Source organism: Grammomys surdaster, unplaced genomic scaffold (assembly GCF_004785775.1).
Source record: "Grammomys surdaster isolate TR1022 unplaced genomic scaffold, NIH_TR_1.0 725, whole genome shotgun sequence".
Lineage (NCBI taxonomy): Eukaryota > Metazoa > Chordata > Mammalia > Rodentia > Muridae > Grammomys > Grammomys surdaster.
Window position 1 is genome coordinate 302,952 of NW_021605144.1, and position 120,201 is coordinate 423,152.

General features: G+C 41.0%; 3 protein-coding genes across 5 annotated transcripts in view; 2 read left to right on the forward strand and 1 right to left on the reverse strand.

The window, feature by feature from the left end:
* Window positions 1-20,992: 20,992 nt before the first annotated feature.
* Window positions 20,993-88,025, reverse strand: Stambpl1 (STAM binding protein like 1). 3 transcript variants are annotated; one of them, XM_028782277.1, is made up of 13 exons: window positions 87,698-88,025; window positions 61,108-61,187; window positions 52,946-53,163; window positions 48,398-48,473; window positions 47,192-47,287; window positions 44,363-44,720; window positions 43,371-43,495; window positions 42,311-42,448; window positions 38,797-38,909; window positions 38,048-38,147; window positions 37,555-37,607; window positions 36,669-36,706; window positions 20,993-21,139 (listed from the first exon to the last, which is right to left on the reverse strand). In XM_028782277.1, exons 2-13 carry the CDS (start codon window positions 61,135-61,137, stop codon window positions 21,045-21,047), a joined length of 1,440 nt encoding a protein of 479 aa, XP_028638110.1. In that variant the 5' UTR covers window positions 61,138-61,187; window positions 87,698-88,025; the 3' UTR covers window positions 20,993-21,044. The 3 variants fall into 3 exon arrangements, with proteins under 3 accessions (XP_028638110.1, XP_028638108.1, XP_028638109.1); XM_028782275.1 differs by lacking the exon at window positions 20,993-21,139 and having other exon boundaries at window positions 36,552-36,706; XM_028782276.1 differs by lacking the exons at window positions 20,993-21,139; window positions 87,698-88,025 and adding an exon at window positions 87,374-87,525 and having other exon boundaries at window positions 36,552-36,706.
* Window positions 23,936-36,032, forward strand: Acta2 (actin alpha 2, smooth muscle). Its single transcript, XM_028782279.1, has 9 exons — window positions 23,936-24,013; window positions 26,808-26,959; window positions 27,463-27,591; window positions 29,639-29,749; window positions 31,382-31,466; window positions 31,856-32,017; window positions 32,938-33,129; window positions 34,572-34,753; window positions 35,738-36,032. Exons 2-9 carry the CDS (start codon window positions 26,831-26,833, stop codon window positions 35,879-35,881), a joined length of 1,134 nt encoding a protein of 377 aa, XP_028638112.1. The 5' UTR covers window positions 23,936-24,013; window positions 26,808-26,830; the 3' UTR covers window positions 35,882-36,032.
* Window positions 88,026-118,092: 30,067 nt separating the features above from the next.
* Window positions 118,093-120,201, forward strand: part of Ankrd22 (ankyrin repeat domain 22) — a 32,363-nt gene continuing 30,254 nt past the window's right edge. Inside the window, exon 1 of the mRNA XM_028782297.1 lies at window positions 118,093-118,252. Coding sequence (XP_028638130.1) covers window positions 118,232-118,252 — 21 coding nt within the window. The 5' untranslated portion in view covers window positions 118,093-118,231. The remainder of the gene's footprint in view (window positions 118,253-120,201) is intronic.

Genomic DNA, 120,201 nt, shown 5'->3' on the forward strand with positions numbered 1-120,201 from the left:
GAGAGGGAGAGGGAGAGGGAGAGGGAGAGGGAGAGGGAGAGGGAGAGGGAGAGGGAGAGGGAGAGAGAGAGAGAGAGAGAGAGAGAGAGAGAGAGAGGGCCTTACTTCCTTTTCAAGTACACTGAGTTTTCTGTGAACTGAAGGAAAATTGGCTGGCAGTCGGTTGTGTCCCTCAGCCAATCAGGAGAATGTGACCATAAATGTCCATGAATCGCCCCCTCTTTGAATCTCTGCCCTTTTTATTTCTGTCTCGGGGACTTGCATTTTACAGTTCTGTGCTACATCCATGGCCTTTTACTTATGACTTTCTTCACTTCTGGAAAGACATTTAATCTAACACCTCTTACATGAAAGCCCTTAAACTAACTCATACACTGGTTTGTGTATAATCGTAGCTAGCACATTTAGAGAGCTCAGCATGAGCCAGGCATCATTCTAAGGGCTTTATAAATATTGCATTTTATGCTCATGGAAGTTCCCATGATGCCCTGCTACAGAGGGAAAATAGCAAAAGGAACCTAGGAAGGGTCACACGTTCATCACCTAGTGAGTAAGTTACAGAACAGCAATTTGAAGCAAAACTATTGTTCCCTGAGTTCTGCAATGTGCTACTTTTCCATATCTTAGTTCATTGAGAACTCAAAATATGCCAGACCCTTTCAGATACATTAACTCATTTAATTCTCAGACTTGTCTTATTCATACAGATAGATCAAATCCATGTTGCAACAGGGCATCATGGAAACTTCTATGAGCATAAAATACAGTCATTGATAAAGACCTTATAATGGTGCATGGCTCAAACTGAGTTCTCTAAAAGAGCTGTGGATGATTGTCATTAAGAGAACCAAAAATCAGTATATGAGTTAATCAAGTGTTCATGTAAAGGATGGTGAATTTTTAAATAAGCAATCGCATTGAACCTAAATGTCTTTTCAAAAATGGAAATTAAAGTACATCTGAATAAACCCTGTGGTTAGTACCATAGTACGCTATTTCTTGTCTTTTTGTGAATGAGATCTTTTGCCTCGTGTTTTGTTTTGTTTTAATAAAAGCTAATCTTAAACCTTTCAGTAGCCCAAGCTCAGGCTAACATAAATAGGATTGGGCCTGAGACACTTTTTCTGGATGCTCACTGCCTAACATCTTCTCCACCCCTTTTCTCGTCTCTACTTTCACACTCCTCTCAACCTTCTCTCTGTATGGCACGTCACCCACCCATACAGCTCTTTGTGACACCATTACAATATCCAAAGTGGATGCTGGAGGGCTTCCGGAGGGCCTTAACCTAGGCTCTTGCTTATGTATTAAGATCAGATTTCTTCGTTCCTTGCCTTGAGTACTAGGACAACTCAAAATATACTTTACTACCCGATTTTCGTGTTGAGAATATAGCTAAAACAGTGAACACCACAGTCCACACATGTTGAAGTATAAGTCGACTGACCGTTTGCTTACAAGTAGACAGTCTCTCTCTTGCCCAGTGAGTAACATGGGAGTAATATTTATCAAGAACTTAATTGCATCAAACTTAATTGCATCAAACTTAATTGCATATATATATGCAATTACATAACATATGTTGTATAAAATATATAGAGAGAATTATACATAATATATACAATATTAAAATATAAAATTAAGTTCAGATGAAATATATAAATACCCCATCTGAATATATATATGTGTGTGTGTGTGTATGTGTGTGTGTGTATGCGTGTGTGTGTGTGTGTACGCGTGTATGTGTGTGTATCATCTGAGTCTAACTTTATATTAGTATCTCCTCTCATTCTTGCTTTTCATATTGAGTAACTGAAGTTCAGCGAACGAAAATGCCTTCTACATTGCAGGTAAATTCTTGGACTGAGGCTGGCAAGCAGGCCTGAAGCCTCCTCAGTTCATACTGTCTACTGAGCCACTTCTTCTTTGCTCTTACCATTCCTTATCCCTGAATTCCTTACAGCTGGCCTCTCCGTGCTCTCTTCCCACCCTGTCACCCAAATGCCTCCTCTAAAGAGACCCTCATTGAGTCTCACTTCCCATATAAGGCAAAATTAAGGACTCGTAGCCTCTTCTGACTCACATTACCCAACTCTGACCTTTCCAAACTTAGAGCTTCCTTGGCATAACCGAGGAGCAAGTGAGAATGTTGCATCAGAGCCTGTGACATGTAGCTGCCTGTCTTTTTTAAATGTAAAGTCAATCTAGATTCAGCTGGAATTGCATTATTATTCTTTTATTAATAAGTATCTACTTGAGCTTACAAGGTACGTGACATGATCCTTGTCAGAGTTCCTCATCAGAATAGCAGATATCTGAAAGAATAATACTTTTCCTGTTTCTTTTTAAAATTATCTCTCTTGTTTTGAGATTATGATATAATTATATTTTAATAATCTAATCATAATAATTTCATTCCCCCTTCTCTTTCCTCCCTCCAATATTCTCATTTCTTTACATGGAGATTTTGAGCTTAAATTTTGACCCCAAAGATCTTCCCCGATTCTATAACTCCTTAAAAGGACAAACAGTACAGAGGATGTCCCATAGAGCTACAGTGAGCAGGTTATGGATAGCCCCAGTTTCACAGCCCTGCTACGTAAGAACAGATGACACTTTCAGGAAACTGTCATAGTCATCTCTGGCCTCTTGGCCTCTGATCACCTTTTTAGTGTATCAGACACCAGGCTTCAGTTCTCATCCTGCTCTTGCTGCTTTTCTGTCGTTAATGCTGATGAGATGTGGCATCTTTCTGCTGCCTCTCTTCCCTTCAGTTCTAAGGTGATGTAAAACACCAGCTGTCCCCTCTTTAGGATGTGCAGCTCTATCCGGCTCCTGCTTTTTAATTTGTATTTCAAGTGCATTCTGTGTAATCTCTACTTGTTTTTCTATTCATTCTCTCAAATTTTTATTTAAATTCTAAAACCCTTTCATTTACACTTGGGCAAGAAAAATAGAGACTTGTAAAAAGTAAAGTAAATAATAAGCAATAAAATTTCAAAAGAGATTTGTTATCAGGTTTTCTAAAGCATAGTTTTTGCCCATAGGCTTTGGCATTCTGTGTCAGTTAGAATCCAAAATTAGCTTGGTGGAGCCTTGACAGCAGAAACTAACTACATGCTATGTAGCTTAGGCTGGCTTCAGAGTCACTATGTAGCTCAGGCTGGCCTCCTACATGCCAGGATAACTAGCATGCTGTATCAAACCTGAACTCACAAAGCTTATTTTACAATACTGTTAATGTTGCGTCAGATTTATTGACTACTTTCCACACAGAAGAAAAAAAGAATGTCTGTATGGGTATACTTTGGCACCATCGAGTCAAAGACCTTAGTAGAGTCACTGTCAAGTCAGGAAGTATCTGTACTTTGCTTTTCTGAGATTGTAGTCTTTTGAAGTGAATGACAACAGAGCAAACTTTTGCTTACTATGAAGGTCAAAGGAGGCACTTTGCATAAAGTATGTTTCATAGTAAGTCCCTAATGGATATTAGCTGCATAAATAAAATAATGATACAGAAGAGATAAAATTCTAAACATTAAAATGGAGGAAGTGTCCTATTATAATCTTGGCTACTATAGAAAGTATTTAAGGGAATGTTGCTAGAGATGAAGACTCTAACATGGGCTGATAGCAGAGAAGACTGAATTTAATAACCCTCCCCCTCCTGGGTTTAGTAACCCTCCCCCTCCTGGGCATGTTCACACAGAAAACCTCCTCTCTGTTCCTTAGGAATACAGTATACTGGCAATCTGGTGTTCTCTTACTGTACCCAGATCTTAGCATGGGCCTTCCCAGTTGGCTTTTCTTCCGTCCCTTTAAATTGGTTCCAATTGAACAGAACATGTTCCCTCTCTTAAGTACCCAGACTTTTGTGACAGGGGACAGTAGGTGTGATAGAAAAGCAGATACAGCAGTGTGCAGCTGGTACCAGATTGAAAAAGCCAGCAAACACATACTGTTAGTATTCTGTCTAAACTCCACCTCCACAGTTATCTGGCAACACCCAGGTATGCTCCTCCCCACAGTTACCTGGCAACAGCCAGGTAGGGGTGCCCACTATAAAAGGGACTGCTTGCCTCCTCCTCTCTCTCTTATTCTCTTACTCTCCTGCCTCTAGTTTCTCTCTGTCTCCTTGCCCTTCTCCCCTTCCCTTCCCCCTCTCTCCACATGGTCATGGCCGGCCTCTACTCCTCCACTTCTCTCCTCTCTCTCTCCTCTTTCTCCACCATCTTCTCTCGTTTCTCTCCCTACCTTTGCCCTCGGCCCTGAATAAATCCCCTCCCCTTTGGGACCTTTTGGTCTGGTGTTGTCTGTTCCAAGCTGCACGCCGTAGTCTAACACATGCAGAGTTGTTTTCTAGGTTTTATATGCTTGTGTGAAACAGATAATCAAGAGCTTCCCTTGGCTTTTAAAACATATGAACAATTCTTCATAAAAGTTATAATTCATTGGTTATCAGAGGAGCAATCCATCAAATCAACCAATCAGCTTCTCCTATGGGATCCTCCAAGAGTTTTCTTTGCTGATTGCTCAAAAATTCTTCATGAAAGTGTAACTGGTTGTCAGAAAAGCAATTGGTCAATCAAATCAGTCAATCAATCAGCTTCTTCTATGGGTTTCCCCAAGAGTTTTTGTTTGTTTGTTTTTTGCTAATTGCTCAAAGGCAAAAAACAAAAAACAAAAAACAAAAATAAAAACTCTCACCCAGAGTTAAGTTAAACTCCAGTATAACCTCACTATAAATATTTTATTAAGTTAAGCCTCTAAGGCAGTTCAGTATATTTAGTGAAATAATTATTGATTTCCACTTGCAAGCCTCACCTCTAGTTAAATCCATATATTTATGCTTTGATTTGCTTAATAAAAAGTTTCTAAAAACCTACAACGGATTTTGTTTAATATCATCTTTCTTCTTCAGCTTCAGATTAGTTGAAAGTGTCACCACTCTGAATACTTAGTGCATTTTTCAAATGTGTAGTATCATTAGGGGTCTACCCACACTCAAGAGTTATAACTGATAATGCTAGTCATTGTCAAGTTACTGATGGGGCAGGAGGTTAAAATTACAGAATTCTGAAATTAAAAAAAAAAGTATTTGAACTAGGTCAATAGAATATAAAGGGTATTTAAATATGATTAATGTCTTCCTCCATTTTACATGATCTTGATGATGAATTGCCTTTCACTCTCTCAAGCTGTGTGCTTGTGACTATGTGTTATCTCTTGCCTTTACTGTCATGTGTGACAGTGTAATTTGTTAATACATTACCTTATTCACTGCATAATTTCTATAACTAACTAAAGATGACAGTCTGTGGTAGACTGCTCATGTAAAGGAAACATAAGGTTCAGTGATAGGGCAATTTGGTCTTGGCCTCAAGTTTGAGGAAGAATATGGATTTGGGTGGTAATTAATTGGAGAATCTAATGAGATAACTCCTGGTGAGGCCTACACCATAACAACATTCAAAGTTAAGCTTCTAACTCCAGTTGTGTGGCTTTGTGATTCAGCACTGCCATGCTAATCCAATATGCTAATTCTACTCTGAACACACCTCAAAGCTAAGGGAAGAGGTAACTCCAAAGCAGTTGAGCCTCCAAAGTTGTGAATTGCCAAGGATTTACCTTGTCTCTTCCTCCCTGAGCAGTCCAAACACTGCACCAGTTTTGGACCAGTCTTTGAGAATATTTATCAAGAGCCCATTACATAATTGCTCATTTTACATGGTAAGGCTGGAGCAATGAAGAAAACAGAGAAAAGTGTCTGCCAAATGGCTCAGCAGATAAAGCTTCCTTGCAGGCAGCTTGAGTTTAATCCCAGGGTCTCATAAGGTTACTTCTGCATGTTGCCCTCTGTTTTTCACAAGTACTGGTGAATTCACATTCCTAGAGACACACAGACACACAGACACATAGACAGCCATGTTAAATAATAAATGTGATAGCCATTTTTAAATTTCTTACCTTCATGACATTTTCAGTTTGGGAGAAAAGCAATCAGGGTCTGTATTCTACTCATTTCAGAGTCCCAAGAAGTGTTTCCAGAAAGCTCCACTTGGTCTCTAGGACCTTGCTGTTGTGGGCTCTTTTCTCTGCATCTGAGATTTCTGGCCTATCTGAACTGAGGCTCAGTTTTCTTTAAGGATGATGTTCATGCTATATTGGGCATACCGCCTTGGCATCCTGGCCACGTTAACTGGACTCAGTGGATGACAATGAAAAAGCAGAAGACGTGGGTTGGGAAACAAATGAAGTCTGAGAGAAGTGGGAGGGGGAGGGGGATGTGAGAAGTATACATTGCACAGACAAATGCAATTTTCAGAGTAAATAAATAAAACAAAATAACTTGAAAACCAGCAGCATATTTTCCTACTGTTTAGAGCCATAGAAATCTATAATAATAGTCTCTGGGGTCTTGTTGTTGTTGTTTTGTTTGTTTGTTTGTTTTTCCTGAAGAATGCCTTTCACTTGCTTTTCTCAGTAACTGAGAACCTTGCTTAAACAGCGGCCACATGCCACATATGAACATTAGAACACTTGTCAGGTTCCAAAAGCTGCTTCCTAATTAGGAGAAAGGAGATTTATTTTTACCAAACAAAGCCTAAAGCAACTTTGCCAAGGTCAGATGGAATTCACAGAAACATTTTTATTGCTCACTAACCTTTAGCTGACCCACCTAGGTCCGTAACAAATTGCATTCTATGACGAGGCTGCTCTTTCCAAAGTGATGGATAGGGCTTTAGGTTTAGTCTTACTTTTAATGTCTAAAGCACTAAATTAAAGTACAGACCCTCCAGACACACCTGTATGGGAGAACAAGAGTGGTTTCTGCTTGTGTTGCTATCCTAGAGATACAGCTTGAGAGTCTAATTGAATTACCAGGTGACTAATTGAGAATTTTACTCCTTTATCACATAACTAAGCTACTTTTTATCATTTTTTTTATCATTTAGGAGTCATCTCAATGTTTCAACCCTAATTTAAAGTGTAATAGGTTAAGGCTCTGGGGCTGGGAATACGGCTCAGTGGGTAAAAACTCTTGCTTAGCAAGCCTGAAGTCCTTGGTTCTAACAATCCCTGGGATTCATCTAAAAAAGCTAGATACAATAGCACGCATCTAATCCCAGAATTCTCAAGGTGAGATTGGAGGCAGAGACAGGACGATGTCTCAGAAGTTCATGACCAGCAGCCTTGAATATATAATATCAAGGAAGAAACAAAATCCTTTCCTAACAAGCAACAAGGAAAGAACTGACTCCTGAACATTGCCCTCTGACCTCCACAGGCATGCTACAGCATGCAGGCACACAAACACACACACACACCACAGATATCACATACATGCAACAATAACTTAAAAATGTAAAGCTCTGATGTCATATATGTAACTATGAAAAAACTTACAAGTAAACATGCATGTCTATATTCAGCTTGGCAAAAGCTAGTTCATCATGTGCTTCTGGAAAAGGCTTTGGTTTAGTAGCAAAATGAATATGGATCATATTCAAATGTTTACCATTTAATTAGGTAATTGAAATTTATTTAGTAAACTACTTTGATCCCAAAGGGGAAAAAAAAAGCTAGCCCCTGAAGGTGATGGACGGTGGCTGATAAGTCCAGCAAGCCCCTAATGGCATCCTCTGTGATTTGAATCTGGAAGGCTTTGACAGAGCCACATTTCAGCGCTTGCTGCTTGTTGCCTTGCATTGTTTTGATAATGCTGGAGCCTTTAAGAGGTGACAGATTAAGAGGAGGGCTCTGAAAGTTATGCCTACCTCTAGTCTGGTCTTGGATTTTTTTCTTAAGATCTACAGCATGTGAAGTATCTCAACTAGTTGCCCCTGAAGCCATACAATCCACCATTCCTCCCTGCCCACGCTAGACTGTATCCCCATAAATCATGAGCCAAAAGTTTGGAGAGATGGCTCAGCAGTTAAGAATCACACAACTCTTGTAGAGGATATAGATGGATTCCCAGCACCCACATGTGGTGGCTGACAGCCCCCTGTAACTCCAGCTTCATGAGATCTGACACCCTCTTCTGGTTTATATGGGCACATGCAAGCATATACTATCAAACACACACACGCACACACACACACACACACACACGCACGTGCACACATGCACGCATGCGCACACACACACATTTAGTTAACCCAATGTTTCTAATTTTTAAAAATGTGAGGCAAAATATTCGCCTTCCCTTAGATTGTGTCTGCCAGGTATTCTGCTATAAGATGCAAAAGTGATAAAGACAGTATCTTAATCATGGTCTAGGTATCTGACTCTGATAAACTGGTTGGCTGTTGGGGATGAAGCAATGTGCTTTTCTTTAGAAAAGGGACGGAAGAAACTCTATCGAATGAACTGTTTTCTTTGTTGTCAACTGCATGGATGGGTTTCACAATTGACCCCCTGACAACTTCTGGGATTGCCCAATCACTTTCTACTAGAACATTGCACTTCCTGCTTCTCCGAACACTGTTCAGACATGGAGATGTGGCTCAGCACTTAAGAGTGCTGGCTGCTTTTGTGTAGACTCTGACTTCAGACCCTAGCACCCACATGGCGGCTCAGAACTGTCTGTGACTCCAGTTATGGTCTCTAAGGAGGAGAGACACACTGATGTGCCATAAATGCATGGCAAAATGAAAGTTGAGAAACAAAACAGAGAAATTAAAAGCACTTTTAGAAAAACGACAGATTAAAAGTTTGCTTTTTAAAATTCCCTGTCGGTTCAACTTTGATTCTGTATCAACGATTCCTCCCAGCAGCTTGTCTGTATATGTAAACATACACAAACTCAGGCTCACGATCTTTATAGACTGTTATCCAAAACACCAAAGAATGCTACAGAATCGCCTCTAGGATCTCAGTTAGACAGACCTTAGGAACTGAATCAGAAACGTGCTAAAGGGTAAATGTGCTTGCTTTGAGAGCATATATGCAACATCAGAAAGAACAGAGAGAATACCAAAGCAACCTTCTGCCATTATACGGGCTTGCTCTCAGTTTCTACATGAAGGAGCAAGTGGATGGGCTCTCAGAGGATTTTAATTATTTCTATCAGCGAGGCAGTATTAATTCCAAGTGGGCAGTGACTGTTTAAACACATATATTGTAATCCTTAGGGCAACACCTTCAAAGTCACGGGAGAAAAATGTGAAATGGTAAAATAGGAATTAGTAAACATAGAAAAAATATTCAAATGCTATAAAAGAAGTCAGAGAAGACAACAGAATGACAGACAGATGTGGGAGCCAGTCAGAAAATGACTGAGCTCACTGAACCATTTCAGATATTATTTGTAGGTAGATGTCATGGATTGGATATGTTTGGCCCAGAGTGTGTCACTATTTGGAGGTGTGGTCTTGTTGGAGGAGGTATGTCACTGTAGCAGTGGGTTTTAAGACCCTCCCGCATCCTAGCTGCCTGGAAGTCAGTCTTCCACTAATCACTTCAGATGAAGATGTAGAACTCTCAGCTCTGCCTGCACCATGCCTACCTGGATGCTGTCATGCTCCCGCCTTGACTGATTATGGACTGAACCTCTGAACTTGTAAGCCAGCCTCAATTAAATATTGTCCTTATAAGAGTTGCCTTGGTCATGGTGTCTGTTCACAGCAGTAAAACCCTAGCTAAGACAGTAATCACAAGAAGATATCAACCATGTTCCTAAACTTCCCTTGTGCCATATCACTACTGTATAAACACTAACTAAACTCTCATATTCTGGCTGCCCAAAGCCCAGATAACAGCTAAATTTAAGCTGATCTGTTTTTGTTTGTGAGGCTTCGGAGATGTTGTTTCACTTCATTCAAAATGGCCAATTAACAAGCCATCACCATAGCTAGCAGTGTTAAGATCTCCATCTCTACCATGGGTAAGCTGCCAAGAAACTAGGTGTGGATGTCAGCTCTCTATCAGAGACCGTGCAGTGCTCAGTGCTTGGCTGGTTTCTCCAGGAGATTACGCAGCAGGAGCATGAAGCAGACACTGCGCACACTGCTGGGGCTACTCCTACTCTATGGACATTTGTGTTATACATCTACATTTGCAAATGTCATTTCCTATTAGCTTGGAAATTAAAAGGCAACTGTTCTAGTAGTTATTGTTACTTATTTCTGGCAAACCAGTCAGGGTGGGGTGGGAGACAAATCCAAATATTTACAAAGGAGTTAGATGAGTACGGTTTGATTCTAACCTTTGCCAGGTGTTATCCGAAGAAAGAAAACTACCTTCGAATCTTAGTACATTTTATTTAACCCATCGCTCAGATCCCAACATGAATTTAAGTGAGTCAAGTAGATAAGGAGTGTAAGTGTATCAGTTTTCTCTCTCCCAGGGTTTCCTCTTACCGAACATCTTGCATGGAATTTGGTCATTTAAACTTACTTTAATTAAGTAATTCTACAGCCATTGTTTATTATTATTATTGTTGTTGTCGTTGTTGTTGTCTTATGTGTGTGTGATATGTGTATGATTATAAGCATGCACACAGTGCATATAAATAAAACTCAAATCTCCTCTTTCATGATGGGTCCAGAGATCAAAGTCCAGTTGTTAGGCAGACAGAAGGACTTTTACCTGCTATGTCATGTCCCTGGCCTGTGATTTGCCTGTTCTATGATTGTCTTTGCCCTTACTTATTTGGTCAAGTTTTATCTTTGAAGATGGAAAATAGATACATTTATTTCTCATCATACCTGCTTGGAGATGATACACCCATTAAAGAAGTGAAATGTGAAACACCCAAAACAATGAAGCCAATATAATGCCCTGCTTTGTCCAGTTCAGGAAAATGTATTCCAGTCTAAATCCACAACTGACTGAAAAAAGCTTGAGGATTAGACTCCGTTAATCAGGAAGATGTCTCTTCTGTATGTCTCTTATGGGTTAGGCAGAAGGAGGCACACTGTTGCTGAGCAATGAAACCCTCATGTCAGGCAATAACTAAGATACATCCCTTTGTCAGATTTTAGGAGCATAAATAACAAGTTGGGAATTTCACAGTTATGCTGACTAATTTCTGGACTTTCCCAATGCAACGTTGATATTCTGGTCTTTCCCATTCCTGAGCACTAATATGAACTGTGTTAAACTAGACAAAGGATCATTGGATGGTCCCAGCCCTTCTCAGCAGGCACTCTCAACTGCTGGGCACTAACATCAGTAGGCTTAGATGCAAATGGACCTGGAAGTCAAGAGAGGGCTGAGCATGTGCTGCACTTGAAGAGAGTCAATAAAAGGAAAAGTTAGGAAAAGTTAGCTCCGTCAGATTTCCTAGGCATTTCCTGGGGGCAGAAGAGGAAGCTGAGATGCGGGGGGAGATTTCTTTGGAGAGACAAAGTCATACAAGCATAGCAAGAACTTTGCCCTTCAGTAAAGAATGAATAAGTAAGTACTTTCATGTAGGAACATAAAATTGAGATATTTCTAAGCATCAAACCATCATAGCCTGAATTTCAGCATTAAGTATGAGATGTACAGAGTGCCTGTATATTGAAAAGTATTCTATTCTAGAAACTTGTAAATTCATATTTCCTTCTAATATCTGTACAGTTGTATATGAAGCTAACATCAGGATACTTTTCCTAAAGCAACCTGTTTGTCGAATAATCATAGACATTCACTTACTCACTTGCTAAAAGTCCAACTAGAGCATGCCTGTAAGTAATAGTTACTGAGAATTTCCTATGCCAACACTATAATTGGTACTGGGATCCAATGAAGAAGTATCTGTCAGAACCCTTGATAAGAGCCAGGTAGAAAGCTTCATGTTAAAGGAATCACCATACATAGACCTTCTGTTACAGCCTATAGTGATTATATGAAGAAAAGACAGTATGTTATTCAAGTCTATAAAAAGACCTAAGCTGGGTATGGTGGTATATACTGGGAATTGAGGCAGGAGGATAACCTTGAGGCCAGGCATTTGAGGCCAGTCTCAATAGCATAATGAGACTATGTCTCACCAATAAAAGTGAAAAGATCTGATCATTGGGGAAAGGTGAATAAGACAGCACTTTCCCCTTGAAAACTGATCCACCCAGTGATTTGAAAAAAAGTGATGGTATTGTAAACATCAAAATGCTTTTAAAGATAAAATTCTAGGAGCTGGAGAAACAGTTTGAAGGCAAGAGTGCTCTTTAGAGTGCCTAAGTCAGTTCCCATCACTCACCTTAGATGGCTCACTACCACCTATAACTCCAACTCCAGGGGATCTGAGTCTCCTTTTCTGACGTCAGAGGGTAGACATGCACACACACACACACACACACACACACACACACATGCACGTGGGCACGTGCACCCACATATACACACATACATGCACACACCTACATACATGAAAACCACGCCCTCATATACATGCATACACATACCTACACACATACACACACATATATACATATACACATACATATATACATGCATACACACACATACATATACACCTACACATACATATATGCATGTACATATACATCCATACATATATACATACATACTCATACACACTTATATATACACACACATATACACATATACAAACCCACATACTTACATACATACACATATAGATATGTATACACACATATATACATACATATGCAAAACCATATATATATATATACATACATACATACTATGTATATACATACACAAAAACAAACAAAAATGAAATATTTTAAAACCTAGTAAAAACAGATCACCAGAGACCAAAGCTCCAAAACTCTTCTTTGTGTAATGCATGACACTTTTTCTCAGATTTGTAGGCTATTTATGAGACATCAAAGGCTAAGTAACTGTTGGGTCTTACAAGCAAAGGCTTGGGTATACCTGATAACTCAAGACATAGGAGTTAGTGGAAATAAACACTCATTTCTTTCGAAGAAGGTTATATGTGGAGTATTAATACCTTTTTTTTGAGAAATTAACACATGCTAGGCAAGTAAAGAACCAAGATCAACCATAGTGACAGAAGTCCCTACTCCCATCATTTAAGGTTATACTTTTTGGCTCATCCATAAATACTTTATTTATAAAGGCTTTTGTCCTGAATGTGATTTAGAATGGAAGGAGGAAAATGGAAGAAGCTAGATTACCTGATACCCAAAACACTAAACTCACAGAGTTCTGACAAGAGCATCCAACTCTGGGAAACCCTCCACCTACATCTCTTTTCCAAGAAGGCACTCAGAGGGGTGAGTGAGGTCGAAAGAATGCGTAGAATTCTTTCAGCACGCACATATAAGTTACTAGAAAAGAAGAGAGAAATGTCTAGGTCAATAGCTGCCTGGAACATTTTTAGCAGAGGCTCATTCCAGGCCAGCCAGTGAGAAAGGAGCAGCAAAGGCCTGTGACTCAAAAGCTGCCTTCCCTTATAAGGTCAAGGTTCTCGGTGGTATTCGGACTGCCTTGGGAGGAGACATTCAATTCTCGGAGGAAGCCAGGGTTTTCTGTTCCTCTCTACCAAAAAAGTATGCCACTGACAAATATGTGTTTAACATGCAAACCGGGCCCGCATTCTTTCAGGTCGCTGCAGTGCCCACGTTACCAACATTCACGGCTGAGTTTTGGACTAAGTTCCTGTTGTCATGGATTCAGAGAAACAAACAGTTTTCAGTTGTTCATCATGAGTTTTAAAACCAAGGTGAACAAAAAGCTGCATGGTGATTTGTCAGGATCTTGTCCCTGAAAGGAATATTCTTAAGATATATCTTTGCTCTGAAGGAAGAGCGTGAGATACATGCACAGCCAGAGACATTTAAAAGCATCATACATATTCTGATTGGTCAAATGTTCTAGTTAAATGAAAGCAGCTATGCCTAATTTCAAGAACATCACATCAGTTACAAAAATGGAAGTTAAATACAGATAATTATTACAGTTATTTCTGAGTTAAATAGTTTACTTCTGAAAAAAATTACAATCAAGACATACCTCAAGCTCACAAGAAAATTCCCAATTATTGATATATGCAGTAACAAAAACATTTTTGTCTGAATAATATTGTTTGAATTACAGATAAAATATATAACCTTATAGGATGGCTACTACACTGACACTCTTGTGAGTTTTTATTCACATAAAGATTTAGATTTGTGATTGACAAGAGGCTTTTGTGTCTAGCAGTTTGATCAAGCTTGGAAGTTTACAATTTCATTGTGGTTTTTTTTTAACAGACCAAAATGTAGATGTTCATGAAGATCCTGAGCAGAAAGAGCATCACCCTGGAGGTGGAGCCTAGGGATACCATCCAGAATACGAAAACCAAGAGCTAGGATGCAGACGAGAGGCAATCCCCACACCAGCAGAGGATCATCTTTGCAGGCAAGCAGCCGGAACACGGCCACATGCTTTCTGATGACAACATCCAGAAAGAGTCAACTTCGCACCTGGACTCCTATCTGTGGGGTGGCTATTAATTAATTAATTCTTCAGTTTACATTCTCGCTGGGCAAGAATGGTGTTTCTTTGCACTACATGTAATCATTTGCCCAGACTTAAGCTTACAAATTATGTTTCAGTAACAGCTGAACCTATGTTAAGAACGTTAATAGAGGTTTCATTAATTGGTAAAAATAATAATAATAGATTGTGCTAATTCCAACTAGCATATTCAGAGAGAACAAAATAGTATGATCATGAATTCCACCCTTCCGCTTCGTGTTTAGTGGTGTCTGAAATGGGTTCGTGTGTGTGAGTCAGTATCACTTCTGGCCGGGTGGAACTTACAAGTTTAAACCTGCTTTTGTATGTTAATCGACCCTTGTAAAGATTCAGATCCCAGAAAGAACATCATAAAGAAAAATTTCGTGGTTTATACGCTCATTCTCCATCTCTGACAGTTTAGGAAATAGCTGGGTCTTGCTGCTGCTATTAGAAGGTTGTTGTCAAGTGTGCTACAGTTCTCAGTTTTGGAGTTAGCGATGTGGACTGTCAAAAAATACATGCAAGAATGGAACGATACCAAGGATCATAATATTGCCACCAGAATCCAGCACTCCACCACACTCTCGTCAGCCTACATGGGCGTCTGTAAAAGAAGATACTGTGCCACTACATTATAGATAACAGAACCGAGGAGGTAATAAGCCAGGTTTGAAAGAACTTAATGAAACAGTGATGCTTGATTCTAACCTAATTCCACGTTCCACACTCCGGACTGTGTTTTATTATATCTTTTTGCAAAGAGAATAAAAATCTTGTCTGGCTCTAGTTATCTCAAATTCCAATCAGATTTTTTTCCAAGGGGTGGGAACTTTGCAGTATGAAATTACCCTATAGGGTCTCAAAGTTGGAGGCAAAGGAAGAGAGTGTCTCACATTCCAAATTGCACTTTCATTTCTGGAGGCATAAAGCATGTCTGATGCTCAAAGTGGCATAAACTCCCAGAATGCTCTTGGCTCAAATGCATCTCTGCGTTGCTCAGGCCACTCTGGTCTTCTGGAATCCCTTTAATCAAACATCAAGGTCCTCTGGTGGAAACTTCAATGTCTGTCTCTTCTCACGTGACTCAACAATCCAACATCTAATCCTAAGCCTGAATGGATCCAAAGCTAGGTGACAAGAGACAAAATAGTCCACAGTTATAAGTGCAGAAGAGGCCTGACAACCAGCCTTGTCTGCTTTGCCTAATGACCTGGTTTTCTAGAACATAATCCAATCTCTGTTCTGTGCATGTGCTTTTGGTTGTTGGACAATACTAATGTATCCAATGTGCTTCAATTCCTGAGCAAGGAATCCTGGGAAAACATCTGTCACACCTTACTTATGGGGAACAGGGCCAATGATTTTCAGGCTATAATAAACATGGAGTTGCTAAAGAAAGACCAGAACCAGAGAACTTCTCTTATCTTAAGAATTTTATCTACTCTTTTCTTAAAATGAATTAGAAGGTTTCTGACAATAAATGCCTGAGATGCTCAATGTAGCTCTTTGAAAGCTGTGGAAAACAGGATGTTGCATAACTGCATTCCTGAGCAGGCTGGCCCAAGGGATTAACCAACACACTGGCTCCCTCCAAATGTTTGCAACCCAATAATTAAGAGTAGAAACAAAATGTGTAGAAAAGATAAACATTGATGGAAGATAATTGTGTTGAATGTCCCTCTACACTGATGGAAACGTTATCTGAAGCTGTGAATGTGGGCTTAGGGTTCAGTTAAAGGAAGCAGGACTTTGGAGGCATGCCCTCAGGGCTGTATCTGGCCCCGGCTCCTTGAACTTCTTTTTCCATTTCCTGACTTCTATAACATAACTCAAGGACATTTTGTATGTCTTCATATCTCCAAACGCTGTTATATAAATAGGATCTAAACCACTTCTTGATTTAGAGTACTCATTCCTTGTATGTCTTTTATCTAAATATGAAGTGTATCTTAATAAACTTCCACTTACATTTCTGTTATTTGACTCTCTTTTGTTGCAAAGCTCTGAGATCATCTCTCAGAAAAAGGGAAAGATGATTCTTTTTCTGTTGTACAATGCAACAGAAATATGTATAAGTATATCATATATGTATATCATATATGACTCGTCAGATAGGGGCTGTTCAGTATAATGAGAATCAGACATAAGGAGCTAAGTTAAAAGGTAAAAATGAGCCTTTTAGGGTGAGCTAGAAGGCAATTATAAATTATAACATTTTAATAAAACATGGATAGGCAGAGAAGGGAAAATTGGAGGGAGGGAATCTGTAAAAAGTTGAGAGCGAGGGCTGACACGTATAATCCAGCAATTGCATGCTAAAGCCAGAGAATCACTATGAATTTAAGGCCAACTCATACCTTGAAAAGTACCAGGCAGGTCTCAGAAAGAAAAAGAGAGAGGTATGGGCAGAGGGAGATGGTGGGAGAGAGAGGAAAGTGAAGAAAGAAAAAGACCACTAAAAAGGAAAACAAACTTGCACACATGCTAAGGCTGTGATGCACACTCATCCTGGTTCTTACAAACTGCATGGGGATGTCAGGCTGATTACTCTAGAACTAGCTTCGTTTTGGACCCAATATGTCAATATCCAAGTGTACCCAGTTACCTTTTTTATTGGTTTTTGATGAAAATGGTGTTTTGCTAAAGATGGTAATTTGCCAACACTGAAGAAATAGTTTTCTTAAAAACATGTTTTTGTCTTAATCCATGGGTCCATAAGACAACATGTCAAAGATGATTGAATAGTTTTATAACCCAGGACTTCTAGAGAGGTGCAAAAGTAACTTGGTCATCTAAAGCCAGTTGCTGTAAAACATTAAAACTCTCAGGTACTAATCAGAACCCTCCAGGTAAGTCAGAGTGACTGTTTAAATCCTTACTCCCAAAGGGAAAGAAAATCTCACTCATCACATAAGTCACACAGTAAACACTGTCCTTGGGAACGTGCCAGGCACCAGAGAAATACAAGTTTTCCTCTTTTGTGACTTATTAGAGATATAGCATTTAGGGCATGACCAACCCTTCTCTCCAAATTCCATTTTCCTTAACCTCTGATCTGGCATTTTAATGACAGTTAAAGCTAGTTAAAGGACTAGAGGCATGGCTGAGTGGTGAAGGCTAGTCTTCTGAGGATCTGAGTTTGGGTTCCAGCATCCTACCTATAGTTCTAGCACCAAGGGATCCTATGCCTTCTTGTGGTTTTTGAAGCATGCACATGTATACCACACAAAAACACACTAAAATATTTTTTTTAAAAAAAAATTTTCCTTTTGGAAAGATAGCTTCAGAAATAGTGGATGTCATTCACTCATGACACACGAGTACCCTTCGAGCCATAAACTCTCAGAAGTTGGTCAAGCAGGATTCATGGTGATAGTTTTCTTCTCCTTTGGCTTGCCTTGCCTATACTTGTTCTCTGAAGTTGGTGACTTGGGAGTGGTGTCTTCTTTCCTGTTGCATGCAATGTGCATCTTTTGGATATCACCGGTGATGAACCATTCTTCTGTGAATTCAGCTAGCCCTTCTCTTTTCGTTAGCCATCACTCCCCTACATCATACAGACACAAGTCTAGCTCTTGTGCCCATCACTCATTGTGACCAAGTATGATTTGGAAGAAGCGTTCTTCAATCCTGTCAGCCCTAGATAGCTAACTTTTAAAGCTGGGTCTACAGAAACTGTGCTCAATGCTGAGTATAGAGAGCCTGTTACACACTAACTACTTAGTTTGTCACTGTCGTGAATTATAACAGTGGCTCATGGACATGGGCTCCTCTGCATACAGTCTTTTATTTGCAGATGGTTTTGGATCCTTCCTCTATCACACACCCTTTTATTCAGCTGATACTTGATCTTCTTTTGCATTTCCTCCAAGGTCCAAAGTTGTCTCTGTCTCTGTCTCTGTCTCTGTCCCTGTCTCAGTCCCTCCCCCCTCCCTCCCTCCCTCCCTCCCTCCTTCCTTGGCTTGCTTCCTTTCTCCTTGGATATGCTAGGGTTCCAATTTCAAAGCACACAATGGTGAAAGTATCAACAAATCTGATTTTATTCACTGTTTTATATCTAGAGGATCCATAATTTGATTTCTAGACTAAATAACTGACTATTTTCTAGTCTCACCAGAAGTCAGGAAACACACCCATCCAATGTTTCAGCCACACTAAGAGAATTATAATCAACTGGAAGAAGCCCCAGTGTTTCTGTGGCTCTTGACCCTTTAGCCATTTGTGTGAACACCTAATTCTCAAGGTTAAAGATGCTCTTAAAAGCAGATTCCTGGTTGGATAACAGATACTCTACCCTAAGGAGGTGAAGTATAGCTCTCCACTCTTTAATATAGTTGCTTATAATGGAGTCCATGCAAGAAATACTGTTATGAATGGCTTGATGAGCTGGGCACTGGTGGTGCATACCTTTAATCACAGCACTCAGGAGCCAGAGGCAGGAGGATCCCCAGGCTAGTCTCGTCTACAGAGCAAGTTCCAGGACAGCCAGAACTACACAGAGAAATCCTGTCTCGAAAAAAACAAAACAAAACAAAACAACAAATAAAAGGAGGCCTGATGAAAAGCTTCCTTTATAGTAGAGAAACATAACAAATGCCATTCAGCTGAAGAGATTAACATCAATTGTTGGAGAAAATACTTTATCTCAATCAGAGACTTCTACCATGCTGTTGATCTTTCAGTTCCCACATAAAAAACACACAACCTTTATATTTATAATAAGCCTTAATCAGCACTAGGGCTGGGCAGATATCTACCCTCTATGATATTGCAATCTATTTCCCCTTCAGTAACCCCATCGTATAACTTGCCATGTTCTATCTGGACAACTCTTAACTGCAGATATTGGCTATTGGCATCTTTATTTAAGTAATAGTTTTAAATTAAGGAACAGGGTTACATTGTATGTGCAGAATCTCTCATCCTGGAGGGCAACCGGGTCTTGGGGCCCAGTATTTAGCATTACAGTACATAGCAACAAACAGAAGTGTTAAGTCATCCTGATATTAAGCAAGAAGGACATGTTACCTAGCTTTCCTTCTCAAATATAACCACAATTTAATCCGAGGAAATAAAAAATATCAGACATTACTCAGCTATTAAAAACAATGAATTCAAGAAATTCTTGTGTAAATGGATGGAACTAGAAAAAATCATCCTGAGTGAGGTAACCCAATAACAAGAGAACATACATGATATGCACTCACTGATAATTCGATATTAGCCCAGAAGCTTGAAATACTCAAGATTCAACTCACAGACCACATGAAGCTCATGAAGAAAGAAGACAAAGTGTGGGTGCTTCAGTCCTTCTTAGAAGGAGTAATAAAATATTCAAGGGAGCAAATAGGGAGACAAAGTGTGGGACAGAAACTGAAGGAGGGGCCGTCTGGAGACCATCCCACCTGGGTATCCATCCCATGTGCAGTCACGAAAGGTAGACAGACGCTGATGTGGATGTCAGGAAGTGCATGCTGACAGGAGCCTAATATAGCTGTCTCCTTAGAGGTCTGCCAGAGTCTGACATATTCAGAGGCAGACGCTCAAGGCTAACCATTGAACTGATCAAGGGTTCCCAATGGAGGAGTGAGAGAGAAGACTGAAGGAGCTGAAAGTGTCTGTGGCCCCATGGGGAGAGCAACAATACCAACCAAGCAGAGCTCCCAGGGTCTAAACGACCAGTTTGGGAGCACATAGGGAGGGACCCATGGCTCCAGCTGTATATGTAGGGGAGGATGGCCTTGTCGGGCATTGGTGGGAGAGGAGATACTTGGTCCTGTGAAGGCTGGATACCGAGTGTGGGGGAATTCGAGGGTGGGGAGGTGGGAGTGGGAGGGTGGAGGCACATCCTCATAGAAGCAGGGGGAGGGGGATTGGATAGGGGTTTTCTGGGCAGGGGGGAAATGGGGTAAGGGGATAACATCTGAAATGTAAATAAAATATTCAATAAAAAACAAAAAAGAAAAAAAAGACATCAGGCAAATCTCAATTGAGGGATATGTTACTAGTCCTCTGAGCTATTGAGATCTTTTAAAACAGTCTCTTAGACTGAAGATCCAAAAGGATCTTCAGATGACAGTACCAACCCTGTCAAGCGACGCAGGGCGAGGGCTTCTGCAGCAAAGGGGACAATAAGCAGTGAAGGAAAGGGTTCATTTCAGCTCACAAACAGATAGTCTATTATGATGGGAAGTCAAACGTGAACTCAAAGCAGGAATCCGGAAGCAGGAACTGAAGGCCACAGAGGAATGTTGCTTACCAGCTTGCTCCCCATGATTTGCTCAGCCTGCTTTTATATACAACCCAGAACTAAATGTATGGGAATGGTCCTGCCTGCCCACAGTAGGCTGGTTCCTCTGACATTAGTCGTTAACTAAGAAGGTGACCCGCAAGCTTGCCTTCAGGTCAATCTACTGTAGGTGTTTTTCTCAGACGACCCTTGTTTCTGTCAAGTTGACAAAAAACAACAAAAACAAACCAAAACCAACCAACGAACCAACCAACCAACCAACCAACCAACAAAACAACTCACCATCACAGGCATGAATCAAGGAAATGCTTATAAAGGATGGTCTTCAGGTAATAGTAATGCGTCAATATTAGTTCATCAATTGTGATAAACGTACAACAGTGTTGAAAGTCATAGCAGAGACTGGGTATAGGACAGAGAGGAATGCTTTCTTCTTTATTTTTCCTGTAAATCAAAAAAGTATTCTCAATTAAAAAGTTTAAGTTATGATTCAGGGGGTGATTGGGGTAAAGGGTTCTAGCTTTATAAATCACCAGCACAGTGTCCTATGGATTCTGATGCAGATAGGCCATAGGCTTTGCTCAGAGGTATTTTGGCTACTGTGAAAATTCTCATCCTAGGCAATGAATTATAATATGGCCTCAGGGGGTCAATAGTTTCTTTTAGCTGATTTAGTAGTAGCCTGAACACTGGAATTTGTTAAAGTCTTTGGGGGTAATTTAGTTGTAACTGTGTTTAAAACTTACTATACCTGTGAATTCTAATGTGATAGTCTATCCAAACTGAAATTTAATACAAATTAAATGAAATGAAGTTCAGGGGGAATGTCCCAATGCATGTTGTACAAGCATCAGGACTGGAAGTTTGATCCCCAACATCCACATAAAAACCTGGCAAACATGCAGTACCTGGAGCTGACAGGCTAGCTAGGGGAGCTGAATCAGCAAGCACTGGATTCAAGTGGGAGATCCTTTCTAGTAAATCATATGGAGACAATCAAGGAATATAAACACTGTCACCCTCTGGCTTTCACAGACCTACATATGCACAAGCATGTGCCCTTGCACATGTAAATATGCATACACAAAAGCATGCACACCCCACATACATACCAAAGCAAAGAGGAAATGAAACAGAAACGTCAACTCCACACATTTGTGTGGTCAATAGTGGCGTGTGTCTAGTGGCTACTGCATCAGGCGTTGCTGATTCTGGGCATTCTCACCACTACCAGTGCTAACTAAGCAGTACCATGCTAAGTCAGCCCTGGACTGGGTCCCAGTGAGGACTAAAATGGTCTCCAGTTCTCAAGGGCTGTACGATAAATCATCACTAAATTGCATTACCAAGACATTCTGAGATGTCTGTGGAGCAATACAACTGGAGATGACTCTTGAATGAGTGCTTATAGCTTGGATTTACTTTATAGTTTCCCTGAACTGCAACCAAGTAGCCAGATGTGCTCTCTCTAATCAGTCCCTAATACTCTCACTCATGGCTGCCAACCCCGGGAGTTATCTAAGCACTCCATGGAACTCTGCTTGCATACATACACACACTCATCCAGTGGGGCATTCTCTCATGGAAAAGACTTGAGTTGGATATAAAATCACAAACTCACACAGAGAGACCATTAATTACTTGCTCAGAAATTGAGTAAATCCTCCTTGGTTACTTCAGATTGCTTTTTTTTTAAATTCTTAAACAAACAAACAAATGAACACCTAAACATCAAGGCCTATTTTCTTATTCATGTTTTAATATTCTGATTACTGAAAAATATAACCACCATAATCAAAAAAGTTATAAGATTATCAAAACCCCTTTCTTGTTTTTTAAAGGAATTGGCAAATCACAAAGTGACCAAGACAGCACTCCAACACTAGTGAAACAAGACTTCAACCCAGGTATCCATGCCAGGAACTAAAGTAAAAAACAAAATAAAAACCAAAGCAAAAACATGGAATTTTGCTATATATGATGCCTGTGATAAGAACACATTGGATTAATAATTTTAAATGTTCTGCTCTGTCTCATGCTATGCAGTTTCTGTATTTGAGCAATCAGACAATGTATTTCTTAATTAATAGAAACCAGGTACAGAGTAGAAGACTCTTGAGCAACGCAAAGAAACCACATCATTGTTTAGCAACTATTAGACTTTTTTAAGAGTCAACAGTGTAATTTCTTGAAGACAACTATGCATGCCTGCAGATGGACACCATAAACCAAGTATATGACACGTGGTCGCATGTGTGGACAGCTGCTGCATTCACCCTGAGGTTTCCCTAATATGTGAACAGTTCAGAAGCACTCACGGAATCCATCAAAAATCTCTACCATGAATTGAATCAGAACCTTGGCTTGTAGGAGGGAAGTACAGAAATGTAAAGTCACTGACTGTCCATCAAAGTCAAAGAGCTGATGTCTTTGAAGAATGACGGGGTCACCTGATCTCTGTCTCTATCCAGTGGGCTCATAGGCATAGAGGAGGATGAGCAGGCTTCATTTCAACATTTCAAAATTTTTTACAATTTTTTTTATGACAGAGTGACAGTTCATCTCTGTGGCCAAAAGATGGTCCTTAATCATGCTATCAAGGGTCAGTGATAAATCAGCAACAAGTGGAATGTACCTAAGGGTTAAAGCAGTAACAGTGATTCTGGCTTCTAAGCCTCTTTGGTCAACACAGGCTGGTTAACCATCACTACATACTTCAACTCCTGGTTTCATTAATATTACACACAGACTCAATGTATAAGTACAATGTAGCTTCCACAAAATGAGCTCTCCTTTGCATATTCCTGGGCGACTGAAGCATCTTTTGTTATAGGCTACTTTTGCAACAGTGTTGCTTTAAAATCCCAGCTAGTCAGAGGCAGGCTCTTCCTCGTCTCAATTCCTTAATTAATGACCCAAAAGGCTAGCCTGACAGGGGCTGGCATCTTCTGAGGAATGTGCAAACCATGCCTGCCGTCTGTCCCATGGCACTAGCCCAGTGTCTGGGCATTTGAGCAGTTGTTCTGAGGGCTTAGGATGTTTATCCCCTAAGCAGCTGAGCTGCCTCCTGTTTCGAGAGCAGAGCAGAGGAACGCAGTGGAAGAGACCCAGGCCTCTGGCCACCCAGATTAGAGAGTTTTGTGCTGAGGTCCCTATATGGTTGTGTTAGAGTGAACGGCCAGCTTCAGCCTGTCTTTGCTCCTTGTTTGGGAAGCTAGTGGGAGGGGATCAGAGCAGGGGGCTATATAACCCTTCAGCGTTCAGCCTCCCCAGACACCACCCACCCAGAGTGGAGAAGCCCAGTCAGTCGCCGTCAGGGTAAGTGGCTCCAGCCCAGGGATGTGACTTATTCCCAGGCTCTTTTATCATCCAATGTAACCAGACTTCGTCTGTGGGAATATGAATGACTCACGTGTTTTGAATTTTTGAATAAAGATTTATACCGTTAAAATGATTGTAGCTTTTTAGCTTGCATGATTTTTGCATCCAAATGGGGCTAAAATGAAGCTTGGCTTATTGGAAAAGGAGATGGAGAGGAAATTAAAAGCTTGTTCATGCAAGTCATCTGTAAAATCTGTTTACACTAAACTAACTGCTCTGAGCCCGCAGCCTACTATACATAGGGGTGGAGTCTGGCTATATGGTAAATCATACGTTTGTTTCTACTTAGGCGTTGGAAACTTTTGGATTTGTAGGTGGTTCAGATTTAGTCTGAGGACTTTACATCTGACTGTGTTTACTGCAGCTGAGGTACCTGGAAGTGACTGTCAGGAGTGAACTGGGGCAGTCGCCTGCTCTCTGATGTTGACTGAATGGATGCACTGCTTTTGGTTTTCCAGGGCTCTAACAGCTGGTGTCCTATGTTGGAATGGGTATCTTGTGAAGGTGTCGGTCCCCTCACTATTCAGACCTATGACACTGGTCATCTGCAGCATAGCATAGCCTCTCTACTTTCTGCAAAGAAAGGAGGAAGTGTCTCTCATCCAGAGGAGATCTGATTTACATTTCTCTGCTTTGAGTGTTCCTCGGCCCCCCCTAAAGCCCAGTCTCTGTGGAGCCAGCCATGCCACCTCAAGTTGTAACTCAGGGCTGGGTAGCTTCAGCAGAGAATGGAGTTTTCTTGACAAGATTTTCCTCCCGTTTTGTGATTCATGACTAAATATGGTTTGTGTTTTGAGACTCACAAGCTAGGAAGGGTAGTGTCCTTTCCTCCTCCCCGCCCACTCCCCCCCCCCAACAATTCATTTTTGGCACAAGATGAGCTCCACTGTGCTGCACCAAACTCCCCAGCCCCGGTGCAGTTCCAAAAGCGGACGCTGGAGCCCAGGGTGTTTTACCTAATTAGGAAATGCTCCCCGCTTCAAACTGAGCTGCCCATTCAGGTTAGCTAAGAGATGCAAACCACAGCGGCAGCTTCCTCTGGAAACACGCAGACATCTTCACTAGTGGCAACGCTCCTTTCAAAGCTTATAAAGACACATTTTCTGGATATTTTTGATGAAATAGAAATATGTCTCTTTATCGAATTTGACAGTATTTTTTTTCTGCATTTTTTTTTAACCAGGTAGCTTATTTTTCTGAATATACTAAGGCACAACCTTGAGTCATCCTGCCCAACAAAAGGTTTATGTGGGTGATCCTTCCCCATTTTCAGAGGGCAGCCTAATTCCAAGTGGCTTATATGCTAAGTGTGGAAAACAGACTCAGTGTATGCACAGACTCTCTGCTGGTCCTTTGCTGCTTGCTGCCTCTGGCAGTCACTAGGCCTTTGCGCCTCCTTGTGCTTTGAAACTATCTTCGCAGTCAATATCGTTCACTGGAAAGGAAGCTAAATATAATTCAGTGTCTGAAAGGAAAGGCATAGTGGAGAGAGGAAAGAGCAAACCACCGACGAATCTTGCTTTTTCCATTTCTGTGAGGGAAACTCACACATTGAAGATTTTATTCTGATCTTGGGGGCAGGGTTGAAAGGAAACCAAGATCACAAACAGATAATAGCCACAAACAGAAAGTAGTCACATGATGATATTCATGAGGGATGCTTGTACAACCCTCTGGGTGTCCTTTGACGCTGTCAAAAATCCAAGCTTACATGTCAATTACTTAAAATGTTGTTTTAAACCAAGGAGTGTATGCTCAGTTAATCAAGTGTAGAAGAAGATACATCATAAAAAAAAAATCTACAAAACCAGATACTTGACACTTCAAAAGAACCCCAGTAAATATCTCGGAGAGAATAAGTAAGCTAAGGAGGGGAAAAAACCCTCACATTTTATTATGGTCATATTATGTTTCTTTCTGTAACTTATCAATCTTAAATAAGAATAGCTGTTAGCATCCTGTTAGATTTTCAGCTTAACGGTGACTGTAATTAATGAAGAAATGTAACTCCTAAAATATTAAACACCCTATTCGAAAATTTCGATCCAAGTTTCTATATTAGACTAGCTTACTAGCTTTAAACTTGTGATCCTCCTGCCTCAGCCTCCCAAATGCTAGGATCACAGATGTGCATCACCACACCCAGCCTTGATTCACGTCTAATGCCTCACCAGTGTACAGCTCTTTAGAGAGAAAAGGTTTCTCTTTTAAACATTTAATAAGAGCAAATATTTTAACATTTTCAAATTTTCACATGCTGCCCATTCCTTTAAAAACAAACAAAAAAAAACCCTACCTTTTTGGGGAAAAAACACTTATATTATGAAAAAATGTGAGTTTGATTTGATATAGATAGAAAAAACTAGATAGTTATTTAGTAGGTGCTCTTCAACATGTCCCTGTAGAACTCTGTTCTCACATCAGGACCTCTCATCTGTGCTCTGTGATCTGTTGACACACTAATGTTCTGCCCAGCTTGAGAGTGTCATAAGAGCCTGTGACAGTCCTGCTCTTTGTGCCTGTGGTGTTAACCTGGGATTTCAACCCATCAAAGGCTTTCCAGCTCAATGAAAGCATTTTAGGATAAAGGGTGTTAGCTGAGATCTGGGGAGAGCCTCCAGCTAAAATAACACAACAGGGCCAAGAACCTGTCTGTCTGTGGGTGGGAGTGACCCTAGACTCTAGCCAAATGCTCTTCACAGCAGTAGCTGTTCCCTCTCTGTCTCTGCAGGACCCTGAGAAGCTGTTCCAACTATGTGTGAAGAGGAGGACAGCACAGCTCTGGTGTGTGACAATGGCTCCGGGCTCTGTAAGGCCGGCTTCGCTGGTGATGACGCTCCCAGGGCCGTTTTCCCATCCATCGTGGGACGTCCCAGGCATCAGGTGAACCATAATTCAGGTTGAACACAGAGAAGACAGGACTGTAGGCTAGATCCCTCTTTGTCTACACGTATCCAACAGTTGTGTGTTGCTTTCTACCACCCATAGTTTACAAAACTTTGTGAAAAACATATCTGTGATAGTCCTAGTTGTACAAGGTGCAACACACACACACGAACATTACTGGTAATAACTCATCCTGAGGAATAGATGCCAATTTCATGTATCAGACAGAAAGATTGCATGATCACAGCCACTATGGTCATTATCCTCAGAGTGGCAGCAGCAGCTGTGGTTGTTATAAATGGTCCCTATGTACACTATTACCGCTTTGGGGAAAGAAACAAAAGAAAGCCCTGGTTGACCACTCACCCTCAAAGAATTTGGTCTTAGATGAAAGGAATCACTGTTATTAAATGCAACCTTATCCATGTCCGCAGTTATAGAAGTCATCAATTCACATGTCTCAGGAAAGCACTGACTTGTGGTATGTGGAACCATTCTAGGGAGTGATGGTCGGAATGGGCCAAAAAGACAGCTACGTGGGGGACGAAGCGCAGAGCAAGAGAGGGATCCTGACCCTGAAGTATCCGATAGAACACGGCATCATCACCAACTGGGACGACATGGAAAAGGTACCATCCCCCAGGAATCAGACCCACACGCTGCAGCATGGGACAGCTGTGAGACATAGCTGACTATACTTGCTCAAGTACCTTGTTGTTTGTCAATATTTAACTTGGGTTCTTATGGAAAAAAATCTTGACTGATTTCTTTTTGAAAATAAATCCCTCGCTAATCGATATTTATAAACTGATTGTTGGGTGAGAGAAGCCCTTTGTTACTGTGGGACAGATTCTCTCTCAAACGTACTGGATGGACCTCTAAGACAGGCATCCCCAGAGCACAAGCTATCCAGAGATAGAAATCTGGGAAGACCTTAGGCAGCCCATTCTTGAGTATTTGTTATTATTTATTTATGTATTATTACTATTATTATATTTCCCATGAGCAGTTTTCTTAATTTTCGTAATTGAAAAGACACAACTGTGTATTAGATACATCCCCAAAGGCCTGTGAACATGTTGAAGTGCAATTGTGACTAAGTTTTTAAATGAATACTTTTAAATTCTCTCTCTGTGCCACAGTAAGGCCCTTGCTCCCAGACCACCTTGGAAGAGCCAATGGGAAAAAAAAAAGAGTCAATTCCAAGGATTTTGAAGCTTGTTTTTAGGCATTTGAGAGGTGGGGGGAGGAGCGGGAGAGAGAGAATGCACCTACATTCTATAGCATTTAAATTCAAAGCATATTCTGGAGAAAAAGCCCTGAAGGAGGGAGTGGGGTTTTAAAGCCTGGGTTGGGGTAGCCACGGTGTAGAGCAGATAACTGACCAGGTTTGTGAACGCTCTGTGTTTTCCTTTTTGTTTGCTAGAGTAGAGTGCTTACTCCGTTGATCATCTTTTTTGGTGGAATAAGATGCAGGGATTAAGGATGAGCTGCCCCCGCATCTCTACTGTAATGAGGAATTATAAAGATGGCTTTCCAAACCGTTCAGCTCTTCCCTTTCTTCATCTTACCACCCCTGAAACTGACAGGATTTGCAGGTGTCCCTTTGTTTGCTAGAAACCACAAAACCAAAACCAAGAAACTAGACATCTGACAAAGCCTTTACAGTTGGTTTCACTTTTATTAGTTTGTAAACTGGCATTAGCTGTGTTTGTTTACTTCTGGTTAATCTCATATTCCTGACACTGGCGGACAATAGCCCTTCCATAAAAGGTGAATTATTTTAGCCCCTTCCGTAACAATGGATTTTTTTTTTTGATATTCAGGGATTAAAGAGATTGCACAACTATAAAGTCAACACACTTTTGTCCAAAATGCATTCATACAGTACACACGGGTGGGCATGGGCTTTGAGGGGAATGTCTGCTTCCGAAAGGAAAGTCTAATTTGTGCCTGCAGAAGTTTCTTTCTCCATCCTGGGGTGGGGAGGGGGTGAGGTCTTCTCCCCACCTGCACATATCCCTCTAACACACACACACACACACACACACACACACCACAAACAGCCAAGAACACTCTCTAGAAGCATTAAAGATGGCAAATAGGTTTCCAGGCAAGCCTCATTCATTTATATGTACGGTCATTTGTCCTTTTATGTATTACACTAAATCAACTTCCCATGAATAAACTAAGGTGAAGGCACGCATGAAGAAGAAGTAACTAACGAACAAGAGCATCTATTCTAGCCCAGACACTGGGCTAAGGACTCACTCTAATGTCACTTCCTGTAATTTACACAAAAAACCAGTGACATCTGTACTGGTTGTTCTCTCCTGTTACCAATTGGGAGACTAGAGATGAAAAGAACTATGAACTTGCTAGCTCACAACAGGAAGTTGTGACAGAAACTTGTAAGTTTCTGCTGAGGAACAGGAAGTGGACTACAGAGCCTATGTCCTTGACCACTACACTGTCCTGCCTCACAGTTGCTGGGTCACTCAATAGATGTAGTCTTGCGTATGGTGTTAACACTTTCTGGGCTTCTGCATCTCTACAGACAAGGTCTTGTGCAGTTCATCTGGTTCTAGATTTGTCCCGTACATCCCAGTCCCTTTCCGGGACCTTGTGTGTCCCATAACAGCGTATCACCATGTTTCTATTCACCCTACTCTCTAGATCTGGCACCACTCCTTCTATAACGAGCTTCGTGTGGCCCCCGAAGAGCATCCGACCCTGCTAACAGAGGCGCCGCTGAACCCCAAGGCCAACCGGGAGAAAATGACCCAGGTACATATTTGCTAAATATATCTGACCCTGCTGAATTTGGGGCAAGGGCAACCAGGATAAGCTGCACCATAACAGGCAGACATAAGGTCCGGACTGGCAGCTCACCAATATACTGACCTGGAAATCCCAAAGCCCAGGGATCTTGACAGTGCTCACACCCTTACTGAACAAAACAACATCATTTTGCCTCAAAGGGCAAGAAAAAAGTTTAAAGGTTTAATTAGGATTAGGGTTAAAAACTTCTCATATGTCATTCAAAAGTGCAGGATAATATAGTAGAAATTGAATCTATCACTTATCAGTTACTGAAAGCCACTTCTTTTCTTAGGACCCCGGCTTCTTTGTTTGTTGGGAATAGCAATACTATTATTTTTCAAGGGACAGATGTGTAGGCTAATGATACCAAAATGATATGCGAGTATCATGGGGCATGGTATAATAAATATCCAACAAGGAGTAGCAACGGCTGTCACTATTATCTGTGTGAATCCCAAGACCATACAGCAAGGGAACTTCCAGGGAATTAGCTACAGAGGGTTCTGATGTGGATGAGTTGGTAAATGATAGCATCTAATGTCAGTTCCACCCAGGCCCTGGTTAAGCACAGGGTGTTGCAAGTGCACCCTAACTCCTAATGATTTAAGGCAGGAACTATCATCCCAGCTACCTCAATGATGAAAAGGCTCGGATGCACAAAGTGATTTTCCTAAAGCCACATAGTTAGAGTGGCGGTGCTTGGAGTTGACTCATGGATTTTTCTTTCCTCTTGAAGAATATTAAATATACATAGTTCAAGGCCCTTTCCTTGAAACAGCACTTGCTGTGCTCACCAGAAAATCAGCTGTTCTGGGCAGTGATTAGCATCTTGAAAATTGTGTGAAGATAGATGACTGAGCACTGTGGATTTTTCGGAAATATCAGACATACCTTCTAGTTTGTAAACTAGAGAGTGTTATTTCATTGCAGGCTGGGAACGTCTTTCAGATGTAGGAGGGATCCAGGGAGCTCCTGTTTTAATCTTGTCCCTGAATTGCATGGGCTAACGGATTGACATTTATAGGTAGCCCTCTACTCCATAATATAGTTCTTATTTGCCAGGATCATGGCAGGGTAGAGTCTGGTTTCAGGGCTAGCACTAACCCCAAATTTCATAAAACCATGGAAAAGAACAGAGTCACAGACAAATCAATCAGCCAGGGTTGTTCCCAGAAGATCTCAGTGTTGGTTGTTTCTTTATGTCCCTTGGATTTTGCCTTGTCTTCTCTTCCCTCTTTGATATAGTTCATAACTTTTAGACTCGCTCTGAGAGCTTGGGCCGAAGCCCTTCTCTCGTTTACATTTGAGAAATGAAAAATGAACACCATAGTGAATTCTGTTGTATCCAATTCAGGATGAAGACTAGGACCTGCAGCCAGCTGCTCCTTACCTTATGAGGTCCTGTGCACATACATCTGGCTCCTTTCCCCTCGACTATTGCCACCACCTTCATCTTTCTTTGTCATGTGACCAGAGCTGCCTTGGCCTTAATTTTTTTTTTCATAGAGGGTCTGAATCAGATAGGGATGTGTGCTCTTAAGTGTTCTATGTAAGACTGACAGCACCCTTTACCTAACACTTTGGATTCCTTTGCAGATTATGTTTGAGACCTTCAATGTCCCTGCCATGTATGTGGCTATTCAGGCTGTGCTGTCCCTCTATGCTTCTGGACGTACAACTGGTAGGTAGCCAGGGGAATGGGAATCTCGATCCAATGAATCCATCAGAAAGTGTGAGATTTGATGGGTACAACCTGTGGGTTTTGACAGATGACAAGTGAATTGAAGCACACAGAGATGGTCCCCCCAAAAAAAGGAAAGAAAGAGCCCCCCTTTTTTCAAAACCAGCCCTAGACTCACCACACTTCTCTACTTCTCCAGCAATACATTTTAAATTGTTTCTTCCTCTTCTTTCTGTCTCCCCCTAGCTCTTACTCATCCCGTCAATCTTTCTTCCTTTGACATAAGGCTCTTAGGAATCACTGTTCCTCTCAGTCTCAGTGTGAGAGAACAGAAAATAACTGTGCACCAGTTGCCATGGTGACTTACAGCATGCTTAATTGTCCCCTAGGTATTGTGCTGGACTCTGGAGATGGTGTGACTCACAACGTGCCTATCTATGAGGGCTATGCCCTGCCTCATGCCATCATGCGTCTGGACTTAGCTGGCCGAGATCTCACCGACTACCTCATGAAGATCCTGACTGAGCGTGGCTATTCCTTTGTGACTACTGGTGAGGCACTGGGGAGGTGGAGGGAAGAGGATGGAAGACACTGTGTGCTCACTGTAACTTAGTGGAAGGAGGGCTGTCCCCATGAAAATGGTGCATAGAGCCAGAGAGGAGGCTTAGCTGATAAAACCATTGGATATGGAAACCTTACAACCCGAGGTCAATTCCTGAGTCTACAGTGAAAAGAAAGAACTGACTGCTGAGATTTGCATTCTGATGTTCACACATGTGCACCTGAAATGTACAAATGAACACATACACACACACACACACACAAATACACACAAACGTGCAAACACATACAAATAATAATAATAGTAATAATCTAAAATTTAAAATATAAAAATAAACTAATAAAAAAAGAGTTGGTGTGTTAGAGACTTAGCCAACAGTAAAGTCTGACTCCAATGCACAGAGAAAGCTTAGCTTTTCTTGCTTTGTGATTGTAAAGTTATTACAGTTTTTTTGAGAGTAGCTATAGACATTGGTATAGGCAGCAAGTCAGAATGGAAAACTGTCTATGCCACTAGAGATGAAATCCAGGGTCTTGTATTTGCTAGTCAAGCCCTCTACCACCCAGCTACACCCACAGAGCTACTTGGATAAATTTTAATTTCTTCATTTACAAATAGGAGGGAAAGTGTCAAATAGAGAAAGGTGTAGTTGGCACCTTTTCCATCTCTCCATATGTACCACTGGAACTGAAGCTCTTCCAAGATAGCATCTGCTTCATTTCTAAAAAGTGAAAAATGTGTCAAAGATCAAACTACAACCTATCTGGGCAGGGCAGCAAAGGTCTTTTAGGCATTTGAAAACTCTGAGTCTTCTGAGGAGCTGGTTCAGCAGAAGAGTGACATGGAACAGGTAGATTTTAGCACCTGTATGAACCCTAATGTGTACCAAGTTCGTTATGTGTTTGACAGCTGAGCGTGAGATTGTCCGTGACATCAAGGAGAAGCTGTGCTATGTTGCTCTGGACTTTGAAAATGAGATGGCCACTGCTGCCTCCTCTTCTTCCCTGGAGAAGAGCTACGAACTGCCTGACGGGCAGGTGATCACCATCGGGAACGAACGCTTCCGCTGCCCAGAGACCCTCTTCCAGCCATCTTTCATTGGTAGGCAAAGGGAAGTGGGGTCTACCTGTTCTGTACCCAGACAAGCTTCTGCTATCGGGGCCCATTTGCTGGTAGAAATGAACCAGTGCTTCAGAAACAGAAGCAGCTCTAACGTAGGGACGGTGTCGCATTTTCAAAATGAGAAGACATAGGGAGCCCAGAAAGGAGTTGTCTCCCGTGGAAATCTCTCTTATGTCAGAGACAAGACAGATGCATTCTCTGCACATAATGCAAATGTTAAAAGTTATACATGGGGGCCTGGTGAGATGGCTCAGTGGTTAAGAGCACTGACTGCTCTTCCGGAGACCATGAGTGGAGCGCTGGGGTAGTTCAGGAAGAGGATCTGAGTGCTGGAAGTTTGAGGCTGCTGACAGAGAAGGAAAACAGAACAAGTAGAGAGCATCTATCCCATGTGGGCACGGCAGGATCACATAGGGTCTTGCAAGTCATCCTCTTTGGAGGCTGGGGGCCTGGGCTTGACACTTTGTCCTATTTTCACGTTCTCGGGAATGCCACTAAACCTTTCCAAGACTCAGTTTCTTCATACTAGGATAGTTAGAAGGTTTTTAGCAGAATTGTGTAGTGCCCTCAGCCCTGTTCCTGTCCAAAACAAGCATTCAACAATTGGTTCCTGCCAGCAAGTAATAATTAGCTGGTGGCATTGCTATTTTAATGAGATCACAATGCTGAGAAGGTTGGGGGCCATCTAGGGGTTTAGTTTTAAAAATTATTTTTAAAAGTGGTTGAATGGTCAGAAGTCAAGAAGAAACTCAGCCCTTCACCCCTACCCGTTTTTTTTTTTTTTAAAAAAGTCTTTACAAACATTGTATAAAAAGCATCTTTGGCAGCTGGGCGTGGTAGTGCATGCCTTTAATCCCACTACTAGGGGAGCAAAGGCAGGCAAATGTCTATGAGTTTGAGGCCAGTTTGTCCTGTATAGCAAGTTCTAGGCCAGCCAAGGATACATAGGGGTTTTAGGATACATACCTGTGTTTTAAACAAAATCAAAATCGAAAACAAACAAAAAATTTTATCCAAGAAGGAGAGACACTTTGCTGATAGTAACACCATTCAGCTTTGGGTGTTGGGGATACAAAGTGCAGCTGTGAAGGTCAAGAGAGCCCGCTCTGATCCGTGGCCCTGGCCCTACCTCTTACAGGGCATCTGAAGGCCTGGCTCCATATTCAAGCCAATTACAGCAGAACACTATCATGTTGTAATCACCCTGGAAGTACTGCAGCTGAACCCCCTTCTTTAGACAAGAGGCAGGAAGATGATATGGAGTGCAAAAAGGCCCTTTCGGCTCTTGAATGGTAGTTTCTAGTTCACAATGCCTGCCAGCCTCATCCAGGAAAAGATCACTTAGTTGGGCCAACTTGATTTTCTGTGTTCAGCCTGTTTTACCCAGCATCCAAAGATCACGGACTGTGTCTTTTTTCCAGGGATGGAGTCTGCGGGCATCCACGAAACCACCTATAACAGCATCATGAAGTGTGATATTGACATCAGGAAGGATCTCTACGCTAACAATGTCCTCTCCGGGGGCACTACCATGTACCCGGGCATTGCTGACAGGATGCAGAAGGAGATCACAGCCCTTGCACCCAGCACCATGAAGATCAAGGTACCACACTAAGACCCTCTGACTCAGGAAGCAGCAGAAGGGGCATTTCTAGAACAGCCACAAGTATATTAGGCAGTTTAACACTCTCTCTTTTCTTTCCAAAGGTGATGAGGCCAAGGTGACAGTGGGTTAGACTTAAACACTTAAAACAGGCCCTGAAGAGTCCTGTCCTGAGGTCTATAGGTAGAGAGTGAGCCACTATTTCCTGGAGAGCCTTGTTCTTTTAATGCATGAGGTTTGAGAACAGACAGGGTGCATCCAGCAAGAGTTAGGAAAGTCTCAATTCTCCAAACCTTACTTCTGATATGGAAATGAATGTGAAACTCAGTGGCTCAGTGTGATCAGAGAACACAGACATCCAGTAAAACTTTGGACACCCAGATGATACATTCACTATTCAGGCAATGTTCTAGAAATCTAAAATTATTATCAAACCCCCTCACCATGGAAAAACAAAAATGTATGGCTTCAAAGCAAAGCTCCCCTGAGGGTCAGTTTTGAAATTAAACCTGATATTGACACAGCCACTTGTGACCATCACTGACAGTCCTCTAAGCCAGTGTCTTTGGCTGCAATTTGAGAATCACTGGATGCCTACCCCTCAAAATTATTATAGTAATTAAGTAAGCTAGAACCTGTAAAACCCTTGACACAAGGCCAACCCACTGAGAGCTTGGTGAATGAGAAGAGATTAAATGTTGAACCAGATGGAGATAGTCGGAAAGTGAAACCCTGGCTAGCATCTCTGAGTACTTCATTCGCTAGAGCCAGCTTGGGTTTACCCTATGTAGAGATAAAGGAATTAGGGATGGTTTGGTAGAGAGGTGCGGGGTGGGGGGAGAAAAATCAATAAGCTTGCTGGAGAAACACTCTAGCTTCTTCAAACCCATCTCCCCACAGAAAAGAATGCCCTTGTTTTCCAGGAAGGGCCAGCATAAGACACTTCTGCCAGGCACTAATGTTCTTCCTTTCTTACCCCGACAGATCATTGCCCCTCCTGAACGCAAGTACTCTGTCTGGATAGGTGGCTCCATCCTGGCTTCTCTATCTACTTTCCAGCAGATGTGGATCAGCAAACAGGAATATGACGAAGCTGGTCCCTCCATTGTCCACCGCAAATGCTTCTAAGTCACCCCCGGCTCTGTCTCAAGCACATAACTGTGAATGTTTTGTGGATCAACGCCTTCAGTTCCTTTCTTTACAAATCATTCCTACCCAAAGCTTTGATTTGTTACTCGTGTTTTTTAATAAATCAGACATGTGCTACACTTAACTTCTAGCCCTGGCCTGTCAACACTGATTCAGTTGTGTTTCTGGTAGATGAGAATCACTTATTATAAGGTGGCTCCCTCTAGTGGTCAGTAAAGGATGTGCCACAATTAGAACAGTAAATTCCCAGGCAACACATACATCACTTCAACAGAGAAAACCCCCCTTAAATAATGTAGACAGGTTGCATTTGAGAGTGCCTAGGACATGTATAGCTTAAATGTAATAATATATATTAGTGTCAGTAGGAAAAGTCTACACTGACTTTACAACTTGAGTGACTATTTTACCATATATATATATGTATATATATGTGTGTGTATATATACACACACATATATGTATATGTGTATGTATATATATATGTATATATATATATACATACACACATACATGCATACATACATATATGTGACCTGATAGGTAAAAACAATACGGTTCTATTAAAATTACATCTTTTGTATTAAAGCACACACATATGGACAGATATGGATGTGTGATTTTAATTTGCATCAAGCCTTGCGTATTATCTAACTTTAACGTACATCAAACTTGGCATATTTAAGAAAGTGTAATTTGTTTAGCTCATTTGTTTTTAAAAATAACATAGGTTTTAGAATCCGAGAAATTACTTTAAAAGTCTCACCGTGTACCTGGATCATTGCTTCTTCCTTTGGCCAGTATCTGAAAAAAAAAGGAAAAAAAAAAAGAAAAACTGCAGTAGATGTATTTACAGTAAAAAGAAGGGGAAAAATGGCAGTACTCTCCAAAGACTGATCACACCCCGCACCGTACACAAGACTCTCATACGTCATCACTACTATGTGGTGACAGTGTTATCATCAGTTGTCAGATGGGGAAGCCAGGGGTGTCCCAAAAATGTAGTTACTTCCATGGGGAGCTAAAGACCAATAGTTCCTCTGCCTATCACATTGGAACTACAAAGGTTTATTTGGCTTTTGATTTTTTGTTTGGTTCTTGTTTTTGTTTTTTAAATACCAGGACATATTGGGGCAGGAGAATTGGCTCTGCAGTGAATAATACTTGTTGCTCTTGCAGAAGATCCAGCCTCAAGTCCTAGTACCCACATGGTGGCTTACAATTGGTTGGCTGTGACTCAGGTCCCAGGGAATCCAAATCTCTCTTCCGACCTTTGTTGGCCCCAGGCATGGATGTGGTGCACATATAGCCATGCAGGCAAAACAACCAACCATATAATAAAATAAGTGAAGCTGAATAAAATTTGACAACCAGTCAAATCTTGTTATTTGCAGCACAATTTATTTCTGATGACATCATTTGGGTATCTTAATAGGTATGGACTGAACCCCATGTGGCTCTCTTTCGAGACACAGCAACCCAAAAAAAAGGAAACTTCAAAATGTGCACAAACAATAAATATCAAAGTTTTGGTCTAAAATATATAAATATAAAATATCAGTCATTTCTGAAAACATCATAATAAATTCGGCAGCCACACGTGTCCATGGCAGGCATCTGACAAAGATGCTCCTGCATTTGGGGCATGTCACCTCAGATCCAACACAGTTGTTTTTATGTCTTTTACTATCACGTGGCTGCATATCTAGAAAAGGAAAAAAAAAAACAGTGTTACATAATAACGTTTACTGTGTGGTGTTTTTTTTTTTTTAGGGAAGGTATATGAATTTCCTCACCCTTTTTCATTGTTATTATTATTATTAATAATAAATTCATTAATAATGAATTTTATCATTATTGCTAAATGTGATTAGTTAGGGTCATAAACATCTATGATAATAATTTGTGCTGCCTATTCACACTTTTACATCGTGGAGCTAATCGCTGCCCTTGAGCCAGGCGTGATGGAGCACACCTTTAATCATAGCTCTTAGGTGGCAGAGGCAGGTGGGGTCTCTCTGAGTTTGAGGGCAGTGTGGTCTATAGAATGAGTTCCAAGGCTACATAGAAATATCCTGTCTGTCCTGATGATGATGATGATGACGACATAATAATATACAACAATGACTTATGATGTTTACTCACACTGAACAGCTTAGGGTCCTTGCTGTGAGGATGGAAACCCTTCTTCTTACAAGTTGAAACCTCAAGCATGCCAGCGTTGGTGAGCCTGAAAATGCCGGTGCTAAACAAGAGGTTGAAAATAAGCACAAAGTTAAGGACCATCCGGGAAGAAGTAAACACACACCTCCATCAAACAGGAAAGCAGAAGAAGACACACACTATGAACGTCCCCACGACTTCCACAATGAACTCTAGAAACATTGATCTCCAAGCACCTAGAGGACCCCGAAGGGACAGGTAGCTTGATGGTTGAGACCTCATATGAGAGGCCATACATGTGTCCTCCATCTGAGCAAACAGTTCTAATTCCTGTACTAATGTTAGTGTTCTTGATGTCCACCACCAGGTATGTGGCAGTGTCAGACACTACAATCAGCACATCATAGAAACTATCATCTAGTGTCTTCTTCTTGTCAATCCAAGACAGGTAAGGATGAAGGACGGAGAGGCTAGGATCACAGTGGTCAGGTCCCCTACAACTTTCAGGTAGACTCAGCATCAGTAAAGGTCTGTCTGGTTCTTACGATTGTAATGACTTTGTAAACTGAAGTCTTCCAGACAATGAAAAGCCATTCCTGTCTTCAAAGATCTATAACAAGAGCGAATGGCTGGACTTGTTGACAGGGGAGAGTTAGAATGTTACTGACAAGTGCCTCAGAGCCAAGTACCATGGCCTGGGGGACTCAGGGGAGCTTTCTCCTTCCACTTACTCTTGATGCTTTGGGGAGCACACAATAGCAATGGCCTCCGGCAACATAAGCTGATAGGAGCACTGAGTGTGAAGATCCACACTGGACAGGAATGCCGTCTGCGTGGGGTGTGTCTACAAATGGGAAAGAAAACAGTCTCATTAGCGAAGGCTGGACTACCCTCAAAATGTCTCCTGTAGCTTTCACTAAGCAAATACACATAAAAAACATGTTTCGGTGAGGGTTGACAAGATGGCTCAGTGGGCAAAAGGGCTTGCCATGAAACCTGATGGCCTGGCTTAGATCCCTGAAATCTATGGTGGGGGGAGAGAACTGACTCCCTGGAGTGTGTCCACTGACTTGCACATGTGTGCCACGGCACCTGGATACCTGCACTTGCACACATCACACCACCACCAATAATAATAATAATAATAATAACTAATGATAATAATATACAAATAAAAACTAGTTGAGAGGAGCTGACAGAGTTCCTCTTTTTCTACCATACTCTTGTTGGTTTGGAATAACTCTGACCTAGAGACAAAGTTCCTAGGAGTGTATGTGCTTTCCTTGTGGGAAAGAGTGAGATGTCTCCACTTGCTAGAGGCTTTAAATAGATCCTCCATTAATCGAATGAGCTAAGAATCTTACTATCTCAGTCCACATACAAGGATCTCCAGACTCTGGAGGATAAAGTCTGGCCAAGAGATCAGAAAGCCGGGATCGTGGACTCCTTTGTATTCTTTTAGAACTAAACATAGCACACTCCTGAGACTGTCCATGGCTCTTCGTCCTTATAAACAGGAGGAGGGGGTCTCCAAGTTGCTAAAGGTGTTTGAGATCCATCTGGCTTAGCCACTGAAAATGCACAAAGAGAAAGAAGTGGAGAATCTCAACAAAACCCTGTCTAGACTAAAGACACACCTTGCCATCGAGCCACACGCACAGTAGGCCCATTGTCAAAATGCAAAGATTTCATAGAGGAATGAGTAAGACTCAGCATCCTCTTCTCTGCCAGAGACTGCCTTCTCTGAGTACAACAGAGCTTTCTAGGTCGCAGCAGAATGAAAGACATGTCCTAAGGAGCCAGGGTGCTGTGGAGTCAGTAAGCAGGTTGTCAACAGAAAAGTTACTCTGCCCACCACTTTATTTCAGACAGAATGCACTCGTGTAAGCACTTGAACCCTTCATTTCTGCCTCTAAGAACCGTTTCTGTGCCCATGAAGACACCTCTCCCATGGGAGCATGGCATTCCCATTGCAAAGGAAAATGGTGGTGGCGGTGGTGGTGATCATGATGGTTGTGATGGTGATGATGATGGTGGTGGTGATGGTGGTAGTGGTGTTGATGATGATGGTGATGTGGTGGTGGTGGTGATGGTGGTCGTGGTGGTGACACCAGCAGTAAATGCCATCTATTACAAAGGAATAAAATTCTGGGCAGGAAGCTCATGACCTCCCATGAATTATGATAGAGTTCTCACTAAGGTCTGTGCTGTCGTTTTGGGAATTGTTTATCAAGAATAACACTGACTGGCCTGCATATGTAATTTTTAAAACTTCCACCTTTAGCTTGTTATAATTCCTTGATACAGCTTGTATATGTGCACATGCATGTGTGTGTGTGTGTGTGTGTGTGTGTGTGCATGTATGCATGTGTGATACAGTGGTACATGTACTTATTTAGGTGTGTGTGTACATGTATGCATTGCTCCTTTTTACAAATAAATTCTCACATTTGAGTGGCAGTTCATACTTTTCAGAGGGCTTTCCAGTCCTATTGCCTTAACCGACAGCATCCAATCAATGCTCTCTTTGGCTTCACTTAATCAATGAGAAAACTTGAAAATAAGGAGTCAACGGTCAGGACTTAGGGGACGGAGGGACTCAAAGATGGAGCAAGAGTGACATCTCCTCCAACCTCTTAAATCATATTGCAATAACTCTTAGCACATGTGCGTGCGTGTGTGTGCATGTACGTGCGTGCATGCATGTGTGTGTGTGCCCACACTACTCTTACCCAACCCTTTTTTACAAACTAATTCCAAATCAAACCCTGCTTGTTTTGAGTCTATTGCAGACACCCAGACAGTGCGTTGGGACTTTTGGTCTGCATCCCACGCTAGTGAGAGGACCTGTTACTGCTATCATCAGAATGATGGCGTCCCTTTGACTTTCTATAGGGGAAAGAGAAATCGTCTAATTGAAGAGATGACAGTAGGAACCACAGTCTTTAGGAGGTGACCAATAGCAGCTCAGCATAAGGGATTCTGGGTGAGGGAACTGCTCTCTTGATCCTCTATCTTCCACCATGCAAGGACAGAGCAACAAGCTGTTGTCGTGGAAGCAGAAAGCAGTTCTCACTGGACACCAGTGCCAAAGCCCTGGTGTTTCTTCCAGTCCCTAGAACTGCAAGACTGAAACCTCTTCTCTTTATAAATTATCTAGTCTCCGATACTACAAATACAGACATGAACACAGCACCCCGGATTGAGCTGTGTATAACTAAATAAAAAGAAAAATCCCTAGATAATTTGATCTATGAAAAAGAAATAGACCACCTTTATGGAGAACAAGTCATAGTTTTTCTAAGACTCTAGAAACTGTTGAGAAATTCCCTGGCGTTATTTCATGTAACACTGAGGATCACATGAAGTTATGGGTTCCCACAGTTATGGGTCCCATTTAGTGGAGGACCAAGCTGCCATCACAGCTAACCGTTTGCCAATGCTCCTATCATGAGCTCTTAGCAGAGCTGACATTTATTAAACCCATGCCTATCTGATGTATAGGCCCAGTTTCACACCTACAGTGGCCTGGAAGATGTCAGAACCCAATATTTTGGCCCTAGCCATCTGTGCAAGTCCCCATCCATTTTATGAATACACTTCTGCTCTGCAGGGTAGGGCAATGTCACGTGTGGACTCTCTTTAGTACACACAAACATTGTTTAAAAGAAGGGCCATCAGAAAAAGGTTTATAATCGAATTTAGACCCACAGCAAAGGAAAGGAGATTATTATACAGTTAAGAATTTGGCTAAAAGCCGGACGGTGGTGGCGCACGCCTTTAATCCCAGCACTTGGGAGTCAGAGGCAGGCGGATTTCTGAGTTCGAGGCCAGCCTGGTCTACAGAGTGAGTTCCAGGACAGCCAGGGATACACAGAGAAACCCTGTCTCGAAAAAACAAAAACAAAAAACAAAAAACAAACAAACAGACAAAAAAAAACCCAAAAAATTAGGCTAAAGCTAAATCTAATCCGTTGGATTATCAGAACCCATCAGAGCAAGACCTATTGCTATACATTACCTTTCTTAATTCTGAAACATACAAGTATTGAATACCCCTCTTTCAAATCCAAATGTGACAGTTTTATACACAACTCACATTGAATAAATTGCTTTTATATCATGATACTTAATACCTCCGGGAAAATATAAAAAGAAGAAATTATTTACATTCATTCAAATTCCTGTATGAAGAAAACAACACACCATACAAAAATAAATGGAAACCCAGAAGGCCAAACATACGTGAATCCATCCCAGTGTGAGGAGGCCATGTTGATCCTGAACACTGAATAATTCCTCTACGTTCTCCACGTCGCAATAGTCTGGGCCAGCAGACTGCTTTGGCACAACCACATGGGTAATGGTGAATTCATTGTGCGTCTAGAAGACAAACAAAATAACACACCTCTGACAAAAGAAACATCTGAGCAGGATGTCACTGCCTAGCAGACTTCAGCCAATGTACCACCCCCTCACTGCACACACTTACAATTCAAAAACAAGCAGAAAAATTGACTCTACTTAAAGTTTTGGACGTTTGTTATTTGGGGCTTGAACCCCATTGCTGCTGTAGAAAGTACAAGGGAATTAGTATTGGGGAGAGCAACGGTAATGGATGCGTAGTTAACAAATGACATCTTGGCATACTTGACCTACAACGGAAAATGTCTTCACACCACAAGGTCAGGTTCCTTTAGAGAGACAAATTTCTCAAATGTGTGATGTTACTTAAAAGTATTCCTATGAGTTGTAGGGGCTGGTGTCTTGTTTTTATTAATTGTGTGTAATTATGAAAGAATTAGTATTTTCCTCTAAGAGTCGCTAGTGTCTTCCAAAATTAAAATAGCATGGCTTGTACAATTAAGCAAGAAGAAACATTTCGCTCTCCTTGGGGAAAAGGTAAGTGTGGAAAAGAAAAGGTCTTGAAGTAAAGAGGAGAGTTTTAGGTTCACTGAGCTGTGAGATGCTGTCCTCCAGGCCTGGGGACTTCCCACCCTTCTAAAGCACCATCCACTCTCCAGCCTCAGGGCCTTCCGAGGTGCTGAGTTCTATTCCCTAAATCTTGCCTTGTTATCTATCATTTTTTAAAAATAGTTTGTTTATAGCGTTTTATGGTGTCTCTGAAACTTTAGAGCTCATTTTTTTTTTTTTAGAATGCCAAATCCACAAGTAATGTTGGTAGTTTAAGGATGTTAATATCAACTTCATATTATTACCCTCTCCCCATCTACCCTGCTTTTCCTATCACAGGGAAGCCAGTACTACTCAAAGTATCATACTGAGAGATGAAACAAGACCATACCAGCTTTCCACAGAGGATCCCACAGGTTTCTATTCCTCTCACTGTGTTAGAGTCAGCCAGCAGCAGAAATTTATGGCAAAGATCTCTTGATAAAACTACACACCTCAGTCCTTCAACCACCAAATCTAAAACAGAAAGAAGAAACACAATAAAAACAAGTTTTGGATCATGTCCTTTTGAATTTCAGTGAGCAACTAAAGCACAGATTTCAACACTTTCCGTAGTTAGCTTAAAAAAAAATCAGACCACTTGAAAGTAGACATGGACTAGAAGGAGGGTAAACTGACACGTACATTTCATATACAAATTATTTTATAAGAAAGTTTATAAAGAGTCAGCACTATTACACAATTGGCCTCTGGAACAACTCTACCATATGTGAGTTTTCTCTCTGCACACCACAAATATGCCAGAGAACCCATGGGGCCACAGTTGACACATTGTTGTAAGACACGGGATGAAAACTTCTTATCATGTTTGCTACGTGTTACCTTCTACCATGCTGTGATCAATTAGTAGACAAAAGCACTTTTTTTTTTAAACAATTGCTAGTAAAGTAGCATTCGAAATGGCTGCCTACCAAATTCCTTTAATAGGTGACTCTGTGAAAAAGAAATGCCTATTCGACTTGGGGAATTTCGTAGAGTCGATATGGCAGCGCTTGACATCAGTAAGTGCTGGTGGAAAGCCCCACTGCTCACAGGTTAGCTGTCGATGGGACTGAGACCCTACCTGCTCAGGCTGATGTTAAACACTGAAGTATCTCAACAACCAATTTTTCATTATATTCTTTCCTATGCAGTGTTTCCCTTTAACATGTATGCATGTCTTAAGTAAAACACAATGAAGGAAAATAAATGCTAGGATTCTTCATTCAAAATCTCTACTCATTATCAAAACATGATTGCTCTATAATGAGGCAGGTTCCGTGGGTTGGATTTTAAAGGTGGACAAAGTGAAGGTCAGATGTACCTGTGTCCCACATCACTTACTCTGAACAGCACTCAGGGTGGCCGCTGGTTTTAGGGCTCTGTTCACCGGAGGAGAGTAGTTAGCGAAACCGCTTCCGTCACTTTTATGAGGATGGTCTCCAAATACATTCCTCAGAGAGTTGTTCTGGTGAGTGGAAAAGCAGGACAGCCCACTTCCGTCAGTCTGCTCAGACAGCACTGGGGAGTCCTGACTTCGCGTCTGGCCCCGAGCCAACTCCTGCTTCTTGAGTTGATCTTCGAAAAACAGGAATTGTTCGGACTCTAGTTGCTGTTGGCGCATCTGAGCTATCCGCTGCCGCTCTGCCTCGATCAGTCTCTGGTGTTCCAACTTTTTGAGAATTTCCGCTTTATATTTGTTCTAAGATGGTTGACAGGAGGAAAAAAAATGCTAAGTTTTCTGAGACAAAAACATCAAACTGAAAGTAGATAGTTTCAGTCCTCTGGCAGAGAGAAAGAAAGAGAGAGAGAGGGAGGGAGGGAAGGAGGGAAGGAGGGAGGGAGGGAGGGAGACAGAGACAGAGAGACAGAGACAGAGAAAGAGAGAAAGAAAGAGAGACAGAGAGAGAAACAGAGAGAGAGACAGAGAAACAGTCAGAGACAGGGAGAAAGAGATATTCTTAGTAAAACAGAAAAATAAACATTACAGCAAAAACATTTAATTTGATGAACACAGCCTCTCAATTCACTACATTCCACCAAAAACTGCACAGCAGGTGTGCTGTCTATATTCCTCAGTGCTTCTACATACTGGAATACCAGTGTCCTGTGGAGCAAAGAATCTCACCCATTAAATGGCACTGTCCAGTCAAGTAGCTGCTTTCCAGATACTCCTTTTAAACTCAAACTAGCTGAGCTTAGATGAATTTAGCAATGTGGTTCTCAGGCACACTAGTAACATTCTGAGTACCAGGCCGCCTCCCGGGCTGGGGCTGCTGTGCAGGAAATACCAAATGGAGCATGTCCATTACACGAAGACTTTTTTTGGCTTGGGGCTCTCAAGAGCCTTTTTGTATTTGTCTATAGCATGCCTCTTCTAGGGGTGCATCATGGTGAAAGGGAATCACAGAGAAATAGTTCCCCAAAGTGTTCCACATTTTTTTTTCTATCAGAACTAACCAAAACTTAGGCTAAAAATTAAGAATCGCAACGCGAGTGCTAAACAAATACCTAGGCATTATCAGATTAGAGGAATATCAAGGCTACTAAGTTCCCAACGGATGCTGAAAGAAACGTAGTGGCAAGGTACTGTAAGGCGAGGAGAGTTCAGGAGACTCCGTCTACAGCAATGCTTTACACACGCACCACTCTGGGCCTTGTTAGCATTAGGAATTCTGATTTGACATGTGTTCTACGTTTCTAACAAGCATCATGGGATGTGGGTGCTGCCCACGGTCAGGGCTTACAGGTAGGTTTGTTACTCTCCTGCCGCCACTCTTCCACTCCAGAAACTTCCACACAGGATACATGAGGCCACTGGTATTAGCACAAGTAGAACACAGCACAGCTGTCTGATCTGCTTCTCCCAGAATAAAGGAGTACCATCTATTATTCCCTCTACAGATTAGTCAAAACACCTCATGCCAGCCAGTCCTCCAGCTCTGGGACTATTTGTGGAGGTAGAGATTGAAGTGAAGTAAGAGGTGGTAGAGCCGGCAACCTCCAAAGCAAAGAGACAAAGCAGTGTATCTGTTGGAGCTCGGTTTGGTGCTGCTGTGTATTCAAATGCTAAATTCTGTAGCCCAAGACCTGGTTGCCCCTAGATGAGAGAATTCTCATGTACAGGGCCCTTTATTGTGTCATCATCCTTGCTCCCCAGTTGAAAGCTATTGGTTAAATAAAAGTGGCTACAGCCAATTACTGGGAAGAATAGAGGTGGGCGGAGCTTCGGTTACTAGGCTGAGGGTCCGCGGTAGAGAGCCAAAGAGAAGAGAACAAGAGGTCTCCATCAGACGTGGTGGACCAGGATCACTTGGCTGAGTGAAATGCCCCCTGAGGATAGACTGATAGAGCAGAAATAATCTGAGTGAGAGAGACTCAAACAGCAAGTACATAGGGCACTCGGGGAATTAACAGCCTAGCATATTGAAAAAAATAGATTAGGTCTAATTTCCTCCAGAAATTATGCTAAAGTTGATAGAAATATCCATTAGATTTTGACTTAATTATTAGGGGACTGGCAGGGTCATATTAAGAACTAAGAGAGTTATTAAATATCATTTAAAGCAACATATGTCTTGTAATCTCATTAAACATAAGGATTTGCATCCTGAATTTGAGAATGCCAGCGATGTACTAGTTAAACTCTCCTTTCCATGCCCTCTAGTCTTCTTTCCCTATGTAATAAGAATTCAGAAATGAAAATCCATTGGAACTCTGACTATGTCTCGGGTATGTGGTTAGCTGTTCTATCTTGAAGGAATGTTGACTGTACTATTTAAGACCTGGATTCACATTTCCAAGTCCCACGTGATTACAAACATCAAAAATCATGTTCTGTTCTGTCTACTTTCTACAACTTCTGTTCATCTTGAAAAAAAAATCTGGCTCAAGGTTACACTGGCAAGGGCTGGTCGGAAGCTCTATTTAAATCACCGTAGGAAATCTATTTCCTAATGCACTGCTTTATGAGATGTTTTAGGGGATGAAAACACCACATCCTTAGAGCATGTGCTTAACCGGAACAGCCACATGAATTCTTTATTAGTTTTACATCATCACATCTTTAATTTTTAATTTAAACATATACATTTCAAAAACACATACAAAAATGATATTTTGAAAACCATTTTCACAGAAAACTGTGAAGAAATAAATGTACCGACAACTTACTTTACTTTGCAAATATTCTTGGTATTCTATGTTGTATTTTCTTAGCAGGTTTGTTTTCAGTTCGTCCGTCCTTGGGAATGCAATCTCCTTCAGTTTCTTTCAAAAACATATAAACATACCAATTAGATTTTTCAGTATACCCTTTCAGAGCATCAGCTGAGAAAGACACACAGCTGGAACGCTCAGAAAAATAAATCTATTCTAGGACTCCAGAATAGAGCTTTTAGGAATGACGGAAAATTAGAAAACAAAAAAAAAAGTGTGTTCCTTTATATAATTTCTATTTATTCCACTAGTTAGATAAGCATTTTAGGTAGGACCAATAAGATTTCATACTGCATATGTAAATCACTTAACATTGGTGTTACAAAGGGTATTAAGGTGTATATGGTGGGTAGGGGTGTCGAATGTAAAAAGCAGCTGAGGAACGTTTTATAACAACTCCTATTCCAAATCCTAATCCCAGAACTACTGAATTCACTTCTCTAGCAAGTGCTGAGAGAGCCAAGATAGTCAATATCTTCAATGGTTCTCAATGGCAGGAGAACCTTGGAAACTGGATAGAGTCCAATCATATCCTCCCTTCTGGAAGGAAGGAAGCAAAAGCCTAGGGAGATTGGCTCATACACATTGGTAATAAACTATCCAGTTGGATGAGGATCCAAGCATCTCATCCCTAGCTAAACTCTCCCACCAGAATTTCTTTCTAGGAAGTAAATGCCACAGGGATGGGTCCTAACAAACATATATTGCAGTGACTTTGTTACTGTGTGAAAGGTCACAGTATAAACTTACACAAATGAAGATGGTTACAGTGTCTCTAAATAATAAAACTCAATGGGACCACTGTCCTCTATAGGGTTCAGGAGTTGAGCGCACTCTGTGGCTGTAGCGAAAACTCCATCCAGCGGAGAGTAATCAGCAGCAGCTAATGTGGCTTGTTCAAGTAAGCCCAGGAAAACAACCAGTCTCTCAATCTCTGGGAGGAATTCTCTCATCTTAGTTTTTGTAATGTCAATTAGACACCTTGAATGCACAGTCATAATCATTAGACATCTTAGGCAGAAATCAAACTGCTATGTTTGATGGAATGGGGTCCTTGTGCTAATGCTCTCCAGAGGTCAGGGCAAAGATGAAAGGAGGCTGTGAATCAATAATGTATACTTGGGGGCACTGATCCCACAGTGGAGTGTCAGTCCAGTGTACCTTCATGATATCCTGCTTCTCTGGAACTGCACACTGCTGGTAATCTCGATGGCTCGGAAGTTTTTCTACAAATAATCTAGAGAAAGAGAAAATACAGCATTAGCATCCTGTGAGAACAAAAATTCAGTGACTTTCTAACAAGCATTCTTTTTTTTTTTTGATCCACTCAAAAACTTTTTATTTAACTATGTTCTTTACACCCACTCTCTCTCTCTCTAAAGGTTGGTATACCTATTAGTCTGAGTAAATAAGTACTTTCACTAAACAAAGTGTTCTTCATTTAATTGTGCTGGCTAGTGTTTTATCTATTTGACACAAGCTCAATGGAGAAAATGCTTCCTTTGGATTGGCCTGTAAGCAACTCTGTGAGACTTTTATTTGATTAATGATCCCTGTGCGAAGGTCCAGTCCACTATGGGTGGTGCTATTCCTAGGAAGGTAGTCCTAGATTGTATGAGAAAGCAAGATAAGCAAGCCATGAGGAATAGACTAGTAAGCATGGCTTCTGCTTCAGTTTCTGCATCTAGGTTTCTACCCTGAGTTCTTGTCTTGACTTCCCTCCATGATGGACTGTGATTGAACTCCTGAAATATTAACTCTTTGTTCCTCAAGTTATTTTTGGTTATGCCTTTATCACAGCAACAGAAAGCAAACTAAGTTTAAGACAAGGGTTAAGGTCAGGATCGCTACGTACTTGCTACATACTCCCTTCTAGAAAACTCTAGTTTTTTCTTGGGTCCTGGGTACTTCAACTCGCCCCACCCCCAGCCTAGGGCACTGTCTTAGTTATGTGCAAGATTTGGAACAATGGGTATAAATCCCTTTAATCCCTAAAAAGACTCAAACAGCCACCCATGAGTCAGCATCACTGTCATGTGTTTATAAAAACTCATAATTGAAGATTCACAGCTAAGAGAGACAGCGAAAGAATCACTAGTGAACATGTTGAATGGAAGTCATTTTTCACCACACTCTGGAGGAAAAAGATTCAGCAGAGGTGAAGAAAAAACAAAACAAAACATGAGAAACAGGTGCACTGCTCCCAGGAAAAGTGAAGATAGCAAGGGTACACTTTTCTCTTCCCTGGCATGAAGAATGATATCAGCCCAGAATAAGTGATCAATATAGATTTGTAAAATGAATGACTAGAATTTTGTTAATAGATCACAGTGGGGTGTAGATAACTTAATATGGATAGCTTGTGACTACTGATTTTGATGCTTTCAACCACACAGACATATTTATTTTATTTCACCTGACAACAGAGTTATAGGTCATACTTAAATACAAGTGTAACTTCCATTTCTGACATGTGGCATAGAAGGCTTGCAGAAGCTAAAGGAAAGCAGTTTGCTGCCAAAGACTTCAGAAACAGGAAAATCACAGACCCTCAGAACTAAAGTGACCTCGGAGATTTTCTCCCATAAGACCTCATTTGTTGATACATCATTCAGGCCTAGGGAAAGTAAGTGATGTAGAAATTCTCACTCAGCTAATATGACAAGAGAATTCAAACACTCAGAAGACTTGCTAACCCAGAGGGGGATAGTGACCACTTTCCTTCCTGTGGTAGATGTGCAGAAGTTTACACAAAATTGGACCTGAAGGTGGAAAAATATATGATCCGTTGGAAATATAGTTCAGAAACTGAAGCTTTTAGAATATTTTGGTCATAAACTGTGATGGACAATCCTCAGTTTCATATTTATTGTTCAACTTCCTGCTAACAATTGATTTTTCCCCGGTGGGATGAAGGCAGTCACCCATTCTCTAGATTTCCAAGTTAATCTTTCAATCTCATTATCTTAGAAGTTAAATAATATGTAGATTCTTTTTTACTTTGTCCTTGGTGGAATCACTAAAAGTATTTTTTAAAAAATATTTTATTCTTTTCATTTGAATGTTTTTAGAATAATCACCCCCAACTGAACTACTGAAATTATAAATAAAAAAAACAAAATACAGAATACACTTATTTCATGTATTTGGAATTTTTTTTTTTTTTTTGAGACAGGGTTTCCCTGTGTAGTCCTGGCTGTACTGGAACTCACTCTGTAGACCAGGCTGGCCTTGAACTCAGAAATCCGCCTGCCTCTGCCGCCCAAGTGCTGGGATTAAAAGCGTGTGCCACCACTGACCGGCGTATTTGGAATTTTTAAAAGTCAAAGGCTTTGCCATACACATTGGCACACACTTGTAATCCATAAGATTTGAGATAGGCAGGAGGATCAGGAATTTAACTTCATCCTTCCCCAGTTACATGGTGTTTTTCAGCTTGGGCTACATGAAACCCTTTGTTTAAACAAGGAAAGCAAAAGGAGGTAGGGGGACACTAGAAAGATGGCTCCGACAGTAGAGCATTGAGGAGCTATGTTTGAATCTCCTGAACTCCTGTAAAATCTGGGAGCAAGCACACTTCAGTAATCAATAATTCAGTACAGCAATTACATCTGAGTAAAACCCCTCTGTTTTGGAGGCAAGCTTGCTAAGACCCAGGGTTTTCTAAGGGGAGGTAAAACGTACCATCTTTTGGGGAAGCTCTTTAAACTTAGGAAGTAAACAACTTCAAGAGTTCAGGAAGTCCCTAAAACTGACCAGATTCATTAGGTCCCTCCTTTCTCAAGCATATTTAAGCAGTCAGAACAGCTAAGATACACTCTCAGACAGGCTGAGCTATCTAGAAGAGGCCTCGACCACACGGATGGCCTGAAAGAGACAGATTCCAATCTATTGAGCTTCTTGCAAGTTGTGCTGTGTGCTCCAGGTTTCATGAGCTGGAATGCTGGGGTGGGTTTTTGGTATTGCTGATATATTTGGGTCATTTTTGCTCCTGTATGTAACTCTTCACCTATACTCCTGTAAATGACCCCAATAAAATTCATTGGTTTGCCAAGTTGGATTTTAGTGGTATTCTTACTTTAGTTTGTTGTTAGTTCCTTATCTGGGGTGATTAGGCATTCCTGTCTCCCCAAGAACAGTGTCACAGGATAAACAGCAACACCAAAAAACTGAGACTTTATTTCAAACAAGGTAGAAGGAAAGAACTGACACCTGAGGTTGTTTGCTGAACTTAACATGTATGTTGTGGTATGCATACACCTGCATTCATGCATACAAATGTATGCGTATAATATAACCATCCTACATAATACATTTTTCATAACATTAAAAGGAAACAAACCTTCAGTTAGGAGGAATATGTTTAGAGATCTGGTGTACAGCGTGGTGTTCACAATTAATGAACTTTACACTAGAAAGTTGTCAAGACAATAAGGTTTTAAACATTCTCACCATGAAGCATGGCAAGTAAGTGATTTAATAAACTAGCTTGATTTAGCCATCGAAAAATGTGTATGCAAACAAAATCAGAAACATACGTAACTATTTTTAATTACAAACAAATTAATGAAATTAATTAACACATGACTTTAAATTAAAACAATAAGAGACTTAGCTTAGATTTCATCATTATTAATAAAGAGAGATCTTCTAGGTTGTAAAGTTACCAAAGCTGTAAGGAAAGTCCAAAAGCACTTACGTTAACTCTCGAAGTTAGGATCCATTACTAACAAATGTCAGGGGCGGGGGAATGTGGTAATTTTTGGTGAATATTGTGGTGCAGTCACTTTTGCTCAATATTTTGATAGCTCTTTCATACATTAAATTCTTGTACAGATACCTTCTCAAAACAAATTGATCAATTCTATATGAAATGGACTATTATATGCTCTCCAGTAATCATATCTTTCCTACATGCCCGTACTCTTAACTCTTCAAATTGAATTTTTAAACTAATGATGGCAGATTCCGCATGCCGTAGATCAGTGGTCCTCAACCTTCCTAATGCTGCTGTGGCCCTTTAATATAGTTCATCATGTCCTGGTAACCCCCAACCATAAAGTTATGTTTTGTTGCTTCTTTATAATGTAACGGTTTGATACTGTTACATATCTGAGTTTTTTGAGTCTTAGGCAACCATGTGAAACAGTCATTTGACTCCCTGAAGGGTTATGAACCCCAGGTTGAGAAGCACTGCTCTAATGGAGTAACCTGTCTCCTGTCAGAAAGCTTATGTGCCTATGGGAAGAAAATGGCATAAAATGTGAAATTATAGTTGTGAAGAACAAGACAGGTTCCTCTGCCTGTTGAGAGTCTCAACCCCTCCCAGACCTTCCTTTCATTCCTGAGAGTCAAAACAGCCGAACTGGTTTGAATATAAAAACTCTCATGCTATGCAAACTGTCATATCAAAACATCACATAACTACCATTCCAATGTTCTCATTCCAAAGACCATGAAAACAGTGGTTCTCACCCTTCCTAATGATGCAAGCTTTGAATACAGTTTCTACGGTGTGGTGATCCCCCCAACCATAAACTTCCTTCTGTTGCAACTTTATAACTGCAATTTTGCTACTGTTGTGAATCATAGTGCAAATATGTAATATGCAGTATGTCTGATATGCCATCCCTATGAAAGAGCCATTTGACCCCCCTAAAGAGGTTTCAATCCAGGGATTGGGAACCACTACTCTAAAGCATGACTTACGTTATAAATTTGTTGTAAAGAACAAAGGCATTTTCCAGGTTTCCTTCTTCCAAATACACAGATGCCATCCTTTCCATTTCCACTCCGGACCTGAAGTAACGGCGTGGAGTGATGTCTTCATTAATGGAGATATTACAACCGAGCTTGCTTAGGGCACGGACCCGCTCTTCTGGGCTTAGAGAAACATCTGTATGGTCAGGCATAGCAGCTAACTTTTTCTGCAATACAGCATTTAAACTTCCAATTATAATCTTTTAAATATACATAACTATTTAATTCATATACTTTCTTTTCCAAAAACCCAATAATAGCCCTTCAAGAAATCCTTCCAATAAGAGTTAATGATAAGACCAATGCAAGCACTCCCAAAAAGACACACATCCGGGAAAAATATACACTCTTGTCGGTATAAGATCTCTTCATAAGTTTCAAAGTAGAATTATGTGGCATTTCCTAGATACGTATGCAAGTGTTTCAAGTAAAGCATCATTGATCCTCAGGTAAACTGTGGGCCTTACTCATCCTAGGTCATTTGTGTCTCAGTGGGGCTCATGTTATTGACTTTAAAGTTCTCCAGAAAGTTTCTTGGAGTAAGGTTATTATAAGGATTTGATTCTATCCCACAATATATCTAGTTTAATTGGCAGTTTCTAGAGTCTCCCCTCCACTGTCACAGAATAAAAAGAAATGCCAACTCCCCAAAACCAACCAAAACCAAACCAAATCAAACAAACAAGCAAACAACCTCCCCCCAAAAAACAAACAAACAAACAAACAAACAAACAAACAAACTGGTAAGTCCCAGAGAAGCTCTTTCAAGAAAAAGAATACCTTCTAGGTTCATTTTTTTGAAATATAAATAAGTCTCTTAAGCTTTCATCTACTAGTAATCGCTCTGTTAATTAGTTCTCGACTGAGAAATTCCTAATAAATTATGGAGAAAAGTCACTTCTGACGCTATCTTTGAGTTTTACTAATGAAGCCATTATGTACAGCCTTGGAAGTGCATGGGGCATACATATTCTGACTAACTCTTCAGGAGGCAGTGTGCTTCAGAAATGCAAGACTCAGAAAAAAAAAAAAAAGCTTTCCCATTGGTTAAGGACCCAGCAGTAAATATTTTTATGTTCTTTGTTACAACTTGAATTCAGCTCTCCATCTGTAAAAGCATATTTTAAATAATGTGGAAACAAGTGTGGCTCCTTGCCAACGTAATGAATACTACACTCTGACCACAGCTTGCTTTTCCCCTGGTTCACACTTGCCTGTCTCAAGGAGTGTGGTTCAGGCACCTGCAGCACCAGCAGCAACCAGGCCTTTCTTAAAAAGGCAAATTCCTAACTGGCTCCTCTGCAGATCTACAAACCCAGGGTCTCTGTAGGCGGCTGGGAAATGGATGCTTCCCTTAATGTTCTACATTCTCCAGCGTTAGATCACTTGACCATTGTCTCACACACCAAGAATGAGTTACACCAGAGAAAACTACAGCCAAGGTGAGACATTTGAACAAAGTCTGTAGAAAGCTCTTTAAAAAATTAAATCAGATATAGCCGTATTCTGGTTGTGGATAACTGAGCCAACAACTCTCACAGGTAGAGTGCAGGAGATTAGTTAGATTCAGAGTTTTTCTTGTGTCATCTGATTACTTCCAATTTTATGGCAACTAGAACACTACAAATCTGAAAGGACTCTTGCTTTTAAAGGTTTACTTTTTTTAAGGTTCTGTTAAACTGAAGACAGTGATGCTTCCTAGGCTGTTACTTTGGTGGGACTTGTAGCAATGAACATGAAAGCTCCTTCCCATTATTTCCTCCTCAAGGAAGTGCCAGGGACTGACTTCCTCTCTACAAGGCCTCTAGGTACCTTTCCTGTGACTTGCTGGACATACCAGGTCCAATTACAGTAAATAGCAAGATTTAGTCTCCTGAATTCCCAGAGGAAAGAAGTTTCTGGTCCAAGTGACCACAATAAAAGGCTACACAGCATTTTGATCCTCAACTTATACTTCTTGATCTGTTTTCTCTTGGTCAAGAATCCCAAACCTAGAGAGGAATGATGAGAAGTCATGCAAACATGCCCTTCCTACCTAAGTGAGTTCACCCCAAAGTAAAACACATTTCCTTCATCAGATAATCGAAACCAAAATAAAGTTAGTTCTAAAAGCACAATAGTCCAAAATTTATAAAAGAATGTGAAAGTTTCTAACGGAGAGAAATGAAAATGATAACCACCCTGCTCCAATCATCGCGAGTGTGTGCTACATATATTGAATTAACACCTTATGCCCTATAAATATGTTTTTAAAAGATTGTGTTGGAATTTGTCAAAAGCACCTAAAAAAAGTCCAACATTTTTTCACAACAAAAAGTCTTTTAGAGAGCAGAGCTGGAGGGGAATGATCTCAGCTTGATAAAAGTATATATGAGAAACCAATGGCCATCTTTATAAACAGAAAAACTTGAAGCAGTCTCACTAAATCAGAAACAAGACAAGTGGATCACCATTCCTATAAAATATAGTGCTTGAAGCTAGCTAGAACAATAAGACAAGAAATAAGAGATATGAATACGAATAGAAGAAGTCAAAGTCTCCTTATTTGCAAATGATTTTGTACATGAGACACTACAAGGACTCAACAGGATACTTGTAGAGAAGACAACCATTTTCAGAAAAGTGGTAGGCTACAAAATTAATCTTAAAATTAATAGCTTTCTTATATACCAACAACAAACAGTCCCATTCACAGCAATAGCTTTAAAAATACCTGGAATCAACATTCAAAATGAAAACTCAAAAACACTGAAAAAAGAAATCAAAGAAGACACAGAAGATAGGGAGAACACTTATACATGTGGCTTGATAGGATTCATACTGTAAAAACAGTCATCCAACCAAGAGCCATCAACAGATTCAATGAAATCCTCATCAAAAATTTGATGCACTTCTTCACAGAAATTGAAAGAAGAAATTTTAAAAATTCATATAAAAGCACCAAGGACTCTGGATAGTCGAAAAAATCCTGAACAAGAGAACACTGCTGGGGAAGTCACCATTCCTGGTTTCAACCTGTACTATAAGGCTATTCTAGCAAAAATGGCATAAAAACAGACAACTTGATTGACTGTGGAAAAATATACACTTAAGAAAAGAACATCTTTAACAGGAAAGTGGCTATCTGTCTATATGAGGAAGAATGAAACCTGACCCTTCTTTCTTGCCCTGCAAACAAATCAATTACAAATGGATCAAAGATCCTCTACTATATCTGAAACTTATAGAAGAAAGAGGGGGATACTCTTAAGTAAGAACTTTCAGAATAAGATCCTGGTTGCCCAGGAAACATGATCAACAGTCAAAAAATGGGACTCCATGAAATTAAAGAATTTCCCTACTGCAAAGGAATCTGTTAAATTGACTGAAGAGGCAGCCTACAAAATTGCTTTAGAAAAGAAACATATTTGCCAGCTATATATCTGGTAGAGGATTAGTGTCTCTAATACAGAAAAAACTCAATAAACTAATGATCAATAAAACAACCCAGTTAATCACTATGCTGTGGAACTGAGCAGAGACTTCTTGGGAGAAGAAAGTGTACACCATCCTTAGCCAACAGGAAACTATTGATAAAACTACTTTGGGTTTTCACTGTACTCCAGTCAGAATAGCTGAGATTTCATACACGAGAGAAACCAAATGCTGGCAAAGATGCAGAGGAAAGGGAAGCCTCTCACACTGTAGGTCACAGTACAAATGGGTGCAGATCAACTGTATGACCCAGATACACCACTTTCAGCATATACCCAAGCTACTCTCTTCCCTACTCCAGAGAGGCTGTTCATCCTTGTTCATTGCTCTATTCACAATAGCTAGGACACAGAAACAGCCGAGGTGCCATCAGTTAACGAGTGGATGATGAATAGAATTCTATTCATCTGGAAAAAATCAACTATGAAAATTTCAGGTAAATGGATGAGATTGGGAAACATTATACTGAGTGAGGTAACCAAGACCCAGAAAGACATATGTGGAGCCTAGCATCAAATCGTTAGATCTTTGTATTTACCTTGAAATATATGTAGAAGCCAATAAAGAGGAAAGGTACCATAGACGGTAAGGGTAAAAAGAAATGTTAAGGCAGCAGGGGATGGTGTGGCTCAGGGGGTATAAAGGGAGGAGAATAATGGGGAAAATGGTTTAAGGATGGAGGGTGGGGTAGCAGGGGCAGAGAAAGGGGTGAGGAGAGAAAACTAACAAGAGGTTTGAAAAGGCCAAATGGAAGCCTACTATTTTATAAACTTCCTAAATATCTAAATATAAGAGGAGAGAGAGAGAGAGAGAGAGAGAGAGAGAGAGAGAGAGAGAGAGAGACAGACACACACACACACACACACACACAGAGAGAGAGAGAGAGAGAGAGAGAGAGAGAGAGAGAGAGAGAGAGAGAGAATATAATTAGAGTTAACTCATCCAAAACATAATGTTTTTCCCAGAAGGCAGAGATAGTCAGATAAAAAGCCCAGTGCCAGGTGTATGATACTTTCCCTCAATTTGTTTATTAGTGGTGTCCTGGAGACCTCCTACACAATACAGGCTACTGCCAGGGCATCCCAGAGACCTTCTACATAATACAGGCTACTGCCATTGTTAGGGATGTCCTGAAGACCTCCTATACAATATGGACTACTGCCATTGCTCTTGATTTCCCACTGGAACTTGACAGTAAGACCCTGTTGCTGAAGACACTATAAGTTTTGCTCACAATACATGGAGAAAGAAAGTTTCTTCTTGGTGGGTAAGGTACTATTCAGGCTGCTGATGGAGAAAGGTCATCAACAGCCTTACCAGCTCTGAACCCTGTGAGCTACAATGATGACCAATATGGCAAGATATGCCTATGGGTACAAAGTGGCATGAATGGTATGGAAGTAACCAACTCCTTTTCTCATTGAATTTAAGGTCTGGTCCACAAGGAAATGCAAACCTGGTACTGGCCAAGAAGAGATGGTTGGGAGCTCATAGGACTTATGACTATTATTTTGCTAAACAGAGTATCAATCTGTCCTTTAAATATTCATAGATTTGGGCAGCTCTTAGACCATGTCAAAAAAGTTTATTTGTGCAGTGGGTGGCAGTTAATGCAGAAATTCCCAACTGGACAAAGTGAAGAGAGTAAATGTCTAGGGAGTGTCCTCCATAGTTCAGGGTCCATAATGGAAGAAGAGCCAGGAAGAGATAAGATGCAGAGGTCAAAGAAATGCAAAAGAATGTCTTCTTGTCATGACAGATGCACTCATGAACTCACAGCAAATGTGGTTGACTGCATAAGAGCTGTATAACATGAAGGCAGTCAATGTTCCAGTGTGAGTGGGGAGGGGTTAATGAGCCCGAACTCCTCCTATGGAGCTCTAGACGGTTGATGGCTTCTTGGAGAGGAAGACTTGGTTTTCCTTAAAGCTGTGCCCCTTTGGTAGGGTAATCGTGCTCTAGAGCCCCATGCCCATGAGTTTACAGGCAGCACATTTTGGATTCTATAGGCCATTTTAAAAGAAAAATTAAGAGAGGACATAAAAAGTTGATGTGTGGGAGTGATAGTTCTGAGAGGTGTTAGGGGGAGGAGTAGGGGATAATATGATCAAAATACATTGTATGAATGTATGGAATTCTTAAAAATTAAAAAAAAAACATTTAAAAATATTCTCTATCAATTAAGATATAAAGTAGTTAAATGATGTAGAAAGGCACTTTTACAATCCTGTTCTGGCCCACACCTTATGGTACTATTCTTCTAGGTTTCTGATAGTTGTATAATTTCAGACAGAAATGGGAGCTTGGAATCTGTGAGCCCTGTGCTTCAATATCTAGTCTTTTCTAAATGAGATTTCTCCAGCACTACAGCAACCCATTCATTTTCCCCCAGTTAACACTCCTCTGTAAAACAGTAGCACTAAATGAATCACTCAGCCATGGATAACTGTCACAGTGACAAAATAAATAAATAAATAAATAAATAAATAAATAAATAAATACCAGAGCATTTTCTAAAGAGAGCTTCTATTCCTACAATGTATATGAATTACTTACCCTTATCTTATATGTACATAGTCCACATTGAAATGAGGACATCTATAGAACTGCTTCCAACCCCTTACTAATTCTTTGGGCAACCATTTCCTATTATTCTCTAGGATGTAGCATATTCTCTAAAACAGAGTTAATATCCCACGGATATATTAAATGAAGAGGAGGAGGAAGAAGAGGAAGAAGAGGAGGAGGAGGAGGAAGAGAAAGAAAGAGAGAAAAAAGAGAGAGAGAGAGGAGGAGGGTGGATGTAGAGATTAGTGAAAGGGTAGGGACTTAGCAGACAAAAGGGCCTGGGTTCAGTCAAGTGTCCAGAGAGAAAGACAGATAGAGAGGATTAGATTACCAAAGATTACCAAAGATATGCTAAAAACTACCCAACACCATGCCTTTGATCTTTACTACTTCATTTGCATATGAACTTCTTGAATGATGACACAAATTTCCCACTTGACAAAAAGTGTTCCTTATTACATTAACAAAGTACAACAGACTGTTAGTACTACCAATGATACCTGTAAAAATGACTGCTTCCTCTGCAGAGGTAGACAGAGAGAGAGACTATGCTATTTTTTACCCCAGTGGAATGTTATTTTTGGGTCAGAAAATGCAAAGGTTTCTGCAGGACCTCTTTCTCAAGCAGTCTAAGAACAACTGAGTTCCTAAGAAAATCATTCTTGCTTGAGATTAAAGCATTCTTGTTACAACCTACTTCAGTACAAGGAACTTCTATGTCTTTATGTTCTTTGTACATGCAGGATCTGTGTTTTATGTGCATTTAGAACACTGCTGCTCTCAGCACACCATCACTGTGAGTGAGTGTCATTGGGAGAAAAAAATGAACAGCTTCTATTTATCAAGTCTCCATGATAGGCTGAGGACATACATCAGCGAGGGCCAAAGAGATTATGTAGTATGCCTACATTCACATGTAAAGAGTTATCTGAGCTACCAAGCAAGTAGACATGATCCCAAAGTCCTGATACAGGAGCCTAGCATAACTTTCTCCTGAGAGCTTTTATTCAGCAGCCGATAGAAACAGATGCAGAGACCCATATGGCCAAACATCAGGTGGAGCTTGAAGACTCGTGTGGAAGAAGGGGTGGGAACAGGATTGAGTGAGCCAGGAGGAGTTAGAGTTAAGGACATCACAAGTAGACCTACAAAGTCAACTAACTTGGACCGGTGGGTTGGGAGGGGGGTGTCACAGACACTGAACCACCAGCAAAAGAGCATGTAGGAATCTAGGCTCCCTACACATTTGTAGCAGATATGCAGCTTGGTCTTCATCTGGGTCCCCTAACAATTGAAGCAGGGACTATTTCTGATTCTGTTGCCTGCCATTGGATCCCCATCCCCTAGCTGAACTGCCTGGTTGGGCCTCGATATCCCTGGGTGGGGTGGTACCCAAGGCGGGTTTCCCTTTCTCTGAGAAGAGGAGGGGTTAACAGAGGGAGGGATGTGTGAGGGTGTGACTGGGAGAAGAGGAGGAAGGGGAAGGCTGTGTGACCAGGAAGAAAAGTGAATAAATAAATAATGGGAAAAAAGTCCCGTTTCTTCCTCTCCAACACACTGTTCTTCTGGGATAAAGGTAGGAAAGCTGTCAATTTTGACTGACTGTAGAGGGAAAGTGAGAAACACAGGTGGTTTAAGAACACAGACACATAAGGAGGATGCCCAAGCAACACCTCAGTCCTGAACATGTAAGACTTTTCTCAGCTGTTACCGCACACAGCAAGCCTCCAACTTTCATCTGTAAAGGAATTTAGGCGTAAAGAGACTAGAGTACTCAAACGTGATGGCCCCTTAGAAATCCCCTCTGGGATTTTTCCAGAGGAGCTACACTCCTAGAATCTAGCCTCACAGATTACCATTTCCCGGATTTGTGAGCAAAACGCTATTTTTAAATCTTGCAAAGATGGCTCTATTAGTCACTTCCTCAAAGGACAGGGCCACACAGAAGGCTACAAACATACAAGTGGTATGTGTCTTAAAGTAGCAGTGAGTCTTTCTTTCTACAGCCTGCCCCATTTGTCTTTAGGAGTTTTTCAACCATATACAAAGTATGGGTTGGCATAACTTACCAGAGAATTCACAGTAAATGGCTGCTCCATGCTGTCCTGTCTGCAAAGGCAAGGTGTTCACTCCTTCTCAGTCACTTCATCTGTTTCAAAGACACAGAGCAAAGCCGAGGTCACTCCAGGAGAAAACAAATCTCGATTTCCAAGGTTCAAGTTCAAATGAAGGTGAACCCTTTGAAAAAGGTACACAACTGGAATGCCTCAAGGGACTGTGGAGGTCTTCTCCAGAAATATAAAACTGTGGGTGGTTATGGGTGCTTGAAATTGATCGTCAAAGATGGAGAGGTGCAGGAAATTAACGCTTGATGAGCGGACTGCTTGGAGCTGCCGTGTGCTGGTTTATTTAGAATCCTATGCAAGGCTATATATAAAGCAGGCTTACTTCCTTTAAAAACAGAAAAAGAAGAACATAGTTGTTATTAGCAAGAATGCTGTGGCGACTGACTCTTCACCTGGAGCCAGGCTGGGTTTAACCAGCCTTAAAGCTGCAGCTGGCAGATGTACTGGACAGCTCTGTGTGTCTAGTCATTGTGAACCATAGGTTGTGGAGTCCCGTCCCCTTGAGAACAGATAAGACTGTCCTGTTCTAGTGGGTCTTCTACCTATGGAAATGTGACAAATGAATATTGCTCCCACGATTATATTCCATTATATATCAAAGATAAAGATGTGTTACAGATATATTAAAACCACTTTTAAGCAGTTGGTATTAGTTAATTAAAAGCAGCTGCCAGGAGGTCTTCACCAGAGGAAGTGAGACTTTGAACAGCTTGTTTTGAGATCCAGATGCCAAGAGTTCTGCAGCTGCAAGAAAGCTAATTCTACCCCAAACCACAAGAACTTCAAAGAAGAGCCATAGCTGCAGCCACAGCTGAGCCCCTACCCACCAACACACAAGTTACAGATCCCTAGTCTGTCCTTACGAGCTGTAATCAACAGCTTGATTTCTGCCTTAAGATGCCATAAAGAGAATCTAAGTAAGGTGTGTTCACATACATGTCCCACCAAAACCTGAGATGAAGATAGGCTGTCTTTAGCCAATAAGTTCAAGGAAATCGATATGGTAGCAATAGAATACCAGCCACCTGTGTGACTACAGGTCATCTGAAACATGGAGGAGTAATATTACCCACAGCATAACTGCAACAAGGATTAAATGGGTCAGTGGGTGAACTGTAAAGAATTCCCACCCCATAGCCAATACTCCATAAGCTTTAAAATTATTAGAATATCTATTTTGCGGCTGAAGAAACTCGGTTTCAACAGTGTTAAGCAAAGATGCCCAAGTGAAAATCTTAACAATTGCTAACCCTTCCTTTGTACAACAGTGGATGCCAACCTTTCTCTCCTTATGTAGCAGAAAATTCAATAGATTTATTATATGTCGGGTAAACATTAGAATGAGATAGTTGTCTTCCAGGAGTTCTCTTATCTTGAGGACACCACTGTAGAAAACAGCTTTCTGTGATCTATAGAGCTGTTTTATGAAGGAGCTTTACAGTTTTTGCATGACTTTGGTCACAAGACAGTCCTGACACCCCTGGAATGGCTTCCATTATTGAGTACTAAGAACAGTACACAGTAAGGACTCAGGTTGCAGGGGCCCAATGTTTCCTTCATGAAACATATAGATTAGATTGGAAGCATTGGTATAAGGAACTTGTTTATACTTCCCCCGCCCCCCCACACACACACAAAGAAAGAAAGAAAAAAAAACTATGTGAACAATCCATAAATACGCTTTTACACAGTGCTTTGATGTTTGTCCACAGAGGCCGGATCTCCCTGTTACCAGCGAGGCCCTCAGCTCATTCGTGAGTGATCCTTTTTCTTTGATCATCCCACATGACCAAGATCACCAACATCCTTACTCTCCGCCTTTAACCAGGTCATGTTCTTTATTCCCTACCAGTTGCTCTGCTAACTTTGGACACTCGTCTCCTCACTTTGGAAACAGTAGAAGGCGACAGTCTCTTAAGTTGTAACACTGTGATTGATCCAATCCGATCAATCAATGTTATTTTTTTTAAACCCACCCACAGAAACCCTTCAAAGAAAATGACTCTGCCTCTTAACTTCTGGCTTTTCCCTCTTGACCCCATCACACCTTGGAGTAACTTGCTGTGCTGTATGCCTGAGTTACTAAGATGCTGAGGAAAAACAAAAAAACAAACTGCTTTGGAGAGCTACAGTCACAGTGGGAGCTGATTGCTCTGGTACCATGGATGATGCAGAATGCAGGCAATACCCAGGAGAACTGCCCCTTCCCAGGTCTCAGACCAAAAAGCAAAAAACAGAGTTGAAGAGACTCCCTGTCTGAGGTAGCTGCATATGTCTGTAACCTCAGCACTAACAGGGTAGAGTCTGCAGCATTCAGGAGTTCAAAGTTAGTCTTCAAAGACAGTTGAGTTCAGCTATGTAGAAAGTTGAAGGGCTGCCTAGGCTATGGGAGACCCTGACCCTGTCTCAAGCATCAGAAAGAAGAGGGGGAAAGGGATAGGTAAAGAAAGAGCCAGAACAATGTCAGTGGGTGAGGGAGGGTGCATGAGAACAAAGAAGCACTGGTCAGTCATCTGGTTTTGTAAAGGAATCATGTAGCGAGGGGGAATCAGGAGGGTCAGGATTTCTGTACAAGGCCATTCTGAGCTACATGTCAAGTTCGGATCAGCCTGGGACTCATGGGACTCTTTTATTAATTAATAAACCTGCAGAGTTCTAGAACTCATCCACAAAGATTCTAAGTCCAGGAACTCGCATCTCAGAACACAGCCCAGGGACTTTCTGTACAAGAGCTTCCAGAGATATATTTTGAAAAAAAAAAAAAAAAAACCCAGCACTTACTGTAAATGACATACCTGACAGTGTATCATGCAGGATTCTTTGTTGAAGGCAAAAGACCCCAACTCTTGAGTTCAGAGAACAATGGAGAGATGACTATTTCCAAGAAGGTCAGCAAAACTGGATTCAGAGGCTGCATTTCCAGGAATACCAACTCAAATCTCATAGAAGACCAAAACACTACTCAGCTGTCTTGGTTTCAGTGCAAACAAGGGAGTCTACAGCTTCCTCTACTCCTGCCACGAATTGTTGCCGTGGAAACTGTGCAGTTGCCTGGGGTTTTTCTACATGTTTGTAGTTTCCATATCACGAAATAAAAATGTCCATCAGTTATGCCTAGGTCACATGCCTGCAGCCTGGCTGAAAAGAGGGCTGGGCATGTACCTTTAGCATGGCACACTTCTATAGAAGGCAGTGGACATGCTAATTTAGAAACATATGTGTTTAGGGTAGATGGCGGAACACAGCAGTAAATATACAGAATCAAATGAACAAAATCTTCTTTGTAATGAGTTTCTATTTGTATAAATTGTTCAGTTCATATACCTCAAATACCAGAATTAATTAGCTTGACACAGCTAAAACAATCATTTTGAGCTCTCATATGTAAGTTTATAATTCAGTGGTAGAAACCAACTCCTCCCAATATAAGATAGAAGGAGTTCACAGATTGGTTGACCTATTTTTTTTTCTTTTGAACTGTTTAGTGCTTGATGGCCCTGTTCCTATATGAATTTTTGTATTTTTTAAGTCCCCAGTTTTAGGTCGGTGGCTCTCAAGTATAGACCAGGTATCCTGAGATGCTTTCATGGGATTGTTAAAGGTTAGTATTATTTTCACGATATTACTATAGTGTTTGCTTTCTCGTACATATGTGAGTGAGTACTGAAGGGAACAGGGTTGGTTCAGGACCCCCGAGACCAAGTCCTCAGCATGAAAGAGATTCATTTGCTCAGAAGGACGAGGGTAGGGAAGAATCAAGACAGGAGATAGAGGACAAGAGAGAAGGGGGAAAGGAACAAGGGAGAGGGGAAGGGGGTATTTGTCTCAGGGGACAAAGGACTTCTGCTGGATAGACATGGCACATAGAAAAACAGCAGTTTATAAAGGTGAAAGGGGAAAGAACCCCTGTGTTAGGAAAAGTTGATTAATTTTAATTGGGCATATCAATTAAGGTGGCCAAAATTGGGTTTTTTATTGTTGGACTTCAATACATTGGTTGATGGACCGTGGTAGTTAGCCCCAGTGAGGCGGAAGAGCTCAAATAAGGGGATAAACCTTTGTGACTAGCGTTAGAAATTCGATCTAATGGCTTGTAGCAAGGCAGAAAGAACAAAGGAGAAGAACAAGGCCTGCTAGAGCCGTGTTTGCCATGCTCAGGCTTTCTGGAGTACCTTCAAGCATGTTTGTGGGTGTCTGAACAAATGTACACAGGTGCCAACGAGTGTGGACATCACAGGTCAAGGTCAGCTGTCTTCCTCAGCTTACTTCTCCACCATATGGTTTTGAGACAGGATCTCTCACTGGATGTGAAGCTCACTAGTTGGCTATGCCAGCTGACCAGCAAGCTCCAGGGAGGTCCCTACCATCGCATTCCCAGGGCTGGGGTTATAGACGAGCCCTTTCTGGGCTAGCTTTTATGTGGGTGCTGAAGATCTAACCCTGTCCTCAAGCTTTCATGGTAAGCACTTTATTGATCAAGCTGTCTCCAAGTTCTAGTAGTGGTAGTAGTGGTAGTAGTAGTATCAATCTCTCACAATTGTGTTTTAGAGAGTTCCAAGGGGCAGAGTAATTTATAGAACCTCTACTTCAATACTCCTAATATCTGTTTTAACATCTAATACTGTAAATGACACACTTAAAATTGCATAACTATCTTTAGTAATGTTTTAGAGGGTAAAAAGTTTAAGCACCAGTTTTATAAGATAACCAAGCAAACAAGCAGCATTAAAAACTCGTCATACAATGCCAGTGCAACTCAAAGTAAAGAAAGCCATATGAATCTAACAGAGGAAACGTCAATGCCAAGGTCACCTTTCATTCATGGTTCCGGAATCTCACTGAAATAGGAGAGAACTTAAACAGCATGTGATGCTTGGCTTTATAGAACCAAGGCCCACAAGTACAAATACAGCAGGCTGGCAAGTATCCCATGATGCCATTCTCTTCCTGATAGGAATATGTCATCTTCAGTAGATACAGAGCATGCTGCCCAGACCCACATTTTCCACCTCTGTGGCCATGTCACCAAGTCATAACATCACCAAGTTATAAACTACGGAGTGGACGGATGGAGGCGGTCAAGGTCTGCATCCTGAAGAGGAATGATTGCAATGACTGAGCATGGTGGGAAATTGTCTTGGGCCTAGGTTTGCATGACCCAGGAACTTGGGACACCAGGAAGTCATTGCTCACCAAAAGTCAAGCTGAGACAGTGGAGTTCATGTTGGTGGTCTTCCTCTGGTGAAGAGTAAAGATGTGGAACTTGTAGGAGAAGGAATCGATTCTCTTAATTAAGAGAAATTAATAAAAAGTGGGGGACTGAGGCAAAGAGAGAGTCCCAAGAGAGGAAATAGGTAAACTGTTTTGTCCAGGGTGTTCTTTAGTATTCATTGTAGAAACTGGACAAAGACTGAGGTAATTTCTATTGAGATCAGTTAGCACTTGGGACCTATCATGGGTTTAGCTGATTAAGAGGTAACATCTGTCCAAGTTCTGGTACAGTCGGGAGATGGTCACACTCTACTTGTGTGCCTACCTCTCTCTCTCTCTCTCTCTCTCTCTCTCTCTCTCTCTCACACACACACACACACACACACACACACACACACACACACACAGCACAAACACGTCTATCTCTGACTTCTGCTTAGTCAGCTGTTGACTTTGACTGTCTGGAGCTGTTGGATCTGGCTGGTATTATTACCATTGACCTTGCAGGTGTTCCAGGCTGTTGATAGTCTGTGCTCTTTGTTCTCACATGTATGTGGCCAGCAATAGTGTCATCAGGGAGCTAATTCCTATCACAGCTAGCAAGATGTGGCCCAAATTGTTCTTGGTTACCTCATATTTAACTCCTTTTGTGTGGGGGGGCACATGTTGGGGGGAGGGTGTGTGGGGGTGTGATCTGGGTAGTCTCTTTCCTAAAATAAGTGGAGGCTCTCTAGAAACTGTTCTTACTTACTCTTCAGCCTTTTGCAATTGGCTGCATTAGCAGCAAGAATATATGAGAAAGGTAGCAGTGTCCGGCAGAAGTTGCTCAAGGAAATGTTCTGTAAAGGAGGCAACTGGCCTGCTAATGCTGGCTCAGTGGCCTCCCTTCCTCTTTTCTGGCTACCTGATGTCAAGCTACAGGCTCTTCAGTTTGTCCTCTCTAATGTCCCCACCTTGACTGGTTTACCCTCAGCATGTCTGTTCTTATCCTCACATTTGTGATAACATGTAGTTTTACCATGAGTCCTTTCCCCTTGCTACACACGGTGAGGGAGCAAGCTCCCGTCTCAGAGGAATGTGTATGACTGGCTACACCCACTCCTCCCACTCTTGCTAGCTGAAGTCACAAGAAGGTAAGATGTCATATGGATGAACAATGGCAAAACAGGAGAAAAAAGAGAATCTTAGTTTGCTTATAGTCAGACAACTTAGACAAGTGCAGACTTCTCTCTTGCTGAGTGCTTTGAGTAACTGTGGGAGCTGGACTAGCATCCTCCCAAAGGAAAGCCTGGGGACTATGGCCATGCTAATACGAAAACACAAGCCTGTCATTTCTCTTCTTTCCCTAGTCTCAGCACCTGTCAGCTCCGTCTCTATCCTTCCTCTAGCTCCCCTTAGCACCACAGCCCCTAAACCTGGCTTCTCCAGAATCAATCTCACACAGTCTCTCAGATCTACAGTGAGCTGCAATCCTGAAAGCTAACTTTGGTTGTCATAAATAGTTAATTAGTTTGTTTACAGTAAACTTTTAACTTTTAAGTCAGTGATCACCATTTAATGAAAATTGTATTTTCAGTTTCTTGTGTGAGTGTGTGTGTGTGTGTGAGTATGTGTGTGTGTGTGTGTGTGTGTGAGTATGTGTGAGTGTGTGTGAGTGAGTGTGTGTGAGTGTGTGTGAGTGTGTGTGTGTGTGTGTGTAGTATATGCTTCTACACCTGTTCATGTGCACGTACAGGTGTGTGTAGAAAGCAGAGGTCAGTATAAGATTGTCTTCTCCTATTGCTCTCCAGTTGATTTTTGATAAGGCCCTTCACTGAACCTGAAGCTTATGGACTCAGTAAGACTGGCGGGCCAGCCAGCCTCAGGGATATGTCTGTCTCTGGTCTCTACTGCTAGAGTTGCAAGGAAGCGTACACCACCATACCTGGCCTTCTCCTGTGTGTTGGGGACACTCATGCATGTCTTCACATTGAGTGGCAAACTCTTTACCAAGTTGTCTCCCCAGTCCCAGACTGCCATCTCTCAAAGACTCTTGGCATCAGAGAGCCAAAGGCCCTGTACTTAGGCACTTAACAATATTTAGTTGTTTTATCTGTGGATTGGAATCAGAGAAACAGAAGCAAGGTTCTGATGAGGAAATCAAAGCCCTTTTTATTTATTTATTGACCAACAGGAGAGAAGGCAAACAACTTCAGTGCTAAGAGGATAAGCAAGAGGTACTTCAAGGCAGGAAGTAATCCCTGTACTGTTAACTCAGCTGGCTTGAGGCTGTCTGTTCTAGCTCTTCACACTTCAGAAGCTAACATAGGGAAGATAGGTTGACGATGGCGTCAAGTGCTAAAGATAAAACGGTGTAATTTGGAGAATCAGAAATATACTGAAGCAGAATGTCAGAGGCAACACAGGAGTATTGCATGCCATGCAAGAAGAAAACATAATTAATTATTTGAAGTGAAGGGCCAATGTGCTAGCAAGCACACTATGTAAACAGCCCCATCTTCACACACGGTGACGGTAAGCTTGGTTCTAACATCTTGTTGCTGGGCCTTAGTGTACCCCTCCAGGTTCACAGCCTCATTCACAAATGGCCTGGCTGTACTGTTCTCACACATACAGCTGCTTGAGAACATTCATCAGAAATGTTTTAGTGCCAGCCTGCTCCTTAACCTCATTCCCAGTCCAATCTACATTCTTCAGATTTGATAAGATCTAAATTACAGCCACAAGTCACTTAACCTACAAGAGACTTTCGGGAGGTTCTGCCTTTTTGTGTTTCTCCCTAACCACTTCCCTAACACGGCCTCTAGAAAGGGTAAATATTTTCCTCTTAAACTGACCTTTTACAGAGGTGTAGGGAGCCTCAGCTTCTTGCTGATCCTGACATACAGGGCTTGGGAACATGGGTGCCAGAAGTACTCATGTTCACAATGAGCACGAAGAAGCTAACCTGTCCCAGAGGGTCAGTTAACAGCAGCCCAACTACTCAGAGGATCGACAACAAAAAGGGCCTCATCCTTGAATCTTCTCCAAATGAAAGCTTGGAGCAGTTGACTGTCCTTCCAACCAATAGCCGCAGCCTCTTGCCATTTGATTCCCAACTCACTGTTACCAAGTCTCAAGCCCCCAAAGACTAGAGGACAGTATGATTCTCTTTTCAAATATGGAACAAATAATGACAAGAATGGACAGAAGAAAATATCTGGCTAGTATTTGTGACTTCTTTGTGTCTTAGGGTTTTTCCCCTTTCTCTTTTTTTCCATCCTTTCCCCTCTCCCCTGGTCTCCCACTGCCTTCTGAAGGGTGGGGGATGTTCAGAAACTAGGGCCTCACATGCTGGACAAATGCTACACCACTGAGATACATACTCAATTTGTAGGCTTTTTTTTTTCCCTTAAAAATACAGACTGTTTAAGCTGGGCAGTTTGGGCTCATGCCTTTAATCCCAGCACTTGGGAGGCAAAGGCAGGTGGATCTCTGTGAGTTCAAAGTCAGCCAAGTTTATAAAGTGAGTTCAAGGACAGCCAAGACTGTCCTGTCTTGAGAAACTTTGTCTTGAAAATATAAAATAGAAAGAAAAAAAGAAAGAAAGAAAGAAAGAAAGAAAGAAAGAAAGAAAGAAAGGGAGAAAGAAAGAAAGAAAGAAAAGAACTTGCCAACCAAAAACAAACAAACAACAACAACAACAAACAAACTTTTTTTTTCAGGAAGAGGTACTTAAGCTCAGAATCCTGACCTACTTTCCTCCACAACAGCAGTGTTTTCCAGAATACAGAAGAGAATCTACCAGACAGTGAGCATTCTCCTTACAGGCTCCACACTCATGAAAGAGCTGGGGACATCTTTACCCAGTCATGTCCTTTCCTCCTGAGTGCCACAGTGACCTGGATAAGCAGGCGAGGTGCCGTCAGGTGAGAGAACAGACCAGCTCATACCATCTGCACAAGCTCAGTTCTTACTGGCAAAACTAACAGCCTTTCTTGTCCCCACTGGGTTAGAGTTCATTTTCCAGGGAGAGAGAACAGGGTGCAGCTTACTTTAATTGGAGGTACAGAAAGGAAATTATTGTGTCCTAGGCCTTGAGCTGCAATGATCTTATCTGCCTTAGATAAAGGGAGAGGGCCTCTCCCATGCCTGCACGGACAGACTCAGGAAGGAGGACCTCTGAGCCATATTCTTAAGGCTGCAGACCTGTTTTAGGGAGGGATATCAGGTAGGTGCAGCCCCTCTCTTCAGTTTGAACGATTCTAAGAACAGAATACTCTGATTACTTAAAATTCGTATCTATATTTCTTACAAGAAAAGTACCATGGCCCACATGACATCTTATCTATGCCAAACTATGGGTAAATAAAGACAAGCACAACTCAAATTTACCAGTTAATAATTGAATATTAAAATTCTTTAAAGGTTGCTAAGACTTAGAAATTCCAAAAGTACTACGGAAGAGCACATTTCCCAAAGGTAAAGGGACTCTCAAGGGAAATAAAAGGATGTGAATGGAAACAGAGCGGCAAGAACAAGAAGCAGCCTCTGTTGAGGGTTTTGTTTTTTGTTTTATTTGTTTCCCCTCTACCTGCTAACCACTACCGTGTGTAAACACCTACTGGGTGTCAGGTTTCTGCCCCAATCCTCAAGTCTGTCCTGAGTGAACAGTCTAGAGCAGGGGAGTCTGAAGGTGACCAGCCCTCAAGACTGGAGGCACCACACAAGGAGTTATTAAACACACCACTCTTGAGGAGAGTTTTGCAGATCTATGTATTTTGATAGATCTATGTATTTTGTTTGTCTGCATGTGTGTATGTGTACCACATGCATGGCCAGTGCCAGTGGGCGTCAGTAGAGCATGTCAGATCACCTGGAACTGGAGTTACAGGCAGTCGGAAACAAAAAGCAAACCCAGGTCCTCTACAAGAGCAGCAAGTGTCCTTAACTACTGAGTTAACACGATGATGACAGTGAGGACAATGATGACAATGACAGCAATGACAATAAATTTCTATGATTTAGCTTTTCTGAAGGAAATAGTTTTGGTATATATTACTTCTTCCTGATGTAAAACACAAGTATTAACCATTTTTTGTTATTCCATTTTCACTTCTAAGTGTGCTAGTAGCAAGTCTTCCTTCTTCTCTACTTGACTCTTTTAACCTGTCGTGGGTTTAAAAAAAACTTCCAATGTCTCACCGAAAGTACTAACTTCAGTCCTTCCTCTTTTAACCTGTTTCATACTACTCAATGAATTATGTAATAATTACAAAATATAGCCTGGTTACAGATTTGTAGCAAGCATTTATCTTTGAATGAACTACAAGACTATTCTGAATGTGCCCACGAATCCCATTTTTTTTTAACACGCTCTCTTCTTTCTTTCCCTCTATTAGGGTGTTTCTCAACCTTCCTAAGGCTGCAACCCTTCAATATAGCTCCTCATGTTGTGGTGACTCCAATCATAAAATTATTTTTGCTGATACTTCACAACTGTAATTTTACTACTGTTATGAATTGTAAGTATATAATATGCAGGGTATCTGATATGCAATCCCTATGGGGGATGTGACCCACAGGTTGAGAACCACTGCTCTATTGTCTCCTGGGTAAGAGCCAGCTGAATTTACAGGGGAGATGCTAATAAAGGACTATTTGTTTCCTTTATCACATCAAACAACAGCAAGACAACTGCCATGATGGCAATAGATACTATTAATATAGACCTACCTTCTCTAATGGAATTGTACATCAACACTCTTGACCTCAGACTGCAGTCAACAGATAACAGACACGTAAGTTTACACCCTGGACTTGGAACTCACAGACAGAACATTTGAGTTCAAATTCCAAGTTGTCTTAGAGTGAGCTAATGCTTGACAAACATACAGCACAGCACTCCCTACCCTTCCCTCCATTTTATGCTTGAGAAAACAAAAGTTTCTACAAGAGGCAATAAAATGGAGAAATGATGGAGAAAGGAAGCAAAGGGAAGAGCCTAGAGTTCTGTCACCATCCAGCAGTGATACCAGTAATTCATTAACCTTTGAAAGTTACCAGTGAAACCCAGGGGAGGATCAACTCTACAAACCTCAAACAAGAAGGACAAAATTGACTGTAGAAATAGGACTTCAATCTAGCATCACAAAAATATGATTCATAATCTCTGTGCCCGAAACATAAAATGGACAGTCATTCACATTTTTTTCCTTATGCAGAATGATTCAGTGTCTATGCCTGGCCACCTAAATGTACAATTATTCTAGCAGGGCATGGCTCAATTCAAAGTATCCACTACTTTTTAAGATTAAATTCTAAATGTTGTGGTATTCAACAGACATTCCATAAACTTATAAACAGATTTACTAGCAGGAAGGCAACATTGTTATGTTGAATAGGTGGGATTCTGAGCTTTTAAAATATGGTGAGTAGTAGTCAGTTAATATGCAATACAAAATATGTTTGATAAGTAAATTTAAGGTGTCAAGAAGATACTTAGATTTCAAATGCATTTTTCTAATCATAACTTCAGGACGATAATTTTGCTTTCCTGCTGGTGAATCTTTTTTAAAAAATTCAGAAATTTTTAGCTTCAAATATAAGTCACTAATTTTTACCACATATTGTAATATGCTTCCCTTTATCCAAAATTGCTTTTTAAAAAACAATATTCAACAGACCCACTTTTAAATCACATAATTTTTCTGCTTGCCAAGTTGACTGAAGCTCTGAGATAGAGGATCATTTCTTGGCCATTATTAATAATATTTAGTTTTCATAAATTTCCCAAGGAGAGTTCTCTAACAAACTATGTTATTCTGACATTACTATTTGAAAGCAAACAAACAAACAAAAGCCAGACATCCTGAAGCATCTGCCCGCTCTCCAGTGAGCAATTGCATTTATGTTTGATGTTACAAGAGATGAGTTCATCAATTCAGTGGACAAAAGCCATAAAAAGCTATGGAATCAATCTGACTGTAGGGTGGCAGGGGTTGAGGATGAACACAAGGTTACCCACATAGGGTTCCTTTCATGGAACTCTCTAGTAATACACTACTCTTCAAGAGGTCCTTATGCCAATGGAGTGCTTAAAAAGTGACCATTTCCTAGTCCTGTCATCTCCCCCTCCCTGTGGGGAGCCTCTCTCTAATGCTGATGTAATGTTTCTTCTGAGTGTAGTTCCTGGACTACCTGGACCACAGCATCATGAATGAAGAGGGAGACTGGCAACAATAAATTCTTAGGTCCCAAGTGAGTCAGAATTTCTGGGAAAGATGCCCTTGGCATCTCTCTCGATGTCTCTCTGTTTTTAATCCAACAGTCCAAGATACGTTTATTTACATCAAAACTTGAAACACTGCATCCAGTACAATTTCTCTAAGACAGTAATAGATAGCCCTCTAAAAGCATGCCTAGCCTTCACTCGGCTGACACTTCTTTAGATTTCCATGAAATAAGAGATATTTCTCCTCTTCCTCACCCCTCAATCTGCATCCCCAAAATGGATGTTCTATCTTTGCACCTGATGTGACTTTATCCTGCAGAATACAGTGGTTTCTTACAGCTGCCATTTGACTGGAGCTGCAGCTGTATCCCTTCATTGCCATGAAGGCAGCCAACTGTGACTTCTCACTCAGTATCAGCCAAGAATAAGTCTTTCCTACAAAAGCTGTCTGCTGTTCCAAATAACATTACTTCTCCTTTCATTTATTCATCATGACTCCTTAAGCCCTCCCTGACTATGAACGAGAAAGGAGTGAAACAATGAGCAACAAAACCACAGACCTATGGGAGCTTTCTGGCCTGACGATACGCTAGGGGCCAGGGCTCTGGCAGAAAGGTAAAGGTGTTAAACAACTGTATAATAGAAGGTTGTGCCACCTGCTACAACGTTGACACAAAGAAGCAGTTAGAGTTTACCAATTTTTAAGCAAAAATATTGCAGAAGTGATGGTTTATCCTCGCTGCATCCAGAAACATGGCATTGGTTTAATCTGATTATTGGAGAAGTGAACTTCGAAGATTTAAGTTGTACTGCAAGATTTTCCCCATGAGGAGACCTCCTTTCTTTCTTCCTTCCTTCCTTCCTTCCTTCCTTCCTTCCTTCCTTTCTTCCTCCCTCCTTCCCTCCCTCCCTCCCTCCCTTTCTTTCTTCCTTCCTTCCTTCCTTCCTCCCTTCCTTCCTTCCTTCCTTCCTATCTATCTTCTTTTTCAACGAAATTGGCATTTCGTAAGCAGTTTGTTTAAGAGTATGTACACACTCTGCTACCAGCTACTTTTAGCAACTAAATATGATTTTTTTCTGAAACAATTATAGCAGTGTTTGCAAAGGGTGATTTTTCTATTGACATCACTCCTTGCATACTTATTAGTTTAGCAGAACTTCTTGGATGAAAGTTGTTTTGCTTTTATATAAAATTTAAAAGAGTTAAACTGTCTAATGAATCTATCCATGGTGGAAGAGATACTGAGGATGAGCACAGGATCTCCCATCTACTAGGCAAGCATTCTAGCATCAAATCTTTCCCTCAGCTGCCAGCATTAGACAGCTGGTACATCCATTAGATATACCAGGTATCCAATGGTACCCTTGTTAAGGCTTGCTTCCCAGAGAGATGATAGCACTTCTGAGATCTTGTGGAATCTCTAAGAGGTGCAGTCTAATGAAAATAAATGAAGTCTGTATGTCCATCCCTTGATGGTGACAATGGGTCCCACACAGGAGCCAGTGTCTCTATCTCTATCACTCTCTTTCTCTGACCCTCCTCTTTCCCATGTACCCTCTTTCTTTTTTTCTGGCCTCAAAGAAGTGAGCAGCTATTCTCCACCACTAGCTTCCTATATTTCTGTCTTGTCACAGACTCCAGGGTAATAAAGCTGACTCCTTATGTCTGCCTTGGGTATTTCAGTCAGGGAAGCAAAGCTGACAAAAGTAGATCTTCAAATTTGCCAATTATAAGATAACCTAAAACTATGCCTACCCTTTGTTTTAAGATTCTGACACCTTTATAGTTAGACATTTTTGGATAAATAGCTCTTGGCCATGTCTAGATTAGTGTAATGTAAGGCATAAAATACAAGTTGTATTTTGTTTCTCTAAGCAAAATATCTTTCTTCATGCCTCAAATTATAATTGGGAAATGATCAATTAGTCTCCTGAGATATATTTAACTTTCTGTTTAATTCTCAATCCTGGTAATAAGTTGATCTGTCCAAATAAGGCGTTTACAAGCTTGAAATTATCTGGCCATAATAAAGTCAGAAGATAAGATGTGGTGGTCCAGACAGGAGACAAGGTATCACTGTAGAAGGAAGTAGCCCATGTCTGGACTAGAGACAATAAATGAAATACAGTTTGGGGGGACATTCTGAAGGATACTCATAGAACTCAGAATCAACCCAGATACAATGGGATGCCAAAACATAAATAAAGATGCTGTAAGTGGAACAGAGATGGAAATTGGAAATGTGCTCTTTACCGATGTCCAACCAATCACGCACACAACCCCAACTCTCAGCCCCACCTACCAAGACATCTGCAGATTTGACTTGCTCTCCAAAATGTCTCTCAAGCCTGCATCTTCTATCTTGTCAAGAGGCCCCTTAATATCTGCCACTTTATCTGTTCATATTGCTGGAAGAGCTTTCGTACTAGATCTATGTGTTCCTTCCTCATTTCAGTCTGATTAACTCTATTATGTGACATATATCGTGGCCTCTTAATATCTGACTTGGACTTTTCCATTTCTTTGCTTAAAGCTCTTTAATGAATTGTCATTTTTAATATCATAGTTATAAATGTAATTTCTTACTTATAAAGTATATGTTTTCAGACCCCACCAGTGGATACCTAAAACCACAGATAGCACAAAATTTTGCAAATATGCTTTACCCCTTAGCATGTGTATAAGACAGTTTCACTTCTAAGTTCGACACATAAAAGATTTATAATAACTAATGACAAAATAGGACAATTATAACAATATATAAAAGATTTAATAAGGACACAAAGTTGGGAAGGGTAGAGTACGGTAGGGTATCTTTGGGAGGAGTTGGAGAAGGGAGAATATAACCAACATACATTGTATGAAATTCCCAAATACTGAACTGCAAAAAATTTGGAGATTCATGAATGTAAAATTGTTCTCTCAAAATATTGTATTATACTCACGTTCTCTCTTCTTGGTCATAGGTACCTGAAGCCAAAGGACTCAATGTCATGGATGAAAAGGGACAAGCTACAAGTAGTGCTACAAAGGTCATTCTTAGCCAGTGGCTCTTCACTAGCCACTGTCCACACCCTCACTCCACATACCAGCATCTTCAGTTACTGACATGCATCATGCAAAGTCAATGCACATGTACCATCCCACACACACTAGTCCACACTTCTCCTTCCTACCCACCCTCCCAGTGATGGCTTCAGCATCTCTTCTTCAGGCAGGATGCTTTTTGTTCACCACCAGACTAGTTTACACACTTGATTACGTAGAACCAAATAAACACCAAATAGGCCAGAATCAATGGCTTGTCTGCAAAACAAACCAACCAAACCAAAACAACCAACCAACCAACCAACCAACCAACCAAACAAACCAAACCAGAGATCCCAACCGAAAGCAAAGCAAACACCAAAACAAAAAGTAAAGCTAAAACAAAAACAAAAACAAAAATACCTTTAAAGTGCTCTTAAAAATACCATAAAAAAATCACTAAAGCTGGAAAGACTGAGGAATGATTCAAGATTTGAAGACCCCAAAAAGATAAGACAACTAAATGTAGTATGCAATTTTGGACTGATTCTTCTATCAGAAGAAGGACTTGGATAAAATTTGAAGTAAGTCAAAGATTAGACAGCAGCACCATAACTTCTGTGACTGTTAATATTTAGAGAATCAATGTAAATGAAGTGAAGAAATTTTGTATGCTACTTCAACAATCATTTGGCAACCTGCAATTATTTTTAAAAGAAATATTTTATTTGTATATAAATTTGCATATATATAATATTTGTATTACTCCTTTGAGAATTTCATCTAATATGTTTTCAATTGATTGACCACTTAAAATCCTACCTTAGCCACCTTGTCACTTTCCCCATGCAACTTTGAATCACAAACTTCACCCGCATTGAGCCTGGTTTGTGTTACCTGCTTACTACTCTCAGGGGTGGGGCCTGCCCTGAATGTGGTTGACCTACCAAGTAGAGTCCCTTCATTTAAGAAAGCTGGCCCTCCCTCTTCCAGCAGCTGTCCAGTGCCAGTGGATCTTCAGCTAGTGCTGGGACATCATGCCCACCAACGTCCCACCATGCTGGCATTTCTCGTCTGGATTCAGTTTATACTAAAATGAAGTATTTTTAAAGTGTGTAAATAGCATCTTCGAATGTCAGCAAATGATATGTTAACAAGATAAAATAATATTTGCATCAGTTGCAGCCCCTATAATACCCATTACCACTACTATATCAGATGAAATATTTGCAATTCAGCAGTAAATAAGCAAACTTGGATACAGCCAAGCAAGTGAGAAGAACAAGTTTTAGATAAATATTTACAGCTGTGTGTGATGTGAAAAGGTGTTTAAGCTCGCTAGTAATTAAAAAAGCCTATAATTGAATTTCAACACAGGGCTATAGGTTGGTAGTTAAGTGCTTAGCCAGAAAGATATTTGACATTATCTCTCCAAATTCCTGCTAACATTGTGGGTTTGTTTCTGATCACAACACAACAACAATAAAACTCCCCTAAATCAGTTTTTAACAAGAACATGGAAGGTACCACACCACTCCATTCTAAGAACTCCAAGGCAGCCCTGATGGTTATATTTCAGTTTGTAATTACATGAAAATGTAGGCACAGGTCAGAAGGAGTGCATACTCTGGCACCACAAAAACAAACCAAAGCAAAATCTTGAGTTTAAACTAAGTAATTTCATTTACTTGACTGATCGAATTCACATAACTGGTCAGACTCAGTAGTGATGATATTGAAGAACATACGTTCCTGTTGATCAAGCAGTTCTAATTTGAAATTTTTTCTTAAGATTCCTTGCCTAAATACACACACATATATACCATATCCCCCACACACACATAGTAGCAGCATGTTTTAAACATATTAAAAATTTGAAATAAAAATCATCATCAGAAGAAAATCAAATTAAGAGAATTTGACAGATGGAGCCCTTAAAAAAAGACTTATATGTGGGCTGGAGAGATGGCTCAGTGGTTAAGAGCACTGACTGCTCTTCCAGAGGTCCTGAGTTCATTTCCCAGCACCCACATGGTGGCTCACAACCATCTGTAACAGGATCTGATGCCCTCTTCTGGTGTGTCTGATCACAGCAACTGTGTACTTACATTCATAAAATAAATAAATCTTTAAAAAAAAAAGACTTAAATGTTTGCTTGTATCCTGGATCATGGAACTGTTAAGAGCATCCTGAGAGAATAGCAAGTATTGGAAATCACTCAAGGCAAGACATCACGCTCGTAGTATGGATGCATATGTATTTACCTTGTATTGGTATTGAGAATGAAAATATCTGGTACACAGCTAAATTTTTCCTAAATGTATTCACAAGGATTGGTTTACAGGAGACTTCTCAGTTCATTTTCTGTATCATTTGCTACAAGTATGCATCAGTTTATGACTGAAAAATTATATATTTCCCAAGGCAATAGGAATGGGTTGCTTAAGACTTGACTTCTTTCTCTATGTGCAAGATGAGTGTGCAGGGAGGTGGTAGCGTACACATCATGCACCATGACATCCAATTGCCTGAAGGAGCAATTCCCAGGCTGTGAACATTTGTGAATACAGAGATGGAAAGAGAACCCTACCGCAAGATCTTTAAAGATGGTGCTACTAAATCCAGATCCCCCTCCTTAACCATGCTGCCATTCGCCTTTATGGTGACAAGCCTACAGTTTCCTCAACTGATTTCTGTTTCTAGGTGAAGCACTACGTGGCTCAAGCTGAGGAATATACTTATTTGCATCACATTATGCTCATCCCCTGTTCAAAATTGTGCAGTTGTGGTGACCAGAGAAGATTCAAGCACCTTGGCTAGCTCTTGAGGGCCCTCTTAGTCTGGCCCTCTCCTCTCTCGCGCGTTATTAGACTGTTTGTAGTACTTACTACATTTTCTGCAGCCTTTCTTTGATCAAACCTATCTCCAAATGCTGGACATTCAGAAGGACATTTGACATTATCTCTACAAACTCCTACTAACATTGAGGGGTTCAGAGCACAACATGACAGAACAATAACCCCCTCCTCTCAAAATCAGGTATTACACCAAGAACATAAATGGTACCGCACCATTCCATTCTCAAGAACTCCACGGCAGCCCTGATGGTAGTAATACAGTTTGTGATTACGTGAAAATGTATTTGTAGGTCAGAAGGAATACATGCTCAAAAATAAAAACAGAACTAACTATCTGGATATAAAATTAGACTCCGTTGTTAATTGTGTTTCTATGTCTGACTAACCACGTGCATCCAAACCTTTCACAAAGACTTTTAGACAGAGGCGGCCAGACTCCACCCCAACCTTCTGACAGAGAAACTATGTAGGTAGGATGGAAGCCATTGTTTGGACTAACTTGCAGTTTACCTTCCTAAGTCATTCAATACCTGAGGAAAGAAACTTGATTGTATGTGTCATTAGAACATGACAGTCAGTTATATTCCGTTGGACAATTACATCTTGATTTTTTTGCTAACTGGAAAAGCAAAGTTGTGCATCAACCCGATTTCAGGTTAACTTTAATCTTATTTACACACTTGAGTTTTGCATCAGTTTGGTGAGTTGTGTTCCTATGCAGAACACCCACACAAGCAGCACCCTTTCCAGGCCTTTCCGATTCCATTCCATCTCCTGGCTTCAATCTTTTGCAGCTAGAGAAAAAAATGTATGGGGCAATTTAAAAGCAACTCTTTGAGGACAAAACAGACAAGAAAAAAAGATCTAGAATCAATCCACCATGATACCAAAGCAGGAAGCCCTGAACAACATATAATTCTTTAGGTTTCACAGAAATGCACAGCAATGGTATTAAGGGATAGGACTTTAGTGGTAGGACACAGAATAATATCCTGTCTCGGAAAAATGAAATCATGGGTTCCGTAGATAAGAGCAATTCAACCACAATCCTATTACTAGATGTAGTTTTCCTTCTGGTTTTAATTAGAGGTGTCTGGCTGATTACTGTTCAGCCATTTGAGTTTGAGATACGGTGTTCTAAAAGGGACAGGTACCAGGGCTTCTTTGTGAACACAGGCAAATGCAAAACAGGAAGTCGGCACACATGGAGGCAGAAAGGGTCAAAACAAGTCATCCTGACATTCTGTTTCCAAATGAACCCAATGACTCACCAAGTCAAATCACCAAAGTGACCGATCGGTGGTGGCTCACTTAAAGTTACCTCTCATAGGAACCTTTGCCAGATCTCTGGCTCAACTGAGATGCCATTGGAGAATTAGTTATGGCAAATGTCTAAAAACCAAAATGCCAAGATTCACCAAATCTCAAGTTCTGTCATCTGCAGTCTAGCTAAAACTCAAGATTTGAAGAGTTTCTTTAAGAAGGAATGAAAGTTTGGTTAAATGAAGGAATATCTAAATCAAAGGCTAGAGGTGATATTTAAAATGCCTTCAAGAATATAATCTGTCATTTATTGAGAAGCTTTATCTAAAATCAGGAAAAATTCACACCCGCTTTAGTGAGACAGAACATCAAGACTGGAAGTGCAGAACTCAGGCCGTCAAGTTTGTGTTTAATCCATGAGTCCCTGAGTTCAGTCCGAGCACTAAAACAAAAACAAACTGAAGACTGGGTATTAGCTAAGACTTCTAAAAGTAACTTACAAGAACAAAGCTTCCAAGGTACGACGCAATGTTGAGAAAGTGCTTAAGTCAGTGATGGCAGACAACACCCACCTAGAGAAGATCTGAAGGAGCTGACAACTCTCACTTCTCACCACCTCAGGGATCTCCCCACCAACAATTAAAATCTGGACTCTGAGAACTAGGTGCAGCTACTCAAGGATGCCAAAAAACAGGAAGAATTTATTTTGCCCGTGTTCTCCAGAACATTCTGCACGAGCTAGATAAAAAATGGAAATATATTCATCACTGCATTGTGCTTGGAGAATGGAAGTTTCTGAGACTCTGGACCACAGAAAGAGGTAGATGTCACAGAGGTCCTCGGAATACTGACAGCCAATAACACTGGACTCAGGACCTGCTGCACTTTTGAAGAAGCGTGTCTTCCCTATCTCAGGTACAGTCACTGAATACGAAGGTAGTTGTATATGTTGTGTATGCCAACTTCATGGAGCAGAAAAAAGGAATTCATTTTAAAGCAAATGTAAAAACACAAATTAGAACCAGTGACAGGGCTCAGTTGGTAAAAGTACTTGCTACTACATTTACTGACTTTTGTTTGATCCCTAAAATCTAGAAGATGGAAAAGAAAAACAACTCCTAAAAGTTATGCTCTGATCTCCATAGATGGACTCAAGGCCAGCATGTACACATACATGCATGTGTGTGTGTGTGTGTGTGTGTGTGTGTGTGTGTGTGTGTGTGTGTCTGTGTCTGTGTGTGTGTCTGTGTGTGTGTCTGTGTCTGTGTGTGTATCACAATAATTTTCTTTTAAAAGATGTTTGTATTCTTCTCTTATATATAATATCCCAACTGTAGTTTCCTCTCCCCTCACCCAGTCTCCTCCCAGCACCTCCTCTCTCCCCCAGATCCACCTCCTCCCCCCACTCCCCAAAGAAGAGCAAGGCTTCCCAGGGACATCAACCAAACACAGCATAACTAGCTACAGTAAGACCAGGCACATACCATTACATTAAGGCTGGGAAAGACAACCCAGTAAGAGAAAAGGAGTCCCATGAATAGGCAAAAGAGTCAGGGAAAGATCCCGCTTCCACTTCAATTTCCACAAGAACACCAAGCTACTCAGCCATAACGCATATGCAGAGGACCTAGGTCAGAGAGGCTTCTTTATCTCTGCAAGATTCCATGAGTCCCGATCAGTTGATTCTGTGTCCCTGACCCCTCTGGTTCCTCCAATCCTTCCTTTCTTCTGCCTTCTCCACAGGACTCCCTCAGCTTCACCTAATGTTTGACTGTGAGACTCTATATACCCTTCCATCAGTTCCTGGATAAGGTTTTTCTGGTCTCTGATGATGATCTGGGCTCTGGTTCCAGAACACTTTGCAGGCAGATTTGTAGGCCGAAGATTTTGTGGCTGGATTAGTGTTCCAACCCCTCCAACTTGAGGCCTTGCTTAGTTACAGAAGATGGCTAGTTCAGGCCCCATGTCCCCTATTACTGGGGTTACTCTTGTAAATTCCATGGAGTTTCCATTAATGGTTTTATGAAAACAACATTTACCAAATACTAAAACATCAAGGAAAAACTGTCCTCCAAAATCATAGGCACAGCCTGGGTATCAATTCTAAGTAGGAGATGCAGAGTCTATGTTTGAATGAAGAGTTATGAACCTCCATGAGGAGAAAATTGCACACACTGTACTTGTCAGTATCTCTGTAATGGATATGCAATATGAGGGGACAGGGAAACACACATGGAAAGAAAGCAGGTGTTGGAATCAGAAAGTCTCTGTTTGACTCCAGCTCCGTCACCAACTAGCTTATAGCACTTAACACTATACCTGGCTCCTTTGTACTTCAATTTGTAAATATGCAAAATGGTGTCTGCAATGAATAGGTGCTTTATGAATATTAAAAGTAACAAGCACACGTGACTGCTCATTTGTATCAGACCCTGTTTACTTACACGCCTCCTTATTCACGTCTTCCAGTTCGACTCTTAGGAGATAGAAATTAAACACCCGATTGAAAGATGAGGAAGCTAAGCCTCAAAGAAATGAGCATTTTCCCCAATGACACAACCAGTAAATAACAAAATAAATTCGTGTTTCTAATCAACCCATCATCCTTGAGATTTCAGTGACTGATATCTATTGTTAAATACTTCCCAAACTTTGCAAGGTTCTGAAGTTATACCAGAGGTCAGCAGAAAAGGATGCTGGGATCAACTAGTGGTGCCTGAACAAGGGTGTACCATGTTGCTGACTGGAATTCTGACATCTGACGTTGTCTTTATCTTGGGATCTCAAGGATCTTGGGCCAGGTTTTCGCTGCCAAACACCAGATCACCACGTCCTTTCCTTTTTCTAACCCACCCTCTGCAGTTGCCAGAATGCACTTATAGAAAGATGCTTCTACCAGTTACTGCTGTCAAGGAACATGCCATGTCTAACCCATAGAATTAAAACCCAGAAAAAAAAGCCATATTTCATTATGCAGACAATAGTGGTGCTGTGTTACTTGAAAACTGTGAGAAGCAATTTTATTTTTACATATTCATTTTGAGGTGTGGCTCATTTTTATCCTGAATGAGAGAAGCCTCTTCAGAGAAGCTCATAAAGGGGAGAGCATAGAAAAAAATTTTTACATTATCGTTAAATGATACAGTATTATTATCTAGGTCAATTCTGGTAGCTTTCTAACTTCCATCCTGAAATTAGATCCGGAATCACAGAGAGAATTGCTAATGACCACTAATGGAAAGTCAGAACTGCAGCAACAAGAAGATAAACTTCTAACATTCCAAAAGAGTACCTCGGACGAACCATGGAACTCACTGGTATTTGGATCAAAGAATGGTTGTTCCATAAATAAGGGTTATGAAAGAGCCACCCATCTGAGTTAATGTCTCTAAGCCAAGAACTTCAATAGTCAAAAAATAACATAGACTTAATTTAAAAATTAGAAAGAGAATAGAAAGATGAGTGCTTTGGAAACTGAGCGGCTTGCCAAATGTTAAACTGGCCTCTCTACTTGGTCGACAGAGAGGAAGGACTGTACTAGCCATTCAGTGGATTTGCTTAGAAATGCAAATAATCTCTGACAAAAGCCACATCCAGATGTAGTTCCATCTAGATTATTCAAGAATGAAACCCTGAAATGTCAGCTCAGGATTTCTGAATAAGCCCCCAATAGGGCATAGTTCAACAGGACACAGTCCAAAAGGAGAGTTTACATAGCCAGGGAGCTGGGAGATGTCAGCAGGTACCAATATGGTGTTTTATGTTGTTTTAAACCTGTGGGTCTTGCCTCTTTTGAGATTGAACAACCCTTACGGGGGTCATATATAAAATATTCTGCATATCAAATTTTATATTACAATTCATAGTAGTAGCAAAATTACAGTTATAAAGTAGCAATGAAATAATTTTATGGTTGGGGGGTCACCACAACATGAGGAACTGTATTAAAGGGTTATGGCATTAGGAAGGTTGAGAACCACCATTTTAGAACAATAGTTATTGGTTCTTCCATTGAGGAAGCTGATCTTTTTCATTGAATATATTGACCCTGCTTTGATTTGATGCAGTGTTTAGCGGTTCATATAAAGTTACATCCAAAAAGAAAATCAATACCAGAAGAGTCTATGTAAGTTAGGTTGGTAAGACAAAGACATTCTACAAACTGTTACTCATTTGACAACTATTTATTGAACAGCTGAAACCTATCAGCCCTAAGGGATGGAAACCTGGCTCTGGTATTTTCAGGAGTAATCATGAGTCATTTCTCATAGTTTCAACAGAAATAACTTATAAGTCCTTAAGAAGGTCAAGAAGAAAAATTACTGGATTAAATAGAAACACACATATACTCAGTGGGTTGATTAAAAAGTCAGCTGGCATGGCTTGAGAGATGTACCAGTGTGCAAAAGGTACTTGGATCAAGCTTGGTCCAGTATGTAGAAAGTACTTGCACCAAGCCTGAGGTCTTGAGTCAAATACACAGGATCCAGATGGTGGAAGAAGGAAACCAACCCCCAAAGTTGTCCTCTCAATGGGCACACACACTAAATAAATATGTGAAAAAAAGTCCCTCACTGAAAAACAATGGCTAAGAGGGCACTTGACATAGACTCAAGGCCATCTACAGGACTTCCTCTCATAATTTTGAGTAAAAATTATCAGCCTAGATGTCCATCCATGAATAACTATATAAAGACAATGTAGTGTATCTATAGTGTTATTTTTATTCAGCTGTAAACATGAAATTCTAACAATAAAAAATGGGTTGCTATGTTAAATGAAATGAGCCAGACTCAGAAAGAGAAACAGCACATTTTCTCTTGTGTGCAGATTCCAGATTTCAGTTTATACACGTGTGTTTGTGTGTGTGTGTGTGTGTGTGTGTGTGTGTGTGAGAGAGAGAGAGAGAGAGAGAGAGAGAGAGAGAGAGAGAGAGTCAGGGAAGGGGGGATATGAAAGTGAAAAGGGGACCTGAGAGGGAGAAAGAAGTCTATTTGTATATTTAAGAGGAAAGGGAAGGAGGGACAGGACGGTAATCCACATGGCCTAAGGCAGAAAGGGAACTACGGGGATGAAGGGGAACAGGAGGAGTGAGGGGAAGGGCGGTGTAAGGAGCTAATAGGAACAATATAATGATACACATGTACCATTGAAGCCAATCTCTTTTCGTGTTAAAAAGTTAATTTGAGGATGATCAGTCTTTTCTTATTTTATTTCCTAGATTGTTCTGTTCTTAAAAGCAGACCTGAGAAGAATCCTGAAAGTAAGGGTCTTCTTACCCAACTGAAAGGAGAAAGCATTCGCTATTATTAACAGTTCTTTAACTTCGTATCAAACCTGTCAGCAACCAACCCCAAAGACACCAGCATACATGCTGTGGCTGAGCACACGGACAGAACACCAGGCCCCTCACTACTCTCTCCAAGCCACCCTAAGAAATGAGCAAAGGATTTAAAATCTGCCATTATAGATGCTTATTTTACTTAAGGAAATAAGGAAATAAAATCCTTCCCAAAATTCCCAAGAAACAGCTGATGCACTCACTACGGCTGAGGTGTACTCAACAGTGGGTTTCCATGAGCTACACATTCTGCTATTGATGAATGGAACAGACAACTTACATCCAATTAATTTTCCTGGATGGGTCCAATACCATCCCCTGCTTTGGAAAAAAAGCGGCGCTGACATAGAGGTTTTCAACCTGTGGGTCGCGACCTCTTTGTAGGTCTAATGACTGTTTGACCTTTTCACAGGAGTTACCTAAAACCGTCAGAAAACACTGATATTTGCATTACAATTCACAACTGTACCAAAATTAGTTATGAAATAGAAACATAATTTTATGGTTGGGGAAGGGTCACAACAACATGAGGAACTGTATTAAAGGGTCACAGCGTTAGAAAGGTTGAGAACCACTGGTCTAACGGGATCCGCCTACAGCTCAGACATTAACGTGTTTAAAATGAATACATATTTACAGTGGATTTTTTAAAATGCCCAGCAGAGTCTAGTTACAGATTCAAATTAGCATCCGCCAGAAATACAAAAAACTGCCCATTGAAACAGGACTGGAAACAAATACAACTTACAAATTGAAACCGGAAGTCAAACATTCAAGTGCTAATTTTTGTCTGCTCTCATGAGTCTGTAATGACCTTGACAGAGCTCGGATTAACCTTATTTCTGGAAACACTTTTGAAACTCAAGACTTCGTTTAACGTTCGTGGCAAGCAGGATGTCTGGAAAGCGGGTTGCTCACCAGGGCTTACTAGCGATCAAACACTCTTTTCGGGAAGGCAGACCGGCCCCTCCCCCTCACACCAACCTAGAGATTTTTTTCCCCAGTCCTCTAAATCAGATTCTGTTTCTTGAATTACTGCTCCATTGTTTTTTTTTTTCTTTTACATTTCAATTAACCACGGGATTTTGGACTACAGACTATCAGCAGTTGTTTCTAAGAGTTCTGGAAAATTATGTTTTAATAGCATTGCATCTTTTTGCGCATTTCCCTGAGGCTTCCAGCAAGCACTTAAGTTATTCCAGTAAGAGAATATGTCTCACGAGACTAAACAGCATCAATACAAGATCTAGAAAGTCCTCTCCTCCCCCCACCCTCTAGTATGAAGGTGCTTTACCAGTTCTCGCCCCTCCCTCCTTGACATCCCGCGCAGCCGACGTGGAGCCCCACGCAAAACCAGTGAGGTGGGCTCTCGGAATCCTGACATCATCTGCAAGGATGCATCCCAAGTCTGAACCAGAAAAGCTCACGCAGCCGGGTCCAGGTCACCGCCCCGAGGGCCTGGAGACCAGGAACCACAGTCTCCGCCTTCCCCTGCGAGAAGCAGCTAACCCTTGAGCGGGAGAGGGGCGCATGGGGGCGGGGACCGTAGGGCGACAGGAAGCCACCCGTCATCACCGTGTACCTTAGGACCAGCGGGCACACGTGCGCGGCCACTCACCAGCAGTCGTGCGCGTCCGGAGCTTGTGTGGGATGGAGACTGCGGCGGCTGCCCCCGCGCGGACCGCGTGGCTCGGGCATCCGTGTGGCCTCTGCAGCCCAGGCGGCGGTGGCTGCTCCGCAAAGGCACCGGCGCTTGGTGACGGTAGCACCAGGCTGGAAGGCACTCGCAGGCTGGTCTGGTCCGGGCCTCTGGGTTCTCTTTGCTCTTGGTCAGACGAGTTCTGATTCCTTCCTTGGCTTGGGTTCTCCCTTCTTACTTGCGGGACAGCCCCAGCGCCCTTGCAAATCAACTGTGGCGGTGCTCTCTGCCGCAGCTGCGTAGGGAATGAAATTGTCACAGCGATAGTTAGCCCCCTCCCCCTTCCCCCGGCCTCTGGGTGCGGCCTCAGCCTCTGCCTCCGCCCCCTCTGTAGCCACAGCCTCCCACGTGTGGCAGAAAAAGCTCTGGGGTGGCGGGTCCCAGCGGATGGCCTAGGGCCAGATGGAAATAGTTGTCATTTAACCCCCGTGCAACTAACATGCTCGCTCTCTGCCCTAGGTTGGACCACCTGGACAGCCCAGTGAACCATCAGCTTCGCCTAGAAGCTGGGGAAATGACTGAGACTCAATTACAGAGCATATGAGTGGTGATGAAGCTGGATTTGCCAGTGTCATGGCTTAGATATAAGGTTACAGCTTATGTAGGAATCCCATTCTGAGATTTAACTGTGACTAAGCACTCCTGCCTCTCCTCACTCTGCCTCTCCTCACCTTCTTGAGCTAGGAAAATACAGATAGCTCCTCGCCATTACTACATCGTCGCCATCATATACAGTGTCTTTAAAGTGGCCCTCGACCTGAGCCAGACACACAGTAAGCACAATGATCGATATTTAATACAGCCCCGTGTATAAACGCTGCACCTTATATGTTTTCCATGAATCAGATAGAGACAAGTAAAATTATTTATCTGTGAGTTTTATTCAGCTGGAAAGTAGTAGTAGGTATGCTGTAAATCGGAGAGTGTGGAGGACGAGGAGAAAGAATGAAGGTTGCGGAGAGAATCCATTCTGATTTAACATCTGTGCTGGCAAGTTTTATGGAAACTTGACACGAGATAGAGGCATCTGAGAAGAGAAAACCTGATTTGAGAAAAAGCCTTCACAAGATGGGGGGCGTGAGGGCTTTTTCTTAATTACTGGTTGATGTGGGAGGGCCCAGCCCATTGTGGGTGGTGCCACCATTTAACAGGTAATCCTAGATGCTATAAGAAAGTAGACTGAGCAAGCCAAGGGGAGCAAGCCAGTAAGCAGCACCCCCTGCCTCCCCTCCCTCATGGCCTCTACATCAGGTCCAGCCTCTACATCCGGTCCAGCCTCTACATCCGGTCCACCTCTACATCCGGTCCTGCCTCCTGATTCCTACCCTGTTTAAGTTCCTGCCTTGACATTCTTCAGAAATGGACTGTGCTGTGGAAGTGAAGTAAATCCTTTCCTCCCTAAGTTGATTTTTGTCCAGCTGCTTTGTCACAGTGTGATAAAGTAAGACAGCCTCAAAAGCTGCTTCTTTGAGGGAGCAGACGGTACCAACTCACCAACATTTTAAGAACACTGCTCCTACTGGTGAGACTGGAGGTCTTCAGCTTCGGTGTGGGGTGTGGGGGACCCAACACTACAGTGGGGTGAGGCACACTGGCTATCTTGGTTGGCTTTTCCTTTGGGAATCAAACTTGCAACCCTGACTCTGCCACCTTCCGAGCTGCTTAATTCACCCTTGGTCCCTTCTAAGGGGATGCCACCCTACTGTGGTGTGAAAATAAGCTTCCACTGCCTACAGCAGTCTGCAGCCTTGGTTTTTCAAGAGGCGATGGTGATGTTTTATTTATTTATTTATTTATTTATTTTTATTTTAGTTCCAAATAACAAAACCAGGTAATTCCACAAGTATTCAAGTCTTTAAATTGTATTCATTTGCTGTCAGAGGGCTTAAACCCAGAATTTCAAATGTGCCGTGGATGAGTTCTCACCTTGAGCAATGTCCCTAGCACTTCAAGATTCAGATTTTTAACATTCATCAAAAAAAAAAAATTTTTTTTTAGCATGGTCCACCCGCTAGGAGATGACTCCTTCAGAATATGCACTTCAGATTTGGTGGACATTTGAGTCTGAAGTTCTAGATTGGATAGTGTCCTTGTGCACTAGACAGTCTACATACTAGTGATACTAGTGAAAAACAGTCACATTCTTAATTCCATATATGTATGTATAATCGTGGCTGATTACAGATTTTACTACCTAGCATCCAAAGTCTCTTTTAAAAGGAGAGTAGGGTGGCACATTCCTTTAGTTCCAACTAATTGGAGACCGAGCTGGGAGAACTGACTAGACTTGAAAATCTAAATTTTGATGTGCTAGGGAGTTCTGGGTCAGTGCAGCCAACACAGAAAAATCCCATCTCAAAACAAAAATAGCATTTGGGGCAAGACGGCTCAGAGGGTAAAGATGCAAGCTTGCTGCTGTGCTTGACAACTTGAGTTTTATCCCTCCCACATGCTAGAGAGAAAGAACTCACTCCTGTCACATGCACACACACACACACACACACACACACACACACACACACACATGTTCGTGAATAAATAAACAGTAATTGTTGAATTAGATTTTTTTCATAAATGTCAAAATTACTCAGTGTGTTCTGTCCTCATCTTTGGCAGGCAGGACACTACCTGTGATAAATTCAGTCACTCGGAGGCTCCTATCTGGCTTTGAAACTAGATTTTTATTATTAAGGAAGTTTAGAAATAGTTCTATTACCTGCTGAGGGGCTTTTGTGTCTAGGGAGTATAACTTCAGAGGTGACAATGATACTGTCGTAGGCGGTGGCAGTGATGCCTAAGTGGGGTGCTGGAGGAGTAAACCCTATTCTAATGCCAATCGGCCAGCTTCCATACCTGTTTGATGCACAGTGAGATGCAGTACCTTTCCAGTTCCTTTCTGACTAAGCTAGGTGGGAACGGTTTAAGCGTCTGCCACAATTAGGGGGTAACTTAAGAACTTTATGAAGAGGTACTACAAGAGTTTAGAATTTTTATTCTTAGATTTCAAATTTTAATCTATGGTATAGCTTCCTTTCATTTTAAAAGATTTACTCTCAAGATGAACCAAAACCCACAAATCTAGGGGGAAATTGAGGGAAAAGGAAGAGAAAGAGATAGGGAGGGGGAATTGGAATCTGCAGACCTATAACTCCAACAACTCGAGATTCTGGGAGTGGAACAAGGACACAAAATTGCTATCCACGTACTATCAAGTGTGTAAAAATACAGAAAAACTCAAGGAGAAATGATCAAAATTACCTCCTAGATATTCGTTAGGACAGCTATTGCCTGCTTTATACTGAATCGCACTTTCAATTTTTGTGTAAAGTTCGTGACTTTCTTTTATTTAGGAAGGAGAATTTAATAAGCAAAGAGTAAATGAGATTGGCATGCAGAGCCTGGTAAAATCATGTTTGTCACAGTACCTGGTTCATACGAGATGGATCGGAATTATTTAGGAAGAAAGGAAAGAAATGAAGGGAGGTATACAGGAAGAAAGAAGAAACAAACATGCTATCACGTAGAGCCATGGATTAAGTGATGTGACTCCCTTGTCATCTGCTCAGTTGAGGGCACTGCATTCTAAATTGCTTTGTTGAGCAACACTATATTTCAATATTTCCCAACTGATGACAAATGAGTCCCACTGGACGTCCAATACAGCCAGATGAAGGATTTTCTTGTCGCACAACATCAGAGATGATCTGTCCTGAGATGTGGAACAGCCTGGAAGTGTTGGTACTCAAACCCGAAAGGTCTCTTCTTGCCTCTGGTTATAACACAGAGATCTGCGCTCTAGTTAGTGAACCATCATGCCAAGAACTTGGGTTGGTCTCTAATTTCCTTGTTTCTGAGATCTTACTTCTTGGAATTGGCAGTACATAGTATACAGGGCTGCATTTCTATTACCCAGGATGCTAAGTTGTCTATGTACTACTCCAGTAGTTTGAGGTATGTACAGAAAGCACTGGTTTCTTGGCTCAGCCCTAGTTCTGGCTCCAGACAGGCTGGAGTCCTTGAACTTGGTTGTAGATTTAGACTTTCCTGACTTTAGTTTTTTGTTTAATGTCAAATCTCAGGGGGAAGACAAGCACAAAACACCCAACGGTGCTGGGAAGTAGTGAGAACCCTCTAGAAAGCACGTGTTCTTACAGATGTGTTTTTGCAGTAATTTCACTTGGGTCTGGGGAGCTCATGAAATGCTTTTAGTCAACAAGCTCAAAAGGATTTTCATGAACAGACAAAGGCAGTGATTGACAGTTTCGCTCTTTTTCTCTCATTAGTTTGCAATAGAGAGTTCTAGATCTGTGTGTATGGTGTTGACCTGACTTCAATGCAGATAGAGATAGAAAAATCTAGCCGTTTCTCAAGCTGGCCTGGGAAGAAATAGAAAACAGGGCTGGGACTTGTAGTTTACTGACCTAGTTCATGTAAGGGCTTAGGCTTGTTCCTACCCTGGCATTGTAAAGAAAAATAAAAATCTAAAGAAATTCTGAGATCATAACAACATTGAGAGCCCTTGATCTATGCTAAAATAATGAGTTTCCACTTTCAGTTATAGCTATGGGAGTTTAGCCTGAGCCACTCAACACAGGAAGAAACCTTCAGAACGGAAATTGTGGGCACATTTGACATTTCTCCACATTTGAGACTTACTTGGGTGTCCTTTTCCTACTACTCAGACAATTTTCTAACTGTGACATTCTGTGTCCTATGTACCAGATGAGACTTGCAAATGTCTGAAGCCTCCTTCCCCGCTGCCATTTATAAACTGTCTTGGATCATACTCTCATGAGATCAGGTTTTTCAATTGCAAATCATGAACTATAGCTCAAGAGAGCTTGGAAATTAAATTTGAAGTTCTTCACTATTGAAGAAGAAAGCTTGCTCTAGGAAACATTTCAATATGCAGCAGGCCCTTGATGGAAAATGAACATTTTTTTCTTCAACTAATATTTACTTGACTTCTTGGGTTTAGGTACATATGATATTAACATATTAATTGTGTTTGAATTGTTGCTTTTAAAGTAGGAACTCTTCAGGTAGGCTGATTTACATATACAAGAATGCTTGAGGAAGAAGAGAAAGCTCATCAAAGATAAGAGGCTTCTCCCTATGCTGAGGCTGCTCCAATGAGATCAGAGCTTTATTGTTATATAGCATTGCCAACACCATCTCTCATTTATCCCCAGAGCCACCTCTCTGACCCTGGACCATACATTTTGATGACAGTTGTCGTCTTGACTCAGAAGGACTATCCTGTTTCCTAGTAGAAATGCCCATACTCTTTTCTCAAGAAGTTGGAAAGTATCAGGGCACATTAACAACTTACTGGTCTTTAAACAATTGGCCTGGCCTTCACCACCACTAACTAGGGCACAGAAATTATGGTTTGTATTTTATTTTAGCCAAATATTCTTTACTCACCACAGTCTCATACAAACCTAAGAAATCCCCTTAATTCAAAACTGTGTCTTAGGAAGGGATTATAGATTATCAGTATTAGAATGAAAAATAAATTGACTAACCATTTCATAACGTTTCTTTATAAGATGGTTCACTTTTTTCACTATTTAAGGGAAAGAGGGAGGAGGAAGAGGAGAAAGAGTAGGAGGTCGAGGAGGAAGAGGAGCAGGAGGAAGAGGAAGAAGAAGACGGAGAAGGAGAAGGAGAAGAAGGAGGAGGAGGAGGAAGAGGAGTAGGAAGAGGAGGAGGAAGAGGAGGAGGAGGAAGAGGAGGAGGTGGAAGAGGAGGAGGAGGAGGAACAGCTGCTTTGGGGTTCCTAGCTAGCATTTGAGGTTTTGTTTGTTTTTTGTTGTTGTTTTGTTTTAAGAAAAGGATCTCATTTGGGGCTGGAGAAATGGTTCAGCAGTTAAGAGCACTAGCTGTCCTTGCAAGGGACACAGGTTTAATTCTCAGCTCCCACATGGTGGCTTACATCCCATCTCCAGTCCAGGTAATTTGGCACCTTCTTCTGACTTCCTTGGGCACCATGTATGTGGGGTATGTGGGTGATGCACAGATAGACATGTATAGGCAAAACACACACACACACACACACGCACACACACACGACAGTCTCCTGCATCCTAGACTGGCTTCATACTCATTTTGAAGGCTAGGATGATTTCCAACCCAGCACAGGTATTTACATGCTTACAGGTAGCTACATGCTGCACAGTGAGAAAATAGACAATGTATAAATGAAGAGCTAGATGTGTTAGTATGGTTCAGTAGTCCCAGCACTGTGAGGCTCAAGCAGGAAGGTTGAGTTCAAGGCCAGCTGCCTGAACCTTATGTCTAGAATCTGCATCTCCTGTTCTCCAAAACATATGTAAGTGAAATACACTTTAAAAATATAAAACAAGAAAACAAGAAATGGCTCATGGCAATAAGCAATAAATTCTCTGTGATAAAGAGTATTGATTTATTTATTGTCCAGTTTAAATGGTAAAGGCTGGAGAAATGCTTCTGTGGTTAAAAGCTCTTGCTTCTCTCGTAGAGGACCTGAGTTCAGTTCTTTGCACCTACTTCAAGCGAGTCACAACCATCTATAGCTCCAGCTCCAGGGCATCCAACACCTTTTTGTGTCCTTTGTAGGCACTGCACTCTCCTGCACATTTTCTTACAGATACACACACACACACACAAAATGAGTCTTCAATTAACAAACCGGTACTACTCATTTGCTTAAACTAAAATCTTACAGACAGCGTGTTTTATGGAAAAACAGTAAGAGTAGTGTAAGCGCCTGCACACGGACATCCTGCTTTCGTCCATTTTTAAAAAGGTTCCTTTGTTTTATGTTGTAGTTTTCCTGCATGTGTGTATGTTTGCCACATATGTACTTGGTGCCTGGTGAAACCAGAGAGGCATGAGAGCCACTAGAACTGGAGTTACAGGAGATTGAGAGTCGCAGTGTGGTTCTGAGGATCAAACCAGCACCTCTGCAAAATCAGCAAGTGCTCTAAGCCACTGAGCCATCTGTGTCCTCTCCCTTTCTCTCTTTCTTAATAGGGCAGCAAACTGGAAGACGATGGTAGGACTCACTATTCTAATAGTTGAGGGAGACCGCAGTATAACATTAATGTGCAATACAGAGATAGAAAGATAAGTTAGCTCATCTTAGAGTTACCAGGATACAGCATATGAAAGCCACCTTGGAAAATTATGAGAAAAAAATCCATGGTAAAGATGTTATAAAGTATTTTTAGAGGTGGAAACTAATATTAACTATTAAGCCAATATTAACTTGAGAGAGAATCCTTCAAATAAAAAGTTTTAGGAGTTTCAGTACTGAAGTGTACAGAGAGAATATTGATGCACAGATAAGTACTCAATTAGTGTGCATTCTTGTGCAAGTCCATGAACAAAATTTATCTTTCAGGTATGGAGAACTGGTTTTATAGGAGGCATTGCTGCTGCAGAGTAATCAATCAACAAATGGTCAAACTCCTCTCTGTCCTTTGGAAGCTGAGTTTCTTCATGTAGATTATGACAGACTCTCCTCAGGGTTCTAGAAATCCAAAGTCCAGGGATCTAACACCTTCAGAAATTGTTAATGAGGGCATTTTCCTCCAGGTCCAGACTGTGGATGATGTGTACACTCACTTCCTGTTTCTTAAGACTGAAGGCAGCAGGCTTACGTTACACCTGGCTTTAATGGGTGGGAGGGCAGCTGACACCTAAGAGGCTAATGAGCCAAGTAAAACAGAAGACAGGAAGTGGTTTGGGATCAGCATTTTAAAGTAACAAGTCACTGCTGCTTTAGAGTATTAGTCAAGATCAATAGTTGCGAGGGATCGAAATGATGGATAGACCTCCCAAACTCGACTGGGACTGTGCTACAGAACTGGTTTGGGGAAGATACTACATGTACCATCATCAAGTTGAGTCACTACAATTAGTATTTCACAATACTGAACCCTGCTTTTGAAAATAATTTTCTCTTGGTGATTTTCATTTCTGTCTTTCTTTTGATTTGGAGCACTGTTGTGTTTGTTCTAAGAGTATTCCTTTCAAATATGTTTATGTAGAGATAGAAGGCAGAGATGGTGTTTCTCTGTAGAGCAAGGGTGTGTATACCTATTCCTTGTCTGTAACACAGCAGCCTGTGTTACAGAAGAATCTACAAGACCATCTGCACATCTCCCGTGGGAGCTATGGCCAAGCTGGGAGAAGGTACACAAGCTCAGATTCATGAGTGGCATAGTCTTTTGACCCACAAGTGTTATTATATCATCTGCCAGCATTTCTAAAGCTGGCTACTTAGTAGCCTAGAACCTGTAAAACAAACAAACCAAAACAAAAACGAAATGCCTATTGCTTTTAGAAACTGGAAGTAGTAGACACTGGAATGAACCAGGCACAGCCTACACGCTGGTGCCTACGTCAGAGGCGGAAAGCAATTTGAGGAAACTTTTCTTTTCTTTTTTTTTTGTTCTTTTGTTCTGATTCTTAATTTTTATTTATTGACAGTTTGGGAGTCACGGAAATCTCCAAATTCATATTTTTCACCATTGCAGCCAAAATAACAGGTAAAATGTCTACTGCATTAATAATCATTTTATATTTCTAAAATAGATACCATGAATTTTAAGGACACTGTCAAAGAGATCTATAGTATCCTTCAAGGACAGACTTTCAATTCCAGGTCTTAGCACAGCCTTTCGGGTCACTTGGAAGTCACTCTTAATTATATTAATTATTAATTATTAATGTGTTTTTTCTATGAGAGACGGAGAGAGAGGGGGAGGGAGGGAGAGAGAGAGAGAGGGAGGGAGAGAGAGAGAGAGAGAGAGAGAGAGAGAGAGAGAGAGAGAGAGAGAGAGATCCCAGTTTTTTCTGTAATATTTCTCAATGCCACAATGGGACATATGACTCAGGGTTGAGAAGAAGTGTGCTCTGATGTGCCCAAGGCCTTGCATAACCTTAGGAGCAAACAGTTGTCTCCACCTGGAGAAGAAATGGGAAGACAAGACTCAGGGTGGGGATTCTGTGGATGGTGATTCTGAGGATGGTGAGTGGATGGTAGTGGCAAGAAGGAGGAGGGTGAATGGGTGGTAGTGGAAAGAGGGAGGAGGGTGAGTGGGTGATACTGGGAAGGGGGAGGAGGTTAGTGGGTGGGTAGTAGTGAGAAGGGGAGAAGGGTGAGTAGGTGGCAGTAGGAAGGGAAGGAGGGTGAGTGGGTGGTAGTGGGAAGGGGAGGAGGGTGAGTAAGTGGTAGTGGGAAGGGGAAGAGGGTGAGTAGGTGGTAGTGGGAAGGGAAGGAGGGTATATGGATGGTAGTGGGAAGAGGGAGGAGGGTGAGTGAGTAGGTTGTAGTGGGAAGAGGGAAATAGTACTCAGGGAAGCAGCTTCTAGAAAACACTGGTTAACTGATTGCATGTTTAAATCTCCTTGTTCTAAAAAAGGAGATGGGGGCAAGAAGGGAGGAAAGAGGGCATTTGTAATATAAAGACCCCAGATGTATACAGATCATATGGTCAATTAATTATCATAAAGTAAATGAGTATGATGGAAAACATAATCCAGCCAGGAAAGAGGATATTTCCAACACCTACAAAATTTCCGTTAAAAAGTCACTTCTTTAAAAAGAAGGCAGTTTTTTTTTGTTTTTTGTTTTGTTTTGTCTTCAATGGTGACCTGAAGATTTACTACTCAAAGTCCAAAATCATTAGTTTATCACTTTCAAATTGAGTAACATTTTTAAAACGGGAAACAAGGAACATAGCTCAGTGGTTGAGAGCTTGCCTACCATGTCTAAGGCCATGAATTTGATGGCTAGCACTGAGAAGTTAATTTATACAAGTAGAATTATATGCATATGACATTTTGTGTGAAATTATATGCATATATTATTTTGTGTCCAGCTTCTTTGCTCTACAGCTTGTTTGTGCACTTTGTCTGTATTTTAGTTCTGTAGCTAAAATAGACTTTTCAATCTTATTGCTCTTCAGTGTACAGTTTCATCAGTATCTTAAGTATTATCTGTTCATTCTGCAGTTGGTTATAATATTTGCCTATAGCAAATAGCACTGCCTGAATATTTCTGGACACCACAGTGCAAACATTTGTGTTTGGGGGTATATCTAAGATTTGAATAGTATGTTTCTAAGTAATTTTCCAGTGTAATTACATGTCTATACTCCTGTTTGCACTGAGAAGATCTCTGAGGGGGGTCAGGCTTCTGAAGATGTGTGGAATTTCCTGGCAACTTATGGTTCTTTTATTGCTGAAACTCAACTATGTCCCTTTAATGGTCAGAATTATGAACCAAGGGTCAACATAAGATTAGATTCAAGCCATGTTCAAAATCTCATGGATAATACTACTCAAAATTTACATAGTACATAGGATAGTGGAAAAACAATGATATATGTTTAATTTTACATTTATTTATTATATTCATTATATATTTTATATTTATTTTATGAATTAAAAAGTAGTGTATCCAAGGTTCTATGGCAAAGAGTACAATTTTCTGAGCCTGGAGCCCATGCTAGGGTTGTAAGAGTGTAAAGATAAATACTGTATTTAGTCCCTACACAAATTAGTGAGATTATACCAAGAGAAAGAACCCTAAAGAGCTCTTGGGCTATGGTGGAGACTGAAAGGAGCTAAGATCCAGTCAAAAGGAAACCCGAATGTTTCCTGAACTCTCTGGATCTCTGGTGTGTCTACGAAATTATGACAAATGTATGACTATGCCTATGATAGTCTATGTCTATGAAAATTGATAATCATGCCAACAAGCATATGTGGCCCAGCATTAATATCTTGACTATAACATACATCTAATACAGTTCTAAACCCAAGGTATTAGAGAGTGAGGAGTTGCAAGGAGCATCCAAGGTCAGAGAATTTTCCCATTCAAGACACTCCCCTTCTTCATGAAGGCAGGCTTAGCCTATTCCTGAGTCCAGAGAGTCGCTTTGATCTTACTGGTTTCACTCTGCTTCCAGGAACTGTTATATCTAGTAAAACAATGAAAATTGACAGTCATATCCTTATGCACTGGAAGTCTGAGCATTCAGAAGAAAGTTCTCTATCAGGGAATTAGTGTCCCCCAACATATTTAATGCTCTTTACTTGACAGGTAAATTTCAAGTTGACTGGGCTCTTAATCTGGTTTAGAATGGACCTTGTATGAAAATCAATCACATGTTTATGTCCAGAGCTGCACACAGGCATAGAGATTGGAGGCATTGTTGGTATCTGTTTTTATAGACAGTTTCTGTGTGGTTTATGATTAGATGTGTTAGGTTGTTAATTCATTTGCTGTATTGCTTTGTTTTAGTTCTTGTGAAGCAAAGTCTTTTACTATGTGGTCCAGGTTGGCCTTGAACTCACAATCCTATTGTCATAGCCATCTGGGTGCTGGGATGGCAGGCATAAACCACTAGGCTCAGAAGCTCATTAAATTTTATAACTAGTCTACTTTTCAGATGAAAACATTGATGCTCAAGCCAGAGTGAGTGGTGGTGCTTACCCATGATCCCGTGCTCAGGATGTCATGGGAAACTGGCCGTTGATGAACCGAGCATAACTCCAACAGCTGGAGAGCTCCAACAGCTGGAGAACTCCAACAGCTGGAGAACTCAGCTGTACTTAATGATAGTGGGTTTAAGCTTTTAAAGTACAAGACAGTAGTTTTTCTATATTTGGCACATACTAATGGTAATAGATATGTTTCATAGCCAGCCTGAGATATATCAGAAAATCCTAACCCAAAATGCAGAAAACAAAGCAACAAAAGACAGTAACAAGGGAAAGCCTGCTTGCTCAGAGATCTTTCCAGAGATGAGCAGGTTTGTAAGGACAAAGCCAAGAAGATTACTGTTCAGCCAGAAAAGACTCTTATTTTCAGTTATGCTGTAACTTTTTTTGGCTTTGTTTGTAATGTCTGGTCTGGATATAATTGTGACGTCCGTTTAAACAGGTGTGAGATCATGGGCCTATCAGTTCAAAACTGATGAATGCAAAGCTGAAGTAGATTGAAATTCACACAGGAAACCAGATCAGGGCATTGAAATCCAGTGATCTAACCTTTCCTAAAAAGCTGAGCTAAGGTCTCATATGGAACACTGTGCTGTCAAACCCTACATAATCACGTTGGTCCACCATTCACGTGACCATTGCTCATCACCCACAGCTGGGCCTGCAAGGCTTGCTACTCACGCAGCTGAGCATAACTGGCTAGGTGCTGGTCCGTGAACACATGCTCTGCCACTGGGTGGTAGAAAAGGGAGACAACTGTGGAGTTTCTGTCTGTTCTGTGCAATCAGGAGCCATGGCGGAAAGCAAAGTCCTCCGGGAAGGGCCAAGACAATTCACAAAAGTTCTGACATCAGATTCTACTTTATCTGGCCTTCTTAGTTAGACTACTGGCAAAAATATTGCCTCCCAGTGTTTGTAACTGTGGCTATCACGGGAGCTTTGCTCTGAGAGGCAGCGGTGCAGCAATTTCCTCTGAGAGTAACGCTGTGGCAGGAAGCTTGTTCAGATACAGGATGTTAAGGGGGAGGTGAAACAGCAGACTGTTCTCAGACAGTGGTTCTTAGCCTTCCTAATGCTGTGACTCCCATCTGTTGGAAAACCCCACCCCCCAAGCCTACCTTCAGTAACCCAACGACAACAACCACGTCATCACCAACTGACAAACTGAGACTATTTCCGTTGTAGCCACGAGTTGGCAGAGTCTTCCTGTGCACATGCGCTGTACACCTTCACAAAAAGGCAGCGTCTTCACAACCCGCTTTTATTTTTTTTTTCTTCCATGGTTGCACGGTGTGACTTTGTGGCATCCCTTGGCTCCAATCCACTGAGGTATCCTTCCTTCTACCGAGAAACCCTAACATCATAAAGTTATTTTGTCGCTACTTAATAACTGTAATTTTGTTACTGCTATGAATTATAATGTAAATATCTAATACACAGGGTATCTGATATGCAACGGCCCAAAGTGTGGTTGCCACCCATGGGTTGGAAACAGCCGTTGTGAGAGGAGGTGAGACTTTCCATCCCGCGGGGGAGCATCTTAAGTTCAGGAAATAGCTCAATAGCTTTGGGAAATTTCGGAAACTTCCCTTTGGAAGCATATTTAAGCCACAGAGAACTGACCACTGAGTTGCCTGCCAGACCAGCCAAGATGCCTGGGAAAGACATCTGTTGAGCTGTCTGCAGGTGTGTGAATTCACACTTGGTCTTTCAACAGTCTTTAAGTCACTGCATTTCCTGTAACCCCTCCCCCACATTCCTATGAGAAATCCTATGTTTGTTTGTTTGTTTGTCAGTTTGACACAAACTGGAGTCTCCTGGGAAGAAGGAACCTCAATTGAGGAATTGCCTCCATTCGATTGGCCTGTGGGTATGTCTGCGCAATATTTTCTTGATAGATAATTACTATGGGAAAGCCTAGCTCACTATGGGCAATATCACACCACAGCAAATAACCTTGAGTTATTTAATAAAGCAAACTAAGCAAGCCATAATGAACAAGCCAGTTAGCAATACTTCTCCATGGTATCTGCTTCAGTTCCTGCCTTGAATTCTTGCCCTGACTTCCCTCAGTGAAGTGTGACCTGAGGGTTGCAAGACGAAATAAACCCTTTCCTCTACCAGTTTGTTTTCGGTCATGGTAATTACCACAACAACGGGATACACACTAGAATAATTCCCAATAAGCACATTGGTTCACCAAGTTTGGATTTCAGTGGTATCCATTGTGCCATCTGTTCCCTATCTGGAGTAAGTCGACAGCTTTTCAACTTCTCACCAAGCATAGTGTCACAAAACAGAAGCATTTTGAGCATTGATTATTATCAGCTATAGCATTTGGATGGCCAAAGGTAGTAATGCCAGTGTTGGGTTATAACAGGACAATAGCTGGTCCAATTGACTTATATTTAAAAAAGCAAAAAACAAAAACAAGATGTAAGTCAGGGATATGCATACGGAGCATCAGTGGTCTAGCTGTGCTTAGAGGAAGGTAGTGAGACACGATCAAGAAATTAGGAAGCTATCACAGCAGCTTGGAGTCTTCTTGGCACCAAGGATAAATAAAGTCCACTGAGGTGCAAAGGACGGCATTCTCTTCTATAGCTGCAATGCACAGAAATACAGAGGTGGAGTGGAGTTTGGGTCTGGGTTTTGCCTCTTGCTGACTGTTATCTTGAGAAGATAACTTTACCTCTCAGAGGCTCAGTTTCTTTCTCGAAGAGATAGGGATAATAATAGCAACCGTATCCCAGGGCTATTGTAAAAAAGAACTAAATGGGGCCATGCAGATTAAGTTCGTAAGCTGCACCATGGATAGTATCAGTTTTCATTAGGGCCTCAAGGAATTGTCCCTTCTTAACTATAGCCATATGTATGTTCCTGGTGTAAGGTTCTGGTATGCTAAATAAATCAAAGTTGTTACTTACAGAAAAGAAATGCTAGGCTTTGAAAATGACACTGAAGAACTCTAATTTGTAGCATGGAAAAGTCTAGGTCTTGGATGTTGCCTATAATTTAATTAAGTATATGTTAATAGACAGAAGAAATAAGACTACATCCTGGGATGGTTGAAATCATAGATCGTGATGCTGAAATTCCTAGGATTTTTTTTCTGTGTTATCATTTACTGTGTAGCCCTGGGCAAGGTGTGTCAAGTCTCTGTATCTCAAAGTCCTCATCTTTCAAATGGATAGGTAAGTACCTCTTGTATAGAATTGTTGCCAATGTGTGTGTATATGGGTCCCAAAGGATATCCCCAGAAGTTGTTGCTAATATGCTATCTACCTTTTTTCTTTCTTTTGTTTTATTTTTCCCCTTTTCCTTCTCCCTCTCATTCTGGTCCAAAGGTTTTTATTTATTTATTATATGTAAGTACACTATAGCTGTCTTCAGACACTCCATAAGAGGGCATCAGATCTCATTATGGATGGTTGGAAGCCAGCATGTGGTTGCTGGGATTTGAACTCATGACCTCTGGAAGAGCAGTCAGTGAATGTTCTTAACTGCTGAGCCATCTCTCCAGCCCATTATTTGCTTTTTTTCATTTTTTATTCTTAATGCAGGGTCTCTTGTTGTTTAGAAAGTCACTAAGTAGGGTAGGCCAGATGATCACCAATCCCACTTATCTGCCCAGTGCTGCCTCTCTAGTGCTAGGATTACAATTGTGTAGCACAGCCTTTGTGTTTGTTTTGGTTTGGTTTTAATGTGGATTCAGAGAATCCAGCTCAGGTCCTTGTGCCTTCCAGGCAAACACTTTGCCAACTGAACTATCTTCTGCAGCCACACAGGAAGCTTGTTCCTGTCGTTCCTTCTAATCCTTTAAGAAGTACAGATGTATTCTATATCTATTTAGGTAAATGATAAAGATCAGAAAACATCACTCCAAACAAACCGTATTTGCATGAAGATTATTTTAAGCTAAAATCTTTGCGAGTCCACAGATTCAGAAGGCATGGTCATGCAGAACTTTGTAATTTTCCATTATTCTGTCTAAAGGAGCCAGCTTCTGGAAAACATAACAGCTGTGGATGTTCTTCAGGATCCATTTGCTTCCAGACAGTAAATGGCATCTACTTCAAATCCCTGCTCCAGGGGAACATTATTGGCACAAACGAAAGAGAATATATTTCACGAACATTCCATCTATTATGTTGACAGCCCACTTATCTCTCTGAAAAACCATTCATTTCCATTAGCGCCTTCTTCTCCTACTATTTAAATGTTCTAAAGTCTCCAGTTCCAGCCATCCTCAGGTTACTTGTCTCTGAGATCTCATATGCATTCTGCCCCACAATAAATTAAAAGTCTACTTTTTCTTCCTACCCGTTTTCCTCCCGGGTGAGCAGTTATCACTCACAATGAGAGAGCATGAATAAAAATAAGGAAAATAACCTAAAGAAGAAAACAGCAGTGTCTAGGAAATTTAGTACGTCAAAATCCATGCTCTATAACCTGTTCTGACTTCACAGATTATGCGTCATCAGGGATCGTGTGGTTTCATGCCTGGATCCAGAGGAGATGGCAGCCCTGGCTCAGAAGTGCCCCTCCAAGGCTAGCAGTTCAGAGTTGGGCAAGAAAATAATGGCTGTTACTCATGTACAGTGTCCCTTCCCCCAGCCTTGAGCAGGCCAGAAAGACCTTGCTACAATGGGACCTAGGCGGAGTCATCCACCATGGCTGCAATTTCCTACAGGAACTTAGAAGAATAGACTGCCCATTAAGCTTGCCTTGCCACATAATCCAATTAAAAAAAAGGAGGGGTTCGGTGGGCTTCCCCTATATACACAAGAGCTGAATATTAAACTTTGAGCCTTAATCAGAAAACTTTGTCTTGGCTCCATGTTTTTCTCGCCCTTCTGTCTCTTTCTCACTTCCAGCTCTCCTTTCAGGTGAACCCAGTTCGTCCGTGGCACCCAAATGAAGGACCTGAAAACAGGGGCAGTGGGAGGAGGGGACCCACTGAGGAATGCTATGGAGCTCCACAAAAAATTGAAGAAGAGTATCCCGCAGGTGGTAAGCAACAAACAGCATTGATGTTAGTGCTCGTTATCTTTTGGAGACTGTATTGCAGGAGGTGCATCAAGGGGATACAGGCTAGGCTGAATAGGTGTTGACCCAATGTAGACTTCACCTAGAGGGTGACAGCGTTCACCTAGGGTGTGACAGCGAAATTTCGAGTGGGGGTGGGGAGAATCATAGGCCTTCGTCCAAAGCCTAAGAGCTGCCTCAGGCTAGAGGAGCAGGGTTAGGAGGAATTGGGGAAGTTAAGAAAGTAGGCTCTGAAGAGCAGCTTTCAGTAGCTACTGTTGCACCTCCTAAAGAGGAAGATGAGTTAGACCTTGACTATGAGAGAAAGGGTTTCAGAAAATCAATTGTCCTCTGTCTGGGATGATTTAGCAAAAAAGAAGGAAAATGGATAAAAGCTATTTTAGAGCTCTCCTAGAAACAGGAGGAAATTGGGAGGTGTCCTGCTTTCACTCTGGCTCCTACTGAAGAAATCCTTAGTTCTGTCTATTGTCTGTCTTTGGTGTGCCAATCTGTCCATGTGTGTCAATTGTTTGTTTTTGTTTCATTGTTTGAATGATGTTCTGTGTTTCATGTTCAACAGAAAAAATGGTTAAAACTTTATTTGTTGGCTATCCACCCCTTGATTTAGTTTAACTTGTTTAAAAGACAGTCTTACTGTGCACAGCAGAAACTGATAAGTTACCCTGCATCTGTAGCTAGGAGTCAAGCTGAGCAGAAGTCTTTCCAGAAACTGATTGTCTGTATAAGATGTTCTTAAAGGGGCCAGCAGCTTTTTGGCTTCTATGATAAGGAAACTAATAGTTGTTTTTCCTAGAAAAATCTCTGTGACAATGTTTATTAGGCTCAGTAAATGACAAGGTGCTTCTCTCTTGAAATTACAGTTAGAACAAGTAAAAATTTTGCTTAGTCCAAATATATAAGATGTTTACTCACTTCATTTTTGTTCCTGGCTGGTTTTAAAAGTATAAATATGTTCTTCATGTCTTGGTTATAGATTATTGGCCTGTAAGTTATTGTGTATGATTAAAAATTTGCAACTTTGCTAACAGAAAGTTGGCTTAAAATTGGTAACTCAGGGTTGGAGTCATTCAGACGACAACACGTGACATGAGCCACGTGTTGAGACATGAGAAAACAGGTCTTCAAAGACTCTAGAAACCAGATGTATGAAGGATAGGATTTAAAACAATATCTCTTTAATGAGGTATTAAAAGCTGCACTATCATGCATTCAGATATAAGAACTAGAAGCCAAACTTTGTAACATGAAAGTAATGCACTTGGTGTTGATTTTAGAGAGAATGGATTGTTTACATTGTTAACTCTAATATTGCAAAAGAAGCTTAAAAATATATTTACACTACCAGTGTTCTATTGGCTGCAGTTGGCAGTTCAGTCGCAAGCTCAAGATTTTTGACTCACCTATGTTTATGGTTGAGAAGAGGATCGAACAGGTGGAGATAAATAAAAGAGTTAAAAGCAGCTGTAGCACAGTACAGGCCTGCTGCTCCTTTTATACAAGCTTTATTGGATGTTTTAAATATGGAGGTTTGAGTCATTTTAAAAATGATTGTCTCAGGAACAAAGGCAGAAGTAGACTATCTTAGGCCCTGTTTAAGAACATTTACATATGAGTTAATACAAAGCTCAGAGTGGGCTCACCAGAAGCTTGTGTGGCATTCCTTTTGTCTTGGTCATCCTGACCAGCCCCTAGAAGCCCCTAGAAAGGTATTTTCTGAATCTTGTTTATTGCCTTATTTGTTCCTTCAGGAGGAGGGGTCAGCCTCAGACCTAAAGACACTCACAACAGACAGCTTATGGGCCAGGAGTTACAGATAATGATTATGTGGGAGAAATTAAAATTATGGCTGCTTCCCCGCATGGCATTATAGCTGTGCCCGCTAACAAAAGAACTGCGCAAAGAGTAAGAGAGGACAAGACTGACCTTCAACTTGGCCTTCATCTGATACTCTTTCTTAGCTACAAGGGATTGTTATTCCATTAATCCAAAACAAAGTTCAAACTTAAGATTTATGAAAGGTTAATGAAACTAGGAACTTGTGGGACGTTATAGCCTGACCTACCTACCCCAGTTGCCATTCCAAAATATATGTATAAAATTATTATAGATTTAAAAGACTGTTTTTATGCTATTCCTTTGCATCATGATGATTGTAAAAGGGTTGCATTTAGTGTGCCTGCTTGTAATTTTAAAGAACCAGTGAAGCAATATCATTGGAAACTTTTGCAACAGGAAATGGCTAATTAGCCCTTCATTATAGAAAAGATTTGTTGCTGCTTCAATACAAAAAGTTAGGACTTTGAATCCTTCAGTGTATATTATTCATTGTATGGTATTTTATTAGCTGATCCCTCTAAAGGAGTTCTACTCTAAGTCTTTGCTCTCATACAATGAACTTTAAATTTTGGGGGAGTGCTTGTTGCTCCAGAAAAGATTCAAAGACAATATCTTTTCAGTATTTGGTACCTCAGTTATATCCTTAGCAGATTGTGGCACAGAACATTCCAATAAGAAAAGATAGTTGGGGCTGGGGAGATGGCTCAGTGGTTAAGAGCACTGACTGTTCTTCCAGAGTTCCTGAGTTCAATTTCCAGCAACCACATGGTGGCTCACAAACATCTGTAATGGGATCTAGTCCCCTCTTCTGGCTTGCAGGTGTATATGCAAAAAAAAAATGGTTTACTTTTAATAATTTTCAAAAGTTGTTAGGAGATATTGAGTGGCTAAGACCTCACCTAAAGCTTGCCAGAAGAGAACTTAAAACTCTGTTTAATATTCTCAAGGGGAATACAAATCCTATTTCCCCTGGACAATTAACTAATGAGGGACAAATAGGTTTACAAAAAGTAGAGGAAGCTATTATTAGCCAAAACAGATACATTATACAGACTAAAAATTGTTGGCTATCCCACAGCAGTTCTTTGGCAAAAGGGACCATTAATGTGGATTCATCATTCTTCATCTGCAAGTAAAGTTTGAACATTTTATTATGAAACTGTTGCTGTGTTAAATACAGAATTATAGGATAGAATCCTCAAAGTATTTTGGATGAAATGGTTATTCCTTATTTCAAACAGCAATTAAATTGGTTATTGAATACTGGTATTTGGCCTATTGCAGGACAAACTTTTTAGGCAAATTTGATAATCATTATACAGAAGACAAGTTGTTACAGTTTTCCTCTATGCATGCATTTGTATTTCCTGCAAATTACACATGCAGCCCATAGAAAATGTGTTTACTGTATTTACAGATGGCTCATCTAATGGGAAGGCAGTATATGTAATTCAATCACATGTTCATTTTCTTGAGTTTCCCCCTACTTCAGCACAAATAATTGAATTACATGCTGTAGCCACTATTTTTAAAATGTTGAAAAAAATCAAACTTTTAATTTGTATACTGATAGCCAATATATAGCCCATGGTTTATAATTACTTGAAATTGTTCATTTTTTTAGATACTGCTAATTCTCAAATTTATACAAACGCAGATTAATTGAAAAAACATGTACTGTTTCTAACTTTATAGGACATTTAAGAGCTCATACTGGAATGCCTGGACCCCAGGGCTATGCCACAACAGATGTGTATACCAGGCCAATTATAGGCCTTACACAGGAACAATTGGCCATACAATTTCATTCTTTTATCATCGAAATTAGTAATAGCTTGAGGCAATAATGTGGTATTTCTAGAGAGTGTACAAGTCAAATTGTAAAAACATATTCTCAGTGTCCTTTGTAATGGTGTCAATCCATGAGAAATTATATCTAGTCAATCCTGGCAAATGGATGTTACTCATTTCTGATTTTGGAAAATGTACATGTGACTTGACAGCTTTTCAGGATTTCCAGTCACAACTGCTTTAACAGGAGAAGCAACTAAAATTGTAATTAGTCATTGCCTACATTAATTTTCTATGCTCGGAGTTCCTTATCAGATAAAGACAGATAATGGAACTGGCTATTGCACTCAGGTATTTGAGATGTTTTGGTGATAATTTAATATTACTCATACTACTGGGATTCCTTATAATCCTCAAGGACAATGTATTGTGAAACAGGTATTGTAGAACTTTAAAATAATATCTTCTTAACTCTCTGAGTGTGGGAGGAACAGCTACTGGCGCTTCTGCCCTAATTTTGCAAGGAACTCTGAAAAATTGGCTTTTAAAAACAAAAGAGGGGGAGTTATACTCTTCTAGGTCACTGAAAGCACACCTTGCTTGCTTTTGTCTTATGTATTTAAAATTTTTTTTGCAAACTGATGCTAAAGGTCAGTCTGCAGCAGATCTTCACTGGCATCCAGTCACTTCTAGCTCATTTGCCAGGGTTAAATGGAAAGAGCCCCTAACTAATACTTGGAATGATCCTGACCCTGTTTTAATTTGGTGATGAGGTTCTGTTTGTTTTTTTTCACAAAAAGAAAATGGAGCTTGATGGCTGCCTGAAAGATTGGTCTGTCAAGTGTATACAGATCTCAAGTTAATGATTATGATTCTAATGAGGAAGATGGCCAGAATCTCTATTAGCCAGCTGAGTTAACCTGGAGTATAGTCTCCACTCTTACTGGAGAGTAAGTGTTTTTTTTTTTTTTTTTTTTTTATCAATACTCAAAGCCACCCACTATATACCTGTTGGCCAGACTTTGTGTTTGATCCCTGCCAATGAGCAGCAGGATTAGATACCTGGAACATTCCTGCTTACAACCTTAATTTGTACACTGCTTGGACCATTAATTATAATTTTGTTGCTTTTAACCTTTGGACCTTGTATCTTAAGCAGATTGGTTGCCTTCATACAGGATCGCCTTCAGCAAGCTCAGCTATTCACCATGGCAGTTATCCATCACTATGAAGAAATGCATTGAGTGCATGCTCATAGGTCCTTTGGTCTGAATTCATATGTGGCTTTGGTCTGTATGGGAAAGAGTGTGCTATAGAAGGCCGGTAGTCAGAGACAGGTAAGAGTGTTCTTGAGCTCATACAGGCCTAAGACAGAGGCATACATCAATGCTAAGTATGTTCTCCCTGACTGGTAAAAAGGAGCAATATAGACACTGACCTAAGACAAGCACGGTTGCTTGGCCACTCTACCCTAGGCGGGATGATGGAAAACAATAAATCTTGTGCCCCTGTCCAGTTATTGGTACTGCTCATCTTTAAAAAAACAAAAAGGGGGAATTGTGCCTTCCTCCAGCCTTGAGCAGGCTGACCTTGCTACAATAGGACCTAGATGGTGTCATCCACCCTGGCTACACTTGCAATTTCCTACAGGAACTTAGAAGAATTGCCCGCTGAGCTTGCCTTGTGACATAATCCTGTTGAAACAAAGAATGGGTTCAGGTGGGCTTCCTCTACATATACAAGAGCTGAATATTAAACTCTGAGCCTTGATCAGAAAACTTTGTCTTGGCTCCATGTTTTTCTCGCCCGTCTTTCTCTTTTTCATTTCCAGCCCTCCTTTCAGGTGAACCATGTCCACTGGGTGGCTACAGTACGGTCTGTTTTATTTGGAGAATTTTCAGAATTTTAAACTCCAGCATATTTAAATACAAGTCCAAAACTACATGTAAAGCCAGATAAACCGTTAGGATTGATTAACATTGAGCTACTTCCTTCCAGGCCTTGCTCTGAGAAAGAGCAAAATAAAGATTATCCTACATAATCCTAGAGAGTTTCAGGTCTCCATGTTGTAGCTCAGAGACCGATGCTGTCCCTCTGATGTGAGGGTGGAGGGATTTTCATTTTACAAGCTCTGGTGTTATTTTTAGGCGCATTGTATAAAGATGAGAGTGTGGCTAATAATGATGATGAAGGGTGCAGACATTACAAGTTCTTGCATTTCTCCAGTGTAAGAAACACTACGTGGACTTTTGTTTATTTGTTTGCTTGCTTGCTTGTTTTTCTGTCAAACACTGAAACTTCTGCTTAAAACAAGCAATTCAAGTCTGATACAGTAGCACGCATCTATAATTCCAGTATTTCTATGATGAGACAGGGGCATCATCCTTTATGGGAGACTCAAGGGCATCTAGCAGGGAGTTTGCAGCAAAACACTAGAAACAGCAGGAGACATCCTCTCTCAGCACCTCCTGAAGGTTGTCCTCTGACCTCTGTGTGTAGGTTTCATCATGGGAAGAAACAGCTGTTTCCTCAAAGGTATAAAAGATATGATTTATTCTGGAGCAATATGAGTCGATGTGGCCTGGCCACGTACATTTAGGTCTCCTTAAAATAGTTTTCTAATGTGAAAGAAGTTTCATGACATTTTATACCAACAGAACAAAGAGTTATAAATCAAGGCTTTAAAAAGTACATTGGTGGAAATATCCAAGAGGTGGGAGTTACAGCAAGGTGGAGGAATCTCTCCTATAAGATGATGACAGTCTTAGCTTACAGATAGGTATAAGTTAGTGGTCTGCTAAGTTAATAGGTTTCAAAAGGCTTTTTAAAAAAACCTGTTAGTCACTCACAGACCTCATGAAGTTGAAGAGGAAGGAAAATCAAAGAGTGGACGCTTCAGTCCTACTTAAAAGGGGGAACAAAATAATCAAGGGAAGTAGAGGGTAGGAGGGACTTGGGAGGAAGAGAAAGGGGGAGGGGAAAAGAGAGGAAGAATCAGGAATGGGAGGAGATAGAGGAGATGTACAGAGGGTCAGGAAATTGAACAGAGGTATGTAGCAATGGGGGATGGAAAAATGGGGGGTAGCAACCAGAAAGTCCCGGATGCCAGGAAAACAAGAGTCTCTCAGGACCCCACAATGATGACATTAACTGAAATATCCCACAAACGGAAGGGAGAACCTGTTGAGACCGTATCCAGAGGTTAGGCATGGCCCCCAGTTGAGAGATGGGACCACCCACTCATCTCCAAAATTTTAACCCAGAATTGCTCCTGTCCAAAGGAAATACAGAGACAAAGAGTGGAGCAGAGACTGAAGGAAAGGCCATCCAGAGACTGCCCCATATGGGGATACATCCCGTATGCAGTCACCAAACCCAGACACTATTGTAGATGCCAAGAAGTGCTTGCTGACAGGAGCCTGATACAGCTGTCTCCTGAGAGGCTCTGCCAGATGCAGGTGCTCACAACCAATCATTGGACTGAGCACAGGGACCCCAAATGAAGAAGTTGGGGGAAGGAGTGAAGGAGCTGAAGGGGCCGTATCTGGCATCGATGGGAGGGGAGGCCCTTGGTCCTGTGAAGGCTTGATGCCCCAGTGTAGAGGAATGCTAGGACAGTGAGGTGGAAGTGGGTGGGTAAGTGGGTGAGCACCCTCACAGAAGCAGGGTAAGGGAGGGTGGGATAGAGGGTTTGCAGTGGGGAAACCAGGAAAGGGGATAACATTTGAAATGTAAATAAATTAAATATCCAATTAAAAAAAGAAAAAGAAAAAATCTGTTAGTCACATCATGTTAGTTCTGGCATAGAGTTGGTGAGGTAGTCATGGCTCTTTAGTGGGCTGAAGCCAGCTTGCCCAAGATAAAGTGTAATTAGACTCTGGACCAGCATCCTCCCAACCTCTTCACACTGCCCCAGTTCTAATCAGACAGTCTTTACAGACGCAGATTCTTTCCAGGAATTCTTGCTCACAGTTCACACCCATACTACACACATTAACCCCCTCCCCCCACAGATATACAGTTCCTATACACCCCACACAACACACACACACCACACACACACACACACACACACACACATAAAATTTTTAAAAATCTGTTTAAAAATTAAGTGTCACAGAATTCCTATCTACAACAGTTTCATTAGCCTCTTTAAACATTTCATCACACACTCGGCTACAGTCTTAATTATAGGGATGAGAAATGTAAACACAGGTGAGAAAGAGAGATTAAGGCCATCGAAGAAGTCTTCTAGTCAGGCCTAGTGTTTCATACATGCAATGCCAGCACTCAGAAAGGCTGAGACAGGCTAGATTTATGAATTCAAGGTTAACTCGAGTGAGCTAGAGGAAGACCCTGTGTCGATACAATCAATCAATCAATCATTAAAAACAAAGAAAAATTTCTATGACGCAGTAGGCTAAGCACCTTATACATGGAGCTCATGGACCAAGTACTGATTTGTGTCCTTATAATAATGCTAAATGCTACAATGCTCAGCATCATGAAAGCAATTTTAAGTTGAACATGATAAAATGTTTTAGCGTTGAGCCAGTGAATAGGTTCATTCACTTGTTTGGATGAATTAATGAGAGACAAAGGAAAGTCGATTTGATAGATACTACCAAATCCTGGGTTTTTCAGGATACTACCTCTTACTATGTGGTAAGGGGTGGCTTGAAAAGATCTGGGATTTTCAAAGGGTTGAAAACAGATCAGCTTCTAGAGAGCAAGGATAGGAATCCAGGCAATTTAGGACCATCAGCTCTGATCTTGGCAAGCCAAGTTTTAAAAAAGCAGCCCTCTTTGTCCCCAAACACCTAAATGATTCTTTATCTTAAAGAACAGACACAATGCATACAACGGACACTGAATCCCTATGAGGCCACTGAGTCACATTGTCCCCCTTTCAAATGTAAACCACACCAGAAGTAAAGAAAAGTTATCATGCAGCAAGTAGAGTAGGCAGCTCTCTCTTCCCCTTGTCAGAGCTGGTAAGTCCACACTGAGTGCCGAGATGTGTCTCCTGCTATGAAACTGGATTTTCTACGAAGCAGGCCCACAGTCATCTTCAGTCATCTAGCTACTTCCTGAGCCTCTGACAGGGTCACAGTGTTAAGTCATCTAGGTAATTAATTCCCCAGCCACTGGAGGAGTAGTGGAGTTCATAGGGCAGGTAGCTGTCTGCAGAAATCTCCATCCACTGTGTCCAGACTTACCAATAAAGAGCTGATCAACAATACAGCTACTTCCTAGTTTTTAATTAATTAATTAATCAATTAATTAATTAATTTTCAGTTTTTTGAGGCAGAGTCTTAGATGGCCCAGGCTGTACTTAAGATTACTAGGCATGTGTGGCTGACCTTGAATTCGAGATTTTCCTGTCTTAGTCTCCCCAGTGCTGGGATTCTAGGTGTAAGCCAGGATGCCTAGCTTCTTTTTCTTTCTAAATCAAGAAACATAAGTGAATTTTTTGCCTGAGATATGTTGACATATCATAAGAAATCCAAGTCATAAACTCAAAATGACAGGAAGCTTAGAGCACATGATCAAAATTGATGTTGTGGCTACACAGAAGACAAAGACCCAGAGTAAAGCACACGGCAGGATTCAGGAGGTTTAGCCTCCGTGCTAAACTACGATGTGATCTATTTTACATGTAACGCTCAGTGCTGATATTTCTTGATTTAAGAGCTGGTTGACACCAGCTAGCTCTTCACTGTCCTATTTTATTTACTTATTTTACTGGAAAAAATTTAATGATTAATATTTGACAAGATGTTTTTAAACTGGAAATGCAAAAAATGTTACATTAAAATGTTACACTCACTCTAATGAACATTTTAGCAGAAACACCCAGCAGGCCTCATGAGTAATGGTAATAACCTTGTTTGATTTGCAAACACAAGCAATGTTTAAATTGAGATATTTCTTATACATTTTTATAGTAAAGAAAATTTGAAGAAAAAATAAATCTGAAGGCCAGCCCTGTTGGAAACTGCCAGAACCCTCATATAACAAAGACTTTCCCACGGGACAGATAGTGTGGTAGCTATATGATTGCAATCAATGACTGTTACCATTTTGTCTCTATGTGCCACAGGAAAACCTTTCCCTGGCATGCCCTCCAAGGGCTCCTCGAACTATTTCTGATTTGTGTCTGCCTGGTATAGGAAGCACTTTTCCCATAAATAACACCACTTGTTTTTCCTTCAGTACTACTGTAATTTAAACCTAGCCTTTGTGTGTGCTAAACAAGTAGCAAACAGCAAACAACACTGAGGGCATCCCTGGCTTTTAAAAAATTATTATTATTATTATTATTATTATTATATTTTTTGAGACAAGACCTCAGTACTTTGTACAGGTTGACCTGAGCTCTGTAGCTGAGACTGGCTTTGAATTTACTCTTCTCTTGTTTCAGCCCCTCTAGAGCCTGGTTGTTCATGCATATACCAGTGTTTAAATGAAGTCTTTACATGTGTTTGCTTTTTAAAAGGAAGTAAATAGGTGCTTATTGGTGCAATTTGGCCTCTGGATCCTGTACTTAATTTTCAGTTAAAAGACAAAATACAGATTATCTGTAAGAAAAAAGGAAGGGGTCAGGGATGGAGGGAGGGAGGAAGGAAGAAAGAAAAAAGAAAGAGAATAAGCTTTACTAATATGAACAGGTTTCTGATCTCACCATAATCCTGTACCTAACCCCCTCTAATGGGAGCCATTAGATGATGCTGGAGAATTCATGAACCTCCCAAGTGTCTGTGAGCGCTCTTCTAAATCTCTCTTGGGGGAAGTCTATGCCATACAGCTTACAGGAGCCTTTCTTTCCTCGAAGGGACTTGGTTGCAAGGCAGCCAAGGGTGTCCTCCTCTATAGACAGGACAAGATGGAAGCTTCTAACTTTAAGGCCCTGGTGTCTGATTCAGACATGATTTCTTAACAGAAAATAATTCTGGAACTTCTTTTTCCTCATGTGACTTTGCATTGATGGCACTGTTAGTCCTGTTTGAATCGTACATTTTTAGCAGGTTGTCTTCTGAGAGCATTTTTCTATCTTACATTCTAACAGCATCGCTGCTCAAATCCTTCCCCCTCACTTCTAACCGACCCATTACTTTAAAGCCGGATTATTTTCATACTGCCACTGTGGATTGGTCTTGATATGAGGAGCTATCCCATGTGCTGTGGCTTGCTTATCAGAGTCCCTGGTTTCCACCTGCCATACAACAGCCTCTCAGGTGCCAGGTGTGACATCAAAGTACCTTCAGACATTGCCAAAGTCTTTAGTTTTTAGTGAAACAACATAGCATAAAATAATTCCACTTAGTTTCAGAAAAGATCAAAAGGTAAATTCAACTCAACGTAGATTCAATCTGGTAGTTCAGTGGTTGAGATTCAGTGACCGAGAGTTAACTGTGTTTTACAAATGCAATGGATCAGCCACCTTTTGATTTGTTTCAGAGCTAATCCTGCATGGAAATAGTTCATTTTTCACAGTTATAAAATGCATTTGGCTCTTTTAAAATTAGAGGGCTTCAACAAAGGCAGGAGACTCCAACTAGATGAATTGTGGTATGCATAGAAAACCACTTAAATGAACATTTACTGTTCAGGGAGGAACGCTTGGATAAGGAGCCAGCATCAGCTTTGGCAGTGGGGTGGAGAAATGAACAGTTCTTTCTTCACAAATTAGTTGACAGAATCTACAAGGAGTTGTTACAGGATTACAAAAGATTTGCTTCGGATAATGAATTTCCAGGTGGAGAAAGGGTGGACTCCCCCACCCCCACCCCCAGAGGCTGATTGTTAAATGTTTAAATGTATTAGGAAACAAAGGAAAGCTACAAAGCAGCTACAAAGGCTGTTTTTACAGGGCTACAAAAGACTTGCTTCAGAGAATGACTTTCCCAGTAGAGAAAGGGTGAGTGAGGCTGCTTAAGGATTATGAAGAAACAAAAGAAGCACAAAATCAAATCACAACCAAGAGGAAGCAGCTGCAATCTCAGTCCGCATTGCAGGCATCTGTTTCCTTTATGAGAATTCTTAAACTCCTGGGAGTCAGGCTTCAGTGGCAACTTCATAGCAGAGGTGTGAATTCTTCTTATGTTGACCATAAGGATAACTCAAGAAGGCTACACATAAGCTCAGTGGTAGAGTGCTTGCCGGACAAACTGTGAGGCACTGGTTTGGATCCACTGACACTGCAGAAAGCCAAAACAAAGCAAAAGCCTTCCCCTTCAGGGTTCAATATGGTCATCACTGGGGTCAAAGAGTTTTTCTGAGTAGGTGTATGGACCTCCTAAAAATTCTCAGATGATTGGAAAATCCATATCAACCAGCTTGTGGTTGTGGAGCTGTCTGAAGCAGTACTTCTAAGAGAAAATGTGAATAACTGATACTACACACAGCACATACCAATTATTCACACTTAAGGGATTTGGCATATTAACATACTTGACCAGATAAACCGACAATTCAATTTTTGATGTATAATACAGTAATTGATTTTAGAACCTCTATTGAGATACTTCAAACAATTTAGCAGTTTTCAAATGTCATAAGCATATTATGTCAGAAATATAAGTGAACATGCTTATGTCTTTCCATACCATCCTTTATTCATAAGATATAACAGCTTTACTGGCAGCCATCTTGGAAAAGTAGTCTTTTCCATGTGACTAGCACAGATTCTTTTATTCCGATCTTACTAATACTCTCAGATCACACATGATGTGTTACATATAGGATATGTATATATGTAGTTTACAGAAAGGCCATGGATAGTTTAAAAGGCTGTTCAATGAGTTAGAAGCTGGGAAACTGCAATCAGATAGTCTATACAGGGATAAAGAACCAGTGTCTACTGGAGACCTTTTGGTTGATAGACATAGGCTGTAGGGTGGGAGTGGAGCTTCAGAGATGAGACATGAGACAAGACCTGGACCACAGTCGGGAGAGCAAAAGGTAGGATCAGGCCCACACTAATGACAGGGAGATGAGTGGATAGAAATTTAAGGTTGTCTGCATCAATAATAAGGCGTGAGCTAAGGTGAAGTTCCGGAGACAATCCTGAGTTCTCTTTCCATTGATTTCTTCATAAACAGGGCAGGAGGTCGGAGGGATGCTCTGTGAGGTATCACCATCCATCCAGGTGAGAGCATAGCATCCATTCCTCAGTTCGAAGTGTCTGCTAAGTCCTCAGCCTACTCCTCCTATCGTGATCTTAATATAGCCATGTGCTTCTGCAGTCTCAGTTCACAGTGTCCAATGTGCAGGATGACACCTTTCCTCCTTAAAGGAATAAACTACTTTTCAGTCTGTGCCTCTTGGGTCATGTTGGACAGATGGTGTTGCTCCTGTGTCCAGCAAGATGAACAGTCATCTACAGCACCATAGTAAGAGAGTAGAGTAGTGATGACTGCAGGCATGGAAGGTGTTAGTGGCAAGGGAGGAGGTTGAGTCACAGGTACCACAACAGATATTCAGGGAGTCAGGCTTGGTGCTCCACAGCACCTCCCAGTGACCTGTTATGCATCTCTTTTTTTCTTATAAAAAGTATGAGAGAGGACTTTGAAGGTTCTCACAGGAATTTCATGAAAACAAGTGGAAATGCTAATTACCCTTACTTGATCATAATACATCATAGTCTTTGTGAATTATCATAGTATTGTATAAATGTGTGTAATTACCACATGTCAATTAAAATTAAAAACTATTAAGTTTAATTTACTAGCTTATAGGGCTCTTTAAGTGTCTGGGGGAAAGGTATTACCTGCTAGCAATGACTTTTGAGGATTTGAGGATTATTTGCCTAACTAGATCCCATGACTCACTGATGAGTTGGCTGACCATAAATGGGCATTGAACGCTAGATTTCAATTCAGAAATTGCCTAAACACAGTGTCCTGTTTTGAACTCTTCCTGCTGGCCTAAGACGTTCCCCCTCCCAGCACCCCACCTGTGCTTCCTTTTTACTGGCCACCTCCACTGGCAGAGCAGACATGACTCAGAAACCGGTTCCCCTGGCTGTAACAATGATACAGCTCTGGGATCATTACCTGTAAGCCAATGCCTTTGCTTCATAGCCTGTCTCTCTACAAGGTGTGTTGCTGTCAGACTGCTCGGAAAGCTCTCCCAGGTGTGGAAAGAGAGGGATCGCCATCAGCTTGGACTTCCAGGGACCTTTCTTTTCAGGAAGAAATTTAATATTAATTAGAAACGCCTCTAGAAGATTCACTACTGCATTGTAGACAGGGTGCAAACCCAGGAAGGACCGGGATGGGAATCCTATATTCTGAGGTATGTCATAGTTCTGAACATAAGAATCCAAAGTGGCTAAAAATTGCTCTTGCTTTTTCCACAAATAATTATCTAGCCCTGTTATCATGGCTTATTTTCAATTCTGTTTCTTGTTCCTTGTGAGTATTAAGTCAGGAAAGACCCTGCATACTAGGATATTTACTTTTTTGGTTTGGTTTTGTTTGTTTTAATATCTTAGCACAAGTTAGATTGAAATACTAAGTTTTAGCTAGACCCAAGTTGGGGGTGATGGGATATATATTTTCTGACATCCTCACTGCAGAGGTGATGTGAGCCTTGAAAAACTAACTTAGTAGTTATATTGTGTCTCAGTGAAATACAAGAGCGCAAGAGGAACTTAAATTTAACTGGATTTTCTAAAAAGCCAAAAGATTGGCAGGCTTTTCATGGGACCCACGAATAGAGCAACACCTTAAAGCCTGATATGTGAAAGGAAGTTCACCTCTGGCAATTATTAATATAGGTTATCACCATGTAGAAACGATGACAGGCAGTACAGCTTTGATATTTGGACTATTTCCTTTTGATAGTTGACAGGACATTTTTCTACATTGAAAGTAGCATACTAAAATCAAATACATTTTCAATGTTTCAAAGGGTGATGTTTGAATAAGTATCAGAGACATAGTAATGTTGTGGTTCTGCTTCTTCTTCTTATTATTATTATTGTTATTGTTATGATTCATGACTTAGTCCTTGTCTGACACAATTAACTTGCTAATCAGCATTCCATTCTCTAAGCTCAAGGGAGCCTCGCTGATTTTGATCTGCTAGAACTAAAGGTGGTTGTTTGGCACTTACTTTAAATGCACATGTGCGAGCATGAGTTTGTGAGTGTGTGCACATCAGTGTGCATGTTCCTTTACTAAAGGCATTGTCTCCTTATTTCACCATCCTGGGACTATCTTGCTCTGTAATTTTGATCTCACCAAGAAGTCACAACATATGAGGATGGCAAAATGTATAATGTGTATTAACATTCCATGCTGGTAAAATTTCTAGGTGTCAGGGAGAGAAACTCATTCATAGTGAAGTTTCTGGGACACTCACCCCAGAGTTCTGACTCACCTCATGTAGGGTCCACAAAACTAGTTTTGACAAGAATTCCAGCTATAACCTGTTCATTACTGTTGTGAAAGTCAGAACTCCTGCTCAGGGTCGTGGTTTTTTGTTTGTTTGTTTGTTTGTTAGACTTGCATGGAGATGAGCCCAATCTTGTTCAAGTATAGATGAAGATCATCCGTTGTGGCCCCCTAATTCTCTGTATATGTGGATGATCCCTTAAACAGTACTGTGACTAGCCTAGGTTGTGGAAACAGCTGCAGTTTTTTTTTGTGACTACCAGAGAACCGAGCAGTGCAATTGCACAATTGCATGTCAGTTTGATGTTGATTTGTCAAGCGAGGCAAGTTTAGGCCAGGTCAGGCATGTTTAACTACTTCCAAGTAGAGCTGATAATCTCTCCCAAAGTGACTTTTCAGCTATGTCAAGGACAAAATAAGTTGGAGGTTTTTCATTTTTTTCTGTTGCCTGTTTTTTTGTTTTTTTTTTTTTTTAAAGAAAGATTTTTTTAGTTCACTACAAAGGGCACAGGACTGGGACACAACATATAGTAACATAAACTTTTCTATGAAATCTTAAAAGTACACCCATATACATACACCACTAAAGGATCCCATAGGTAATTCCTCAAAGCTCAAGGCTAGTATTGATCACAAATAGTGTGTGATAGGTTATTTCTCCACTGGTGAAATAAGCCAATTCAAGCCAGATTAGAATATATTAAAGGCAGGTTTATTGAGAAGCTGCTCTGGGTAGGTTCACTGGCCCCAAGGATTGAGGCCCGGGGAGTCACAGTGGGAAGAAGTGGGCTGAGCGGGAAGAGAGAGAGAGAGAGAGAGAGAGAGAGAGAGAGAGAGAGAGAGAGA

Coding starts and splice junctions, on each gene's coding strand:
- Acta2 (XM_028782279.1), top strand. CDS start 26,831: ATGTGTGAAGAGGAGGACAGCACAGCTCTGGTGTGTGACAATGGCTCC. Junction 26,960..27,462: donor TGGGACGTCCCAGGCATCAG/GTGAACCATAAT, acceptor GAACCATTCTAG/GGAGTGATGGTCGGAATGGG. Junction 34,754..35,737: donor CCAGCACCATGAAGATCAAG/GTACCACACTAA, acceptor TTACCCCGACAG/ATCATTGCCCCTCCTGAACG.
- Stambpl1 (XM_028782275.1), bottom strand. CDS start 61,137: ATGGAGCAGCCATTTACTGTGAATTCTCTG. Junction 38,910..42,310: donor TCACACTGGGATGGATTCAC/GTATGTTTGGCC, acceptor TCCCATTTGTAG/ACACACCCCACGCAGACGGC. Junction 36,707..37,554: donor ACAACTGTGTTGGATCTGAG/GTGACATGCCCC, acceptor TTTTTTTTTCAG/ATACTGGCCAAAGGAAGAAG.